The sequence below is a fragment of the Vulpes vulpes genome, chromosome 3 (assembly GCF_048418805.1).
Source record: "Vulpes vulpes isolate BD-2025 chromosome 3, VulVul3, whole genome shotgun sequence".
In the NCBI taxonomy this organism is placed as follows: Eukaryota; Metazoa; Chordata; class Mammalia; order Carnivora; family Canidae; genus Vulpes; species Vulpes vulpes.
Genome location: NC_132782.1, coordinates 115,629,413 through 115,761,514, shown reverse-complemented (window position 1 = coordinate 115,761,514; position 132,102 = coordinate 115,629,413). Strand labels below are relative to the sequence as shown.

Genomic DNA, 132,102 nt, shown 5'->3' with positions numbered 1-132,102 from the left:
ATAGTCTCCTCCCCAGTGATAGGGGACTGCCCCGCAGCCTCCCTTCCTTCGAAAGCCTCAAGGCTATGGTACCTTAATGGTCTCATGAATGGGAGAATAGGGGAGTGGGCTTCCAGAAGAAACCATGAAGCTTTATCAGCCTCAGTAGGTTGGGAGTCTATAGAGAGTATTAAAAAGACTCACGGAGTAAAACAAGAAAAATTTCCTACTATCAGTGAAGCACTAGTTTACAAAGGCTGCTCTTCCTCTAGTTCTATTATTCTCCATGTCGCTTTAAGATCTGCTTCTTGTGGGGAGGTCTGGGTGGCTTAGCGGTTGGGCCTCTGCTTCGGCTCAGGGCGTGGTCCTGGAGTCCCGGGATCCAGTCCCACGTTGGGCTCCCGGCATGGGGCCTGCTTCTCCCTCTGCCTGTGTCTCTGCCTCTCTGTGTGTGTGTCTCTCATGAATAAATAAAATATTTTTTTTTAAATCTGCTTATTGTGTTTGCAGTTGGCGTAGGTATGCATTCTTGCGATGGATCACCATATTATTTGTCTTTGTCTTCATAATTTGGAAATTCAGAATGGCCCTTTGTCCTTCTACTTCAAACAAAGGTCATTAATTAATCTTTTTAGAGATTTTGAAATTCCTTAACCAAATTTACAAGATTGGGATCATGGACTTAAAAATCCCAAAGCTGAAACCAACTGGTCTTAAAAATGAATGTTAACAATGAAAAATAATATGGAGAAGCCATACACATGCTGCCTTCAGCGCTGTTAAAGCATTTTCAAACCTTCATCTTACTGGGTCTTTAAAACAACTCTTCCCTGTGAGGTGGACAGGAAAGGCATTAACACCCCAGCTCACAGACCAGTTAACTAAGAGGTGAGCCGTAGGACTCATCCTAGGAGATACGGAGTTTGTGGAGGAATCCGCAGCAGAAGCCAGGACTCTTGACTGCTAGTAGATGGCATATTTCCCCAGGTAAGATTCTCCTTAGGGAGCTAGCTTTTTATTTATTTATTTATTTATTTATTTATTTATTTATTTATTTATGATAGTCACACACGGGGAGAGAGAGAGAGACAGAGAGAGAGAATGACAGGCAGAGACATAGGCAGAGGGAGAAGCAGGCTCCACGCACCGGGAGCCCGACATGGGATTTGATCCTGGGTCTCCAGGATCGCCCCCTGGGCCAAAGGCAGGCGCCAAACCGCTGCGCCACCCAGGGATCCCCGGAAGCTAGCTTTAAGTGCTGGATAGACTTCCACCATTATCCTTTCTGCGTTTAATTTCCAAAAGGATAAAATGGAAGTAATAATAGGACTTACCTCATAGGGTTTTGGTGAGGATTAATAAATGAATTTAGTAAATTACTCAGAGCAGTGCTTGGTATATAAAAGTGCTGAGTAAGCATTAGTAATTGCTATTGTTAACATGTAGAAGAGGCTAGAATAATACATCTAAATCACAGTTTACTAACTATAAGTTTTCATTTCAGGCTTACGACATTGATTTCTAAGGTTCTTTAATTTTCCCTTGGAGGGACAGAGCCACCTCTAAGAGATATCTTCCTGAATTGCCTGCTAATTATGGGTTTGCCACAGTACACAAGGTTCTCATGCAGATCTTCCCCCTCCCTTTGAGACTTAAACAGGAAAGTTATCCGGAAATCTGTGTTTTCTGAAGCTACTTATGGTCCTCTGGGCAGCTTTCCTGCAATAGTTTCTCACTCTTCCAGTAAAAGGTTCTGCCTACCAGTTGACACTACTTCACCACTTGGGCCTAGTACTAGTTAGGCCTGGGGCACTTCAACCCTGAGGTTATCAACCCCTGCCTCTGTAGTCACCTGATGTGGGATACAAGATGAGATCACTGTCTGTGAATGCAGTATGTTACTCCGGGAAGCTTTCAATGACCTGAAAATGAGTAAATAGTGAAAGGATCAAAATCCTTTAACCTTCAAGAACAGTTTGAGCAAAACCTTCCAGAGTAGGCTCTAGGCTGCAATTCCAAATAGGCCAACAAAGCAGAGCACAGTTCAGTTCCAAGCTTTCTTATTATTTCCAGCAGAGTGGTGACTCTGAAATTAAGAGGAATGGATGACTTTCAAGAGGTGGTTGTCAATTAGTTCAGTTGCCAAGGAAATTTAGCAAAGTCCAAGGACTTGTAGACTCAGATGAAAACAATCTTCCACTTGGAAACCACATAAAGCTGGCATTGATGATGCACTTGGTGTCCTTAGGGACTTCACTCCAAGGGGAGTAATTGCAACTGTAGAGAGATTGAAACATACCAATCCCAGGCCACCTACTCCAACCACTCTCACAATAACGATGAGAATGAAGAAAACCAGTATGAGAGACTGCATCAGACTTTTCCTGCCTTCTCAATCCCTATAACTAATGTTGAAATGAATGATCTTTTGTTCTGACCAACAAATCTTTGCTTTTTTTCCCTCAGAAACAGCCAACTGAAAAACTCCTGGCTTTTGGTGTCTAGAAGTTTAGAACTGTTTTTTGATATGACTTCCTACAGATTTTACTACAAGGTACTGGGACCACCAAGGCATGTCTTCTTTGCGTTTCCCTCAACTTCTCTGCCATGGTTTCCACTTCTGAGAACTGCAGAACTTCATTGCCTCAGTCATCAAATTCCTGCATTGGGAGGAATGGGAGTACTCTGGCTCTCATGGAACCTCTCCTCAGGACAAGCATTTCTTCACTCTCCTGGTACAGGGGATCCATATTCCGTATCATTTTGACTGGAAAGCCCACAGCTAGTCTCCTATGAAAAATCACTGAAAACCTAGCTTGTTATGATCTCAGTTGGAGATGGAGGATCCTATTCCAGTAAGGATACTGAAGAATGAAAAATTGGAAAGGTTAATTTAATTCAAAGAGTAGTCGTGGAAGTCAACTCAGAGTTGATACTCATAGACTTTCTCCTATTTGTATATAAGAAACATGTGAAGCTTATGAATAGGAAGCCAAGCAGATCAACAAGCCCAAGTTGATGGTTACTGCCATGGTAATCACTGGCATCTCCAACATCTAGTCTGGCTATGAGATCCCACAGCTGTCCTGGTGAGTGACAGCTTGTCCCCATCTCCTCTGTGTGTCACTTGTTCAAGACATACTCATCTTTAGTCTGCCTGCTGATCAGAGAACTTGTTTAGAATGCGTTCATGAACTGAACCTAAACAAATAAAGCTTTATTATCCAAAATAAAGTTAAAATATGAACTTAAGTAACTTTTAAAAACTAGAGGTTGTATTAATCAGGGTTCTTAATTTTGTTTTTTTTTTTTTTAGAGCACATAACATAAAATTTTCTACCTTAACCATATTTTTAAAAGATTTTATTTATTCATTTGACACACACAGAGAGGAAACATAAGCAGTGAGTAGCTGCAGAGGGAGAGGGAGAAGTAGGGAGCTCCACCTGGGGCTTGATCCCAGGACCCAGGGACAATGACCTGAGCCAAAGGAAGACTCTTAACTGACTGAGATACCCAGGTGTCCCACATCTTAATCAATTTTAAGTGTACGGTTCATTAGGGATAACTATAATCACATTATTTTTTTAAATTTATTTATGATAGTCACAGAGAGACACAGAGAGAGATAGAGAGAGAGAGAGGTAGAGACATAGGCAGAGGGAGAAGCAGACTCCATGCACCGGGAGCCCGACGTGGGATTCGATCCCGGGTCTCCAGGATCGCGCCCTGGGCCGAAGGCAGGCGCCAAACCGCTGCGCCACCCAGGGATCCCCTATAATCACATTATTATGCCACAGATCTCTAGAACTTTCATCTTGAAAAACTGAAAGTCTATACACATTGAACAGCGGCTGCCCCTTTTCCCTCACCCCCAGCCCCTGGTATCCACCATTCTAATTTCTCTTTCGAAGAGTTTGGCTACTTTAGGTACCTTGTGTAAGTGAAATCATGAAGTATTTGTCTTTTTGTGACTTCTTTCACTTAGTATAATGTCCTCAAGATCCATCCATGTCACAAATGGCAGGATTCCTTCTTTTTCATGGCTAAACAATTTTCCATTGCGTGTGTGCCTGTATTTGTGTATATTGTGTACCATATATAGATGATAGATAGATAGATAGATAGATAGATAGATAGATAGATAGATGTAGACATATAGATGTCACATCTTCATCCATTCATCTGTTGACAGACACTTTTGTTTCCATTATCTTGGATACTGTGAATAATGCTGCAATAACATGGAGTGCAGATGTCTTTTCAATATCCTATGTTCATTTCCTTTGGATACAGACCCAAAAATGAAATTGCCAGTGGTTCTATTTTTAATTTTTTTATGAACTTCCTTACTGTTTTCCACTGTGGCTGAGCCAATGTACATTCCTACCAACAGTGCACAAGCATTTTTCTTTTCTCCACATTCTTGTAAACACTTGTTCTTGTGTCTTACTGATAGCCACTCTAACAGGTGTGAGGTGGTATCTCAATATGGTTTTGATTTGCAGTTCCCTGATGATTGGTGATGTGGAGCATCTTTTCATCTACCTTTTGGTCATGTACCTTTAGATGATTTCTTGAACATTTTTGCCTATTTTTAAGTTGGATTTTTTGGAGGGTTGTTATTGAGTTATAGGGGTTCTTTATATATTTTGGATATCAACCCTCAATTTATGGTTTGCAAGTATTTTTTTTTCTCCCATTATGTAGGTTGCCTTTTCATTGTGCTGATTGTTTTTTTGCTGTGTAGATGTTTACTTCTTTGTCTTGCCTAATGTCTCTGGCTAGGACTTCCAGTATTATGTCAAGTAGAAGCGGCAAAAGGAGGAATCCTTGCCTTATTCCTGATCATACAAGGAAAGCTTTCAGCTTTTTACCATTGAGTATAATGTTAGCTGTAGGCCTTTTTTTTTTAATATTTATTTATTCATGAGAGACAGAGAGACAGAGGCAGAGACAGAGGAAGAAGGAGAAGCAGGCTTCCTGCGGGGAGCCTGATATAGGACTCGATCCTAGGATCCTGGGACCATGACCTGAGCCAAAGGCAGGTGCTCAACTGCTGAGCCACCCAGGTGCCCCTGTAGGCTTTTTATACATGGTCAGAGTTCTTAGTTTTTAGTAATAAATTATACTCAGGCTAATGGAGCTTATTAAAGATATGTTTTGACCCACAGAATCTCTGGAAGACTGAGAGAGTGAGAAACAGTGCCTTTCTACTGTGGGAGCAGCTCTAGTTGAGATAGCACAGTGTCTAACTGTCTACAACCAATGACACTCAGGACTGGACGTCAGCAGCTTACCAGTGCTGCCCTGGAAGAATAAGTCACATCCACCATTGCACTTCTTGGAAGGTGGATTCTCTCACATAAGGCCACTTTTCATGTTGCTTACTTTGTAATGCAAGACTCCCACTGATTGGCAGATTGTGGGTCACAGGCCTGCTCACTAGCTGTGTGGGAGACAGGAAATATAAGTTTCTTACTTCTACTTGGAAAAGTGGGATTCACAAGGAAGAAATTATCAAACCATAGGTATAGTCTACAAAGATGTTGGATGACCACAAACGACAAATACCAACTACAGTAATAAAAGGATTAGAGTTAGTAGGTGTATTGCAGATAAACATCACACTTTCTTATTTTAGCAGAAGTCAAGAAAATTCTACCTAGATAGTATAAATCAACAGTGAGAGCAACTGGGAACATGCAGACCTGGCTAGACGAAGATCCCTCAGTGCTTACAAAGTTTTGCACAAATAAGGATACCAGACTGAAATAAAATCAATAGGACAGAGTCCTGGATGAAGGCTACTTATCCCATTTTGCCTGTTTTTACTCCCTAAATCATATCTCTAATAATGAAGAATGCTTTGCTCTGAAGAGCTTTATGCTATGGTTTTTGAAGATAAGAAAAGGATTCATTGAAGTATATGTCAATTTAATCATTGTTATTTCTTTCCCCTTTCTTACCAAGATTTACTATTTCTCTTCAATGAAGTTCTGCAGCTTCACTATTTTAGTTTATATTTCCTTTCCGTTTAGGTATGGTTTTATTTTTTTCCCTTTGACGATGTCATTTTCAATCTGAGGACTCACACTACTTTTTTCAATTCTCACCCTTTATCTTTTTAAAGATCAACCTTAGTTTTGGCGGAAATAATACATGTACATAAATTAGGAGTTGAAAATACTACAAAGTTACAAAATAAAAACAGCAGTTCCCTAGAAGGTTGTCTCCATCAGCTATATTTCTTAGTACTTATTAGTGTCATGTATTCATTAGCCATTATTTGTACAAATGAAAGAAGAGACAGAATAATTTTGTAAATCACAAGTAGAAATGCTCTTTATAATAACAAAGTATTTTATTTTACTTGAGTTTAAAATAATAATATGAAAATTGCTGAATTTCATACACTTTTTCAATAAAATTTATACGCTTACTTACTGAGCACCTACTATATTTCAGGCACAATTCAATGTATTAGAATACAAAAATGAGAGAAAGATCCCTGTCCATCATGGAGCTTACATTTTAGCCAGGAAGGCAGATATTAAATAATAAATATAATAAATACATGAACTATACAGTATGCTGGATGCTGAAAAGTGTTATAAAAAAATGGAAGGAACAGGGGCTGGAGGCTTCCAGGGGAGAAGTCACTGTTTGAAATGGGGTGGTCAGCCAGTTTCTTAGGCGCATTACCTACATGCTTGCTTTAATGCTCTGCTGTTAACGTGTCGGATTCTTAATAATTTTTGAACATGGGGTCCCACGTTTTCATTTTATATGGAGCTCACAAATTAACTGAATAAAGGGATGAATATGTTAGCCTTGTGGCTATCTGGGGGACAGTGTTGTGGTGGGAAAGATTCATACAAAGCTCCTAAGGAAAAATTACTGACATATGAAATGAAGGAGACCAGTCTGGAGAAAAGGGAGCAAAAGCAGAGGGGGTTGAGGAGCAAGTTATAAGAGATATCGTCAGGAGTGAGCAGATTGTTTAAAGCAGCAGTTGGCAAACTTGTTCTGTAAAGGGCCAGTTAGTAAATATTTTAGGCTTTGTGGGCCATATGGTCTCACTGCTACTACTCAGCCCTGCTGTTGTAGTGGTGAAAGCAGCCAGAGACAATGCATAAACGAATATGCATGGCTGTGTTCCAATAAAAGGTTATTTATGGATGCTGAAATTTGAATTTTGCATAATTTTCATGTGTCACTACATGTCCTTCTTTGTTTTTTTTTCCCCACCCACTTGAAAATGTAAAAATCATTCTTAGCTCCCAGGCTACTGTACAAAAAATAAGCAAAGGTCACATTTGGCCCTCAGACAGTAGCTTGCAGATCCATGGCTTAAGGCTTTACAGAGCATTATAAAGACTTCTGCCTTTATTTTGAAGCAATGAGGAGACATTGAAAGCTTTTAAGCAGACAAATGATTTGACTTCTATTTTAAAATAATTTGGCTGCTTTGCTGAGAATGTAGCTTGGAGGCTATTGCAGTGATTTAGGTGAGAGATGATGGCTCAGAATAGGGTAGCAGCAGGAGAGGGTGGTCAGAAGTTATTGAATTTAGGCTCTGTTTTAAAGCTTTTTTTTTTTTTAAACTAAACAGATTTCTTCATGGACTGTATGTAGAGTATGGCTGGGAGAGGGAAGGATTCAAGAATAATCCTAGCATTTTGACCTGAGAAATTACAAATATAGAGTTGCCATCGACTGAAATGAGAAAGGCTGAAGGGTTCTGGAGGAGGATTATGATCTCAGTTTTAGACATGTTAAATTAAGATTCCTATTGGATTTCTAGTAGGAAATGTTGAGAAGGCAGGTGGACATGAACGTTTTGGAAGTTGAAATGTAGTTAATATTTAAAGTCAATAAACTGGATGAGATCTTTATGAGATAAGTGTGGAAAGGGAAAAGAAATAGTCCATGGGCTGAGCCCTAGGCATTCCAGAGGCTGCAGAGAAAAGTAGCAATGAGTAATGAAGACCAAAGAGGGAGAGATGCATGAGGGAGAACACAAGAGAGTTCAAGAGTCTGGAAAGAGGAAAAAGTGATCAACTGTGTCTAATACAGCCAGTTTGGTTAAGTAGAGTGTGCTCTGTGAGTGACCATTAGATTCAACATGTTAGTCATACCCAGAGCAGAGGCAGTACCTTGCTTGGTGGCAAAAGCTTGAGTGGAGTAGGTTTAATAAAGAATGGAAGGAAAATAATTGAAAATAGAATATACAAATCCATCTGATGTGCCTCAAAGGAAAGCAAAGAATTGGGTTAAGAATGAAAGATGATGGAAAATAGGAGCTGGACTTATGTGTTTAAGCTCATGCTTCAATATTACAGGTATGGGGGATCCCTGGGTGGCGCAGCGGTTTGGCGCCTGCCTTCGGCCCAGGGCGCGATCCTGGAGACCGGGATCGAATCCCACATCGGGCTCCCGGTGCATGGAGCCTGCTTCTCCCTCTGCCTGTGTCTCTGCCCCTCTCTCTCTCTCTCTCTCTCTCATAAATAAATAAAAAAATTTTTTAAAAATATTCAATATTAGAGGTATGAAAACTAAACATTTAACACTCTTCCAATACTTCCACCTCTAGACTTTGTTATTTTCATTTGCTCAAAAATTTTAATATCACTTCATTTTATAGTAGAACTAAACTTTTATGTTTAAATTAACACAATGCTCATGATGAGTACTTTTACTACAGCTTCTCTAACACTGAATTCTCCAGTTCGTCTCCTCCTTTGTTTTGGTTTTGCTTACCAAAAAGGGCTTGAAGTTGTGGTCTTCTGTTTTCCCACAGGTATGAAAATGCCTGACTATTGCTTTTATACTTGATCTATAGCTTGTTAGACATAGAGTTCTTGGCTCACTCATTTTCTTAAAATTTTATATCAGTTCTTTTTAGAAAAAAAATATGCCATTGCATATTGAGATATTTCTGCTCCTATGGCTTTTCATTTACTTTTTGTTACTGTTGTTGTTGGCTGATTTTGCAGCTGAAAAGTTTTGTTTAAGTTGTGTTGTGGCTGCTACAGACAGAGTCCCCTCACATGTGAGAATGTCTGCCTGTTCCTTTTTTACTTGCAGAATTTCTCATCAGAGTATGATATGACAGGTTAATACTTTTTTTTTCATCAGAACTCTGTAGGTGTAGACAAAACCTCTTAGCACTATTTCAAATTTTCACTGCCTTACTTTTTAACTTCAGCCACAACTGCAACAAGCAGTCTGCATAAGTTTCAATCACCTTCATGGAGTTGTAGTACCTTGCTTCAGGCATGTGTGATGCATTTCTGGCTCCTTATATGGGGCTTCATAGATATAGGCTTCCACTAAAGTATGGACAACCTACACATGCAGAGGAGTTAATGTCATCTCTGGGATGTCAAAGGACCATGGTCTTTGCACCTTCCTTCTCTGAGTGGTCTAGAAACACATTTCATAAGACTTCTAAGACACTCCCAAGGGACTGAGCATCCAATTGCCTTTGCAATAACCAACTTAATAATATATTTTTGTAGTGTTCCTCCCTTTTCTCCCTGCTTGATTCTTTCATCTTTTATTCCTCCTTCCTGGATTCCACTCCCAAATAAATTGCTCTCATATCAACTACTTCCAGAAAAACTTAGCCTTAGATAGTAGGCATTGCTCTATTGTGCTCTGACATCAAATATTATTGTGGGAATATTTGAGGCCAATAAGTACTCACTACCCCTTCATCAACCCACACATTTTAAGTTAGTTGATAAATTTTTCTTTCTGGTGCCTAAAGAACTAAATAACTTTTTTTTTTTTAGAACTCAATAACTTAACCAAGATGTGTCTTGGTTATGATGGTTCTTTTTTTTAATAATAAATTTATTTTTTATTGGTGTTCAATTTGCCAACATACAGAATAACACCCAGTGCTCATCCCGTCAAGTGCCCCCCTCAGTGCCCGTCACCCATTCACCCCCACCCCCCGCCCTCCTCCCCTTCCACCACCCCTAGTTCATTTCCCAGAGTTAGGAGTCTTTATGTTCTGTCTCCCTTTCTGATATTTCCTACCCATTTCTTCTCCCTTCCCTTCTATTCCCTTTCACTATTATTTATATTCCCCAAATGAATGAGAACATATAATGTTTGTCCTTCTCCGATTGACTCATTTCACTCAGCATAATACCCTCCAGCTCCATCCATGTTGAAAGCAAATGGTGGGTATTAGTCATTTCTAATGGCTGAGTAATATTCCATTGTATACATAAACCACATCTTCTTTATCCATTCATCTTTCGATGGACACCGAGGCTCCTTCCACAGTTTGGCTATTGTGGACATTGCTGCTAGAAACATCGGGGTGCAGGTGTCCCAGCGTTTCATTGCATCTGAGTCTTTGGGGTAAATCCTGAACAGTGCAATTGCTGGGTCGTAGGGCAGGTCTATTTTTAACTCTTTGAGGAACCTCCACACAGTTTTCCAGAGTGGCTGCACCAGTTCACATTCCCACCAACAGTGTAAGAGGGTTCCCTTTTCTCCACATCCTCTCCAACATTTTTGGTTTCCTGCCTTGTTAATTTTCCCCATTCTCGCTGGTGTGAGGTGGTATCTCATTGTGGTTTGGATGTGTATTTCCCTGATGGCAAATGATGCAGAACATTTTCTCATGTGCGTGTTGGCCATGTCTATGTCTTCCTCTGTGAGATTTCTGTTCATGTCTTTTGTCCATTTCATGATTGGATTGTTTGTTTCTATGGTGTTGAGTTGAATAAGTTCTTTATAGATCTTGGAAACTAGCCATTTATATGATGGTTCTTTATCAGTTTTTCTTGGAAGATAGCTGACTTAACTGCTGATAGCAACCCTTTAACTGATGGGTAGGCTGGCCTCCTGGAGAGGAAGTTGGTTTGCTGCCTCTAGCACCAATAATAATAGCCTATGACCTAGGGTGTGTTGTAATGCATTCTGGCAGAGAGCTGACATGTGGATCAGGACATCAGCCAAGTTTCCACCTACTAGCAATGCTGTAATCACAAGGGTTAAGATCACACCTGTGGAAAGCCAAATGTTCTCCCAATTGATGAATGCTGAGATAGTGGGTAGAGCTGAAAGCCAAGGTTCTGCTGTTAGAGTCTATATCTTAATATCACTAGGAAGAGGGTTGGTTCTTTAGAAATTAAGAAGGTTAAAAAACCCCAACATCTAAGGCCCAGGATCTCTCCCTCAGACCTAGATTTATAGTCTGCTGTACTGTTGTGGGCTTCCTGGGAAAAGGTGGTCATGAGAGGGTCATTCACATGTATTGGGGATAGAATTCCTTTAAAGGAGGTACTTAAGGTTAAATGAGGTTACAAGCATGGAGCCCCTGATCCAATGGAACTGTGCCATTATAAAAAGAGACACTAAATCTATCTCTGTCTCTATATCCCATGTGAGAATACAGCCAGAAGACCACTGTCTGCAAGCCAGGAAGAGAGCTCTCACCAGAAGCTGAATCCTACCAGAACCTTGATCTTGGACTTTCCAACCTCCAGAACTATGAGAAAATAAATTTCTGTTATGTAAATCACCTGATCAGTGGCATTTTGTTATAGCATCCAGAGCAAACTAAGACAATCTCCAAACCTAACTTGATAGCTATTTCGTGTTTCTTATTACCCACAGAGGATGAGAGCAGGAGAATGCAGAGAAGTGAACACAAAGACAAATTGCTTAAGCCTAGTGTTCACTCCAACTGGTGTGCTAACTGGATTGCTTTCCAATACTATAAATATCCTAAATAGAGCCATTCCCAGCAACAATCCATCTGTTCTCAGCCATCTGTTAGGAACCTAGGAGACTGAGGACAGGAAGTTTTCTGGTGCTGAACAACTGTGATTTGGGGACCCAATCCAGATATCCCTTCCCACGCCTTTTTCTTTTTATTCCCCCAACCCTGTCTTAGCAACTGTGGAATCAGGACTGCTGCCCTAAAGGACGGGTGGAGAATAAGCTGGGTTGCTATCTCACCTGTTGTTGATGGCTTACCTGATTGCATCTTTGCCCATTACCTTTCCCCTGCTGTGGTCCCAATACTCTCCCATGTGGGCATTGAGAAGCCATTTTTACCATGATGTTGGTCCAAAGGAAGTGGTCCAACTATTACATGACCATGGGAATGGAAAAACTTTGGTGCAGGATTCTTAACAAGGTAATGGTCCCAGGTATAAGCAAAATGCCATGGATATTTATGGAAGTAGAAAAAGTCCCTTGCTGTATAGGAAGGAAACTTCTGAAATCATGAGATGTGGAGTGGTGATGCATTCTCACTGTCTTGCATTAGATCCTCCCAGGATAATTCTCAATCAGATTGTCCCAAGTTCTTTGATGCAACTCTCACAGGTAGTAGACTCTTCTGTTAATCTTCATGCTACTAAATCTATTTTCCCCCAAGCTTTTATTTAAATTCCAGTTAGTTAACATACAGTGTAATATTAATTTCAGGTTAGAATTTAGTGATTCATTACTTACATACAACACCTGGTGCTTATTGCAAGTGCATTCTTTAATCCCCATTACCTATTTCCCCCATCCCCCCACTCAACTCCCCTCTGGTAACCATCAGTTTGTTCTGTACAGCTAAGAGTCTGTTTTTTGGTTTGCCTCTTTTCTCCCCTATGTTCATTTATTTTGTTTTTTAAATTCCACATATGAATGAAATCATATGGTATTTGCTTTTCTCTGTCTGAATCTATATTCCAGAAGTAGATGCAGCCAGGGAGACCCAGGTGCCTTTTTGGTGATTCCTAATGTCACTATCCTTTTAGAATATTCTATTGAGTTATACCCCTGGGATCTGCCAGTGTAAATCACTGTCAGTGAAAGATCATAGGTCGTAGGCCTAGTAGGCCATGCAGGAGAGATTTATTTCCCTGTGGGATGTTATTTGCTCCATGGTCATTGGAGTTGATATGGGACCAATGTAGTAGCTATTACTTAGTTATATCTTGACCTTTGCACTGCACCTCCCAATAATGGCCTTGTTCAACTCCACAGAATGCTTATGTTCATCAGTAAGGAGAACAATCAATGACTGGATGACACTGGCTGTATGTGGTACTTTCTGGCCTTCATACCATGTCCATGAGGGGGTCTTCCTCCTTATGAATGCACATACTCCCTGGTCAGTCTCAAGCAAATGAGACCTGTACCCTGCAGAAAGTTCACACAACCACTCTTAGTTTTCCAGTACTTCCTTCCAGAACTCTATGCCCATTATTTGTTCTGGATAAAAAGAAGTCACCTTTCTGTGGGGTGGGAGTCATAGCATTCCTCAGCTTCACCTATAGTCTCATCTTTGAAATGCCAAGAACTATCAAATTCACTAGAGATATGAAGATGCATAAAAAATAGTACTTGCCTCCAAGGAGCTTACCTATTAGTAGGAGATGTAAACTGTAAACAAGTGACACAAAACACAATGATGTATATAATGAAAATATGCCTAGGGTTGTAAAAAATCAATTTCTCAATCACACAATGAGTGAGATTTGAGTCCATTTCGTGAAAGAAATTCCGTATGAAGCAACAATATGATAAAGTTGTTGCAAAAGATAATACAGTCATAGGCTGCATTAGTAGAAACATAGAATTCAGCAAAAAGAAAGTAAACAAACATAGGACCAGGAGTCAGCAAGTCTGAACTTCAGTTCAGGCTACACATCTGACTGTAAAATTTCATCAAGTTCTTGTTATCCATTTCCTCATCTGTATATATGAGCAATAGAGTCTAGTTTGCCTCCCTCTTGGGAGAATGGTAAGAATCAAAGGGGTCAGAAGAGTCTTTAATGGTCAGCAAATCCATTGTCTGTTGACCATCAAAAGTCCTTTACAAGGTGACCTCAGATATCTTCCAGTCTATACTTGAACACCTCCAGAGCAGGAAATTTACCACTTTTGAAAAGTCTGTTTCCTCTCTGCCAGATTCTAATAGTAGGCTTTTTGAAGTAGGGAGAACCATTTCTAAAATTAAAAAAAAAATTAATTTATAGACTCCTCTCTGCAAACACATAGAGGGAGAGTGGTAGTTGTTTTCCTCCTCTACCAGCTGAGGAAATACAGGAAAAAGCAACTAGAATTTTCAAATGAGTTGGTACTTTATTTAAAATCTGTATTAAAAACTAATAAATTCATGTTTGAAACATGTCATTTAACTCATACACAAAGATTAGTGTGCAAACACTCCCAGCACCCATCATTGCTCCTCAGCTATCCAAGGAATTCAGATCCTCAGCCTGGGAATAATAACAATGGCTAAAATTTATTAAATGCCTAATATGTGTTAGGCACAGTACAAGGTGTGTTACATAGGTGATCTCATTCAATCCTCACAACGGTCCTATAAGAACAATTATTATCCAGAGGTGATGGTGAGGAAATTGAGGCTAATGGCTAGAATGACTTGTTTAATGTACATATATACTAAGAAGGAGAACCAGGATTGGGATCCAAATCTGTGATGCTAGAGTCTACCTTGTTACTCTGTTCTGTTCCAAGGCAACCACAATGTCAGGTCAGTGTGGAAGAATGCTTTATGACAGTGGCTATTGTGCTAGTCATGCTCCTCTTTCTGTGTGAATAAACTGGCATCCAAGCATCACCTTAATTCCAAAACCAGACAAAGACCCCACCAAAAAGGAGAATTAAAGACCAATATCCCTGATGAACATGGATGCAAAAATTCTCAACAAGATACTAGCTAATAGGATACAACAATACATTAGGAAGATTATTCACCATAACCAAGTAGGATTTATCCCCGGCATGCAAGGCTGGTTCAACACTTGTAAAACAATCAATGTGATTCATCATATCAGCAAGAGAAAAAACAAGAAACCATATGATCCTCTCAATAGACGCAGAGAAAGCATTTGACAAATACAGCATCCATTCCTGATCAAAACTCTTCAGAGTGTAGGGATAGAGGGAACATTCCTCGACATCTTAAAAGCCATCTACAAAAAGCCCACAGGAAATATCATTCTCAATGGGGAAACACTGGGAGCCTTTCCCCTAAGATCAGGAACAAGACAGGGATGTCCACTCTCACCACTGCTATTCAACATAGTACTAGAAGTCCTAGCCTCAGCAATCAGACAACAAAAAGACATAAAAGGCATTCAAATTGGCAAAGAAGAAGTCAAACTCTCCTTCTTCGCTGATGACATGACACTCTACATAGAAAACCCAAAAGCCTCCACCCCAATATTGCTAGAACTCATACAGCAATTTGGCAGTGTGGCAGGATACAAAATCAATGCCCAGAAGTCAGTGGAATTTCTATACACTAACAATGAGACTGAAGAAAGAGAAATTAGGAGTCAATCCCATTTACAATTGCACCCAAAAGCATAAGATACCTAGGAATAAACCAAACCAAAGAGGTAAAGGATCTAAAAACTACAGAACACTTCTGAAAGAAATTGAGGAAGACACAAAGAGATGGAAAAATATATCATGCTCATGGATTGGCAGAATTAATATTGTGAAAATGTCAATGTTACCCAGGGCCATTTACACGTTTAATGCAATCCCTATCAAAATACCATGGATTTTCTTCAGAGAGTTGGAACAAATTATTTTAAGATTTGTGTGGAATCAGAAAAGACCCTGAGTAGCCAGGGGAATTTTTAAAAAAAGAAAACCATAGCCAGGGGCATCACAATGCCAGATTTCAGGTTGTACTACAAAGCTGTGGTCATCAAGACAGTGTGGTCCTGGCACAAAAACAGACACATAGAGCAATGGAACAGAATAGAGAATCCAAAAGTGGACCCTCAACTTTATGGTGAGCTTCAGCAAAGCAGGAAAGACTATCCTGGAAAAAAGACAGTCTCTTCAATAAATGCTGCTGGGAAAATTGGACATCCACAGGCAGAAGAATGAAACTAGACCACTCTCTTGCAACATACACAAAGATAAACTCAAAATGGATGAAAGATCTAAATGTGAGACAAGATTCCATCAAAACCCTAGAGGAGAACACAGGTAACACCCTTTTTGAACTCAGCCACAGTAACTTCTTGCAAGATACATCCATGAAGGCAAGAGAAACAAAAGCAAAAATGAACTATTGGGACTTCATCAAGATAAGAAGCTTTTTTGCACAGCAAAGGATACAGTCAACAGATGTAAAAGACAACCTACAGAATGGGAGAAGATATTTGCAAATGACATATCAGACAAAGGGCTAGTATCCAAGATCTATAAAGAACTTATTAAACTCAACATCAAAGAAACAAACAATCCAATCATGAAATGGGCAAAAGACATGAAGAGAAATCTCACAGAGGAAGACATAGACATGGCCAACAAGTACATGAGGAAATTATCCGCATCACTTGCCATCAGGGAAATACAAATCAAAACCACAATGAGATACCACCTCACACCAGTGAGAATGGGGAAAATTAACAAGGCAGGAAACCACAAATGTTGGAGAGGATGTGGAGAAAGGGAACCCTCCTGCACTGTTGGTGGGAATGTGAACTGGTGCGGCCACTCTGGAAAACTGTGTGGAGGTTCCTCAAAGAGTTAAAAATAGACCTGCCCTCCAACCCAGCAATTGCACTGCTGGGGATTTACCCCAAAGATACAGATGCAATGAAACGCTGGGACACCTGCACCCCGATGTTTCTAGCAGCAATGTCCACAATAGCTAACGTATGGAAGGAGCTTCAGTGTCCATCATAAGATGATGGATAAAGAAGCTGTGGTCTATGTATATAATGGAATATTCCTCAGCCATTAGAAACGACAAATACCCACCATTTGCTTCGACATGGATGGAACTGGAGGGTATTATGCTGAGTGAAATAAGTCAATCGGAGAAGGACAAAGATTATATGGTCTCATTCATTTGGGGAGTATAAAAAATAGTGAAAGGGAATAAAGGGGAAAGGAGAAAAAAATGAATGGGAAATATCAGAAAAGAAGACAAACATGAGAGACTCCTAACTCTGGGAATTGAACTAGGGGTGGTGGAAGGGGAGGTGGGCCGGGGGTGGGGTGACTGGGTGACAGGCTCTGAGGGGGGCACTTGATGGGATGAGCACTGGGTGCTATTCTATATGTTGGCAAATTGAACACCAATAAAAAATAAATTTACAAAAAATTAACTGTAATAATGGTTTTTATGGGCTAAATGAAATAATGAAGTAGACCCTCTGATGAATATTCATTGTTTTTCAGTGACTCAATATTAGCCTTCCACTATTTTAGGATTTCATTTAGTGATCAATCCTGATGGAAATTTGAATCCAAGTGCCCTGTTTTTTTCCCTAATCAAGTGTCTGATGGAAGCTGAAAGATACACACAGACTATTTCTCCTGGGACTTTGATTCTTATGTGGAATGAAGCATGGCTAAAAACTAAAATTAGAGTTTATCCTAAGACCCCTTCCACTCCATTCCCCCAAGAAATACTTGATTTCTGTCTTATCAGAGGCTGTCCTATATTCTTATATTTGATTCTGTGAGTTTCCTCATATTTTTTCAATATACCAATCTGTGCTTGTTATAGTTGGTTTTAGCCATTTGCAAAAATAAGTTCTTAATGATATAAAACACCAAGAACAATCTCTAGCACATATTTTTGTTGTAGAGTTTGTTGATATTACTATTTTCACAACTGAAATCCTCCCTGGCAGCACTTCTACCAAACCTTCTCTGGTCCTATGCGTGGGAACTAAGCACTCAGGACCTAATTATCATTGAGTGAATGGATACAATTTAGTTTCTAAATGTGATAGAGTAGTCAGTTTGCATTCATAGTAAGTCAGTGAAGGCACCCATGTGCCCACCAACTACCTTTCCGATATTATACAAGGCAGGAGCATATAAGAGTGCAGATAATAGGTACTAGAGTGCACAAGGTATTTCAGAGGAAGAAGAGATAGATCATTGAGCTTTGAAGAGAGGGTCTGAGCTAGGCTTTACAGAACTGTAACACTGGGACAGGCAAAGAAGAGAAGGAGCAGATGTTACAGGCAAAGGGTGGAGAGACAGTATAAGCAAAGGCATGCAAGACATGTTTGGGGATAACAAATAGACCATTTGGTTTGAAGACCAATCTCTGGCTGAGGCAGAAATTTATTATAGGGTAATGGTAGTGGATAACGTTTAGAAAGGCAGATTGCAATTAATTTTAAACATAAAATTCTAGACATAGTCAAGTTGCAAACACTTCTATTAAAAGAGACTCCTTTCAACATCATCAGCATTATCTCTACCCATTGCCAATCTGAAAATATTTTTTTAACATCTTCTGGATGTAATTTGGAACTATAGAATACTAGAGAGTTCTTGTTGCCCTTCAGAGAGGACATTTTGGAAACCATACATTCCTAGATAAAATTATCATATAATGACGACTTAGGGTCATTTCAAAGAACAGGTGCGGGTAAAATGTTCAGAAAATAGCACCTAAAGATGGAAAGTTTGTACTGATTGTACAAATTATACATGAATAATTCCATGAAGAAAAAAGGTTTAAAAACAGCTAGTAACTTCTAAGTGTTTTTATTATTTGCTTTCCAATAAAGATATGCTTTCATGCCAGGCACGAAATGTCCACAATATAAAAACCTAACCAGAATGTTTAAACAGATGCTTATCAGCGCTGGGAACTGCCATAAAAGCTATTATGCTGGTGGTTTCCATTGTGATGGTCTCTACCACCTTATTAGGGGTCATAGCATTACTTTGTCCTTATAGAGCATAGAAAGTGGTGGTGGTAGGAGACTATAGGTTGCAAGTCTAAGGGTGGTGTTTGTAGAAGAGATTTGTTGATTTACTGATTAGCTACATACACATCTGAGTTCATTGTTCTCCACTTGGAAGCCCTTATGATAACCTGGGACTCGGATGGTATAAAAAGTAAATCCAGGCTTTCCTAGACCAGTACCAATAATAGCCATGGCAAAGCTTATTCTCCTGACAGGTGAGTCTGCAGTCAGAGACAGAGCCTTACTTTTACCTGATTTCCTTTTCTTTCTGCATCTGACAAGCCATGAAGGAGTCTTCACATTATACTTCTAGGGTGTTCCATTCTTCTTTCATCATTTCAAATTTCCAAGAGAATCCTGACATGGACAAATCAGTCTATCTTTTATTCCTTTAATCTCAGTTATCTCTAGTAACATTTCTACCTTCATTGATCCCATAGGCATTGTCCTAAAAGAAAGGCTTGTTTTCGTTCAATGCTTATCTTATTGTCATCCCTTATCGATTGTTTCTTGTTCTGTATTCATCTTCCTGCGGCCACCTCATTTTAATTGGTATTATTTTTATCTACATGCTTGTATCCTTGGTCTAGCTTTTCCAGGGATTAAAATCAGTAGAAATTATGTGTACTGTTTTTAGAGTTACTTGTCTTTTATCCCCTACTGTCCTACTAACTTGCTGATGTACCATAAAAATGTCAGCTAGAAACTCAGTCATTTAAAGGAATTAAGCAAGTAGCTTGTTTAGGACAATTGATATATTTTTATTTTTTTAAGACTTTATTTATTTATTTATTTATTCATGAGAGACACACAGAGAGAGGCAGAGACACAGACAGAGGGAGAAGCAAGCTCCTCGCAGGGAACCCGATGGAACTCGATCCCGGGACCAGGATCATGCCCTGAGCCAAAGGCAGATGCTCAACCATTGAGTCACCCAGGGGTCCCTAGGACAATTGATTTAGAACAGTTGTTTAGAACAATGTGATTTACAACCCTTTTATAGTTTCAGAACCTTTTCTCAATGAAACCTCTAATTCAATTTACAGAACAATCATGTCAGAAGTGCTCTGGTAAGACCAGGGAGAGGCATCTGGTCTTGCCTCACAGTTACTGGTACTTCTTTTCTACTGCAAGAGCTCCTAAAAGGTGGCTCCCCAAAAATTCCAAGGCTCCGGGAGACACTGATGCACTGCTTCAGAGGATGCCTTGTCTGTGGAATGTTGTACTCATCCTGGTTCAGGGAGATGAAGCATGGATGGTTGTGTACTTATTGAGTAGAGTACATTCTGGGTAATTTCAGTAGAAATTCAGTAGATCTTCCATAGATAGTAGACTGTGAACTCTGCATTCAGGAATATATATTACTGACATGAAAAGTGAGAGAAGAGAAACCATGGCCATTTTTTACTAAGAGGAGGGAAGTGTAGATCTGTTGGTGCCTTCCTGGAAAGCCTATTCTTCAGCAGAATCCCTATATGCCACCGGGTTGTAACAACCTATGGCAAATAAGATGGCACCCAAGGCCTCAGAATTAGATTCCATATGGTATAGACAATTGATTCAGAGTGCATGTGTTTTCCTTCCCTCTAGGTCTGGCTCTTCTGCTGAATACTCAGCTAGGTAAGTCATGAGCTCTGTCTTATATTTTCCTACCATAAACCACAAATCTCTATAAATTACTCATAATGCAATTGTCTGAATAATGTATTTTTTAAAGTATATCAAGAGATAAGCCATATGAGGGAAAGAAAGCTACTGTCTACTTCATAGATGAGTTTGACATCGGGAGAACCTATTATTTTGGATTGACTGTCAGTGCTATCCTCCTTAGCATGACCACTGGGAGCTTAAGTTGGTATTCACTGGGTTTCACAGAAGTAATGGAGATCTTTTCTTACGTGGTTCATAGGCTTAAGATCCCCAAATGACTCTGTTAAAGTAAAAAATAACTAATCCCAAGTCAGTGACTAGTTCCCAAGTTAGGCTATTTTAACTCACTTGCAAGAGTATTTATATTAAATACCACCACATAGAGTTCTGGCATTGAAGCAAAAGGAGGGAAATAAAAGTAGGGCCCAAACTCACAGCACATTTCAGTGGCACCTAAATCAGGGCATTATTCTCACTTCTTACTGCTCTCAGGTTCTGCTTACCAGTTGACATGCTACTTCACTAACTGGGCGCAGTACCGGCCAGGCCTGGGGAGCTTCAAGCCTGATGACATTGACCCTTGCCTATGTACTCACTTGATCTATGCCTTTGCTGGGATGAAGAACAATGAGATCACCACCATCGAATGGGATGATGTGACTTTCTACCAAGCCTTCAATGGCCTGAAAAACAAGTAAGAGATGGTGGAGATATCTAATTTGGTGTCTCCTAGGTCAGTGCTTCCCAAACATTAATATGCAAACAAATTACCTGATATCGTCTTAAAATGAGTTCAGATTCAGTGAGTGTGAAGTGAGGACCAAGATTCTACATTTCAAACAAGCTCCCCGATGATGCTGATGCTTCTGGTCCAGGAAACTACACTTTAAGTAGCAATGATATAGATAACATAGCACATCACCTGCTTTCTAACATATTCAAAATATATCCGTTCTGTCTCTTTTCCCTGCCAATATCTTTCATTATGACCCAAGAAACTGCAAGCCATGGTAGCTACTTACATCAGAGAATAGGAGGTGGAAGATAATGAAGATTAGACATCACTGAGCCCCCAAATCAGAAATGTCTGCTGTATCTTAAGAGTTCTATTTGTGTAAAAAGGAAACATAACAAAGAAACAATAACCCTGGTATCTTTTAATTTCTGGCTTTCTCAGTTTAGCTATTTCTAGGAAAAATAAGGCTACATACCATCACTACCACCAGTAGTGGTACTATCTTGAATGTAGCTGCTAGAATTAAAGCTGTGATAGAGAGGAAATAAACTCCTTTGGAATGGTATTTTTTGAAGTGTGATCCATTAACTCTGCATCAAAATCAGATGGGGTACCTGATAAAAATGTCAATTCCTCCCATAGTTCAACTAAATAAGAATCTCTGAGAAAGGGGCTATAACACCAAAATTTTAATGATTTCCCACTCTGACCCTTGTATTCCATTCTTATATAAACTGAGAGCCACTATTCAAAAAATGTGCATAATTTTAATCAATTGATTTATATTCATTATCTTGGAGGCTGAGAGGGTAATTACACTCAAGCAACATTTATCATTTCATCTGAAGGAACAGAATATGATTTAATTATGCTTTTAAGTTTTATATATATTATGTTGGCAAATTGAACCCCAATAAAAAAGTTTTATAGATATTATGGCTAATGGATTCATATTTTTACAAAATCTGCTCTCATAGTTTGGATTTCCTCAAAGAATTTTGACTGCATTTATTATAACAACACAATTTTTGTTGTTATTGAAGTATAATTAACACACAGTGTTATATTAGTTTCAGGTTTGCAATATAATGATTCAACAATTTTATACATTACTTAGTGCTCGTTATGATAAGCATACTCTTAATCTCCTTCCTATTTCACTCATCCCCCTATCCACCTCCCCTCTGATAACTACCAGTTTGTTTTCTATATTTAAAAGTCTGTTTTTTGTTTGTCTCTTTTTTGTTTGTTTTATTAAATTCCACATATGATTGAAATAATATGGCATTTGTCTTTCTCTGATTGACTTATTTCACTTAGTATTATACTTAGTATTGGATAACAGCATAATTTTTATAAAGAAAGTCTTCAGTACTGATGGAATATTATCCTACAGGATATCTTTTTTTTTAAATTTATTTTATTTATTTGACAGAAAGAGAGAGTACAAGCAGGTGGAGCAGCAGGCAGGGGGAGAGGGAGAAGCAGGCTCCCTGTGGAGCAGGGAACCCAACGTGGAGCTTGATCCCAGGACCCTGGGATCATGACATGAGCCGAAGGCAGATGCCCAACCAACTGAGCCACCCAGGGGCCCCTATCCTGCAGAATATGTTATCAAGACAACATCAAAGTATATGACTAGGCCCAATGCCAAAGCAATGTTATTTTAAATAGAAGGACTTGTGAATTTTGAAGCTTCTCTTTTCTATTCTTCACTATATAGGAACAGCCAGCTGAAAACTCTCCTGGCCATTGGAGGCTGGAACTTTGGAACTGCTCCGTAAGTCTTCTGTGAGAGAGCCTGGTGTTCATTTGTTATTGAAAACATGTTATGTTCCTTAAACTTCACAATCTAAGACAGGTTATGAAGGATGTGTATTAAACAAATAGGCTACTGGGCTACTAGAGTAAATTACCAGAACCTCAAAATTATTTATTCTATACAAAATAAAATTATTTATTTTACATTTAGATGGATATTCTGGGATTCTATTCACAGCCATTTAGTTACTGAGATTTCAAAACAACCTGTTCCTAAAGTATTTCAAAAGCACAATCCCTGCGTAGAGTGTGATAGCACTCCTATTTATCTTCTAGGAGAAGAGAAGTCATGCAAATAAACCAGAAGACTTCTTTGAGGGCATATGAACGTGGTGTGGGGGGGGGGGGCGGCCAAGGTTTGGAGAGAGAACAGTGAGCTGGGAAGCCAGGTGTTTAAAGCAACAAGTGCAACTTAGGAAAAAAATCAGAGCTGGGTGGATAACAAAATAAAGAGAACACTGAGGTCCCATGGCTGACTGAGCACTGATTACAAAGTAAGTACAAGAGAAAATCAGAAGCATATTTATATTCAGGTTGTGGGTCCTGGTGAAGAGCTCTGAGGTGGAAATATAAAAGTTTAATTTTACCACAAGGTGTTAGGATCACCAAGGCACTCCCTCACCTTTCTTTCTTTGGGTCTCCCTCAGCTTCACTGCCATGGTTTCCTCTCCTGAGAACCGCCAGACTTTCATTGCTTCAGTCATCAAATTTCTGCGCCAGTACGAGTTTGATGGGCTGGACTTTGACTGGGAGTACCCTGGCTCTCGTGGGAGCCCTCCTCAGGACAAGCATCTCTTCACCGTCCTGGTGCAGGTGAGGATGGAAATGGCAGTCTTTAGCCCAAGAAAATTCAAAGCTTTTTCTTTCCACAGAGAATCTAGTGGTTCCCAACTACAACTAAACTGGAATTTAGAATTATGGAATCTTCACATCGCAGATTCTTAGAGATCATGCCTTCATTCAAGAGCATTTCACAATGATAACAAGAACACATGTGTGCTATGTGCCAGGCACTATTCTGGTTTATTCTACTATTCTATTTTAAAAATTATAACTCATTTCACTTGTACATCTAGTCTATCATCTAGGTACTATAAGTATCACAATCTTTATTTACAGAGGAAACTAAGGTTTAAGTAAGTTGCTTAATACCTAGACCCTGATCAAAGATTTTCAAGCCCAATTCTCAGAAAAAGGTTCCCATACACAAATGTACACACACCCAGGGTGGCAGCAGCTCCCCCTCCCAACAATACACACTAGTGTCCCCTAGGCAGCTAGGCCAGGCACACCATGATGGCTTTGACATGTCAAAGCCTCCAGCTATTCAAACACCAACTTGGATGTTGATGTGAAGCCATTTTGCAGATGTACTCAAAGCCCCTAATCAACTGACATTAAGCAAGACTATACTGGGTAATTTGCGAGGCTTGATTCAATCAGCTTAAAGGTTTTTAACGAAGGGCAGAGGCTCTCCCTACGAAATCCCACCTGAGAACAGCAGCTTCAACCTGTGCCATGTGGGTTCCAGCCTGCACATGATATTCTCTGACAGCCAGGCCTGATTTTGTATTTGCTTATTATATTAGCTAGGCCCCCCCCCCCAATCACATAGGCCAATTCTTTGTAATGAATCAAATGCACGTATACATACATAGAAAGTCTTGTAGTGGTTCTGCTTCACAGCTTTAGCCCTGGTAAACACCAATATTAAGGACAAGACCCCGCACCTAAGCTGAGGGGCTAGACACCTATGGCAGTCTCCCAGGAGCACTCAATCCACCCCCTCTCCAAGATATGGTTAAAGAAAAAAAAACCCTAGTAGGGGTCAAAACTACCCTTGTAGTCTGGCAACCAAGCCCCCTGCCTCTAACCATTGCACTAGACTGCCTATTATTACTGAACACCTACTCTGTCCCAGATACTGGCTTAGGTGTCAGGTTGAAGATAAGAATAAAATAATCCTTGGCTTTAGGGAATATAATATGAGGTGGCAGGTTGAAAAATAACCAACAATTATAGTATGCTTTGAGTACACTACAGCAGGTATAGAAGGTACCTAATTGTACTCTGGGAAAGGATCGAGAAGAGCTTCCTAGAGAAAGTGACACTTGGGCTCAATCTTGAAAGCAACTGGTATTAGCAATGAATAGGGGAACCTCACAAATGAAGACATGTGGATGATTGAGTCATATGAGTCTGCAAATGTGGCAAGAAACAGATCATGTGGGACTTGTACATGATGTTAAGGAATTTGGGTTATATCTCAAGGTTGTAAGGCAGCTTTGAAAGTAATGGAGAGATATGATGAAATTTGTGCTTTAGAAAGGTAACACTGGCTTAACCATGGAGGACGAATCAGAAGCAGGTAGGAAGGCAAGGATATAGTGCTGATGGCCCAAACAAAGGTTCTGAAAGTGAGGACAGAAAGGGCAAGTATACAAGGGACATTAGGAGGGTACAATCCATAGGATTTGGACACCAATTGGATGTGGAAAAGAAAAATAAAATAAGATAATAAAAATAAAGGAAGTGGAAAAGAGAGGACTTTCAGTATACTGACTTTGAGAAGGGTTTGATTGTGTTTCTATTAACTAAAATGTAAAAACAAGAAGAAGAGTAGATTTGAAACAAGAAAGACTCATTAATTTGTCTTTGAACACCAGGAGTGAGAGGAATCTGTAGGACCTCCTATAGGAATGGCCAATAGTCATTGAATGAATACCACTCTGGAGTTCAGGACAAAGAAACTAACTTTATATACTATATTAAAGTTATCAGCAAAGGCAAATAATTAAGAGATCACCAAGGAAAAGTGAATGGAGTAAGAAACCCAAGGATGGTTTTTAGATCTACTCTCTTCCAAGATAGATTGTTTCTACACCATCTCACATACTAGATCATCAGCCAGCCTCCAAAAGGTTTCAATGTTAAGTACTCACTAGTTGAAAAGTCAATCTACTTATCTGTTGAACAGCTCTAGGGATTAAAAAGAACATCTCTATTCTTAGCCAAAACATGCCTCCAGTCATAATTTATGACTTCTAGTCATTGGGAGTCTAGCTCTGCCCATCAAAATAACAAAGGATAAAACACCTTTTATAATTTGTCATTCAATATTTGCAAACTGCTATAACATCCTGCTTATAATTTCTCTTCCTCAAGTTTAAATATCCTAATTCCTTTAACCAGTATCCCATGACAATTCTCAGACCCACCCTTCACTCTGACACACCCTAATAATACAATTATAAAAACTGAACCCAGTCTTCCAAATGAGATTAGAGTCACCCAAAGTAAATATGCTAGTGCTGGATGGGAACCTATCACCTGGTAACCACTTCCTTTATTGGCCAAATCAGCTTTCATCTGATGGGATGTCAGTCCTATGAAGTAATTTGTTTACTGGATGAAGGGAAGCAACATATATACTGCCAAAAGCTGGATATAGATTACTGCAGCAAATTCAGAATATAGTGATATAAATGGAGCTCTGACAGGTCATCTGGGACCTACATCTGATCATGACCTGGCTACTAACTTGCTCTGGGACTTTGGTGGAATTGTCTAGCATCTAGTCATATTAGATAGCTATAAAACTGATTAATGTCATCTAAAGTAAGACAAAATGGATAAAGAAGATGTAGTTTATGTATACACTGGAATATTACTCAGCCATTAGAAACGACAAATACCCACCATTTGCTTCGACGTGGATGGAACTGGAGGGTATTATGCTGAGTGAAATAAGCCAATCAGAGAAGGACAAATGTTTTATGGTCTCATTCATTTGGGGAATATAAAAAATAGTGAAAGGGAATAATGGGGAAAGGAGAAAAATGAGTGGGAAATATTAGAAAGGGAGACAGAACATGAGAGACTCCTCTAACTCTGGGAAACGAACTAGGGGTGGTGGAAGGGGAGGTGGGCAGGGGGTGGGGGTGACTGGGTGACAGGCGCTGAGGTGGACACTTGACGGGATGAGCACTGGGTGTTATCCTATATGTTGGCAAATTGAACATCAATAAAAAATAAATTTATAAATAAAAAATAAATAAAGACAAAATATATGAAAATATTTTGAAAAAGAAAAGGGTGATACAAACTTATTATTTAAGGGGCTGAAATCATATGCATAGATGACCTACTGTACTTGATTATTTTATAGGAAATGCGTGAAGCTTTTGAGCAGGAGGCCCAGCAGATCAACAAGCCCAGGCTGATGATCACTGCAGCAGTCGCTGCTGGTATCTCCAACATCCAGTCTGGATATGACATCCCCCAGCTGTCCCAGTGAGTGATTCACTTTATCCTCAAACTCACTTTTGCAAAGTAGACTTGTCCTCAGTCTCTCTTGCTATTTAGGGATCTTGTTCAGGAGGCTTTGGAAATGGTATCTTTTGCCTACATAGGAAATGACTATCACAAACGTTTTTAAATCCTTTAGGTACCTGGACTACATCCATGTCATGACCTATGACTTCCATGCCTCCTGGGAGGGCTACACTGGAGAGAACAGCCCCTTATACAAATACCCTTCTGACACTGGCAGCAATGCCTACCTCAATGTGGTGAGTCCCTGCACACATGCAGATGCAGACCAGGTATGGTTGTATATCACATGGAGATTCAGGGACAAAACAAATGAAAATTCTACAAATATCTCACTTGGATAACTATCCGTTCTAGGGGCTAAGCATATCTCAATAACTATAATTTCACCAAAATGCTTTGAAAAAATACTATCTGTCATTAACATCATATAATTTTGCCTATCAGAACAGCAGACTATCATAACTAAGCACTGGGTTATCCACGGGGTGGTATCTTTAGCTAACACCCTGCCATTGCAGGATTATGTCATGAACTACTGGATGGACAATGGGGCCCCAGCTGAGAAGCTCATCGTTGGATTCCCTGCCTATGGCCACACCTTCATCCTGAGTGACCCATCCAACACTGGCATTGACGCTCCCACCTCTGGCGCTGGTCCTGCTGGGCCCTACACCAGGCAGGCTGGGTTCTGGGCCTACTATGAGGTATGTAGATTTAGGCTGTGCAATTCTGTGGATTCCATGCCCTGTGCTAAACAGAATGAGTGCTTATTCTGTCCACTGTGTATCTACTTAAAGCACAGCTATCATTCCAAATGCTTCAAGTATTTAAATAAGCTATTCATTTACCTAATCCAGTATGAAGAGCACTTATAATGAACAATATCCCTTCAAGAAACAGACTACATATTTAAGGTCATTTATATTAGCATATAATGGAATAAAAGAACTATATGTCTCATATTAATGTGGGTTCCTAAAATCAAGCATTAAGGATAGGGATAACAGGAATATTTCAAAAGCAACTTGATCCCATTAATTTCAAATAACAACCCATAATTAGAAAACAGGAAAATCCCAATTGAAGACAAGAAAGAAAAATAATCAAAGAGACAAGTGTTTATTTTTTTCCCATGGGAATCATATTTAAAAGATTTGATCTCTTGACTTTTTAAAGATCTGTACCTTCCTGAAAAATGGAGCCACTCAGGCATGGGATGCTCCTCAGGATGTGCCCTACGCCTATCAGGGCAATGAGTGGGTTGGCTATGATGATGTCAAGAGCTTCGGAATTAAGGTAAGGTCAGCCCCTCTGACTTACTGTGGGCCCAAGAATGAGTCCAGGGAAGTAAAATGACCTTTGGTGTCCTTGATCCTTAAATAGGCTCAGTGGCTTAAGGAGAACAATTTTGGAGGTGCCATGGTCTGGGCCATTGACCTGGATGACTTCACAGGCACTTTCTGCAACCAGGGCAAGTTCCCCCTGGTCAACACCCTGAAGAAAGCCCTTGGGCTACAGAGTGCAAGTAAGTGAAAACAGGAGAATGCCGGGGATAGACAATGACTCCTCTCTAATTCAAAAGGCAGCTCTAACATCTGTCACCCCACAGGCCAGAGAGTCACTTCTCATTTCACCTCACTGCTCTTGCCCACTGAGACACACAGGTGCTGCATTATTTCCCTACCCTTGAACTCCCAGGTCAGGAATATTATGCTGTTGTGGAAAACTAGGCCTACCTGGCGGGCAGGGGCGGGGGTTCCATGTTGGCTAAATCTTAAAGGTATGGGAAAGCCCCCAAGAAACTAGGCTGACCTCCAAAATATAAGCATTTTACTTTTTCCTCATTAAAAGTCTCTCTCAGTCCACCTGGAGACTGAACAAGAAACTCTAAGTACTGCTCACATGTTTTTAATCTATAATTCAGGGGAGATACCACATCGCTAAACTTTTTCCAGATTTTTCTCTTAGAGCTTATTGGCTTGCCACTTAAATACCAAGATCCTAGAAAAGTATTTTGGACATACTGGCACTCAGTAATTTTTTTAAAAAGTTGGGACACCTGGGTGGTTCAGTGGTTAAGCACCTGCCTTGGCCCGGGGTGTGATCCTGGAGTCCCAGGATCAAGTCCCACATCGGGTTCCCTGCATGGAGCCTGCTTCTCCCTCTGCCTGTGTCTCTGCCTCTCTCTCTTTGTGTGTGTCTCATGAATAAATAAATAAGATATTTTTTAAAAGTTATTTTGACATTATAAAGGAAGAGAGAACTTTTTGGTTTTTTTATTAAAAAAAATTTTTTTATTGGAGTTCAATTTGCCAACACATAGCATAACACCCAGTGCTCATCCCACCAAGTGCCCCCCTCATTGCCCATCACCCAGTAACCCCAATCCCCCGCCCATTTCCCCTTCCAATACCCCTTGTTCATTTCCCAGAGTTAGGTGTCTCATGTTTTGTCACCCTCACTGATATTTTCACTCATTTTCTCTCCTTTCCCTTTATTCTCGTTCACTAATTTTTATATTCCCCAAATGAATGAGACTATATAATGTTTGTCCTTTTCTGATTGACTTATTTCACTCAGCATAATTTAAAACCAGAGTAGCTTAAAAAAAAAAAAAAAAACCAGAGTAGCTTGAAATTGTAGCTTTCCCTGAGTATGGAGTTCTCTTGTGATCTCCTCACTAGTAAGGATCTAGAGCTAAGGGCACCCCACCTCCAGACCTTCAGGGCCACTAGTCTCCTCACCTCTAGGAGTCGCTGGGAGCCTCTCCCAGGTCCATGAATCTGTTTTGTGCTGTTTCAGGTTGCACCGCCCCTGCTCAGCCTGTGGAACCCATACCTTCTCCTCCCAGTAGTGGAAGTGGGAGCGGGAGCAGCAGCAGCTCTGGAAGCAGCTCTGGAAGCAGCTCTGGAAGCAGCTCTGGAAGCAGCTCTGGAAGCAGCTCTGGAGGCAGTGGATTCTGTGCTGGAAAAGCCAATGGTCTCTACCCTGTGGCAAATAACAGAAATGCCTTCTGGCATTGCCTGAATGGAGTCACATACCAGCAAAACTGCCAGGCTGGGCTTGTCTTTGACACCAGTTGTGATTGCTGCAATTGGGCATAAACCTGACCTGTCTCCATTCCCGAGTCTCCTTTGCTTAGTACATCTTGCTCCTACCTAGAGTTCTGCAATAAAAGCCATTAGTCAAAACATGAGCATTTTGGTTTTAATTGCTTTGGGTGGAAACCTATCCAGATGTGAAAAGACAGGCTGCTCAGGGGGAGGAGGTGGTGAGGAAATGGGAGTGCCAGCAACCCCACAGTCTTCTCTTTGCCTAGGTTGATCTGCATGAAAGTTGGAGGCTGTCGGGAGGAAATGCTTGAATATTTAGTGTTGGTATCGGATGAAGAAGGTAGGTCTGTAGCCTGGTGACTGTGCTCTGGAAAGAGCCAGAATGATTCTGTGAGTCTTGGGGGCACAGGCATGTGTGGCTTACTCAAAAAGCAGATGCCCAGGGCATTCTGTCCATATCTACTGAGGTCCCCAATCTGGTCCAGTGCCTCCTAGACCAGGCACTGGGAAGATCTGTGTAGTGGACTCCTTTGGAGATGTCTGCCCAGCCTGTGGACCAGGAGTGTCCCTTTATTAGGAGATTGTCCCCTTCTGCTGCCGTGCTTATACTACATCTTCTCCTACCCTGGCTTGGCTGATTGGCTAGGACGGACATCAGACTTAAGAGGTCTAATCAGATTATCAAGCCTTAAAATCTGCAACTGACAACAAGGAATGGCTGTCATACCCTGAGTGGCTTGCCCTGGGATATTTAAACTCAAGAGGTATAGTGAGGGACTGCAGAGAAGGGCAGTTACAGAGCAAGAAGACCAAAGGGGAACTATAGAGAAAAGCCACTATGAGAGATGGAGGACACTCATTGACAGCTTTCCACCTTCTGATTACAGTTCCTTACTGAGACCCAGATGCATTTCTGCATTTGGGCTCTGTGAAGCACCTTATATCTATACGATAAGTTCCTCTTTGCTGCTTAAGCTGGCTTAAGTTTGTTTTTATTTCAACTAAAAGAATCCTAATCCTAATGGCTCCTATTCTTTTTCTGGTAGACTTAATGTATGTCAAACTCTGTTCTAGGTATTTTACATGTATCTTATTATTTAATTCTCCCAGCCACCATGAGAGGAAGATTAACATTAATTCCAGGAAACTGAAGCACAGAGGAATCAAGTCACCTGCCCGAGATCACATAATAGGTGCAGAGCCAGATCTCAAGCCAGGCAGGCTGGCACCAGGGCTCACAGTCCTAACTTGTATATTTTACCACCTCCCTTCATACAGATGTCAGCGTTCACACAGTAGATGGCCACGTTGGCGATAGTGATGAGGCACAAGCAGCTTTATGAGTAATGATGACACACTCGTGAGCTCACAGCCCTTAGTCATTATTATGTGCCAGGTAATATTCTAGGTACTAAAGTCATAGTAGTAAATAAGATAAAGACTCTACCTCTATGGTGATTATATTTTGATGCTGAGAGTGTTAGGCAAACAAAGAAATGAGAAGAGTGTAATAATGATAGAAAATGACAAGGGAACAAACGTACTTTTGTTTGGACAGTCCAGGTAGGCCTCTGTGAGGGGCTCCTGGGTGATACAGTTGAATAAGTGTCCGACTCTTGGTTTCAGCTCAGGTCATGGGATCAAGCCCTGGGTCAGGCATGGAGTCTACTTGAGATTCTCTCTCCCTCACCCTCTGCCCCTCTTCACACCCCACTCAAATAAATAAATAATCTTTTAAAAAGGGGGAAAGGCTTCTGTGGGGAGTTCCCAAATGGGATGAGCCTTGATATTCAAGAAGAACCAGTCATTTTGAGATCTGGGAAGAGGGCATTTCAGGCAGAAGTGTAGCAGCTACAAAGTCCTTGAGCTAGAAATGAATGTGGCATGTTAGAAAAAAGACCAGGGTTGCACAGAGGTAGTGAGCACAGAAAAGAAATAAGGAGGAGTCAGATTACATAAGGTCTTGAAACACGGTTAGAAGTTTGGATTTTGGGGCACCTGTGTGGCTCAGTGGCTGAGCATCTTGCTTCGGCCAGGTCATGATTCCAGGGTCCTGGGATCAAGTCCCACATCGGGCTCCCCACAGAGAGCTTGCTTCTCCCTCTGCCTATGTCTCTGCCTCTCTCTTCTCTCTCTCTCTTTGTGTGTGTGTGTGTGTGTCTCATGAATAAATAAATAAAATCTTTATAAAAAATAAGTTTGTATTTTATTTTGAATGAACTGTGGAGCCATTGGAAGTTTATGGCAGGGATGGGGAGGTGGCGTGTGATCTAAATTCACCATTGAGAAGACAGGGCTGGGACAGCATTACAGAATGTGGGAAAATCAGAGGACAAACATTATATGGTCTCATTCATTTGGGGAATATAAAAAATAGTGAAAGGGAATAAAGGGGAAAGGAGAAAAAATGAGTGGGAAATATCAGAAAGGGAGACAGAACATGAGAGACTCCTAACTCTGGGAAACGAACAAGGGGTAGTAGAAAGGGAGGTGGGCAGGGGGTGGGGGTGACTGGGTGATGGGCACTGAGGTGGGCACTTGATGGGATGAGCACTGGGTGTTATTCTATATGTTGGCAAATTGAAACCAAAAAAAAATAAATTTAAAAAAAGAATGTGGTAAAATCACACTCATGGTGATTGTAGCTGATGTATTGACTTCTGAGCACTTACATGACATGACTTGGAGATCAAAAGCATAGATACAGGAGTGTCCTCAATAATCAGGGGAAGGCAAAAGCCAGTAAAATTGGGTATTATTATTAATATAAACACATTTCTTTTTTAAGATTTTATTTATTTGAGAGAGTATGCGAGCACAAGCAGAGGCAGAGGCAGAAGGAGAAGTAGACTCCCCAGTGAGCAGGGAGCCTGACACAGGCCTCAATCCCGGGACCCTGGGACCTGGGTCCCAGGATTATCCAACTGAACCACGTAGGTGCCCCAAAGTAATTACACTTCTCGGCAAAGAATAAGAAAGCCTAGAATAAAACAGAGCATAGGAATTTGGTAAGTCTTTTTGGAAGGAGTTTCCATTTAAGTCACTACTATGGCAAATGACACTGAGGAAAGGATATGCAGGGAACTAGACTTGGTGAAGGACATGAAAGAGGCCATAGATCTGAGGAAAAGTGTCTCTGAACAACACAATGACCAGCTGCTAGATCAAAGTGGTTTCCCAGACATACCTTCTTCCAATGCCACTATTTTCCCATAATGATTGATTCTGTCATCATTTCTAGAATGCAAAAACTACTGCAGCCCCCAAAAATGGTGTCTCCCATTTCTCCTGCTACATTTACATATTAACTAGTCTATCAAATGAAAGTTTACCGCACTTGCTACAAACAAGAAGAGGACAGGCACAATCTGGCTCTAGATCTATGAAGGCTCTAACCTCACCTCCTTTGACTCTTCTCATTCCCTCTATTTTACCTAGTTCAACTTCTTTTTCTGTTTCTTCAAGTAGCCCAGGCATGTTACTGCCTCAGGGCCTTGGCACAAGCTACGACACTCACCTCAGATTTCCATTCGACTTTTGACCTCACTTTCTTCAGGCCTTTCTTCAAAGCCAACTTCTCAGGGAGGCCATTCCTGGCTGCACAGCTTAAAATTGAAACCTCCTTATTCCTTCTCCCCTTCCTGTGCTTCTTTTTTCTTGGTACCTGCCATATCATACATATTATATATTTATCATTTTTATTGTCTGCCTCCTTCAGGAGAATTAACCTCTGTGAGGATAAGGATTTGGGTTTACTGCTATGTTCCCATTGCCTAGAGCAGTGCCTGGCATATTGTGAGAGTTTAATAAGTGCTTGTTTAATAAATAAATTAATGAGGACAGGAAGGGAGACAGGAACTAATATGGTGAGTATTCCAAGCAGGACATGAGGTACTTTATATAGGCTATCTCCTGCGTGGTGAATATTGTCCCCATATCATAGGTAAGGAAATTAAGATCTTGTGAGAAAACCTTGCCCCAAATTGTGCAATTAATAATTAGAAGAAATGATTCTCAAAGTGGGGCCTTTCTGGCTTCCTTTTCACCATGATGCGACCCTTCAGAAAGTAATGTCACAATGACTTGGAGGATTTCAAGGGTGGGGCTGCTGCTTAGCAGCCAGTCTTAGTTATACCCTTCATTTTCTTGGTTAAAGTATTTTTATGAGAGTGGTGACTCATGGAGCTATTCTTAAATGAGAGAAAAGAGTCAATTCAAAGGCCTCCTGATGGGGACATCTGGTACACAACTTCTTGGAGATCTTTAAACTCTATACCATCTCATCCATTTGAGAATTTGAGAGACAACAAAGCCATTCCATGGATCACCCATCCATTTCTTTGGAACTTCGCTAATGGTAATCATGTTCTTAAACTCTAGTACATCTATAAAAACTCATTTCTTCGGTATGGGAGTCTAACCAGAAAGAGATGGTATATGCACAGGATTCCATAAAAGCCCTGATCCAGGCAGGGCTGGGGCAGTGCTCTTCTCACCAAGTCCTGAGCCTTGATAAGAGGTGGCACCCATTCAGATGAAAGGGCAGCTTATATATATATTTATTTATTTATTCCCATAAAGGAACTCTGGGAGTTAGCTGAGGCTCTGGACACAGACGTGGTAGATCAAAAGTGCTTTATCAAAAGTTAAATGCCAATTTTAGGCTAGTCATTTGCTGTGTAAGATTTGTCTTGCATTTCTTAAATTCCCATGGTAGCCCTAAGGAGGCAAGAAATAATTAGTGCCATTTTAGAGATATGTCAAGCCTAAGTAGCTTCCACAAAGTCATGTTGCTAGTAAAGGACATACCAGCACCTTTTGGAAACCAGTTGAGAATCTTCAAAGCCTGTGTTCATTCCTCTACCACCAGATGAGAGAAGCTGGCACTTAATAAAGTCTGGAAAGTGGGATTAAGAAAGTCTATGTTCCTCTCCTTCGACCTTCTGAAGACACATCCATTCTCCTGCAGAACCTCTATTCTCTAGATAGGAGTTCTCAATCCTCTTCAGACCCAAGTAACTTTGAGTAACAAATTATTTTTAATACTCCTTTTATTATCCTAAAATTAAATTCATTGAAACATAACCTACCATGAATAATATGTCACAATTGTAAAGAAGAAAAATAATGTTTTTCAATATATAAATGCTCAGATGTGACTACTTTATGAAGTAGTCAGACTCTTGCACCATATAATAAATAATGAATAAGTCTGTAATTAAGAAGGAAGATTAAATGTCATCTCATACAAGCAGTTTAGAAAAACAAAAAAGTAGATTTATAAGTGGACACCAGAAAAAAGCTAGTATTAAGAAAATTACTACCACTCCAGACTTACTGCTTCCTTATAACAGAAAGAGGTGAACAGCTTTATTTAAAGTAGGGATAGGGGCAGTCTGGGTGGCTCAGCAGCGTGGCGCCTGCGTTTGGCCCACAGCATGATCCTTGAGACCCGGGATCGAGTTCCATGTCAGGCTTCCTGCATGGAGCCTGCTTCTCTCTCTGCCTGTGCCTCTGTCTCTCTGTCTCTCGTGAATAAATAAATAAATAAAATCTTAAAAAAATAAAGGAGGGATAATACTCAACAAATTACAAACCAATGAAAAATGAAAAGAAGTATGACTATATTATTTTTGAAAAGAAGTAAATAATGTTAATGTGCTTCCTCTAGGATTTCCAGATTGTTAAAAATAAACTATTTTATGGGTCTATCATATATACCAAAAAAGGTCCAAATCATAACTGAACAGATTAATAAAATATGCAAAGCGAACTCCGCATAAGCAGTACCCAGTCCAAGAAAGGGATCACCATTATCTCTCCAAAAGCCCTCTCATGTCCCCTCTCTTTTATTGCTTTCACCCTCCTTAAAAGGTACAGACATCCTATCTTCTAACACAAATTAGTTTTGCCTATTTTTGGATTTATGTAAATATACTCATACAGTATGTAAATGTTTGTGTCTAAATTATTTCATTCAAAACTGTGAGATTGGGATGCCTGGGTGGCTCAGCAGTTGAGCGTCTGCCTTCGGCTCAGGGTGCGATCCCAGGGTTCTGGGATTGAGCCCACATCAGGCTCCCTGCATGGAGCCTGCTTCTCCCCCTGCCCGTGTCTCTGTGTGTGTGTGTGTGTGTGTGTGTGTGTCTGTGAGTGTCTATTATGAATAAATGAATAAAATCTTTTAAAAAACAATTTAAAAAACTGTGAGATTAAGCTATATTGTTACATGCACAGGGTTTTGTTCCTATTCATTGTTTTGTTTTTTGTTTTTTGTTTTTTTGTTCCTATTCATTGTTATGTAGTATTCCTTCATCTGAGTATTGCAAACTTATTTTTGCAATAAGGAAAATTTTATTTTTGCAATAAGGAAAATTTATTTTTCCATTCTACCATTAATGGGCATTTGTTCCAGTTTGGGACTGTTATGGATCAGGTTGTTTTTAATGTTCTTATACATGCCTTTTGGTGCACAGTTGTATGCATTCCTAGCTAAGTAAGAACCAAGGAGCAGGAAGTATTAGGTCATAGGGATGTCCTTTCATCTTTGATAGATACAGCCAAACAATTTTCCAAGGTTAATATCAATCCGCATTCACACTAAAAGTATATTCAGCTGTTTTGCTTCTTAGCAGCACCAAGTGTTATCTGTTTTTTACAAATTTAGCCATTTTGTGGGTAGCTCATTATGGTTTAAATTTCTAACTCCTTTATGACTATTGAAGTTTGAACTGACTACTGAAGTACTGAACACTTTTTATATGTTCACTGGTTATTTGGATATTCTTTTGTCTGAGTTCCCATTCAAGTATTTTATCTATTTTTTTTATTAGGTTGTTTTTTTCTTACTGCTCTGTAATAGTTGTTTTACATATCCTAGATCAGCACTATTCAATGGCAATATAATGTAAGCAATGTGTTAAGTTTAAATTCCTAGTACCCACATTAAAAAAGTAAAAGAGGGGATCCCTGGGTGGCGCAGCGGTTTGGTGCCTGCCTTTGGCCCAGGGCGTGATCCTGGAGACCCGGGATCGAATCCCACGTCGGGCTCCCGGTGCATGGAGCCTGCTTCTCCCTCTGCCTGTGTCTCTGCCTCTCTCTCTCTCTCTGTGACTATCATACATAAAAAAAATATATATATAAAAAAGTAAAAGAAAGAAATAATTAAAAAGAATAAAAAGAAACATGTGAAGTTAATTTTACTACTATGTGGAATCAGAAAAGACCCCGAATAGCCAGAGGAATCTTAAAAAAGGAAACCATAGCTGGGGGCATCACAATGCCAGATTTCAGGTTGTACTACAAAGCTGTGGTCATCAAGACAGTGTGGTACTGGCACAAAAACAGACACATAGAGCAATGGAACAGAATAGAGAACCCAGAAGTGGACCCTGAACTTTATGGTCAACTAATATTCAATAAAGCAGGAAAGACTATCCACTGGGAAAAAGACAGTCTCTTCAATATATGGTGCTGGGAAAATTGGACATCCACATGCAGAAGAATGAAACTAGACCACTCTCTTGCAACATACACAAAGATAAACTCAAAATGGATGAAAGATCTAAATGTGAGACAAGATTCCATCAAAATCCTAGAGGAGAACACAGGCAACACCCTTTTTGAACTCAGCCACAGTAACTTCTTGCAATATACATCCATGAAGGCAAGATAAACAAAAGCAAAAATGAACTATTGGGACTTCATCAAGATAAAAAGCTTTTGCACAGCAAAAGAAACGGTCAACAAAACTAAAAGACAACCTACAGAATGGGAGAAAATATTTGCAAATGACGTATCAAATAAAGGGCTAGTTTCCAAGATCTATAAAGAACTTCTTAAACTCAACACCAAAGAAACAAACAATCCAATCATGAAATGGGCAAAAGAAATGAACAGGAATTTCTAGAGGAAGACATAGACATGGCCAACAAGCACATGAGAAATGCTCTGCATCACTTGCCATCAGGGAAATACAAATCAAAACCACAATGAGATAGCACCTCACACCAGTGAGAAAGGGGAACATTAACAAGACAGGAAACCACAAATGTTGGAGAGGATGTGGAGAAAAGGGAACCCCCTTGCACTGTTGGTGGGAATGTGAACTGGTGCAGCCACTCTGGAAAACTGTGTGGAGGTTCCTCAAAGAGTTAAAAATAGACCTGCCCTATGACCCAGCAATTGCACTACTGGGGATTTACCCCAAAGATACAGGTTCAGGGAAACGCCGGGACACTTACACCCTGATGTTTATAGCAGCAATGTCCACAACAGCCAAACTGTGGAAGGAGCCTCGGTGTCCATCAAAAGATGAATGGATAAAGATGTGGTTTATGTATACAATGGAATATTACTCAGCCATTAGAAACGACAAATACCCACCATTTGCTTCAACGTGGATGCAACTGGAGGGTATTATGTTGAGTGAAATAAGTCAATCGGAGAAGGACAATCATTATATGGTCTCATTCATTTAGGGAATATAAAAAATAGTGAAAGGGAATAAAGGGGAAAGGAGGAAAAATGTGTGGGAAATATCAGAGAGGGAGACAAAACATGAGAGACTCCTAACTCTGGGAAACGAAAAAGGGGTGGTGGAAAGGGAGGTGGGCGGGGGGTGGGGGTGACTGGGTGACGGGCACTGGTGGGGGACACTTGATGGGATGAGCACTGGGTGTTGCTATATGCTATATTCAACATATGCTATATGGTAGCAAATTGAACTCCAATTAAAAAATTTACTACTATGTTTTATTTAACCTGATAAATCCAAAATATTATTTCAGCATGTAACCAATATAAAATTTATTAATTTGGTATTTTGTACTTTTTTCATTCTAAGTCTTTAAATTTTGATGTGTATTTTACACTTCACAAATTTCAATTTTAAATATGGGTAGTGGCTTGTACATTTGATGGACACTCTAGGTCTTGATGCTTTTGTGCTTATGTCTTCCTCGGTATCTTGGCTTACTTTCTCACTTTTGTAATGGTATCTAGTTTTTAACTATTATTTTCAAGCATTTTCAAACCTAAAGAAAAGTTGCAAAGATAGTACAAGGAATTATCTTACCTATTTGCCCCAAATTCTTCAATTATTAGATGTTAGTAACCCTTTCCTCCCTCTTTTTTCTTTCCTCCCTCCCTCCCTCTCTCTCTCTCTCTCCATATATATACATCCAGTTGACCTTCAAACACATGAGATGAAGAGTGCTCACCCCGATGTAATCAAAAATTCATCTATAACTTTTATTCCCTCAAAACTTAACTAATAGCCTACTGTTGATCAGAAGCCCTACAAAAAACAGAGAGCTGATTAACATGTAGTTTGTATGTTATATGCATTATACAATGTATTCTTACCATAAGATAGCTAGAAAAAATTAAATCTTATTAGGAAAACACATTTACTGTTCTGTACTTTAAAAAGATCAGCAGAAGATAAAAATAAAAAAATAATAAAAATAAAAAAGATCAGCAGAAGATGGTGTAAGAGTAGGGTCCCCAAATCACCTGTCCCCACCAAATTACCTAGATAACCTTCAAATCATCCTGAAAATCTACGAATTCGGCCTGAGATTTAAACAGAGAACAGCTGAAACGCTACAGTGAGAAGAGTCTGTGCTTCTATCAAGGTAGGAAGACCGGGAAAAAGAAATAAAGAAACAAAAGGCATCCAAGGGGGAGGGGCCCCGCGAGGAGCCGGGCTAAGGCCAGGGCGAGTGTCCCCGGAACAGGAGAGCTCCGTCCCAGAGAAGCAGGGCGGAAAGGCACCCGCAGGGAGTTAGAGCAGGACCCAGGAGGGCGGGGATGCCCTCAGGCTCCTTGGGACACTAACAGACACCTGCTGTGAGCACAGGAGAGTGCCCCGAGCTCCCTGAAGGGCTGAAGTGCCCACGGCAGACCCAGAGCAGCTTGGAGGGGCTCGGGAGGCGGCTCTGAGGAGGGGGCTGCGCGGCTCCAGGAGCAGCTCGGAGGGGCTCGGGCGGGGGCTCCGCGAAGGGGGCTGCGCGGCCTGGAGCGCGAATCCAACAGTGCAGGCCCTGGAGCACAGGGCGCAGGGACACAGCCCAAGATCCGGCCTCCCCTGGGACAGGCAGAGGCCGGGAGGCACAGGACAGCAAGGACACTACTGCCGGGAGCGGAGCAGATCAGCGGCCACGCCCCGGAGCCTCCAGGCCCTGCAGACCAGGAGCTCCAGAGTTCCTGCTGGAGCTGAATCCAGGTTTCCAGAGCTGCCACCGCCACTGGGGTTGTTCCTCCTGGGGCCTAACGGGGTAAACAACCCCCACTGAGCCCTGCACCAGGCAGGGGGCAGAGCAGCTCCCCCAAGTGCTAACACCTGAAAATCAGCACAACAGGCCCCTCTCCCAGAAGACGAGCTAGACGGACCACTTCCAGGGGAAGTCAAGGGACTTAAAGTATACAGAAACAGAAGATGCTCCTCCGTGGTTTTTTTTTTTTTTTCTTTTTCATTTCTGATTGCTTCCCCCACCCTTTTTCCCCCCTTTCTTTCTTTTTCTTCTTTTTTTTCTTCCTTTTTTCTTTTTTCTTTTTCTCTTTCTTTCCTTCTTTCTCTCCTCTCTTTTTCTCCTTTTCCCAATACAACTTGTTTTTGGCCACTCTGCACTGAGCAAAATGACTAGAAGGAAAACCTCACTTCAAAAGAAAGAATCAGAAACAGTCCTCTCTCCCACAGAGTTACAAAATCTGGATTACAATTCTATGTCAGAAAGCCAATTCAGAAGCACTATTATACACCTACTGGTGGCCCTAGAAAAAAAGCATAAAGGACTCAAGAGACTTCATGACTGCAGAATTTAGATCGAATCAGGCAGAAATGAAAAATCAATGAATGAGATGCAATCCAAACTAGAAGTCCTAACGACGAGGGTTAACAAGGTGAAAGAATGAGTGAGTGACATAGAAGACAAGTCTATGGCAAAGAGGGAAACTGAGGGAAAAAGAGACAAACAATTAAAAGACCATGAAGACAGATTAAGGGAAATAAACGACAGCCTGAGGAAGAAAAACCTACTTTTAATTGGGGTTCCTGAGGGCGCCGAAAGGGACAGAGGGCCAGAATATGTATTTGAACAAATCCTAGCTGAACTTTCCTAATCTGGGAAGGGAAACAGGCATTCAGACCCAGGAAATAGAGAGATCCCCCCCTAAAATCAATAAAAACCGTTCAACACCTCGACATTTAATAGTGAAGCTTGCAAATTCCAAAGATAAAGAGAAGATCCTTAAAACAGCAAGAGACAAGAAATCCCTGACTTTTATGGAGAGGAATATTAGGGTAACAGCAGACCTCTCCACAGACCTGGCAGGCCAGAAAGGGCTGGCAGGATATATTCAGGGTCCTAAATGAGAAGAACATGCAACCAAGAATACTTTATCCAGCAAGGCTCTCATTCAGAATGGAAGGAGAGATAAAGAGCTTCCAAGACAGGCAGGAACTCAAAGAATATGTGACCTCCAAACCAGCTCTGCAAGAAATTTTAAGGGGGACTCTTAAAATTCCCCTTTAAGAAGAAGTTCAGTGGAACAATCCACAAAAACAAGGACTGAATAGATATCATGGTGACACTAAACTCATATCTTTCATTAGTAACTCTGAACGTGAACGGGCTTAGTGACCCCATCAGAAGGCGCAGGGTTTCAGACTGGATAAAAAAGCAGGACCCATCTATTTGCTGTCTACAAGAGACTCATTATAGACAAAAGGACACCTACAGCCTGAAAATAAAAGGTTGGAGAACCATTTACCATTCAAATGGTCCTCAAAAGAAAGCAGGGGTAGCCATCCTCATGTCAGATAAATTAAAATTTACCCCGAAGACTATAGTGAGAGATGAAGAGGGACACTATCTCATACTCAAAGGATCTATCCAACAAGAGGATTTAACAATCCTCAATATATATGCCCCGAATGTGGGAGCTGCAAAATATTTAAACCAATTAATAACCAAACTGAAGAAATACTTTGATAATAATACACTTATACTTGGTGACTGCAATCTAGCTCTTTCTACCCTCAATAGGTCTTCTAAGCAAAACATCTCCAAAGAAACAAGAGCTTTATTTTTTTTTTTTTATTTTATTTTATTTTTTTTTAATTAAATTTTATTGGTGTTCAATTTACCAACATACAGAAAAACACCCAGTGCTCATCCCGTCAAGTGTCCACCTCAGTGCCCGTCACCCATTCTCCTCCAACACCCGCCCTCCTCCCCTTCCACCACCCCTAGTTCGTTTCCCCGAGTTAGGAGTCTTTATGTTCTGTCTCCCTTCCTGATATTTCCCAACATTTCTTCTCCCTTCCTTTATATTCCCTTTCACTATTATTTATATTCCCCAAATGAATGAGAACATACACTGCTTGTCCTTCTCCGATTGACTTATTTCACTCAGCATAATACCCTCCAGTTCCATCCACGTTGAAGCAAATGGTGGGTATTTGTCGTTTCTAATCGCTGAGTAATATTCCATTGTATACATAAACCACATCTTCTTTATCCATTCATCTTTCGATGGACACCGAGGCTCCTTCCACAGTTTGGCTATTGTGGCCATTGCTGATAGAAACATCGGGGTGCAGGTGTCCCGACGTTTCGTTGCATCTGAATCTTTGGGGTAAATCCCCAACAGTGCAATTGCTGGGTCGTAGGGCAGGTCTATTTTTAACTCTTTGAGGAACCTCCACACAGTTTTCCAGAGTGGCTGCACCAGTTCACATTCCCACCAACAGTGTAAGAGGGTTCCCTTTTCTCCGCATCCTCTCCAACATTAGAAACAAGAGCTTTAAATGATACACTGGACCAGATGGATTTCACAGATATCTACAGAACTTTACATCCAAACTCAACTGAATACACATTCTTCTCAAGTGCACATGGAACTTTCTCCAGAATAGACCACATACTGGGTCACAAATCAGGTCTGAACCGATACCAAAAGATCGGGATAGTCCCGTGTGTATTCTCAGACCATAATGCCTTGAAATTAGAACTTAATCACAACAAGAAGTTTGGAAGGACCACAAACACGTGGAGGTTAAGGACCATCCTGCTAAGAGATGAAAAGGTCAACCAGGAAATTAAGGAAGAATTAAAAAGATTCATGGAAACTAATGAGAATGAAGATACAACCATTCAAAATCTTTGGGATGCAGCAAAAGCAGTCCTGAGGGGGAAATGCATCGCAATACAAGCATCCATTCAAAAACTGGAAAGAACTCAAATACAAAAGCTCCCCTTACACATAAAGGAGCTAGAGAAAAAGCAGCAAATGGACCCCACCCCCAGCAGAAGAAGAGAGTTAATTAAAATTCGAGCAGAACTAAATGAAATCGAGACCAAAAGAACTGTGGAACAGATCAACAGAACCAGGAGTTGGTTCATTGAAAGAACTAATAAGATAGATAAACGATTAGCCAACCTTATTAAAAAGAAGAGAGAGAAGACTCAAATTAATAAAATCATGAATGAGAAAGGAGAGATCACTACCAACACCAAGGAAATACAAACGATCTTAAAAACATATTATGAACAGCTATACGCCAATAAATTAGTCAATCTAGAAGAAATGGACGCATTCCTGGAAAGCCACAAACTACCAAAACTGGAGCAGGAAGCAATAGAAAACCTTAACAGGCCAATAACCAGGGAGGAAATCGAAGCAGTCATCAAAAACCTCCCAAGACACAAGAGTCCAGGGCCAGATGGCTTCCCAGGGGAATTCTATCAAACGTTTTAAGAAGAAACCATACCTATTCTACTAAAGCTGTTTGGAAAGATATACAGAGATGGAGTACTTCCAAATTCGTTCTATGAGGCCAGCATCACCTTAATTCCAGAACCAGACAAAGACCCCACTAAAAAGGAGAATTGCAGACCAATATCCCTGATGAACATGGATGCAAAAATTCTCAACAAGATACTAGCCACTAGGATCCAATAATACATTAAGAAAATTATTCACCATGACCAAGTAGGATTTATCCCCGAGACACAAGGCTGGTTCAACACTTGTAAAACAATCAATGTGATTCATCATATCAGCAAGAGAAAAACCAAGAACCATATGTTCCTCTCATTACATGCAGAGAAAGCATTTGACAAAATACAGCATCCATTCCTGATCAAAACTTTGCAGAGTGTAGGGATAGAGGGAACTTTCCTCAACATCTTAAAAGCCATGTACGAAAAGCCCACAGGAAATATCATTCTCAATGGGGAAGCACTGGGAGCTTTTCCCCTAAGATCAGGAACAAGACAGGGATGTCCACTCTCACCACTGCTATTCAACATAGTACTGGAAGTCCTCGCCTCAGCAATCAGACAACAAAAAGACATTAGAGGCATTCGAATTGGCAAAGAAGAAGTCAAACTCTCCCTCTTCGCCGATGACATGATACTCTACATAGAAAACCCAAAAGCCTCCACCCCAAGATTGCTAGAACTCATACAGCAATTTGGTAGCGTGGCAGGATACAAAATCAATGCCCAGAAATCAATGGCATTTCTATACACTAACAATGAGACTGAAGAAAGAGAAATTAAGGAATCAAATCCATTTACAATTGCACCCAAAAGCATGAGATACTTAGGAATAAACCTAACCAAAGAGGTAAAGGATCTATACCCTAAAAACTATAGAACACATCTGAAAGAAATTGAGGAAGACACAAAGAGATGGAAAAATATTCCATGCTCATGGATTGGCAGAATTAATATTGTGAAAATGTCAATATTACCCAGGGCAATTTACAGGTTTAATGCAATCCCTATCAAAATACCATGGACTTTTTTCAGAAAGTTAGAACAAATTATTTTAAGATTTGTGTGGAGTCAGAAAAGACCCTGAATAGCCAGGGGAATTTTAAAAAAGAAAACCATAGCTGGGGGCATCACAATGACAGATTTCAGGTTGTACTACAAAGATATGGTCATCAAGACAGTGTGGTACTGGCACAAAAACAGACACATAGAGCATGGAACAGAATAGAGAACCCAGAAGTGGACCCTGAACTTTATGGTCAACTAATATTCGATAAAACAGGAAAGACTATCCACTGGGAAAAAGACAGTCTCCTCAATAAATGGTGCTGGGAAAATTGGACATCCACGTGCAGAAGAATGAAACTAGACCACTCTCTTTCACCATACACAAAGATAATAAACTCAAAATGGATGAAAGATCTAAATGTGAGACAAGATTCCATCAAAATCCTAGAGGAGAACACAGGCAACACCCTTTTTGAACTCAGCCACAGTAACTTCTTGCAAGATACATCCACCAAGGCAAAAGAAACAAAAGCAAAAATGAACTATTGGGACTTCATCAAGATAAGAAGCTTTTGCACAGCAAAGGATACAGTCAACAGATGTAAAAGACAACCTACAGAATGGGAGAAGATATTTGCAAATGACCTATCAGACAAAGGGCTAGTTTCCAAAATCTTTAAAGAACTTCTTAAACTCAATACTAAAGAAACAAACAATCCAATCATGAAATGGGAAAAAGACATGAAGAGAAATCTCACAGAGGAAGACATGGACATGGCCAACATTCACATGAGAGAATGCTCTGCATCACTTGCCATCAGGGAAATACAAATCAAAACCACAATGAGATACCACCTCACACCAGTGAGAATGGGGAAAATTAACAAGGCAGGAAACCACAAATGTTGGAGAGGATGCGGAGAAAAGGGAACCCTCCTGCACTGTTGGTGGGAATGTGAACTGGTGCAGCCACCCTGGAAAACTGTGTGGAGGTTCCTCAAAGAGTTAAAAATAGACCTGCCCTACGACCCAGCAATTGCACTGTTCGGGATTTACGCCAAAGATTCAGATGCAATGAAACGCTGGGACACCTGCACCCCGATGTTTCTAGCAGCAATGTCCACAATAGCCAACCTGTGGAAGGAGCATCGGTGTCCATCGCAAGATGAATGGATAAAGAAGATGTGGTTTATGTATACAATGGAATATTACTCAGCCATTAGAAACGACAAATACCCACCATTTGCTTCAACGTGGATGCAACTGGAGGGTATTTTGCTGAGTGAAGTAAGTCAATGAGAAGGACAGTGTATGTTCTCATTCATTTGGGGAATATAAATAATAATGAAAGGGAATATAAGGGAAGGGAGAAGAAATGTGTGGGAAATATCAGAAAGGGAGACAGAACATAAAGACTCCTAACTCTGGGAAAGGAACTAGGGGCGGTGGAAGGGGAGGAGGGCGGGGGTTGGGGGAGAATGGGTAACGGTCACTGAGGGGGACACTTGACGGGATGAGCACTGGGTGTTATTCTGTATGTTGGTAAATTGAACACCAATAAAAAATTAATTTATTAAAAAATAAATAAATAAATCAGCTTTAAAAAAATAAATAAAAAGTTCTGCATCTAAGTGCAACTTTTCGTTGCTTCTCAACTGTCATTTTTCCCTGCTTTTCCTGTCCTTTTGCATCTCCAAGTTTCAAGTCTAAATATTTTCTTCTGATTCAATTCTCAATTCTTTCATTTTTTTTCGGCTTTTATAATATGCTGTTATACTCATGTCTTGAGTTCTTTCAGAGATGGTGCTTTCTTTCTTTTTCTTTTTTCCCTCCTGCAAGCCTCACTGGGATTGTTTTATTTTAAGAAAATGTTCAAAAATCTAGTCTCACAATAAATATGAATTAGAGAACATGAATTGGCCTTACAAAATGGGCTCTATTTGAAAACTTTATTTTTTTTAATTTTTATTTATTTATGATAGTCACACGCAGAGAGAGAGAGAGAGAGAGAGAGAGAGAGGCAGAGACACAGGCAGAGGGAGAAGCAGGCTCCGTGCACCGGGAGCCTGATGTGGGATTCGATCCCAGTTCTCCAGGATCGCGCCCTGGGCCAAAGGCAGGCGCCAAACTGCTGTGCCACCCAGGGATCCCTATTTGAAAACTTTAAAAATAGGATTTGACATAGAATATTTTGCATATAAATCTTTGGGAATTGCATGAACTAATCTTTGTGTTTATGTAACATTCTTAAAGGAGCATTTGTTGAATAGTACAAAGGAATATAGGGAATATTATATATCCCTTACAACTGCCCCCCTCTTTTTTATTTTAGTTTTTTGTATTTTTTATTGGAGTTTGATTTGCCAACATATAGTATAAGACGATGCTTTCTATTTGTGCAATTTTTATTTGACTCCTTTTTATTGCTTCTAAAATTCTCCAACTTATCATTTCTTGAATTACCAGCTTTATCCCCTCTGCTAAATTGATTTCTTATTTAATTCAATAAATTTTTAAATGAGACAAAAATGTATTTAAAACACTATACCTAATAAATATATTAATTAATTAATTAATTAATTAATTAATTTTTAAAAACACTATACCAGAGGTAGCCTGGGTGGCTGAGTGGTTTAGCACCACTTTCAGCCCAGGGTCTGATTCTGTGGTCCCGGGATCGAGTCCCAAGTCGGGCTCCCTGCTTGAAGCCTGCTTCTCCCTCTGCCTGTGTCTCTGCCTCTCTCTCTCTCTCTCTCTCTCTCTCTCTCTCTTTCTCCTCTCTCTCTCTCTCTGTGTCTCTCATGAATAAATAAAAATATTTTAAAAATTAAAAAAAAGAAAACATTATACCAAAAATCAAATCTATTTAGCCAGTTCAACTAGATCACTGCAGAAGAGCAGGTGGTTTACCAGAATAAGAATTCTTTTTATTTTTTAAAAGATTTTATTCATTTATTTGAGAGAGAGAGAGAGCATGAGAGAGAGAGAGCACAAGTGGAGGGTAGGGAGGGGAGGTAAAGGAGGAGGAAAAAACTCCCTACCCAACAGACAGCCTGATGTGGGGCTCCATTCCAGCACCCTGGGATCATGACCTGAGCCAAAGGCAGATGCTTAACCGAATGAGCCACCCAGGAGCGCCCAGAATAATAATCCGTACAATGGCCTCATACACAGACAGATGAGGAAAGCTGATAAACTGTCTGATAAAGCTAAAACAGTCTCCATAAACATCAGGCATCCTTGATGTTATAACTATGGTTAGAAATCTACATGATGGGAACTGCAAAATTCTTTACTTAAAGTCTTCATCAGAAGTGGCCCCATGATAAAGCTTTGTCTAAACATTCTTTGGTCCTAGACAATCACCTGCATAGGTTCCTTTGTGTGTGATTATCATTCAAACATTGAATCCTTGATAATCCTTAGAGCTGCCTGAACTTCTACCTTAACTTCTCAGGTTTACCATTACATAATTGGTTATACAGGAGATACATATAGCATATAAACAGTTCATCTTTGACTATATCATGTTTGGATTGGCTTTAATGAAAAGTTGATAAATTTGCATCAATCAGGATATAGGTGGACACAGTTGTGTGTTACATTAGTAACATGAACAGGAAGACTGATGGGGAAAAATTATCTTTCTTGAGTACAGTAGGATATTTACTGACCCTGTCTTTAGGGTCTAATCACTTTTTTCTTTTAGCCTCTTACCTCAGAAGCCAAAAATTTGCTTGATGGTCCTTACTTTCTCTTGCTTTGCGTGTTTACCCTGCAGTCTGAAGGCTTCCTCCAAAATCTCAGCCAAGTACAGTTACTTTAAAGTCCATGTTTGAAAATTTCAATCTCTGGATTTCCTTTAGGTTTATTTCTACCCTTTTTTTTAAAAAAAAAATATGAGTTGCTGTTTTATATTGAATGCCAAATATTTTGCATGAAAAGTTGTAAAATTAGTTAATGCTTTGAATGATATTATCCTCAGAGATAATTTACTTTTTTCCCTCTGGTATGCAGTAAAGGTAGAAGCAGATTACTTTAATGCTGTTGGAGACTATGTAAATACAAACGTGGATTTCAGGGTTTTTGGAGAGCTGGTCTATTTTTTATTTACTCTTATTCCTAGAGTTTATCCCTTTAGGGTCCCAGCTAAAAGCCCAGGTGCTTTCCAGTCTCCCATCCTCCATGGCCAGCCTAATTTTTGATCCTCAGCTTTCAGAAACATACATGTCCAAAGTTCCACTTAAATCCTCTGCTTCTCGGCCACTTATTGATTAACAAATGTCCAAAGAGAACAGCAGCACCAACTGTGGCTCACCATTTTAGGCTTTCCCCTCTGTCTGCAATCTTGGCCCTGTATATTCTTTCATAGTATATCTCTGATGTCTCCAAACATACATAATTTATTTTGCCCAGCTTTTCTACCTCTTCTCAGCTGGAAGATTAGTCGGAAGCAATCCAGTCTACCAATGAGCAATTGGATGCTGTAATATCAAAGTACTTTGCAAAACATTTTTCATGTCACTAGTAAACAGTAATTTCAAAACACACCTGTGGGTACCTAAAAATATTAATATTACCTGAAATATTAATGAAAGTTAAAATTATCAAATCAATACCAATATTTTTATATTTTATTTATCATCAGTTTTACTGCAATTATGTTTTGAGGAGAGAGAAGGCTTAAAGCAAATTATTCAATAATTTTGAGAGTGTGTCTTTATTTCATTTATAAGCTTTGTTTCTCACACAACCTTGTCCTATATTACTGGGTTTCATGCATTACTTCTTGTAAAAATTTTTATCAATGTTATATGTAAGTCAGGTACAACCAATTATTTCTATAAAGTCCAGCAGGACATCTGAATGTTATGCAAGACATGTGACAATGCACCATGTGTTGGGGCAACACACTGCAGGGTGTCCAGCCTTCTTGGCCCCATGACCAGGAGCATCCCCTCAGGAATTTTTCACAAGCAAAATGCTTCCTCGAGTTTGCAAAATATCTTGTTGTAGCCGGTATCACCTTTCTTGGAAGCCCTACATTAAATGTATGAAATCATCCTACAGATAGTTCTATGCCAGGGTGTGTGTGGATCTCAGGGTCATCCTCAGAGGCCAAAGAGTAGCATGGACCAGTCACACTGTATGTCTACTGCTTCCCACATCTGATAACTCCGAAAGCTATCCAAAAATTCAGGACAGAACAGGTTGGTGTTAATATGCAGGACATTTGATGGGATGAGCACGGGGTGTTATACTGTATGTTGGCAAATTGAGTTTAAGTTTTTAAAAAGGTAAGAAAATATGCAGGGTAAAGGCAAAGAAGCCAATACACACCGCGACGTTTCTTTTTGGGTTAGGAGTGCTTATAATGGGGCTGGATACCATCTTCATAATAACCTCTTTCCATTGTCACCTGCCAAGTACCAGGGCTTGATTGCTTTCATCCTGTTCTCTTAATCCTGCCATTACCCAATAAAGAGGAATTATTATTCCCAATTTGGAGATGAAACTGAGACTTAAACATTTAAGAGATGGCCAAGGTTTTACAACTATTAAGCACTTCTGTGATTCCTCTGCAGTCCCACTGCTGCACCCAAGGCTCCCAACCCTTTTAAAGCCTCGTGCATGCTACGGTTAGAGGTAGAAGGGGGCAGAAAAATGGGTCTAAGAGGGGCCTAGTAGGGAACTGTCTAGGCTATGCTCCATTTAGTCCACATTCCCCGGCTGTAGGCGTGGTCCTGGAAGCCCATCCCATTCGCCATCATTTTCCAGGTCCCTGACCCTGGCAGTCCGGATTTCGGGGTATTCTAAATCCAGCGTCCCTCCCTCTTCAGCCCCGCATCCCGGTGGCCCGACTTCCAAAGCCCTTGTGCTCAGTCCCTCACCCGTGCAGGCGCTGTGGCCGCGAGGCCAGCAAACCCTCCGTCTGCGCGCTCCCCCCCCCGCCCCCGCCCCCGCCCCCGCCCCCGCAGAGTTCGCCGGGCTCTCGGCCGGGACCCAGGGGGGCGGGGCCCGCTCCGCAGGGCGCAGGCGCGTGGAGCCGCTCGGGGGGCGTGTCGGCGCCCTGCGTTCCCTTAGCATCGTGGTACCCAAGCGCTGCCCTGCAAGGCGCGATGGGTGCGCGGGGCTGTGATAAGGCATCGAGGGTGGCAGGAGGAGGAGTGGGGAGGCTACGGGGGTGGGATGCAAGCCGTCCCCTCCACCGGGTTCCGTTAGGTGTTTGTTCTCGATCGGGGCCCCAGCGATCTGGGCCTCCCCGCAGCCCAGGAGCCCCAGAGCGCTCACTCAGACAGGGGCCTTCCTCAAGTGGAGTTTCTGCTCTTTCTTGATCTTCAGAGTCACTGGTTAACTACCCCTTTGGAACAAGTCAACCGAGGAAGCTCTTTCCTCATCACCACCCCCCAAGCTTCTTGGGGAACAAGTTTCTCCCTCTTCGAGGAGCGCCCCACAGAGGCCCTGGATGTTACATAGCAGAAGATGTGAGTATTCACCTTCTCTTGGGTGGGTTTCGGTCCCCTGACTATGCGAGGATACCCAGGTTCCATGGAAGAAAAACTCACAGGATTTGTAATCTTTGGGGTGGCAACATGAGAAGGTGCCCTGGTCCTCTGCAGCCAGCTGTCAGGTCCAATGTCAGAAATTAAGGGGCCCTTTTGCTCCACTTTCAACATCCACCAAACGCAACCCTTTCTTTATACAGTCCCCACTGCATTCCCACCTTCAAAAGTCTCTGAATCAATGCCTCCCATTAGTCCAAATTTGGAATGTGGCTGTGATGCTAGGTCAGTTTATGAAATAATGTAATCAGACTGAGGGTGGGATTAGGGCAAATTCAGCTCAGGGGCTTACAGGACTGAATACACTGGAATACACAGGAAGGTCATTTACTCTACCTGGCCAGCCACATTTCTTTGCAGACTGGTATGCCTGCCTTGCTTATATCATTGTTTCTATGGTCGTCACTCAGAGGAGTTAAGATAGAAAAAGCAACTTTTGCAAAGGACATTCAGATAAGAACATTTTGAGTCCACTCTGTTTTGATGACTGTAATATTCTCTACATGTTTTCTTTCTTTTTCTTTATATACTACCTGAAGGTGTATGGATTGGCATATAACCTCTCTAAGATCCCGACCAGTAAAAAAGGATATACTTTTGGTGCCAGAACAGCTGAGAGGTTTAAGACAATCAACAAGGTTAGAAATGGCTGAATGTGCTTAGATTTTACTGGGATCCATGTTGCTGCATGTATTTGCATCAGGGAATGAAGTTGGGAGAGCAGGAGGTTACCATAAAATGTGCCCTGAAACTCAAGGAAAATATTTAGACAAAAGCTACAAAGAAGTCTATCTGAGAAGCTTAGGTGTTAGCATTTCAAATGTGTGTGAGAATCCCTGGAGAGTGGAAAACAATTCTGGAAATAAATGGTACCAAGACCCTGCTTCAGGGCTGACACAGCTGACATTCAGTATCAAAGTTTATTTACATGCATCCTATTATCTTGCCACTTAAAAAGCAAATTCCTACTTTTGAACTCCTTTTGTGTGATTGGATTTCAATTCTAAAAGTCTTCTGTATTGGATCCTAATCCATTGTTGGGCATTTTTCTGACTCTTGCACGCCAAGAGAGGGATACAGGCTCTAAAAAAAAATTCTGAGTGGAATGGTAGGGGCAGCAGATCCAAAGTCACCTTGTGCCTTTACCTCCCATAGATCTCTTTCTGCAACCTCAGCATGTGTATCTTTGGCTAGCCAAACCCATACTTATCTTGATTTTCTCCCTGTATCTATAGTCTGGGTAGTGAAACTATAGCTGATACATGAACTGAAAGAGGATGAATTGGCCTATATTATATTATTATATTATATTATATTATATTATATTATATTATATTATTATATTATATTATATTATATTATATTATATTATATATAATAAAGAACTTCGGGCTATGATAGAAGAATTTGTTAAAGATTGTGATTGAAAATAAATCAAGAGGAGTTCATTGCAGGGGTGGGGCAAGATGTTGGAGTAGTAGGGTCCCCAAGTCACCTGTCCCCAACAACTTACCTAGATAACTTTCAAATCATCCCAAAAACCTATGAATTCGGCCTAAGATTTAAAGAGAGAACAGCTGAAATGCTACAGTGAGAAGAGTTCACACTTCTAACAAAGGAAGAAGAAAAAAATTAAAAAGCATCCAGTGGGGGAGGGGCCCTGCGAGGAGCCAGGCTAAGGCCAGGGAGAGACCCCCCAGGACAGGAAAACCCAGGCCCAGAGATGCAGGAACTTTAATAATCTTCCTGGTTGGAAAGGCGCTCTCAGGGAGCTCAGGCAGGATCCCAGGGGGAGGAGTGGAGCCCCCAGGTTCCTGGGTTAAATAACAGAAGAACTGCACCCCGGGGAGAGTGCACCACACACTGCGGCCCCAGCACCTAAAAGAGCTGGATCAAAACTCTTCAGAGTGTAGGGATAGAGGGAACATTCCTCAGCATCTTAAAAGCCATCTATAAAAAGCCCACAGCAAATATCATTCTCAATGGGGAAACACTGGGAGCCCTTCCCCTAAGATGAGGAACACGACAAGGATGTCGACTCTCACCACTGCTATTCAACATAGTACTAGAAGTCCTAGCCTCAGCAATCAGAGAACAAAAGAATAAAAGGCATTCACATTGGCAAAGAAGAAGTCAAACTCTCCCCCTTCACTGATGACATGATACTGTACATAGAAAACCCAAAAGCCTTCACCCCAAGATTGCTAGAACTCATACAACAATTTGGTAGCGTGGCAGGATACAAAATCAATGCCCAGAAATCAGTGGCATTTCTGTACACTAACAATGAGACTGAAGAAAGAGAAATTAAGGAGTCAATCCCATTTACAATTGCACCCAAAAGCATGAGATACCTAGGAATAAATCTAACCAAAGAGGTAAAGGATCTATACCCTAAAAACTATAGAACACTTCTTTTTTTTTTTAATTTTCTTTTTTTTTTAATTTTTATTTATTTATGATAGTCAGAGAGAGAGAGACAGAGAGGCAGAGACACAGGCAGAGGGAGAAGCAGGCTCCATGCACCGGGAGCCCGATGTGGGATTCGATCCCGGGTCTCCAGGATCGCGCCCTGGGCCAAAGGCAGGCGCCAAACCGCTGCGCCACCCAGGGATCCCCTAAAAACTATAGAACACTTCTGAAAGAAATTGAGGAAGACACAAAGAGATGGAAAAATATTCCATGCTCATGGATTGGCAGAATTAATATTGTGAAAATGTCAATGTTACCCAGGGCAATTTACAGGTTTAATGCAATCCCTATCAAAATACCATGGACTTTCTTCAGAGAGTTAGAACAAATTATTTTAAGATTTGTGTGGAGTCAGAAAAGACCCTGAATAGCCAGGGGAATTTTAAAAAAGAAAACCATAGCTGGGGGCATCACAATGCCAGATTTCAGGTTGTACTACAAAGCTGTGGTCATCAAGACAGTGTGGTACTGGCACAAAAACAGACACATAGAGCAATGGAACAGAATAGAGAACCCAGAAGTGGACCCTGAACTTTATGGTCAACTAATATTCGATAAAGGAGGAAAGACTATCCACTGGAAGAAAGACAGTCCCTTCAATAAATGATGCTGGGAAAATTGGACATCCACATGCAGAAGAATGAAACTAGACCACTCTCTTTCACCATACACAAAGATAAACTCAAAATGGATGAAAGATCTAAATGTGAGACAAGATTCCATCAAAACCCTAGAGGAGAACACAGGCAACACCCTTTTTGAACTCAGCCACAGTAACTTCTTGCAATATACATCCACCAAGGCAAAAGAAACAAAAGCAAAAATGAACTATTGGGACTTCATCAAGATAAGAAGCTTTTGCACAGCAAAGGATACAGTCAACAAATGTAAAAGACAACCTACAGAATGGGAGAAGATATTTTCAAATGACCTATCAGATAAAGGGCTAGTTTCCAAGATCTATAAAGAACTTCTTAAACTCAACACCAAAGAAACAAACAATCCAATCATGAAATGGGCAAAAGACATGAAGAGAAATCTCACAGAGGAAGACATGGACATGGCCAACATGCACATGAGAAAATGCTCTGCATCACTTGCCATCAGGGAAATACAAATCAAAACCACAATGAGATACCACCTCACACCAGTGAGAATGGGGAAAATTAACAAGGCAGGAAACCACAAATGTTGGAGAGGATGCGGAGAAAAAGGAACCCTCCTGCACTGTTGGTGGGAATGTGAACTGGTGCAGCCACTCTGGAAAACTGTGTGGAGGTTCCTCAAAGAGTTAAAAATAGACCTACCCTATGACCCAGCAATTGCACTGTTGGGGATTTACCCCAAAGATTCAGATGCAATGAAACGCCGGGACACCTGCACACTGATGTTTCTAGCAGCAATGTCCACAATAGCCAACCTGTGGAAGGAGCTTCGGTGTTCATCGAAAGATGAATGGATAAAGAAGATTTGGTTTATGTATACAATGGAATATTACTCAGCCATTAGAAACGACAAATACCCACCATTTGCTTCAACATGGATGCAACTGGAGGGTATTATGCTGAGTGAAGTAAGACAATCAGAGAAGGACAAACAGTGTATGTTCTCATTCATTTGTGGAATATAAATAATAGTGAAAGGGAATATAAGGGAAGGGAGAAGAAATGTGTGGGAAATATCAGGGAGACAGAACATAAAGACTCCTAACTCTGGGAAACGAACTAGGGGTGGTGGAAGGGGAGGAGGGCAGGGGGTGGGGGTAAGTGGGTGACGGGCACTGAAGGGGGCACTTGATGGGATGAGCACCAGTGGTATGATATATGTTGACAAATTGAACTCCAATAAGAAAAGAAGCATTAACTACTAAAATTATGGAGAAAAACATAATGCATTCTACAGTTTATAAATAAATAAATAAATAAATAAATAAATAAATAAATAAATCCCCCCAAATAAAAAATATAAAGTAATAAAAATTGAAAAAAAAATAAAATAAATAAAATACAGAAATAAATGAAGAGGAGTTCATTGCTATTGTGACTGGTGACATTTAAAGAATTACAAGGTAAACACTAAGAATGTTGCAGTTATCTCATATTCTATTTTTGTGCCTGGAGCCATGTTAAAAAAAGAATAAAACAACTTAGTTCTTTTTTTCCAAAAAGACCAAAAATAGTGTCTTATATATTAATATTTTAGTACTGTTAAGTTTCTTTGTATGAACAGTACTGTTAGCACTCTAATAGATTAGCTTTGTATTTATTATACTGATTTTATATATATAAAAGTTTATATATATATGAAGCTTAAAAAATTGAATCATGTGGTATACATTCTCTTAAAGTTTTTTATTTGGCATCAGTAGTGACTTTGTTTTGATGCACGTTATAGACTTTCATTAAAAATGCTTATTTTAGTAGTATTTAATATATATATATTTTTTCACCCTCTAACATGTTATTTTTTTCTGAGAAACAGGGCATGATGCTTTACCCAGGCATGTACCAGGTTGCAAATCCTCAGGAGCAAATACACAAACAAAACTTTGCACCATTTAATGCTTTGTTGCCTCGATTTAGGACATCAAAGGACTCTTCTTATCCTGGGTATGTCTCCTCTCTTCTGGAGCACTTCACCAAACAGCAATAGGAAAGAATGTACAAAGGAGGGGTTCCATCGAAACCATGGCAGCTGAATAGGAAACCACCCACCCATCTTTAAAGCACCAACCTCTGACCTTCCAGACCTCTGGCATTATAGAACTCTAAATCATAGTGGTTCATTCAATCAACAGTTATAAGTGTCAGGCACTTTCAAGGGATCCAGAGATTTTGCATAAACCCATCACACAAGGCTCCTCATTCCTTGGAACTTACACTCTTGAGTCCAGACAGATGAGAAGCAAATACACTAAAACAAACAAACAACAACAACAACAACAAAAAACCCAATGGTGATAAGGATGGTTACCATATAATTAAGCAGTCAGGCAATGACACATCTGAGAGTAAGCTTACTAATTATACCAAGACAGTAGCCATGAGCTAGGACTGTCACAGGCACACCAGGCAGGGTGGTGACCCGGTGATGTGCTATCTGTGAAGATGGTAAACAGGGTGGTGGTGATGGGATGGGTGGTGCTACTTTGGCAAGGATGTCCAGAAAGTTCCTTAGGGGAAATGACACTGGATCTGAAGTCTGAATGACAAGACTGAGCCAGCCCTATGAAGATCTGGGCCAGGGCTTCCCAGGCAGGAGGAGCTGCAAGTGCAAAAGCTGTAAGCTGGGGAGGAACTGGTGGGAAGAATAAGGAGGAGGCTGGTGTGGCTAGAGTGTGGTGAGCAAGGAGGAACTGAAAAGAGAAGAGAGAGGCTGAGCACATGGTCCCTATAGACCAAGTATTTCAGGAAGCCATTCAGCATGTGTGGAGCTGAGAGGCAAAGGGTCAAGGTCTTTGGTTTGCTCATGAGAAATCCAACGATCAGTGGCTGAGCGTAACTTTCTCAAGGTCGAAGTAAGGAAGTGGAAGTGTTGAACATTGGCCCCTATGTTCATTCTAAGTATGATTTCTTTTTTTTTTCCCCCAAGTACGATTTTCAACACAGCAAAGAGTCTACCCCAAAGACCAAGTGTTATGAACAAAGGCAATTATAAATGCCATGTCAATCAAAATGTAACTGGTTTTGCCTTCTTGTCCTGCAATTGCTGATATTGCTGATTGAATTATCATTACACTTTTATCCCCAGTTTCAAAGCACAGCAGTACTTGTTCATGACTTTGGTAGGCTATTTCCTTACCCACCACTCCTGGGATCCTCAGCCAAGGCTACTGAGCTGCCAAAATGTTTTTCAAACTAGAGTCGATTTTAATCCTAACTGGGATGTCAAGATTAGATATATTTAACACTCACACCTAATCAGAAATACATTAACAGGCAAGGGACCTCCACACTTGCCCCACATTAAAAAGATGATTAAGATGTTGCCTGTTTCTCAAGGAATTAGACCAAGTGCAGATATAGATGGAATTCATATATGGCTACTAAGTCATTGCACGGGATGCTTTGTATTTTCATTTCTAGCCCTGGCACATATAACCCAGAGATGAAACCACCCCCCAAAATCACCTGGCCAATGAAATTTGGATCTCCAGACTGGGCTCAAGTTCCATGCTTACAGAAAAGAACCCTAAAAGCTGAGGTATAAGACTGGAATTGTGTAGAACTCTCTATCTGGTACTTTCATATGTGTCAGGGGTTTTTATCCAGGAGTGTCTGAATGAGCTTCAGAAAGTCCTTGTTCCCCTGACAGGATATGCAGTTTTGTGCGAATATGCATATGGGTATCTCTCTCTGACAGTTTTGTTAAATTTTTAAAAGGTGGATACAACAGAAAAAGTCACATTTTATTACCTAATCCTCAAGTGTAGGAGCAGGAGAATTATACCTTGATGATAGAAGAAGAAAATCAGGCTCTGATGGATTAAGTGGCAAGTGCACATTGATAACTGGAATCTAGATCTTGTGATTCCTAAGCCAGTGCTCTTTCCATACACTACTAGAGTATTAGATCATCATGGGGCTGTAGAACATTCTCAGAAGAACATGGATTCAGGGGACAGATTGCCTGGGTTCAAATACTAGCTCCCATATTACTGGCTGTGTGATCTCAGGCAACTTTTCTAAGACCCAGTTTTCCTTACTTTAAAATGAGTATTATAATAATAGAGTCAATCTGATAACATTGTAAAGATCGAGCTAATGTAGAAAAGCACTTAACATAGTACCTATAACATAATGAATGCTCAATCCATGTGAGCTATCATAATTCCAGAGGTGCCATATTTTAAGAGGAAGCTTGGATTCATTCTACAACTATTTGTGAAATGCCTAGAGTAGCAATGTTATCATGTTAGACATATGCGTAACATTCAGGAATCAAACATATATACTCTTCGTTTTTGAGTAGTTTGCCAACTAACTTGGAGATTTACCAAGTAGAAAACAATTCCTAGCGGGACAGCAGAGTAAGATGACAGAGTAGCTATTGACAGAATCCTAAGACTAGGCTCCAATGGGGTGGGCTTCAGCTGGGCCACAACAGTGGTGATGTGCAGTTCATTTTGCACAGCCAGGAAGACAGAGGCAGAGGCTTCTCACTGGAATATTGACCTAGACAAAGTTCCTTCCATGCAGCTGTCCACTGACAAGGACTTCAGAAAGCACCGGAACCGTGTGGCCTACCTAAGCCTGTTTTACAGTTGAGGAGCTGTGACTACCTTCACCCACTCCTCCTGACCACAGCTCCGGGACTGAGGACAGAGCTGCCTGTACTGCTGTACTCTCTTGTCTGCCAGCATGGGTCCCAGGGAGGGGAAGGGGCTCAAAACTACTTTCTGTGTGAGAACAGAAAGACTACTTCCGAGCATTCTGTGTCCATGTGCTGGTTTGTCATTTACGTACATACGTGGGCCTGGAGGGTTCCTGCCCAGCGTTCAGTGGGGTGGCTCCATTTTACTTAGATGCTCATGGGTCTTTGTCCTCATGCTAAGTTCCCAGGTTCCAGTTTTATGTCATCTACCACTAGCCCTGGGACAGGGGCTATTGGCCTCTAAGTAGCAAGTATTGGATGGCCTCTGGCTTATACTTGGGCTTCCTACACACAGATGATACGTACAGGCAGAGTAAAACATTTATATTTTAGAAACTCTTCCAGATTTCTGAGTTCTTGGCATGGAGTGGGCAGATACGGATTTTTTTGCCTTTCCCAGACTGATATTAACCTCACTGAATCAAAATTCCCCAATTCCAGGGAACCTGAATGGCTCTGTTAGTTAAGCATCTGTTTTTGGCTCAAGTTGTGATAGCAGAGTCCTGGGATTGAGCCCCATCAGGTTCCCTGCTCAGCAGGGAGCCTGCTTCTCTCTCTCCTTCTACCACTCCCTTTGCTCATGCTCTCTCTCAAATAAAAAAATTTTTTTATTTTTTTTCTAGGAAATAAAAAATTTAATGGGAAAAGACAGCCATGCAAACAAATAATTACAGCTTTGAGTTAAGTGTCAGTAGAGACATGAACTAAGTATGAAAATACAGGAGAAGCATTTCCTTCAGCTGGGGAATATCTAGAAAGGCAGCCTGGAGGAAGTGGCATTTGAGGGAAACCATGACATATGAGTTGAATTTTTTTTTTAATTTTTTTTTTACAATCCTAAGGTCTTTTATTTTCTTTACAGTTATCGTGCCATGAATTCATAGGGAATGGGTTCCAGCAGTTCAGGCTCCTTTCCATTGGTTCTCACAAAGTGTGTTTCTCTGGGTGGGGCAGGCTGCCACTTCAGTTGGACCCAAGTACCTTTCTCTTTGGCTTCCTTCTTTTTCTGATCATTTTCCTTCACACGCTTCAGGAAGCTACCTCGGCTCTTTGAGTGTTTAATATGCTCAATGCGGACATTAATTCTCTTGGCAAGAATCTTGCCCTTAAGTTGTTTGTTTACAACAATACCAACAGCATGCTGAGTAACATTGTAGACTCTTCCAGTTTTACCATGGTAATATTTGTGGGGCATTCCTTTTTGAACAGTGCCCATTCCCTTGATGTCCACAATATCACCTTTCTTATAGATTCTCATGTATGTGGCCAAAGGAACAACTCCATGTTTTCTAAAAGGCCTAGAGAACATATAGCGGGTACCTCTCCTCTTTCCCTTTGTGTTGGTCATTTTGGCAAATTACTGGAAGATGGCGGTTCCCGAGTTGAAATTTTCTAGGCAGAAAAGACATGGTAAGAAAGAGCCTGGCCACATTTAAAAGTAGGTGGCTAGAGGGGCTTAAAGACAGTAGTTTACTGACCTCAACCCTTAAGAATAAAAGGTGAAAACTAGCATCCAATAGGCTTTCCACAAATCAAAATTTAGCAGATCTGCCAATTTCATTGCTAAGCTGGTGTTAGCAAAATTTCTTAAGGAAAGGAATACAATAAGGATGGAGTTAGAGATGGGTTATAACCTAAAGTAACTTTTAGGGAACTCAAGATATCTGTAGTGTTATAATTTTTATATTAACTATGGGGTCAGCTATTCAGCACTCTGCCACCTATTTTCATAAATAAAGTCTTATCAGAACACACACACACACACAAAAAAAGAACACAGGCACACTATTACATATGCTTTTGTATTACAACTGCAGGATAAAAAGTTGCAAAGCATCATCTATCCACAAAAATTAACATATTCCCTATCTGAACCTATAATAGAGTTTGCACCAGAGCTATAGATTAATAAATCTCAGAAAAATAAAATTGAGTTAAAACATGTTTCACAAAAAAACAAAAAAACAAAAAAACAAAACAAAAAAAAAAACATGTTTCAATATTATAAAGAATCATGTTATATAAACCTTTTTTTAAATAAATATATTTTTTATTGGTGTTCAATTTACCAACATACAGAATAACACCCAGTGCTCATCCGTCAAGTGCCCCCCTCAGTGCCCATCACCCATTCACCCCCAGCCCCGCCCTCCTCCCCTTCCACCACCCCTAGTTCATTTCCCAGAGTTAGGAGTCTTTATGTTCTGTCTCCCTTTCTGATATTTCCCACACATTTCTTCTCCCTTCCCTTATATTCCCTTTCACTATTATTTATATTCCCCAAATGAATGAGAACATATAATGTTTGTCCTTCGCCAATTGACTTACTTCACTCAGCATAATACCCTCCAGTTCCATCCACATTGAAGCAAATGGTGGGTATTTGTCGTTTCTAATGGCTGAGTAATATTCCATTGTATACATAAACCACATCTTCTTTATCCATTTATCTTTCGATGGACACCGAGGCTCCTTCCACAGTTTGGCTATTGTGGACATTGCTGCTAGAAACATTGGGGCGCAGGTGTCCCAGCGTTTCATTGCATCTGAGTCTTTGGGGTAAATCCCCAACAGTGCAATTGCTGGGTCATAGGGCAGGTCTATTTTTAACTCTTTGAGGAACCTCCACACGGTTTTCCAGAGTGGCTGCACCAGTTCACATTCCCACCAACAGTGTAAGAGGGTTCCCTTTTCTCCACATCCTCTCCAACATTTGTGGTTTCCTGCCTTGTTAATTTTCCCCATTCTCACTGATGTGAGGTGGTATCTCATTGTGGTTTTGATTTGTATTTCCCTGATGGCAAGTGATGCAGAGCATTTTCTCATGTGCATGTTGGCCATGTCTATGTCTTCCTCTGTGAGATTTCTCTTGATGTCTTTTGCCCATTTCATGATTGGATTGTTTGTTTCTTTGGTGTTGAGTTTAAGAAGTTCTTTATAGATCTTGGAAACTAGCCCTTTATCTGATAGGTCATTTGAAAATATCTTCTCCCATTCTGTAGGTTGTCTTTTACATTTGTTGACTGTATCCTTTGCTGTGCAAAAGCTTCTTATCTTGATGAAGTCCCAATAGTTCATTTTTGCTTTTGTTTCTTTTGCCTTGGTGGATGTATATTGCAAGAAGTTACTGTGGCTGAGTTCAAAAAAGGTGTTGCCTATGTTCTCCTCTAGGGGTTTGATGGAATCTTGTCTCACATTTAGATCTTTCATCCATTTTGAGTTTATCTTTGTGTATGTTGCAAGAGAGTGGTCTAGTTTCATTCTTCTGCATGTGGATGTCCAATTTTCCCAGCATCATTTATTGAAGAGACTGTCTTTCTTCCAATGGATAGCCTTTCCTCCTTTATCAAATATTAGTTGACCACAAAGTTCAGGGTCCACTTCTGGATTCTCTATTCTGTTCCATTGCTCTATGTGTCTGTTTTTGTGCCAGTACCACACTGTCTTGATGACCACAGCTTTGTAGTACAACCTGAAATCTGGCATTGTGATGCCCCCAGCTATGGTTTTCTTTTTTAAAATTCCCCTGGCTATTCAGGGTCTTTTCTGACTCCACACAAATCTTAAAATAATTTGTTCTAACTCTCTGAAGAAAGTCCATGGTATTTTGATAGGGATTGCATTAAACGTGTAAATTGTCCTGGGTAACATTGACATTTTCACAATGTTAATTCTGCCAATCCATGAGCATGGAATATTTTTCCATCTCTTTGTGTCTTCCTCAATTTCTTTCAGAAGTGTTCTATAGTTTTTAGGGTATAGATCCTTTACCTCTTTGTTTAGGTTTATTCCTAGGTATCTCATGCTTTTGGGTGCAATTGTAAATGGGATTGACTCCTTAATTTCTCTTTCTTCAGTCTCATTGTTAGTGTACAGAAATGCCACTGATTTCTGGGCATTGATTTTGTATCCTGCCACGCTGCCAAATTGTTGTATGAGTTCTAGCAATCTTGGGGTGAAGGCTTTTGGGTTTTCTATGTACAGTATCATGTCATCAGTGAAGGGGGAGAGTTTGACTTCTTCTTTGCCAATTCGAATGCCTTTAATGTCTTTTTGTTGTCTGATTGCTGAGGCGAGGACTTCCAGTACTATGTTGAATAGCAGTGGTGAGAGTGGACATCCCTGTCTTGCTCCTGATCTTAGGTGAAAGGCTCCCAGTGCTTCCCCATTGAGAATGATATTTGCTGTGGGATTTTCGTAGATGGCTTTTAAGATGTTGAGGAAAGTTCCCTCTATCCCTACACTCTGCAGAGTTTTGATCAGGAATGGATGCTGTATTTTGTCAAATGCTTTCTCTGCATCTAATGAGAGGAACATATGGTTCTTGGTTTTTCTCTTGCTGATATGATGAATCACATTGATTGTTTTACAAATGTTGAAACAGCCTTGTGTCCCGGGGATAAATCCTACTTGGTCATGGTGAATAATTTTCTTAATGTACTATTGGATCCTAGTGGCTAGTATCTTGTTGAGAATTTTTGCATCCATGTTCATCAGGGATATTGGTCTATAATTCTGCTTTTTGGTGGGATCTTTGTCTGGTTTTGGAATTAAGGTGATTGATGCTGGCCTCAAAGAATGAATTTGGAAGTACTCCATCTCTGTATATCTTTCCAAACAGCTTTAGTAGAATAGGTATGGTTTCTTCTTAAAACGTTTGATAGAATTCCCCTGGGAAGCCATCTGGCCCTGGACTCTTGTGTCTTGGGAGGTTTTTGATGACTGCTTCAATTTCCTCCCTGCTCTTTGGCCTGTTCAGGTTTTCTGTTTCTTCCTGTTCCAGTTTTGGTAGTTTGTGGCTTTCCAGGAATGCATCCATGTCTTCTATATTGCCTAATTTATTGGCGTATAGCTGTTCATAATATGTTTTTAAAATCATTTGTATTTCCTTGGTGTTGGTGTTGATCTCTCCTTTCTCATTCATGATTTTATTAATTTGAGTCTTCTCTCTCTTCTTTTTAATAAGGCTGGCTAATGGTTTATCTATCTTAGTAATTCTTTCAATGAACCAACTCCTGGTTTTGTTGATCTGTTCCACAGTTCTTCTGGTCTCGATTTCGTTGAGTTCTGCTAGAGTCTTTATTAACTCTCTTCTGCTGTGTGTAGGATTTGCAAACTTAATTTGCAAACTTAACTATTAAATGTCAAGGTGTTGAACAGTTTTTATTGATTTTAGGGGGGGATCTCTCTATTTCCTGGGTCTGAATGCCTGTTTCCCTTCCCAGATTAGGAAAGTTTTCAGCTAGGATTTGTTCAAATACATATTCTGGCCCTCTGTCCCTTTTGGGCGCCCTCAGGAACCCCAATTAAACGTAGGTTTTTCTTCCTCAGGCTGTCGTTTTATTTCCCTTAATCTGTCTTCATGGTCTTTTAATTGTTTGTCTCTTTTTCTTTTTTCCTCAGTTTCCCTTTTTGCCATCAACTTGTCTTCTATGTCACTCACTCGTTCTTCCATCTCGTTAACCCTCGTCGTTAGGACTTCTAGTTTGGATTGCATTTCATTCAATTGATTTTTGTTTTCTGCCTGATTGGATCTAAATTCTGCAGTCATGAAGTCTCTTGAGTCCTTTATGCTTTTTTCTAGAGCCACCTGTAGGTGTATAATAGTGCTTCTGAATTGGCTTTCTGACATTGAATTGTAATCCAGATTTTGTAACTCTGTGGGAGAGAGGACTGTTTCTGATTCTTTCTTTTGAGGTGAGGTTTTCCTTCTAGTCATTTTTCTCATTGGAGAGTGGCCAAAAACAAGTTGTATTGGGAAAAGGAGAAAAAAAGAGGAGAGAAAGAAGGAAAGGAAAGAGAAAAAGAAAAAGGGAAGAAAAAAGGGAAAAAAAGAAGAAAAAGAGAAAGAAAAAGAAAGGAAAAAAAATGGGTGGAAGAAGCGAACAACAACAACAAAAAAAAAAAACCACGGGGGAGTATCTTCTGATTCTGTATACTTTAAGTCCCTTGACTTCCCCTGGAACTTGTCCGTCTAGTTGGTCATCTGGGGGAAGGGCCTGTTGTGCTGATATTCAGGTGTTAGCACTTGGGGGAGCTGCTCTGCCTCCTGCCTGGTGCAGGGCTCAGTGGGGGTTGTTTACCCCCGTGAGGCCCCAGGAGGAACAACGACAGTGGCGGCGGCCAGCTCTACAGCCCTGGATTCATCTTCCGCAGTAACTACGGAGCTCTCCGTGGGCAGGGCCTGGAGGCTCCGGGGCGGGCCCTGATATGCTCAGATCAGGGCAGGAGCGTCCTTGCAGTCCTGTGCCCTCCTGGCCTCTGCCTGTCCTGGAGGGAGGCTGCATCTGGGCTGTGTCCCGGCGCCCATTGCTCCCGGGACTGTGCTGCTGGATTCGCGCTCCCGGCCGTGCAGCCCCCTCCGTGGAGCCGCCGCCCGAGCTCAACCAAGCTGCTCCCAGAGCCGCGCAGCCCCCTCCGCACGGAACCTCTTCCTCTGCCCGAGTCCCTCCGAGCTGCTCCCAGGCCGCGCAGCTCCCTCTCCGTGGAGCCGCTGCCCGAGCCCCTTCAAGCTGCTCCCGGGTCCAGCCATGCGCGCTGCAGCCCTTTAGGGAGCTTTGCGCACTCTCCCCGGGGCACAGTTCCTCTGTTACTGTCCCAGGGAGCCTGAGGGCATCCCCGCCCTGCTGGGGTCCTGCTCCAAATCCCTGCGAGGCCTTTCCGCCCGGGAAGATTGGTGCAGCTCCTGCTTCTCCGGGATGGAGCTCTCCTGTCCTGGGGGCACTCGCCCCGGCCTTAGCCCGGCTCCTCGCGGGGCCCCACCCCCTTGGATGCCTTTTGTTTCTTTATTTATTTTAACCCCCGTCTTCCTACCTTGATAGAAGCGCGAACTCTTCTCACTGTAGCATTCCAGCTGTTCTCTCTTTAAATCTCAGGCCGAATTCATAGATTTTTCAGGATAATTTGAAGGTTATCTAGGTAATTTGGTGGGGACAGGTGATTTGGAGACCCTACTCTTCCGCCATCTTGCCTCTCCTCTCGCAAATAAAACATTAAAAAAAGATCCATATCTCCCAATCCCTCATCTATGTCACTTGTCACTTATCATATAAATTGAGTTCCAACCATGTGTCAGGCACAATGGCAGGGCCTGGGGATACAGCAGGAATTGAAATAACCTCATGTACTGGTCCAGAAGCTACAGAAGCAGGGCCCAAGTCTAGATGTATTCGCGGGATGCCTGAATTGCTGGAACACACCTCTAGGTCTATGAAATGTTGTATTTTGTTCCTTTCACACTTTCTAGCAACCCACAGAGAACCTCACTCTTTGAATTCTGATATTATATCTGGGTCAGATACACAGGGGTCTTTCATTTCTATTTAGGTCTTTCAGCTATGATTATGAGCCTAGGAAAATGTCCAGAGTTCTAGAGCAGATGCTCCACAGGGAACAAAGGCTATGCATCTATCTGGAGTTGAGTTTCTGGGGGAGCCCAGCGGAGCGCTGGTCAACAGCAGAGGAGCCCTGCCAGCAGAGCCCTCTACCTCAAATATCGTAGGTCTCTCCTCTGCTAAAACCCGTTATGGGGCCCCTTGACTGGAGAATCAAGTCCAGACATTTATCAAGACCCTTCCCATCTGGCCACAACCCACCTTGGATGCCTCATTTCCTGCTATCGTCTCAGGTGCCTTGTGTCCAGCCAGTTGAGATATCCTGCCACTCGCTGTTTACACAAATTCTCCAGCCTCTTTGCTGTTCTTATGCTGATTTCTGCATGAGATCCCTTTTCTAACTTTTTCTACTCAGTGAGTCCCTCCTGCATATAGTTCAAGATGAAATCTAACATGCTTTCCTTTGTGATACCTTCCTCTTTCCTGCCACTCTCGGGCACCATTCACTGTAACAGCATTTGTGTCACTTGTATCATCATGAATTTGGTGGTAAATAATTGCTAAGCACTTGTTATCAGAAGACACGTCAGATCTGGGGACTTAGAATAATAAAGTCTCTTTCCGCTAGATCATAATTGAGTTGGGGAGACAGATGTGCAATGGGTAAAATACAGTGCATTGTGTAGTGCAATGTCAGAGGTACAAAGTGCTGTGGGAGGAGGAAAGGAGCAGTAGTTACCTCTCCTAGCTGTTGAGAGGGTAGGCAGAGGAGATGCAAAACGATGTCAAGGACACAGGGAAGATTTTACTTACACAAAGACATTTCAACAAATACTTTATGAGCAAATGAATGATATTTCATAAGTAGTGATGATATAAGAAATAAAAGCTCTAGAATACGTTTACAAGTATAACCCAAACATAGACTAGGGTCCATGTGGCCACTTTCTGCATGAATTACATTTAAAAACCACATTATATCTGCCAAAAATAATTTAAAAGGAATTCCAATATTTTTTGTCTCTTGCAGAACATTAAAAAGTCTCTAATCTGTGGGGTCTAGGGTGGCTCAGTCAGTTGAGTGTCCATCTGACTCTTAATTTTAGCTCAGGCCATGATCTCAGGGTCTTGGATAAGCCCCTCGTGGGCTCTGTGCTCAGGGGAAAATCTGCCTGAAGTTCTCTCCATCTCCCTTCATCCCTCCCTCTACTCGTGCCCTCTAAATCAATCTCTCGATTTTTTAAAAAAATCCTAATTTTTAAGTATATGCAACTTTTCTCAAAATCTTCCTCCTACATGCTCCCCCAGATATGTTGGTGTGGAACATCTCCCCCAAGAAATTCCAAATTCTAAGTTTCTATTTTCATCTCCCCCACCCATAATTTCTATTCCTTCTTTTTTCCCTATTGCCTTCCAGCTTTTTATAAATTTATTTTTTATTGGTGTTCAATTTGCCAACATATAGAATAACACCCAGTGCTCATCCCCATCAAGTGCCCTTCCAGCTTTTTAAAAATCTCATTTACTACTCCTTCTTTTTACCTTTTTTGACCTAGTGGCCTCTCTCTTTCTCTCTCTCTCTCTCTCTCTCTCTCTCTCCTTCTCCAGTCCCTCAGTCTGTATACATATAACATAAGAAACAGGAATCAGACAGACAAGATCTTTATTAGTGTGATGGGGACAGAGTGGGAAGGTGGGAAACAATCACGTATTAATAAATCTTGTCCCCATCCTACAATGATAGACAAGGTGGAATAGACCATAAGCTGTGGAGAGCTGCTCTTGGTTGCTAGTTTCTAGAATCCAGGAGCAGAGAATTTCTAGCTTTGGCTTTACCAATACCTTATGTTGCTCCAGTGGCTGAGGACAGTCCCTGCTGATGAATTTCAGCTTACTCATGAGAGTTTCTAGCAATCATATCTCCATCTCAAGATCTTTGCACTCTATAGTTGCGGCCAACCACCAGAGCATGAATAGAGGTGATACTGAGGCAGGAACAGTGGCTGACAGGGCAGGGATGAGAATGCAGGTGAATTGGGGCTGAACTGAGCTCCCTTCTCTCTGACCAAAAAAAGGCCATATCTCCCATAAAAGAAACACAACGGAAAGAAAAAGGAATGGTCAAAGTGCAGGCATTACCCAACTCCTTAAGATCAACTTCATTATGGGTTGGTGGAGGGGAATGATGCAACAGTGTAGAAAAATGGATACCTCCATCCACCACCACCACCCGCACACATCTGGGTTGAGAATTCTTTGCATCTTTCTTTCCAGGTATGTCCTTCTAATTACATTTCTTGAAACAATTTGAACCCCAGAGCGATACCAGTTTTTAACTCCATAAAGGCAGCATTACTGCATTAGAAGAAACCACTGCAGATGATTGTTCATAACCTATTATGGAATGCGAGTCAGCTACTGGGCTTACTTCAGACAGGAAACATGCTCAAAAGCAATATGTTGTACTTGCTAGAAAATTCCTAGTGTGCCAACGCCATGCCTCATTTGTAATTGTGTGCCCCCATGGCTAACATGTAGCAGAGTTTATTATATAACAACAGAATTAAAAAATGTTTAATGCACAGTTTTGGATCTGATTTTAACACTAACTGTATGATAACAGGTCTGTGCCTCTCCTTCTTATACTGTAAAATGAGACTGGGTTTCAAAACTCAAAAACTTTCAGGACCAGGCGGGTGAATTGTATATGCGAACAGCTTGAGACCATCTGTATTAAGCAGGGAGGAATGGGGTCTGTGAAAATACCAGAAACTATTCATTAAAAATGTGCTACTCCCTTCAAGAAAAACTACCATTTTCTGATCTGTTTCCTCAGAGAGCCAGTTTGAAACATTCTCTAAGGTTACTTTTTTCTTCTTTAATATTCTTGAGTTAGAGACTACTCTGTTTCACATTCTTTTCTAAGAACGGAGTGAAAAATGTGTTGGAAGTGCCAGTGCTGGGAGGACTGGTCACCTCTACGAGAGTACCTCATGTAGGTACTACTGTGTCCTTAATGTCTGTGCTGTGCGTCCTCACTCAGAAACCTTTGCTCCATGTCCTTTCCCATTGGTGAATTAACAGATTCCCCCAAAGAGCTATTGCTAACTTTCAATTTAGAAGAAACTACTATAAGCAGAACACAAGACATTTGGAAGGAACAGCAAGGATGTTTGGAGATTCTTAATTTATTAGTTGCAGGAAAAAAAGACTAGTGCACAGAAGGGTCAGATAGTCCAAAATGCTGCTGTCAGCCCAGAGAAACAGTAGGGCAACCCCAGAGTCCTGTTGGGAGGATGGAGATAGCTACCTTTTGCTAGTCTAGGAAGAGAGGGCAAAACCCACTCTGTTGGCAGTCATATCATAGACTGTGTAATATTCCCTGAGGAAGACATCTCCCAGAATCCACAGAGGCTGCCCATTGGGGGAGGGCAGGTAAGTGACTTCAATCCCGAGTGTGCAGTAGCCATTGTTCTGAAAATACAAAGAACATGAGGAAATAACCAGGTGAATGGAAAGGCCTTTCCCCACAGGAACTTCCCACCCTATATTCCATGACACCTATAGGGTCTCTGGCCTCTTGTTCACCCTCAGCCCTGCCACTGATGACTTCCCATAGGTGCCCAGATGTGAGCTGGGACACAGAATGGAATTTTGGGTCATCCAATCCCATATTCATGGAGCCTGGGGTGCATACATACATTAAGAACATAGGTAGATGGAGGCAGAGGTAAAGGTGATCCGCTGATGACAAAGGTGATGGTGGGCATGCTCTGTATGGAGTTGCAGTTGACCACAAACTGAGAGAGAAGATAAGCAGAACTGTAGAGTGGCTGGGGACTAAGGGCCCAGACAAAGGTCCTGAGTTCCCCTTTCCCAGTGAAGCCAGCTTCTTGACCTTCCAGCAGAGGTTGGTTGAGAGCATGGAAGGCAAAGCCCAATTCACAGGCACAACACTGACCAGGTGCTTCCGCTTTCCTGGGCCTCCTTGGACACATCTCAGCTCCAAGATTTTGGTTGTACTTTTATGGCCATAATGAGTTAGACTCTTTTCAGATCACAGGATTCTACTGCCAGAATGTACCACTTACAGAGAAGCATGGGCACACCCTGTGGAAGTGTGCTTTTGAAAATTCATACCCACACTTGTGTGCACCTGTCAATGTACTACACACACACACACACACACACACACACACACACACACCCTGAGGAACCAAGATTTAGTCTGACTATACCAGACTCTTGCATGCAGGAGGAGCAAACTACAGAAGTGTATATAAAGGGATCTGGGGTAGGCACAGGAGGCTGCTCAGAGTAAAAGCCAAAGGAGAACTCCTAGACAAGAAAAAAATCCCAAGTGGAATAGACAAATGGAATATGCCTGGCTCTGTTGCATATAATCAAATGACTGTGGCCACATCAAGGTGAGATGTGTTCGTAAGGCCTGCCCAGGAATAGTCACCCCTCTTGACAACCATTCAGCCCATATTTACGGTATGGAGTTGGTATTATTCCCTCCCCATACCCATTCTTGCATTGAGGGTTCATGATTGAAAGAACATAGTATTCCCCACCTGTTATATCTGACCAGGGGACAGTTCTCTACCACTTCTTCCTCCTGTCTCTCATGAACTCATTCCACTCAGGCTCCTATGCTGAGGCTGCCTGGATGTGCAAGGAAACTTTCTTCTGGGTACTCACATTGCCACTTTGATCTTGCTGGGCTCCTGTTGCCTTCACAAAGGAGTCCAAGTACTGCTGAGGAACAGTGAGTGGGAAGGTTCCTGTATCCACGATGCCTTGACAGCCCTGAGAGCACAAGCCAGTGGCCTGGTTACCGATGAGAAACCTGAGGGGAACACCAATACAAAAAGAGTCAGGTGTTTCTAGGGATAACTGGGTGACACAGTCAGTTAAGAGACTTACTGGTTTTAGTCTGGGTCATGACCTCAGGGTGAGGAAATTGAGCCCTGGCCGAAGAGGAAGAGGACTCTGATGAAGAGAGTGATCGTGAGATGAGTGAGCAGGAAGAGGAGCTCGAGGATGACCCCAGTGTGGTCAAAGACTATAAAGACCTGGAAAAAGTAGTGCATTCTTTCCGGTATGATGCTATCCTAAAGACAGGCCTAGATGTTGGAAGAAACAAAGTGGAAGATGCGTTCTACAAAGGTGAACTCAGGCTGAATGGGGAAAAATTATGGAAGAAAAGCAGAACGGTGAAAGTGGGAGATACATTGGATCTTCTAATTGGAGAGGATAAAGAAGCTGAAACAGAGACAGTCATGAGAGTTCTTCTGAAAAAAGTGTTGGAGGAGAAAACGGAAAGTGAAAAGTACAGAGTGGTCCTACACCGGTGGAAAAAGTTAAAAAGTTGCCTAAAAAGAGTATGTCTAAATAAATGGATTGCTTTTTACAGATAAGGCTGCTTTCTAGTGATGGGAGAAAGGGCCAGCTTCAAGAGGACATTTTAATCAAAATAAAGTTCTCTTACCTTCACTGGAATCTGCTGAGCTATTTTAGGGAAATTGGGATCCATAGCTCGGAGACACTGCCCATGGCCTGGATTCTTCTCCAGGGCTTGATTTGTGCTCATTTTGACCTCGTTTTGGCCTCGTGAGCATGAATGAGATGTGTGATGAATGAACTAACCCCAGAGAGGGTTTTAATGACTAGCCTGCTGTTTCCCACATTAACTACCTCGGGAGTCTGTGTAAAATAAACTGGCCTTGTTTGTGCTTTCAAAAAAAAAAGGAAATTGAGCCTTGCATCAGGCTCCATGCTCAGTGTGGAGTCTGCATGGGATTCTCTTCACCCTCTGCCCCTTAACCCTGCTCTCTCTCTCTCTCTTTGAAATTATTCAATCTTTATTTTTATTTTATTTTTTAATTTTTATTTATTTTTTTATAAATTTATTTTTTATTGCTGTTCAATTTTCCAACATATAGAATAACACCCAGTGCTCATCCCGTCAAGTGCCCACCTCAGTGCCCTTCACCCAGTCACCCCCACCCCCCGCTCACCTCTCCTTCCACCACCCCTAGTTTGTTTCCCAGAGTTAGGAGTCTTTCATGTTCTGTCTCCCTTTCTGATATTTCCCACTTATTTTTTCTCCTTTCCCCTTTATTCCCTTTCACTATTATTTATATTCCCCAAATGAATGAGAACATATAATATTTGTCCTTCTCCAATTGACTTACTTCACTCAGCATAATACCCTCCAGTTCCATCCACGTTGAAGCAAATGGTGGGTATTTGTCATTTCTAATGGCTGAGTAATATTCCATTGTATACATAAACCACATCTTCTTTATCCATTCATCTTTCAATCTTTTTTTTAAAGAGAGGGTCAGGCACTTTTGCCATAAATAAGTCTGACATTCACCCCAATGTCCCAACCCGACAGCTCTGAAAATATACCACTTCCAAAAAACCAGGCTATATCTTGACATTGTATTCCATGTAATAATTCTGTGTCTTTGTGACTATTGGAGTAATATTCTCAGTTTTTCTCTGGTAACCCCTCCAGCTCTGACTGAAAGCACTGGGGAGGTAGGGACTGTGTCTTATCCTCTTTACTCTGCCTATATGAGGCCCAGAACATAGTGCCAAATGTAACTAGCACTGGTAATCACTTAATAAATACACATTGGCCATCTACTATGTACAAGCCACTCTTACAAGAATTATGATGATATAAAGAGGAGTAAATTGTATTCACTGTGTTCAAAGACTGCATTCTAATGACATGAGACAACACCGTACATGAGGCACAACACGATAGGACAGCAGCTGATGATCTCCATAATCTAGTCCTATGTGATTCAGTTCCTGATTCCTCATTCAGCTTTTTCTGCAGCTCTACCCTTCCTCTTCACTCCATTTATATTTTGAGCACTGTTGGTGAATCAAGGCACTTGGATATAATGGTGAACAAGATAGACACCACAAACCTAACAGAAACACACAAATGGTACTTAATTGTAGTCCTGGTGAGTGCCATGAAAAAAATAAGGAGGCCACAGAAGAGGGGACTTGATCTACTATGGGTGTGAGAAGTAGTTGGTCAGACAAGGATTTTTCAGAGAAGAGATGCTTAAAGGGTGAGTGCCATTGGTCCAAGTGACAAGACCCCTCTATTAGAGGCACAGAAAACTGCTTGCCAGATATTCAACTGCTTATCTCCCTGTCTATTCATGCACATTGGGCTGGTGTCCCTGTGGCTACCCTGAAATGAGGAGATACAAGTTGGGATACATGCCAGTAATACTATGGGACTGAAAGATTGAGCCCCTAAGAGACCTTTTCGAGGGAGAGAGGACTTCATCTGGGCTCAGAAGGATGCACCCAGGACATGAGGGGGGCACTTCAGGTGATATAGTCAAAAGAGAAGCAGCAGGAAAGTCATGGCGAGGTGCAAGGACATGGTGAAGTCTGTGCTGCACATCAGGAAGTGGTGGGAAGGCTGTACCCGTAGGAAGTGCCCTGCTGTTATATATGGTTTTGAGTATAGGCCAAAGAAGTGTATCTTTAATTGGCAGTGATGGAGATTTCCTGAAGGCCTGGAGTGTAGAAGTAACTGAGTCATAGTCCTGAGCCATGGGATCAGATATCCCTGGGCTCAAATTTGGAAATTTGTGAAATGTATGACTTTGGATAAGTTACTTAATCTCTGAGCCCTGATTTCTTTATCTGTGCAATGAAATATACTACTGACCACCTTATAGTGCTGCAGTGAAATACACATACAATAATATATATAAAATATTTAGCATAGTATCTGGCACATAGAAAACATCAATGACAGCTGTTACTCTTACTTATGAAGGACTTGGTAAAGATTGTGTACTTGAGATAATGAAGCTTTAGAAACGACAAATACCCACCATTTGCTTCAACGTGGATGGAACTGGAGGGTATTATGCTGAGTGAAGTAAGTCAATCAGAGAAGGAAAAACAGTGTATGTTCTCATTCATTTGGGGAATATAAATAATAGTCAAAGGGAATATAAAGGAAGGGAAAAGAAATGTGTGGGAAATATCAGGGAGACAGAACATAAAGACTCCTAACTCTGGGAAACGAACTAGGGGTGGTGGAAGGGGAGGAGGGCGGGGGGTGGGGGTGACCGGGTGACAGGCACTGAGGCGGACACTTGATGGGATGAGCACTGGGTGTTTTTCTGTATATTGGTAAATTGAACACCAATAAAAATTAATTTATAAAAAAAATGAAGCTTCAGGGAACAAAGACATGGGTTCACAGAAGTCTAGGAATGACCAACCTGCTGGCATGACAAGGCTCAATGACAAGTCAAAAAGTTTAGTCTAGAGCTAGATGCCAGAGTCTACTGAGCTCCTGGAATAATGAGCATGAGGATTTGCTGACTCTTTACGAAGTTTGTGCCAATGCAAGAACAGGAAATATTGTCACACTGGAGGAACACCCTAGGGGTATCCACAATCCATAGGAATTTTCCTCTGTACTTACTCATCGATGGCAACCTGCCAGTACATTTCCCGAGTGACTGGAGCCCAGACGATCTCACCAGAATAAAACTGTGTGTCCACACCTCCCAGGATGAGCTCTCCACCATACTCATAGGTTGGTTGGCTGGGGAGAAAAGGAGAAGAGCACAAGTTCTTCCCATAACTCACATAGTTTCAGGCAGGTCCTCCCTCCGCTTTAACTATCCCTCTGTCTTTCAGACACAGAGGAACCACAGCACAAGGGGTATCATCCTCTGACCTGCTCTCAGACTCTACCAGGCTCAAGGCACAAGGGAGAAGAGGCTCCTCAGAGGAACACCCAGAGTATCAGAGAACTGGAAACACAAACTATTCCCATAAAAGAGGAGATGGAATTGGAAACTAGGCCTGTGAAAACAAACTATCAAAGCATTCCAGAGAAACTCTCCTGGGGTCAGAGTGAGAAAAGAAGAAATACCTCAGGGAGCACCTGGAATGGGGCCTGACAGAGAGAGAGAGAGAGAGAGAGAGAGAGAATGAGATCTAGTGTGCAGCCAAGAGGATACTCCTGTCATGCTCATGTTGGTAACTAGACACAGTGCCTGGCTGGCTCAGTTGGTTAAATGTCTGCCTTTGGGGTTCAGGTCACAAACCTGGTATCCTGGAATTGAACCCTGCATCAGGCTCCCTGCTCCATGAGGAGTCTGCTTCTCCCTCTCCCTCTGCCCCCCTGCTGCTCATGCTCTCTCTCTAATAAATAAACAAAATGTTTTTTTAAAGTTCATAAGTAGACAGTATTAAAAGGATTTGGGTCTCTTCTCTCCCCTACCCTGGGCCTGCCACTCACTGAAGAAAGACTTTTGGACCAAGCACCCTGAGCATTGTTGTTCAGGAAAAATATTCAGTGAGTAAAGTTGGCCATGAAAGCTCAAGGCTAGTAGAGTAGGAAGAGTACTGGATTTGTGACCAAGATATTTGCATTTGAGTCATGGCTTCATATCTACCACTGAGTTAGTGGGTGACCTTGACATAGATCACATGTTTGAGCCTGAATTTCTTTTCTGGCAAAAAGAATCCAACAGAATTTTTGAGATGTCATTTGACGTTATTACTATGAGAACACTTTGGAAAGTCAGACATATATTGCAATATCATTTCATTGTTGTTCTCTTTCCTAGCAAGTTATCACCAGGCTTGTTCTATAGCTCTACAATTGTACAAAGCTAATGAAATAACTTTAAATTTATTCATCAAAATCTGAGACACTATAGTTCATTTTAAAGAAAAGAATCATCTTATGGTTTATGGCCTGAATTGAAAATACTTCTAGTGTATTTAAAGTAAAATTCCCTCCAAAATGAAATAATAAAATTTCAGAGATGCATGAATTTCATAGAGCAACTTATACTCATTGTATCAGGAAACTTTGAGACCTCAGCCCTGAAGGCACACACAGCACCTCATTTGCTGAAAACTACCCAGGGCAAGGGTACTCACCGAGAGAAATAGAAACTGAAGATGGGCTGGGTGAGCTGGCCCTGCTGCATCATGTTCTGCAGGACTGTTGGGCCATTATCTACTGCCAGGTTGGAGTAGGCCATTCCCAGGATACCATCAAAATATGAATAGTAAAATGGGTAGTTGGGTTCATTCTCACTCATGCCAAATAGCTGGTTATGGATGACAATGTTCTGAACCTGGGACAATCAGAAAGAAAAGACTGACAATTCAGGGGGGCAAATCTTTCCCAGACGTAGGTGCCCAGAGAATGGAATTAAGACCCTCTATTGGGAGAGGACCCTTTTTTGGGAGAGGAGTTTGGCTTCTTTCACAATTAGCACAATCATGGGGTAGGGTATGTAAGATGAAATAACAAGAGCATCATTCAATGATGTGTGTCTTGGAAAGAAGAGTGCAAGTATTGAGGAAGTGTTGTGCAGTTAGTTTCCGCTTCCATGGACAGTGAAAGGACAGTGGCGGGTTTTATATTGAACAATCCACCTGCACAAATGACATAGAAACTGTGGGTGATTGATGTAAAGAAAAGAAAATACTGAAAGGAAAGTCTTCAAATACCTAGAGTAAAATCATGTGGAAGAGAAAGCAGATGTACTCCATGTGGCTGCAGAGGGCACGTTAAGACCACAGAACACAGTCACAGGGAAGCACAATGTAAAGAGTCTGCTGCGATCAGGACTGCTTGGGGGAGAGGTGGCAATTTTTGTTTTGGGAGAAAGGTTTAATTAGATGGCCTTTGGCATCCTTTCCCACAATTAGCTTCTGGGAATTTGTACCTATTTAGTAATCATGAGACTCTCTGATAGATGAAGGCTCTAGAAAAGGGGAACCAAAGAGCAGACCCACAGAAGTATGAGAACAGCACTTACAGTCACAGTGTCATATCCCAGGAGCACAGTCAGGCTGCCAAAACCATAGGCCAGTGTATAGGTTTGCTCGCTGCTTTGGAAGGTGGAGGATCTGCTGGGGTTGAACCTGTTGTGATTGGCTGTGTAAGATTAGAATGGAATGTTAATGTCAATATACTTTCCAAAAAAACTTGGAGGACATCTATCTTTGATGGCCTAAGACCATCAGACCAAGCCTGAGATTGGGCCTCAGCCTCAGATCATTTATGCTGGAGACAATCTGTGGCCCTGAAAAGACTGTCCCCTTGGGAAACAGATGCTGCCCTAATTCCTTCCATTTCCTAAGGGATTTCTCAACACAAAAGTGCCAGGAATTGGGGCCAATAGGAGAAAGCTGAGGAAAGGGAACAATGTAGAAAGGAATGGAAGCCTTGGTCTATTTCTGCTGTCTCTCTCCAGAACTGTAGTACTTGTGAAATCTAGACCAAGGCAAGATTTCCAGATGGTCTGAATTTAAGGAGGATGAGATCAAGGGTATGCACCAGGAACTTGGGACTTTGATGCTGAGTTTGTGATCAATTCTAACTTTGCCCCACCCTCTTCTCCTATCTATGGGTGGATGGTGATGGTGGTATACTCACAGCAGGCCTGGCTCTGGCAGTAGGTGGAGGGCACCCACAGGTTGGAGGAGCCCGTATCAAAGAGGATCAGGAAATTTTGTGGTGGTGTCCCAATGCTGATCTCTCCAAAGTAGTAGGACTGCAAAGACAAAAGATTGTCACTCTCATTCAGCTGTCAAGTCTTGTCTTGAATAGGGAGAGGTTGACTCATTAGAAGCAACATTGGCCCAAATCACTTCCTTGGGGGAGTTAATAACTTCTCCTTCCACAATGTCTCCTTCCTATCTGGAGCTAGATTCAATATTCTCAATTTTTGTCCCTAATTACAAGCCTGTGACTAGCTGAGTCTGACAAGATGATATCACTTCAAAAGATTTTGTACATTGTATCACATAATACCTCCATGGATTTATCATTCTGTGCCAGAACATGCAAAGTTGGAGAAGCAATCACTTTTTTCTTCACTCCCAGTGTCCATCCATTCTCCCCATCTCTCTCTCTCTCTCTCTCACACACACACACACACACACACACACACACACACCCCTCTTTCTCTTTCAGTGTTAGATATTTCCCCACCATTCTTCTCCTTCTGGTCACGTAGTAGCTAAGGCCCCAGGAAACCTAGAATGAGACGTAGCATGGAAAGCAAAAAGATAACTTCACTGAGACACAGTTTCAGTTCTAAGTGAATTCGGGCCAGCCACATCACTTACCTGCCTCTTCCTCCACATCTATAAGAAAGGGGAAGTCCAAGTAGGAAATCCCTAGGGTGGCTTCTAGATCTGACATGCATGTAACACCTCACTAAAGACAGCCTATAGGACACCAGTATGATGAGATGCCCTGAGCAGACACTGCAGCTAAAAAATGTTCAAATACTTGCCCTGAGTACCGGTGTATGTTTCCAAAAGGGAAGATATATAGCAGCTGGGACCACTGGAGATTTTGCCTGGCAGCTTTGCACGTGCTCTCCTTCTTTCCCCTGCAGCTCATCACTGGGACTTCCTTCCTGGCCCTCTCAACTGACTTGAATATGTCACTGTGAATCTCTTAACCGTATAAAGAGAGCTTTAGAGTGAGCCAGTAATGAGAGGAAAGAAGGAAGGAAAGGAAATACTATAGTGTCAGGTGGTACCAACTCATTACCCAGATACTTTCCATAGGAAGGTGAGACATAGGTTTAGTAAAAAGACCAAAATCAGAGCTAATGGGAGGTCTAAATAGGTATCAAGAGTGCTTATTAGCCAAAGGTTATGGACATTACCTCCCCCTTCACTTACATCCAGGTAGTTGGTGAAGGGCTCATAAGCAACAGCATCATTATTGAAAAGATACTTGGCAGCTGGGTCAACCTTTGGGTGGTTCCTCAGGAATGTCTCGAGGACACCCCGCTCTTCCATCACCTGGCGGATAGACTTGCCTTTCTTCAGGATAATTCTGTGGAGAATAGCCAAACAAAAGGAGTGAGCTTCACCTTCCCCATTATAGCAATCCCTTCAATGACCTGATCTGGAGTTTTCAAACCTCCTTAGTCCTCTTAGAAGAGCCTCTTATAAGAAATCCTCCTGGATTCTAGTGAGTTCTGACTACTGCAGTCACTCCAGCATTTCTAGCAGCATTCCTAGCCTGAAAACCCACTACAAGGTATATTTGGGGTTTCCTGCTTGCATATTGTTTCCAAGGAATAAATTTCTGTTTATCCAAAGTCCCTCCTATAAACTTGAGACATGAGCCCTGTATGCCTCTTTCTTAGCCAACAAAACATCAACGTACCTTTAAAAACATACACACACACCACACACACACACCTACATACACTCATCATCATCATCATCATCATCATCCATTTTAAGTCTTTGGTCCCTGTGGTTTTGGGGTTCATGTACCAAGACACAATCTGCCCGCTTTTCCATGAGATCTGCAGGGAAGGCCTTTGCTCTACCCCAGCTTCTGGTGCTGCCTTGGGGCTGAGTATCACTGTAAAGCTGAATCCCTATACACACCTTTCCACACCCTCTGAGAGGTGTAGGCAAACCAAAACCAAGACCAGGATCTTCATGGTGCTGATTTCAGTGGCCCACAGACACACAGGACACAGTGGCACACCCAAGAGTTGGAACAGACAGAGGGAGATTGAGTCTCTCTTTTATACCCTGATCTCCCTGCACTTTCCCCCTGTTGGCATGTGGGCTTCTTAGCCTTGTACCAGCTTGTGCTCCTACACATCCATGGGTTCTGTTTGTTTTTCCTTCTGGCAAACACCTTGGCCTTTAATATCCACTCTGCAGTCAATTTAAAAAGTGATTAGTGGCTTTGCTGATGGAATCCAAAGGATATGATAACAAATGTGAAATGCACTGGGGACGAAGGATCCTGGTGCCCGCATCTACTGGGAAATAGGTGCTGGCAACTTCTGCCAGAACAATCTGTTCTTTGGCTCCAAAGTCCATGTGCTTTCTGGAGATTTACAGTAGACTCTCCACTTCTGCTTCCCCTTTTCCTTCCTGTTCCTCTCATCAGACTCATCTATAGTCTTCTGCTGTGATTCTCATAGCCCATGGCACTCTGATCTGTATTTTCTGTTTCTTAGTTCTCAATTAGCCAACGCTGATGGAAGGTCTACTCCATCTTAGTGCTTAGTGCTCACTTCTGCACTAAGCTCTGGGGGTACAAGGAAATTTCGGAAATGGTCCTGCAAAGTTGGCATCCTGCTTAATGACTGACACATAATCTAATTACAAGATGATGTGATGGCTCTAGCATCCAAACATGTGTTGAATGATTGAGAGTGATAAGAACAGTATTCATGAAGCAAGCACAGACAAGAAGTGATAGCTCCTGGGGGGATGGAAAAGCTTCAGGGAAGAGGTCACATTTGAGTTAGGATCTTGCAGGATGGTAGATGAGAAAGTGAGGAAAGTGGAAAAGCCACTGGAGGCAGAAGCAAAGCCTAAGCAATGGCTCCCAGGAGTGCAGTTTGTGTCACGAATCAGAGAACACTGTGACCAGTGCAGCCAGAAGAGCAATTCACAACATGGCCTCTGCAAGCCAAGACCCACCCACAGGACCGGCACTGGGTTTTCTCAGTCCTCCTCATGACAATTAGCTCTGGAAATTATTTTCTTTTTTTATTTGGAAATTATTTATACTCAGGATTCCCTTGCAATGGAAAGCACCGTAAAAATAAAAGGAAAACTCTTGATTCTATAAAACTATATGAAAGCAGCATATATTCAACATCCACAGAGTTTAACCTCTCTTCCATCAAACTATTTATTATGCCTCATACTGGTGGAGCACCTGGATAAACCTTCTGGAGCATAGCACTAGGTGTTCACAGGGGCGTGACTGGATGGTGAGGTGGACCTCGTACGTCAGGCCAAGCAACATGGACTTTATTCCTTTTTTTTTTTTTAATTAATTTTTATTGGTGTTCAATTTACCAATATACAGAAAAACACCCAGTGCTCATCCCGTCAAGTGTATGGACTTTATTCCTTAAGTAGTAAGGAGCCATTGATTTTTTTTTTAATCCCAGAAATGACACACTCAATGCCTTCTAGATACCCTATGTACTAGTTTCTAGATTGGAGCCTTTTAGAAGATGTGGTAAAAGAGGCCAGTTTACAAAATGATTCCCTAAGTAAAGTTGTCACGGGCATGAGAGAAGTAACTGGAACTTTGTCATGAATCTACCTTGAAGCCTTTGAGCTATGCACAAATCCAGAGGGTTTCTAATTTCATATATATGATTTAATGCTTCTTTAAAGAAACAAATTATTAGAGAGAAACTGGAAGATCTACAGAAGATATGCTTATACAACCCCCACTTATCGCCCTTGGACCAGGCAAATATTTCATTTAACCATTGTAACCAGCTTAGAAGCTGATTTAACTTCCCAATGATCACATAATCAAAGGCAGAGCTGGGACTTCAAGCCTGGTTTGCCTGAACTGATCCTGTATCTAAGCCTGTGGTGTTCACGCTCTCTCTGCCTCAATTGCTCCAAAGTATCAGCTTTAATGATAACTTCTTTATCCATTCATCTTTCTATGGACACCAAGGCCCCTTCCATGTTTGGTTATTGTGGACATTTCTGCTATAAACATTGGGGAGCAGGTGTCCCGCCGTTTCACTGCATCTGTATCTTTGGGGTAAATCCCCAGCAGTGCAATTGCTGGGTCATAGGGCAGTTCTATTTGTAACTCTTTGAGGAACCTTCACACAGTTTTCTAGAGTGGCTAGACCAGTTCACATTCCCACCAACAGTGCAAGAGGGTTCTCCTTCCTTTACATCCTCTCCAACATTTGTTGTTTCCCATCTTGTTAATGTTCACCATTCTCACTGGTGTGAGGTGGTATCTCATTGTGGTTTTGAATTTTATTTCCCTGATGGCTAGTGATGCGGAGCATTTTTTCGTGTGCTTGTTGGCCATGTCTATGTCTTCCTCTGTGAAATTCCTGTTCATGTCTTTTGCCCATTTCATGATTGGATTGTTTGTTTCTTGGGTGGTGAGTTTAATAAGTTCTTTAGAGATCTTGGATACTAGCCCTTTATCTGATACGTCATTTGCAAATATCTTCTCCCATTCCATAGGTTGTCTTTTAGTTTTGTTGACTGTTTCTTTTGCTGTGCAGAAGCTTCTTGTGTTGATGAAGTCCCAATAATTCACTTTTGCTTTTGTTTCTCTTGCCTTCATGGATGTATCTTGCAAGAGGTTGCTGTGGCCAAGTTCAAAAAGGGTGTTGCCCATGTTATCCTCTAGGATTTTGATGGATTCTTGTCTCACATTTAGATCTTTCATCCATTTTGAGTTTATTCCTGAGATGGTATCAACAAGGTAGATTCTAACCTGGAGGTGGTTCAGGTGACCAGGGTGTAAGGCAGTGGATGGCATCGCTTTAAAAAAGTAAAAAGAATTCTCCCCCCTGATGTAGATGAATCAATTGTAGAGAAATATGAAGAAGAAACTGATCATCTAGGAATGCCTTGGTGGCTCTGTGGTTGACCGTGTGTCTTTAGCTCAGGGTGTGATCCCGAGTCCTAGGATCGAGACCTGCATCAGGCTCCCTGAAAGGAGCCTGCCTCTCCCTCTGTCTATGTCTTCTCTGCCTCTCTCTCTCTCTCTCTCTCTCATGAATAAAAAAATCTTAAGAAAAGAAAAGGAAAGAAAAAAGAAAAGAAAGAAAGAAAGAAAGAAAGAAAGAAAGAAAGAAAGAAAGAAAGAGAAGAAAGAAAATGTAATCCTATATGCTGCTGCCTCCTGGTGGCAACATTCCTAACTTAACAGAAACAAGGTTCAGAAGCTCTCATGTGACTCTTCAAAAAACAAATGAGCACTGGGTGCTATTCTATATGTTGGCAAATTGAACACCAATAAAAAATAAATTTATATAAAAAATCTATTCTAAAAAAACAAAAACAAAAAACAAATGAGAGCAATTGTAAATGGGATTGACTGCTTAATTTCTCTTTCTTCAGTCTCATTGTTAGTGTATAGAAATGCCATTGATTTCCGGGCATTGATATTATATCCTGCCACACTCCCGAGTTGCTGTATGAGTTCTGGCAATCCTGGGGTGGAGTCTTTTGGGTTTTCTATGTACAGTATCATGTCATCTGCAAAGAGGGATAGTTTGAGCTCTTCTTTGCCAATTTGAATGCCTTTTATTTCTTTTTGTTGCCTGATTGCTGAGGCTATGACTTCTAGTACTATGTTGAATAGCACTGGTTAGAGTGGACATCCCAGTCATGTTCCTGATCTTAGGGGAAAGGCTCCCAGTGTGTCCACATTGAGAATGACATTTGCTGTGGGCTTTATGTAGAGGCTTTTAAGATACTGAGGAATGTTCCCTCTATCTCTACACTCTGATCAGGAATGGATGCTGTATTTTGTTAAATGCTTTCTCTGCATCTATTGAGAGGATCAATTGCACCCAAAAGCATAAGATGCCCAGGAATAAACCTAACCAAAGAGGCAAAGATCTATACCCTAAAAACTACAGAACACTTCTGAAAGAAATTGAGGAAGACACAAAGAGTTGGAAAAATATTCCATGCTCATGGATTGGAAAAATTGATATTGTGAAAATATCAATGCGACCCAGGGTAATGTACACATTTAATGCAATCCCTATCAAAATACCATGGACTTTCTTCAGAGAGTTGGAAAATCATCTTAAGATTTGTGTGGAATCAGAAAAGACCCCAAATAGCAGGGGAATATTAAAAAAGAAAACCAGGGGAATCCCTGGGTGGCGCAGCAGTTTGGCGCCTGCCTTTGGCCCAGGGCGCGATCCTGGAGACCCGGGATCGAATCCCACATCAGGCTCCCGGTGCATGGAGCCTGCTTCTCCCTCTGCCTGTGTCTCTGCCTCTATCTCTCTCTCTCTCTGTGTGACTATCATAAATAAATAAATAAATAAATAAATAAATAAATAAATAAATAAAAGAAAACCAGAGCCTGGGGCATCACAAAGCCACATTTCAGGTTGTACTACAAAGCTGTGGTCATCAAGACAGTGTGGTACTGGCACAAAAACAGACACATAGATCAATGGAACAGAATAGAGAATCCAGAAATGGGCCCTCCACTCTATGGTCAACTAATATTCGACAAAGCAGAAAGACTATCCACTGGAAAAAAGACCATCTCTTCAATAAATGGTGCTGGGAAAATTGGACAGCCACATGCAGAAGAATGAAACTAGATCATTCTCTTAAACCACACACAAAGATAAACTCAAAATGGATGAAAGATCTAAATGTGAGACAAGAATCCATCAAAATCCTAGAGGATAACATGGGCAACACCCTTTTTGAACTCAGCCACAGTAACTTCTTGCAAGATACATCGACAAACCTAAAAGAAACAAAAGCAAAAATGAACTATTGGGACTTCATCAAGATAAGAAGCTTTTGCACAGCAAAGGATACAGTCAACAAATGTAAAAGACAACCTACAGAATGGGAGAAGATATTTTCAAATGACGTATCAGATAAAGGGCTAGTTTCCAAGATCTATAAAGAACTTCTTAAACTCAACACCAAAGAAACAAACAATCCAATCATGAAATGGGCAAAAGACATGAAGAGAAATCTCACAGAGGAAGACATAGACATGGCCAACATGCACATGAGAAAATGCTCTGCATCACTTGCCATCAGGGAAATACAAATCAAAACCCCAATGAGATACCACCTCACACCAGTGAGAATGGGGAAAATTAACAAGGCAGGAAACCACAAATGTTGGAGAGGATGCAGAGAAAAAGGAACCCTCCTGCACTGTTGGTGGGAATGTGAACTGGTGCAGCCACTCTGGAAAACTGTGTGGAGGTTCCTCAAAGAGTTAAAAATAGACCTGCCCTATGACCCAGCAATTGCACTGTTCAGGATTTACCCCAAAGATTCAGATGCAATGAAACGCCGGGACACCTGCACACCGATGTTTCTAGCAGCAATGTCCACAATAGCCAACCTGTGGAAGGAGCTTCGGTGTTCATCGAAAGATGAATGGATAAAGAAGATTTGGTTTATGTATACAATGGAATATTACTCAGCCATTAGAAACGACAAATACCCACCATTTGCTTCAACATGGATGCAACTGGAGGGTATTATGCTGAGTGAAGTAAGACAATCAGAGAAGGACAAACAGTGTATGTTCTCATTCATTTGTGGAATATAAATAATAGTGAAAGGGAATATAAGGGAAGGGAGAAGAAATGTGTGGGAAATATCAGGGAGACAGAACATAAAGACTCCTAACTCTGGGAAACGAACTAGGGGTGGTGGAAGGGGAGGAGGGCAGGGGGTGGGGGTAAGTGGGTGACGGGCACTGAAGGGGGCACTTGATGGGATGAGCACCAGTGGTATGATATATGTTGACAAATTGAACTCCAATAAGAAAAGAAACATTAACTACTAAAATTATGGAGAAAAACATAATGCATTCTACAGTTTATAAATAAATAAATAAATAAATAAATAAATAAATAAATAAATCCCCCCAAATAAAAAATATAAAGTAATAAAAATTGAAAAAAAATAAAATAAAATAAATAAAATACAGAAATAAATGAAGAGGAGTTCATTGCTATTGTGACTGGTGACATTTAAAGAATTACAAGGTAAACACTAAGAATGTTGCAGTTATCTCATATTCTATTTTTGTGCCTGGAGCCATGTTAAAAAAAGAATAAAACAACTTAGTTCTTTTTTTCCAAAAAGACCAAAAATAGTGTCTTATATATTAATATTTTAGTACTGTTAAGTTTCTTTGTATGAACAGTACTGTTAGCACTCTAATAGATTAGCTTTGTATTTATTATACTGATTTTATATATATAAAAGTTTATATATATATGAAGCTTAAAAAATTGAATCATGTGGTATACATTCTCTTAAAGTTTTTTATTTGGCATCAGTAGTGACTTTGTTTTGATGCACGTTATAGACTTTCACTAAAAATGCTTATTTTAGTAGTATTTAATATATATATATTTTTTCACCCTCTAACATGTTATTTTTTTCTGAGAAACAGGGCATGATGCTTTACCCAGGCATGTACCAGGTTGCAAATCCTCAGGAGCAAATACACAAACAAAACTTTGCACCATTTAATGCTTTGTTGCCTCGATTTAGGACATCAAAGGACTCTTCTTATCCTGGGTATGTCTCCTCTCTTCTGGAGCACTTCACCAAACAGCAATAGGAAAGAATGTACAAAGGAGGGGTTCCATCGAAACCATGGCAGCTGAATAGGAAACCACCCACCCATCTTTAAAGCACCAACCTCTGGCCTTCCAGACCTCTGGCATTATAGAACTCTAAATCATAGTGGTTCATTCAATCAACAGTTATAAGTGTCAGGCACTTTCAAGGGATCCAGAGATTTTGCATAAACCCATCACACAAGGCTCCTCATTCCTTGGAACTTACACTCTTGAGTCCAGACAGATGAGAAGCAAATACACTAAAACAAACAAACAACAACAACAACAACAAAAAACCCAATGGTGATAAGGATGGTTACCATATAATTAAGCAGTCAGGCAATGACACATCTGAGAGTAAGCTTACTAATTATACCAAGACAGTAGCCATGAGCTAGGACTGTCACAGGCACACCAGGCAGGGTGGTGACCCGGTGATGTGCTATCTGTGAAGATGGTAAACAGGGTGGTGGTGATGGGATGGGTGGTGCTACTTTGGCAAGGATGTCCAGAAAGTTCCTTAGGGGAAATGACACTGGATCTGAAGTCTGAATGACAAGACTGAGCCAGCCCTGTGAAGATCTGGGCCAGGGCTTCCCAGGCAGGAGGAGCTGCAAGTGCAAAAGCTGTAAGCTGGGGAGGAACTGGTGGGAAGAATAAGGAGGAGGCTGGTGTGGCTAGAGTGTGGTGAGCAAGGAGGAACTGAAAAGAGAAGAGAGAGGCTGAGCACATGGTCCCTATAGACCAAGTATTTCAGGAAGCCATTCAGCATGTGTGGAGCTGAGAGGCAAAGGGTCAAGGTCTTTGGTTTGCTCATGAGAAATCCAACGATCAGTGGCTGAGCGTAACTTTCTCAAGGTCGAAGTAAGGAAGTGGAAGTGTTGAACATTGGCCCCTATGTTCATTCTAAGTATGATTTCTTTTTTTTTTCCCCCCAAGTACGATTTTCAACACAGCAAAGAGTCTACCCCAAAGACCAAGTGTTATGAACAAAGGCAATTATAAATGCCATGTCAATCAAAATGTAACTGGTTTTGCCTTCTTGTCCTGCAATTGCTGATATTGCTGATTGAATTATCATTACACTTTTATCCCCAGTTTCAAAGCACAGCAGTACTTGTTCATGACTTTGGTAGGCTATTTCCTTACCCACCACTCCTGGGATCCTCAGCCAAGGCTACTGAGCTGCCAAAATGTTTTTCAAACTAGAGTCGATTTTAATCCTAACTGGGATGTCAAGATTAGATATATTTAACACTCACACCTAATCAGAAATACATTAACAGGCAAGGGACCTCCACACTTGCCCCACATTAAAAAGATGATTAAGATGTTGCCTGTTTCTCAAGGAATTAGACCAAGTGCAGATATAGATGGAATTCATATATGGCTACTAAGTCATTGCACGGGATGCTTTGTATTTTCATTTCTAGCCCTGGCACATATAACCCAGAGATGAAACCACCCCCCAAAATCACCTGGCCAATGAAATTTGGATCTCCAGACTGGGCTCAAGTTCCATGCTTACAGAAAAGAACCCTAAAAGCTGAGGTATAAGACTGGAATTGTGTAGAACTCTCTATCTGGTACTTTCATATGTGTCAGGGGTTTTTATCCAGGAGTGTCTGAATGAGCTTCAGAAAGTCCTTGTTCCCCTGACAGGATATGCAGTTTTGTGCGAATATGCATATGGGTATCTCTCTCTGACAGTTTTGTTAAATTTTTAAAAGGTGGATACAACAGGAAAAGTCACATTTTATTACCTAATCCTCAAGTGTAGGAGCAGGAGAATTATACCTTGATGATAGAGGAAGAAAATCAGGCTCTGATGGATTAAGTGGCAAGTGCACATTGATAACTGGAATCTAGATCTTGTGATTCCTAAGCCAGTGCTCTTTCCATACACTACTAGAGTATTAGATCATCATGGGGCTGTAGAACATTCTCAGAAGAACATGGATTCAGAGGACAGATTGCCTGGGTTCAAATACTAGCTCCCATATTACTGGCTGTGTGATCTCAGGCAACTTTTCTAAGACCCAGTTTTCCTTACTTTAAAATGAGTATTATAATAATAGAGTCAATCTGATAACATTGTAAAGATCGAGCTAATGTAGAAAAGCACTTAACATAGTACCTATAACATAATGAATGCTCAATCCATGTGAGCTATCATAATTCCAGAGGTGCCATATTTTAAGAGGAAGCTTGGATTCATTCTACAACTATTTGTGAAATGCCTAGAGTAGCAATGTTATCATGTTAGACATATGCGTAACATTCAGGAATCAAACATATATACTCTTTGTTTTTGAGTAGTTTGCCAACTAACTTGGAGATTTACCAAGTAGAAAACAATTCCTAGCGGGACAGCAGAGTAAGATGACAGAGTAGCTGTTGACAGAATCCTAAGACTAGGCTCCAATGGGGTGGGCTTCAGCTGGGCCACAACAGTGGTGATGTGCAGTTCATTTTGCACAGCCAGGAAGACAGAGGCAGAGGCTTCTCACTGGAATATTGACCTAGACAAAGTTCCTTCCATGCAGCTGTCCACTGACAAGGACTTCAGAAAGCACCGGAACCGTGTGACCTACCTAAGCCTGTTTTACAGTTGAGGAGCTGTGACTACCTTCACCCACTCCTCCTGACCACAGCTCCGGGACTGAGGACAGAGCTGGTCTTCTGCCTGCACTGCTGTACTCTCTTGTCTGCCAGCATGGGTCCCAGGGAGGGGAAGGGGCTCATAACTACTTTCTGTGTGAGAACAGAAAGACTACTTCCGAGCATTCTGTGTCCATGTGCTGGTTTGTCATTTACGTACATACGTGGGCCTGGAGGGTTCCTGCCCAGCGTTCAGTGGGGTGGCTCCATTTTACTTAGATGCTCATGGGTCTTTGTCCTCATGCTAAGTTCCCAGGTTCCAGTTTTATGTCATCTGCCACTAGCCCTGGGAACTGGTTCTGGCTTCTATGTATCAAGGATTTCAATGAAATTTGGGCTTGTATTTGGGCTTGCTACATATGGATATTATTTAAAGGCAGAGTAAAACATGTTTTAAGAGTTTGTACGGGGTACCTGGGTGGCTCAGTCAGTAAGAGTCTGCCTTGAGCTCAGGTTGTGGTCCTGGAGTTGTTGGATAAAGCCCCATGTTGGGCTTCCTGCTCTGCAGGGAGTCTGCTTCTCTCTCCCTCTTCCTCTGCCCTCCCTACCCCCAGTTCATGCTCTCTCTCTCTCTCACTCTCTCTCTTTTGTGTGCTCTCTCTCTCTCTCAAATAAATAAAATCTTTTTTTAAAAAAAAAAGAGTTCTTTCAAGTTTCTGAGGTCCTGGTTGGAGTGGGAAAGAAGGTCCTGATTTTTTTGCCTTTCCCAGATTAATATAAAATTCACAGAACCTAAAATTTCGAATGTATCATTAAATAATCTGTTTTATTTGTCAATCATCATATAAATTGAGTTCCTACCATGTGTCAGGGAGAGAGGCAAAGACTGGAGATAAAGCCAGAATCAAAATAAGTTCCTTTACTGGGTCCTTAGGCTAGCCTGAGGTATTTGAAGGCCTTCCCCAAAGGCTAGTGGATTGGGTCTGCTCTCCATCTGGGTGATCTCCAGAAGCTTTTCAAATTAGGTCAGAACTCACAGCAGCCACCTTCAAAGTACTTATCTAGGTACTCTGGCCTGAGATGTAGGCCCTTTCCTTCCAACATTCACTGAAATAATTCAAGTTAGTTCCTTCAGGAGGGGTCCTAAGTGTGGTCTACCTTATCTTTTAATTGGAAGGTCTTTAGTGCTCACTTGGTCATTAGCAGAAAAGTAGCTAGTCTGTACATGTCTGAATACCTAAGACTGAGAAGTGCCAGTGGCTACAGAAAAGGTTTAATATTAGTATTATAATACTCTGAATTGTCAGCACAGGATTTTAGTGAATACAATCAATTCAAGCTGGAAGGAAAAATCAAATCACTTGCCATCCCTGGGCTAGACGATTGAAATCTTTCTCCAGCTGCTTACACAGATATAATAGAATTCAGTATTTGCTTTGGGGCTGTGGGAAACATGATGCCATACACTTCAAAACCCAAAAAGGAAATTCAGATTGATTTTTTTTTTTTTGTGAAAAGTGTTACACAATCATTTGTCCCAGACTGCTTGTGTTCAGAGCCATGAGTAGTCAGGATATCAGATCTCAAGAGTAGAAGGGTAGCAAGATCACTTAGAGAATGACGGAATTTTCCTTAGTGTATTTTAAGGCTAGATTAGCCACTCGAGTTATGTCATAGTAAGCCTAGAAGCCAGCCTCCCATGTGTAAGGACCAGAGGCTGGGACACAGACTAAGAATTAGAAGTGCTAAGCCAGAAGGTCCTCCCATAGAGAACCCTATAATAAGCTTCTTTGCAAGGAACCCATTGTTTCTCCGGTACTTTAGACCTATTCCTGAAGAAGGCAACACAGGCATTATTTCCTTGCCAGTTGTTGTCCCATTTGATTAACAAAATCCCCCAAAGAGAAAGCATCTTTCCCAACAAAAAGAGCTCTCCCCAATTCCCTTCCTATATCCCCTCTACATATGATTTGAGATTTTTCTTCATTACACAGTAGAAATAATGCATGCTACCTTGATCCTTGGATCCTATATGCAGGGGACTGTTGTGAACTGAACATCTATCTGTCCCCAGCTATAGTGGAAGTCATAGATCATCACCCTGATTAAATTAAGGAGCCTGGAACAAGACATGTTGAGCCTCAGGATCTTGGGGGCATTTTCTTATAGATTACTTAGGAGCCAGAAATGGTAGCAGTGGGAAACTCATGATGTCAAGCAGGTATCCAGATGTCTCCACCAACGTGGCTTCCTGGGGACCTCCAGGGAAAAGATTATCTTCTGTGACCCCTATAGGGTTAAACAGGATGTCTCCTCTACATGCTTAAAAGAAAGAGGGCAAACTCAAAGCAGAAGATTAGGAAATGTGGGGTGTTAGAACATGTGTCTCAGAAACATGTCTCTAGGGCTATGGGAATCACAGGTAAGTAGCTCTCCTATTGCTTTGTCAATCATAGTTGATTTCACAGCTTTTTCCAAAAGAAGTTGCTAATTAGAATTGCTAGTATAAGGGTTGGCGAGCGTCTTGAGTCTTGTTCCACTTCTCACCAAAGTCTACCACATTGACAATTTAAAGGGACCACCGCCATATTTCAGAGTCACTAAGTTCCCAAACCTCTTTGACAACTGAGGTCCCAACTTTCTCAACATCATGTTGTTGACCAAGAAAGAATTCGCTAACAACTTAAGCAAACAGGCATTTATTTGGGCAATTAGAATTGTAATTCAAGAGACACAGATTCAAATAGAAACCTGACTCATGTTCTGAGGAAGACAGAAGGCATAGTGGTAAAGGTGAAAGGCCATGAAAGCAGTTCTCATTTAGGTCCTCCATGCAAAACAGGGATTGAAACTAGGTTAATAGGGATTGGTTGGGTTAGTTGTGCAAACGAGGGATTGAAACTTGTTAAACTGCATTAACTCCTATCCAAGTGAAGAAGTGAGGAAGAAGTTAAGTCCAGGCTGAGGGCTTGTAGCTGGCAAGAAGTTCATGGCTCCTCTGATGAGGATTTGCATAAATTCCTCCTCCCTTATGGCCTCCTGACCCTATTTTCAAAGAGACTCTTTTAGCTAGGCTTCTTTGCTTCCACAATGTTTACATGATGACTTGAGGTGTCCACCAAAAAGCTTAGGAAACTCTGCTCTAGGATTTGGGGCCCTGAGAGACCCAGTGCACTCACTTCCCAATCTCTACAATTTTGAATCCTCCATCAATGGTACTGTTGCCAGCAGATACAGCTGCTGTGATAGGAGTCTGGATATCCCATTTCTTTAGCCTCTTCTTCAAAAGCCTTTAGCATTTCCTAGAGAGAGAAGAGAAGGGAGTTTTGGTGGCTATCTTTATTGTCTATTTTCTATAGTAAGTGTCTCTTGGGCTACTTTCTGATTCACAGCAATTCCCTCTTTCTAGAAATAGCCCCTAAAATGCAGGGATAGGTTATGGCGAGGTATAACTTGAAACAAAGAGAAACAGACTCTAAGACCCTTGAACCTGAGTTACATTCTGGAGAGAAAGCCCAGGAGCTCCTGGGAGAAGGTTTAGGAACTGTGAAGGTTCCTAAAAGAAGCTCCTGGGAGAAGGTTTAGGCATCTACTGTGACTTCACCTTTCCTTTTAAAGCTCTTGCCTCCCTGTTTTGTATGACTGAAAATTCTTCTTCCTGTCCTTTGTATGCCTGACTCCATTTAATTCTTCACAGCTTAAAGGTAATGTCATTTCCTCTGAGAAGACTCTTCTGACCACTCTATTTCTTTTTCTTTTTAAAAAAAATTTTTTTTTTCAAGGACAAACAGTGTATGTTCTCATTCATTTGGGGAATATGAATAATAGTGAAAGGGAATATAAAGGAAGGGAGAAGAAATGTTGGGAAATATCAGGAAGGGAGACAGAACATAAAGACTCTTTTTAAAAAATTTTAAAATTTGTCCCTCTCCAACTGATTTACTTCACTCAGCATAATACCCTCCAGTTCCATTCACATTGAAGCAAATGGTGGATATTTGTCGTTTCTAATGGCTGAGGAATATTCTATTGTATATATAGAACACATCTTCTTTATCCATTCATCTTTCGATGGACACTGAAGCTCCTTCCACAGTTTGGCTATTGTGGACATTGCTGCTGTGAACATTGGGGTGCAGATGTCTCAGATTTTCGCTGCATCTGTATCTTTGGGACAAACATTATATGGTTTCACTCATACAGGAAATATAAAAAATAGTGAAGGGATTAAAGGGAAAAGGAGAGAAAATAAGCAGGAAATATCAGTGAGGGTGACAAACCATGAGAGACTCCTAAGTCTGGGAACGAACAAGGGGTAGTGGATGGGGAGGTAGGTGGGGGGATGGAGTGACTGGGTGACGGGTACTAAGGGGGGCCCTTGACGGGATGAGCACTGGGTGTTATACTTATGTTGGCAAATCGAACTCCAATAAAAAAATACAAAAAAAATTAAATTTATTAATCAATTTTTTTGTTTTCTATCCTCCACTACACTTGTAAGACCCACAAGAGCAGAAATAATGTTTGTCTTGTTCACTGCTCTATCTCCAAAGTGATGCATAGTACATGGATTACAGAAGGTATTCAATAAATACTTACTGATGAAAGATACAAGTTGTTCCACTCTCTCAATTCAATAAAACTTCTTTGAATTCTTACATACTTATACCCTTCCAATAAATTCCTTTTTGGCTTAAGCTAGCCAGAGAGTGTTTCTGTTGCTTGCAGTCCCAAGTACCTTAACTGGTGTACTGAAGGCAGCACCCTTGGCTATCCCCAGGAAATGCAACTGCTATAGAAAATCCATGAAGACATTAGCTTCTCTGCAAGAAGACACAGAAGGAGTGCTCCATTCTCACCTTAATCAAGACAGTAAATTGCATTGAATATTCAATCAATGCCATCAAATTCATGGTCACAAAGAAAGTCAGTAATAGAACAGAAGAACATTTTGTGGTTGACAGCTGTGGATGGTGGTTAATCTAGGCAAAGAGTTGATCTACAGTAACATCAGCAGACCCCAGGAATCTTCCCACACCATGTCTGAAATCAGTTTTTATTATGCACTTTGTAATAACTCCTGTTGGATTTTTAGAGTTAAGATGAACTAAGAAATATTAATTTACTCAACATATAAGTGTTTTTAACTTAAACTTTTTTTCTTCAGAATACCCATTGAATAGTATTTTTCTATTTGTAAGATCAAAGATATGTGTACATTTTCTTTATTGGGGCTGTGGTACAGATACTATCTGCCTTTGATCCTAAGATGTTCATTGTTTTATATTTATTGTTTCCAGGTGGCTCAGTGGTTTAGCATCTGCCTTCAGCCCAGGGCATGATCCTGGGGTTCCGGGATCGAGTCCCACTGCCTCCCTCTGCCTATGTCTCTGCCTATGTCTCTGCCTCTGTGCGTGTGTGTGTGTGTTTCTCATGAATAAATAAATAAAATCTTTAAAAATGCACTTGACGAGATGAGCACTGGGTGTTATTCTGTATGTTGGCAAATTGAACATCAATAAAAAATAAATTTATTATTAAAAAATAATAATAAAATAAATAAATAAATAAATAAATAAATATTTACTGTCTACAAAATTAAGATGTAATTTTCAATCTGTGAATACATTTAATGTAGCTCTTCTGACCCCCAAGGAATGTGCTATTAAATATATTATGAATCCTTTACTTGGAGGTGCTTTAATATCTTAGAATATTTAGTTCCTCTGCCACAGTCAGCATCTTTATAGCCTATTAACATATGCATAAACACTAGGTTTGTTCCTGATTATACTAAGCCTATGATGAACCCTTTGTAAACTAAATCACAAACTCCTTATCTATTTTTCCTAGTTCGGGTATTTTATAGTTAGGAAGTTGTTTTTGTTTTTGTTTTTAATGAAAGCAAAGTAGCACAAATTGGGTATCTTAAGGGCAGGGGGAGATGTTGGAGTTTGGGGGGATTAACCTATCCAGATTTTTTATTTAAGTGATTTGTGGGCAAGATAAGGAAAAGATATATTGGTGGAGTGGATACTTTAGGCAGAAAAATTTGGATGAAATACTATAGGTGAGAATTAGCTTGCTAGCTGATAGGTAACTTCCAGAAAGTTTACTTAGCTGTTAGAACAAGAAGAAAAGCAGTCACTGCAATTCATTCTAACACTGCACTTCCAGGATGGTTATCTCTGGAGAACCTGGGAAGAGAAGAAGAAACAGGGGTAAGTTATTTTGTATGTCAAATTACTTTGTGCTACCTAATTTTAAAAACAATCATGGGAATGTACCATTTTCATAATTAAATAGTGACTTACCACTGACTCAGGCAACTCTATATGCAAGTCAGGTCTAATCTTATAATCCCCTTTGTCCAACTCCAAGCCTAAACACCTGTGAGACCCCCAATCCTTTCTGATTGTTTCCCAGAAGACAAGCCTAGGGCTCTGCATTCTTATCTGCCTGGGTGCTTCTCCATCACCAAGCCCCTTCTCCCCTATTCCTTGTTTTCTATGATCCTTTGAGTGTTTTGACGGCCCACTCTCCATTTTCTGTTGCTATTTCTCTACATCTGCTGCCCCACCAGCCCTTCCCACCAGCAGATGTCAGTTTCTCCCAGACACCAGCTTCTTTCCCCTCTGCAATATCCATTTCCAGGTCTCCTCTGGCACCATTATTTTCCACCCAGCCTGAAGGACTCTTTCTCTTGCCTTCACCCTCATGCCCTAGCCATGGAAAGATTCTTATTTCCAAGGGCCAAAGTTCCAGCTACCAATGGCCAGCAAATCAACTAGATCTCCTTTGATGCAGAAAGAAACAAAGGGGAACATTCAAGTGAGATTTTTGTGAGCCTGCAGGATGCAGACATTGTGGAAAGTAACTATTCTCTCCTCATTCTTGACTCAAAATGGGCAGCGCCTAAGTATGACCTTTAAAGTTCCATATGGCGGGACGCCTGGGTTGAGCATCTGCCTTAGGCTCAGGGCGTGATCCCGGTAGGAGGATCGAGTCCCACATCGGACTCCGTGCATGGAACCTGCTTCTCCCCTTGCCTGTGTCTCTGTCTCTCTCTCTGTGTCTCTCATGAATAAATAAATAAAATCTTTTAAAAAATAAAAATAAAAATAAAATCCCACGTGGCAAGTACTCCTCCCCCATCTGCTAATGTAGTGTTTACACCATAGTTTACCATGTGTATCAGACACTATGTCTCCTTTTCAGGAAGAAACTATCTGCAAAGGGTTTTATCTGCCAGAATCTTACGATATTTGAGAATGAATTACAGACTGAACTTGGGCTCTCTATTATTCCTCCTCTCCCACTCACTGTGGATTCAATTCCGCAGGCTGTTCTTTCCAGGCTCAGAACTCAGGATACAGGACATTAACCTTATTCCATTCCTAGGGAACAGTCTTGTCATTTATGCCAGTGAGGGCACATACTAGGTATGTGCACAGATGTGAGCTTGCATCTGTGGGGAAGAACTTGGTTGGTTCTGTTGATACTAGGGCCCATTGTTAAAGTAAGACACTGGCCTATAGGCTGGGTCTGTAAGGAGAAAGCATCTGTCACTGTAGTGTAAAGCTCCACGGTTGGTCTCGCTTGCTGATGACCTCTGCAAGGGGGAAGGGCTACCTTCAAGTTAGCCTGGTCCCCAGTAGATACTGCTATGCTCCTTTCCTATGCCTGTGGGAAAACTTATTAAACATTCATGATACTTTTTTCAACAGAATCTGAGCACCTTTTATGACTCAGAAAGCTTTAAAAATCAATTAGTACCAACACATAAAATTAATTTGTCATCACAGAAGCAAGTAACCAGGATAATAGCACTCCTTGTATGAATACTTCACATGCTGTTCAAGTTCATTATCAGTAAAACAGCTACCTTTTGTAGAGGCATATGATGGGATTGGTGCTTTGTTTAGAGGATTTATACACATTGTTTTGCTTAAATGTTAATTCCTGCAATGGTCCTATGAGAGAAATATTGTCCTCATTTTTAGATGAGCCTCAGAAAAATTTCTCAAAACTGAAAGATTAAGATTAATACCAGTTCAATCATCCATTCTTTCCCCAAATCTTTATTGTGCATGTACTGTTTCCAGACAGTCTCACTCCAAAGCTCATGCTGTCCTTACTCTCCTCTTCTGAGTCCCCCAGTCTGGACCTTAGTCTTGTCTCACACCCATAGCCCAATGCCTAGGTACCACAAAGTGGGTGAAGTTTGAGAGGTGAAAAGACAACACAAAGACCAGTATAGGCTGCTAGTAATTGAGACTGCACTGGTGTTGGCATCAGAACATATGGATAAATCCTGATGCTGAGTAATGAAGGACAAGTCATTTCCCCTCTCTTTGCTTTAGTTTTCTCATCTATCAAGTGAGGCATTTTGGATTTGATGAGCTCTGTTGTCTCTCAGCTTTGACATTCTGGAATCCAGCAAAGTGGCTGGTGGCTTGCAGTTCTAGTCCTGACTTCATTATGGAAGAAGGGAGTGCAGAATTGGAAGAAAGGAGAGGAAAATGAGTGTGTTTCAGGAAGAGGGAGGTGGTGTTCTTCTTGACTTACATGTCCTTGCAGCAGAACAGCCAAACCTGCAAAAAGAAAAAAAGAAATACAAAAACAGGAAGTCATCAGACAGACTCCAATATTGGGACCTCCTGCCACCCAGGAGACTTCCAGAATTTTGAAGGCTCAAGGCCTTTGGATATATTGGTGGCCTTTCCTAGGGCTCCATTATATCAGTCTGAATGCTAGACTTTCAGTTCCTCTGCCCAGAGCCCAGGGCATGTGGTGGGAGAGACTCCATGTAGTAGCCTCATGGAAACAGATGCCTGCCACCCCATTTCCAGGGAGCTCCCCTCCCCACCTGTGGGAAGGAAGAAGGGTGAAAAGAGTAGGAGACCCAGAGCGGCATCTTCCCATTATGCCTCCACACCAACCTTGGTCACAGCCCTGTAGAAGGGAAGACCTCTTTATCACTGTGGGAGCAGCATAGCTGCCATCTTATGACCACAGGTCCTCAAGGCTTTCATGTTCATATCTCCACCCATCCCAGATTCATGAGAACAAGCACCAACCCCCACTGGAGAGAGAAAGCCAGCAGAACCCCTTCAGCAGAAAACCTGGCTAATCTGACACAACTGCTTATAATTGAAAGCATTAACTCAGCACTGAGGCCAAGTTCCCTTAGGGATGTGGAAGCCCACAGAGAGAATGAAGAGCACTGTGCTGGAAATCATGGTACCAAGCCCAGGGCCCAGCACCAGAAAAAGCATACGAGGAGCTGAGTTGAGATACCGGAGCATTTAATTGAAGAATGTAGTTTTCCTTCTGCAGGACTGGGCCCTACACTCAAGGCCAGTAGCGAAGGTCCTGGGAGGAATCCAGTTCATGAAAGAGCACAGTTAGCCCTGCTCAACTTCTTCCCGTGTCCCCTTCTGCTTTTATTGCCACAGCTCTGGAGGGGAAAGACAGAGCAGCCATAGGATGTTGCAGCTGCCAAATGCCTTCTCTTATTACATCCCAGAGCAAGGATAAGGAGAGGGCAATTACTACCAGAGAAATGTGGACCTTGTACCTATGCCCCCTTCTCCTCGTTCTGGAAGGGGTAGTGGCAATAGGTGTAAGGAACACTGTGACCTAATTTTGGTAGAGTCTGACTCTCTATGAAAAACAGATCAGGAGAGGGCGAAGTATGCTGGTGAAGAGGGTGGTCAGTGCTACCCAGGTGTCAAGGCTTATTTTTCCTCACCTTGATGCAGGTGTCAGTGCTTATTTTTTTTCACACCTTGATGACCCCGAGCCATATATTTGCCACTGCCAACAGCTGTGCTCCCTTAGAACTGGAATTAAGCCAGGCAGGCAGATAAGAGTGGACACAGGTGTAGGGACCGCTGCCAGTTTGGCCTGAAAGCAGATCCTTAGGCTGAGCCAAGAACTTGGCTCAGTGCATCTCACCTCCTTTCAGCCTTCTCTGGAAGAAGGTGACTCATATGCCCAGAGCCAAATTTATCTTTGGATCCCTAGAATTTGACACAGAGTAGGTGCTTGATAAAAGTTAGTTGGTTTTATCCTAAAACGTAGCTATTAAAACAATAAGAAATATTTATTATTTCATATGGTTTCTGTAATTCAGGAGCAGCTTGGCTGAGTGGTTCTGGATTGGATTCTGTCAGAAGAACTTCAGGTTGCAGTCAAGATATTGGCTGGAATAGTCATTGAAGGCTTGACTAAATCCAGAGGAGCCATTTTGAAGTTGATTCACTCACACGGCTGGCAAGCTGGTGCTGGCTGTTGGCAGGAGGTCTCAGTATCTCTCTGTGGACCTCTCTTTAGGGCTCCTAGAGTGGCAGCTGTTTCTCCCAGGGTAAGTGATCCAAGGAAGAGCATGATCCCAAGAGGAGCAATATATCCACAGTATTCTAGTACTTAGATAAACTAGTCTTAGTATGGGAAAGAACCAGCAGGCAAGAATCACTGAAGGCCATTTTGGAAGCTGGTGTCCACACTGACATGCAGTTTTTGAATGCCCACTCTGTGAGGGTATTATGTTAAATACTGGGATTCAAAAATTGAGACACCATCTCTACTCTTCAGGAACTCAGAGACTAGTGGGGGAAATCGAAATGTTGCCGAGTACCATAGAATTTCTCAGCAGGGGCAACAGCCCAAATTGGGTTGCTTGCCTACAGCCTCCCTAGCATCCGACCCACTCAACTAAACTTTTTTTAGTAGAGTTTCCACATTTTGTCAACATACCCAGTGCTTTCCAGGGACAAGTGCCTGGCACATGGAGAGTGCTCAATAAATCCAGTTTTACTGTTTTCCTTTTTCTGGACCTGATTCCTGCCTCAGACCCATCTTGTTGGTAGAGGTCCTGATTGGCTTCACTTCCTCAGTTTGCTGACTTGACTCCACCCAGATGCTTTACCATCCACTGTGTACATACTTACAACTCAGGTTAGGAATCACCTGCCTACACGTCATATCTATAGAGCCTCCATTATCTGAATTATTCCCCAACATTCATTCTCCTTTGATAGGTAAAGAGATGCATTGGCATACAGAAGGGCAAATAACCCAGCTCAATATCTCTCTGGAAAATTAAGAGAGTTTTACAACAATTATATAAAAATTAATCTCCAGGATCCCCCAAATTCTCATACCTTACTACTTGCCACTGTTTGATTCCCTCAAGAGAAAACTTTTATTTTTCTTTCCATTTTAGAGTATCCTGAAAATTGGTCTGAAAATCTTTCTGATCTCCTGAGAGTGAAACATTCAGCTTACCATCTACCTCCTACTTCCATCACTACCTGAAGACCCCAAAACTCTGACTGTACAGGTACTGAATCATGCATACCCACTGATATATGGGAAAAAGCAAAATAGTGCATCATTTAAGGGAAACCAGTAGCTTGAAAGGAAAAATATCAAATAAATTTCATAAATACAAAAGTATTTCTGAACTTCCTATTATTTCTCATTAATACAAAAATCCTTTATATAACATTTTTGATATCTCATGGAGATGTCTTTATTACTTTTCCTTTTTTAAGAAATATTTTCTTGATCGCTTTCATTGATGTATTTTTCTTGATGAAACTTATAATCAATTTATCAAATAAACACACATATGCCCTTTGAGATTTTAAATTAGAACATTAAGATATTGATCTGTGAAAATTGACAATGTTGAATTTTCCCATCCAGGAACATGATTTATTTCTGAGGGATTATGAGAGCCACAAAGAAGAAATTTAAGTATTTTATTTGCCCCTCCCTGATCCTCAGGACCCAGCAGATTGCCAGGGATATAATAGATAGTCAATAAATATTTGCTGACTCTTTATCAGGTTTGAGTGAAATGTAAATGAATTGGGAAGCTTTTCCTATGTTCCAGAATTTTTAATTGTTTCTTAAATGTTGATGGGGTGTCCGGTTCTGGTGGCTTTTGGCAAAACTTTTATTTATTTATTTATTTGCAAGAGAAACAACATTTAATACAATTTTTAAAAGTAAAAATTAATACAAAAAATACTATTAACAAATGTCACATCTTAAAATAAAGACAGATCAGAGCCACTGAGTGAACAGTCGATTGGGCGACTGACACTTTTTTTTTATTCGAGTTCAATTTGCCAATATATACCATAACACCTAATGCTCATCCCATCAAGTGCCCCCCTCAGCGCCTGTCACCCAGTCACCCCAAACACCCGCTGACCTCCCCTTCCACTACCCCTTGTTTGTTTCCCAGTGTTAGGAGTCTCTCATGTTCCGTCACCCTCACAGATATTTCCCACTCATTATCTCTCCGTTGTTCCCTTTCACTATTTTTTATATTCCCCAAATGAATGAGACCATATAATGTTTGTCCTTCTCTGATTGACTTATTTCACTAAGCATAATACCCTCCAGTTCCATCCAGGTTGAAGCAAATGGTGGGTATTCGTCATTTCTAATGGCTGAGTAATATTCCATTGTATACATAAACCACATCTTCTTTATCCACTCATCTTTCGATGGACACCGAGGCTCCTTCCACAGTTTGGCTATTGTGGACATTGCTGCTATAAACATTGGGGTGCAGGTGTCCCGGTGTTTCACTGCATCTGTATCTTTGGGGTAAATCCCCAGCAGTGCAATTGCTGGGTTCTAGGGTAGCTCTATTTTTAACTCTTTGAGGAACCTTCACACAGTTTTCCAGAGTGGCTGCACCAGTTCACATTCCCACCAACAGTGCAAGAGTGTTCCCTTTCTCCATATCCTCTCCAACATTTGTTGTTTCCTGTCTTGTTAATGTTCACCATTCTCACTGGTGTGAGGTGGTATCTCATTGTGGTTCTGATTTGTATTTCCCTGATGGCCAGTGATACGGAGCATTTTCTCATGTGCTTGTGAGCCATGTCTGTCTTCCTTTGTGAAATTTCTGTTCATGTCTTTTGCCCATTTCATGATTGGATTGTTTGTTTCTTGGGTGGTGAGTTTAATAAGTTCTTTATAGATCTTGGATACTAGCCCTTTATCTGAAATGTCATTTGCAAATATCTTCTCCCATTCCATAGGTTGTCTTTTAGTTTTGTTGACTGTTTCTTTTGCCGTGCAGAAACTTTTGATCTTGATGAAGTCCCAATAATTCATTTTTGCTTTTGTTTCCCTTGCCTTCATAGATGTATCTTGCAAAAAGTTGCTGTGGCCAAGTTCAAAAAGGGTGTTGCCCGTGTTATCCTCTAGGATTTTGATGGATTCTTGTCTCACATTTAGATCTTTCATCCATTTTGAGTTTATCTTTGTGTGTGGTTTAAGAGAATGATCTAGTTTCATTCTTCTGCATGTGGCTGTCCAATTTTCCCAGCACCATTTATTGAAGAGATGGTCCTTTGTCCAGTGGATAGTCTTTCTGCTTTGTCGAATATTAGTTGACCATAGAGTGGAGGGCCCATTTCTGGATTCTCTATTCTGTTCCATTGATCTATGTGTCTGTTTTTGTGCCAGTACCACACTGTTTTGATGACCACAGCTTTGTAGTACAACCTAAAATGTGGCTTTCTGATGCCCCAGGCTCTGGTTTTCTTTTTCAATATTCCCCTGCTATTTGGAGTCTTTTCTGATTCCACATAAATCTTAAGATGATTTGTTCCAACTCTCTGAAAAAGTCCATGGTATTTTGATAAGGATTGCATTAAATGTGAAAATTGCCCTGGGTAGCACTGACATTTACACAATATTAATTCTTCCAATCCATGAGCATGGAATATTTTCCATCTCTTTGTGTCTTCCTCAATTTCTTTCAGATGTATTCTGTAGTTTTAGGGTACAGATCCTTTACCTCTTTGGTTAGGTTTAATCCTAGGTATCTTATGCTTTTGGGTGCAATTCTAAATGGGGTTGACTCCTTAATTTCTCTTTCTTCAGTCTTTCTTTCTTTCTTTCTTTCTTTCTTTCTTTCTTTCTTTCTTTCTTTCTTTCTTCAGTTAGTGTATAGAAATGCCACTGATTTCTGGGCATTGATTTTGTATCTTGCCACACTGCCGAATTACTGGATGACTTCTAGCAGTCTTGGGGTGGAGTCTTTGGGGTTTCTATGTACAGTATCATGTCACCTACAAAGAGGGAGAGTTTGACTTCTTCTTTGCCAATTTGAATGCCTTTTATTCTTTTGTTGTCTGATTGCTGAGGCTAGGACTTCTAGTACTATGTTGAATAGCAGTGGTGAGAGTGGACATCCCTGTCATGTTCCTCATATTAGGGGAAGGGCTCCCAGTGCTTCCCCATTGAGAATGATATTTGCTGTGGGCTTTTCATAGATGGCTTTTAAGATGCTCTATACCTACACTTTGAGGAGTTTTGATCAGGAATGGATGCTGTATTTTGTCAAATGCTTTCTCTGCATCTAATGAGAGGATCATATGGTTCTTGTTTTTGTGATAGGTATGATCTATCACAAGATTGCTTTACAAGTGTTGAACCAGCCTTGCATCCCGGGGATAAATCCCACTTGGTCATGGTGAATAATCTTCTTAATGTATTGTTGGATCCTATTGGCTAGTATCTTGTTGAGAATTTTTGCATCTGTGTTCATCAGGGATATCGGTCTATAATTCTCCTTTTTGGTGGGGTCTTTGTCTGGTTTTGGAATTAAGGTGATGCTGGCCACATAGAACGAGTTTGGAAGTATTCCACCTCTTTCTATCTTTCCAAACAGCTTTAGTAGAATAGGTATGGTTTCTTCTATAAACGTTTGATAGAATTCCCCAGGGAAGCCATCTGGCCCTGGACTTTTGTGTCTTGGGAGGTTTTTGATGACTGCTTCAATATTCTCCCTGATTATCCACCTGTTTAGGTTTTCTATTTCTTCCTGTTCCAGTTTTGGTAGTTTGTGGTTTTACAAAAATGTGTCCATTTCTTCTAGATTACCTAATTTATTGGTATATAGCTGTTCATAATAAGTTTTAAAAATCGTTTGTATTTCCTTTGTATTGGTGGTGATCTCTCCTTTTTCATCCTTTTTTTTATTGATTTGAGTCTTTTCTCTTATGTTTTTAATAAGGCTGGCTAATGGTTTATCTATCTTATTAATTCTTTCAAAGAACCAACTCCTGGTTTTGTTGATCTGTTCCACAGTTGTTCTGGTTTCTATTTCATTGAGTTCTGCTCGAATCTTTATTAACTCTCTTCTGGTGCTGGGTGAAGGTTTTATTTGCTGTTCCTTCTCTAGCTCCTTTAGGTGCAAGATTAGCTTTTGTATTTGAGTTCTTTCCAGTTTTTGGATGGATGCTTGTATTGCAATGTATTTCCCCCTCAGGACTGCTTTTGCTGTATCCCAAAGATTTGAACAGTTGTATCTTCATTCTCATTAGTTTCCTTGAATCTTTTTAATTCTTCCTTAATTTCCTGGTTGACCTTTTCATCTTTTAACAGGATGCTCTTTAACCTCCACGTGTCTGAATTTCTTCCAAATTTCTTCTTTGTGATTGAGTTCTAGTTTCAAAGCATTATAGTCTGAAAATATGCATGGGACGATCCCAATCTTTTGGTATAGGCTAAGACCTGATTTGTGACCCAGTATGTGGTCTATTCTGGAGAAAGTTCCATGTGCACTTGAGAAGATGTGTATTCAATTGCGTTTGGATGTAAAGTTCTGTAGATATCTGTGAAATCCATCTGGTCCAGTGTATCATTTAAAGCCCTTGTTTCTTTGGAGAGTTTGTGCTTAAAATATCTTTCAGTTGTAGAAAGCACCGTGTTCAAGTCTCCAAGTATAAGAGTATTATTATCTAAGTATGTCTTAACTTTGTTTTTTTTTAAATTTTTATTTATTTATGATAGTCACAGAGAGAGAGAGAGGCAGAGACATAGGCAGAGGGAGAAGCAGGCTCCATGCACCGGGAGCCCGACGTGGGATTCGATCCTGGGTCTCCAGGATCGCGCCCTGGGCCAAAGGCAGGCGCTAAACTGCTGCACCACCCAGGGATCCCTTAACTTTGGTTATTAATTGATTGATATACTTGGCAGCTCCCGAATTTGGGGCATAAATATTCATGATTGTTAGGTCCTCTTGTTGGATAGATCCTTTAAGTACGATATAGTGTCCCTCTTCATCTCTTCCTACAGTCTTTGGGATAAACTTTAATTTATCTAATATGAAGATGGCTATCCCTGCTTTCTTTTGAGGACCATTTGAATGGTAAATGGTTCTCCAACCTTTTATTTTCAGGCTGCAGGTGTCCTTACATCTAAAATGAGTCTCTTGTAGATAGCAAATAGATGGGTCTTGCTTTTTTATCCAGTCTGAAACCCTGCGCCTTTTGATGGGATCTTTAAGCCTATTCATGCTCAGAGTTACTATTGAAAGATATGAATTTAGTGTCATCATAATACCTATTCAGTCCCTGTTTTGTGGATTGTTTCCTTGGATTTCCTCTTTCTTTTACAGAGTCCCCCTTAATATTTCTTGCAGAGCTGGTTTGGTGGTCACATATTCTTTCAGTTCCTGCCTATATTTATCTCTCCTTCTATTGTGAATGAGAGTCTTGCTGGATAAAATATTCTTGGCTGCATGTTCTTCTCATTTAGGACCCTGAATATATCCTGCCAACCCTTTCTGGCCTGTCAGTCTCTGTGGAGAGGTCTGCTGTTAACCCAATACTTCTCCCCATAAAGTTTAGGGATTTTTGTCTCTTGCTGCTTTAAGGATCTTCTCTTTATCTTTGGAATTTGCAAGTTTCACTATTAAATGTCAGGGTGTTGAAGGGTTTTTATTGATTTTAGGTGGGATCTCTCTATATCCTGATGTCAATGCCTGTTTCCCTTCTCAAGTTAGGGAAGTTCTCAGCAATGATTTGTTCAGATACACTTTCTGGTCCTCTGTCCCTTTTGGCGCCCTCGGGAACCCCAATTAAATGTAGATTTTTCTTTGTGAGGCTGTCATTTATTTCCCTTAATCTTTCCTCATGATCTTTTGTTTTTCTCTTTTTCCTCATCATCCTTCCTTGCCATCAACTTGTCTTCTATGTCACTCACTCATTCTTTTACCTCGATAACCCTCGTTGTTAGGACCTCCAGTTTGGATTGCATCTCATTTAATTGATTTTTTTTTAATTTTTTTATTTATTTATGATAGTCACACACACAGAGAGAGAGAGAGAGGCAGAGACATAGCCAGAGGGAGAAGCAGGCTCCATGCACCGGGAGCCCGACGTGGGATTCGATCCTGGGTCTCCAGGATCGCGCCCTGGGCGTGAAAAGGCAGGCGCTAAACCGCTGCGCCACCCAGGGATCCCTCATTTAATTGATTTTTAATTTTTGCCTGATTAGATCTAAATTCTGCAGTCATGAAGTCTGTTGAATCCTTTATGCTTTTTTCTAGAGCCACCAGTAGCTTTATAATAGTGCTTCTGAATTGGCTTTCTGACATTGAATTTTAATCCAAATTCTTAACACTATGGGAGAGTATACTGTTTCTGATTCTTTCTTTTGTGGTGAGTTCTTCCTTCTAGTCATTTTGCTTGGTGCAGAGTGGCTAAAAACAAGTTGTACTTGATAGAAGTGCGAACTCTTCTCACTGTAGCATTCCAGCTGTTCTCTCTTTAAATCTCAGGCTGAATTCCTAGATTTTCAGGATGATTTGAAAGGTATCTAGGTAAGTTGGTGGGGACAGGTGACTTGGGGATCCTACTCCTCCACCATCTTGCCGGCCTCCTAGTGTTTGCTTATGATTTGAATCACCTGTGTACAGTGGTAATCTGTGGAAAGAAAACAACACAACCATTCCATATTTAGGTAAAGCTGGAATAAGTTCTTTATGAGAATAGTAGAGAAGCAATACCCTGGAAATCAGGAATCATGGGTACTGCCCAATCCTAAATAGAAAAGGTGAATCCTTGTGGCAGAGATGAAATCAAAGAGTTGTTTGAACACCTTCTCTGTCATGTACTAGAGACTTGATCTTGGCCAAGTGGCTTAATCTCTCCAACCTTCAGTTTCATTTATAAAATGTAGATAGTAATACCTTTTGTATAAGGTTATTGTGGAAATTAACTGTGTTAACATGTAAAGTTGTGTACAGTTAGTTACATACAGAAAAAAAAGAGTGGGGATCCCTGGGTGGCGCAGCAGTTTGGCGCCTGCCTTTGGCCCAGGGCGTGATTCTGGAGACCCGGGATCGAATCCCACATTGGGCTCCCGGTGCAGGGAGCCTGCTTCTCCCTCTGCCTGTGTCTCTGCCTCTCTCTCTGTGTGGCTATCATAAATGAATAAAAATTAAAAAAAAAAAGAGTGCCCAATAGCTAGTATGACTATTAAGATGCATGGCTAGAGGATCTCTGGATTTAGTGAGATAATGGGAAGAGTTAATTTTTAAAGTTATTCTTGGAGACTCAGAATAAAGATCTTTCATCTTACAAAGACTCCAGAAACTAGTTTTCAAGACTGGCAAATTAATGTGAATTCATGATGTAGCAAGAGAAATGGGTTTCCAACAATCCTGGAGATGAAGGCAGTGGAGCTCACTATACTGGCTCTTTATATGAGGATAAAGTAACTTAAAGAATGTTCATTGCATCCTCTGTACATGTACAGATTTTTCTATTGTTACCTGGTTCTCTAGTGAGAAGTTGGAGAGTGTGCAAAAGCCATAGGAAAGCATTTATGAAATAATATTGAGGAAATTAAAGTGTTAATGACTAGAGCCAATATTAAAATGGTTGAGAGTAAGTCAGTTACCTAATCTCTGTAAATGGTCAAGTTGGGTCTAGGAAGGCCTCCTGCAAAGGTAGAGAATATAATCAATCAGCTAGCAGTCATGAGTGACTGGGAGAAGAAGAGTTCATTGAGAAGTTTTGAAGGAGAACTGATTCAGCAGCAAATGAGTTCAGTTTGAGAAATAGAGTAAAATAAAAATAAAGTTATTTTTGGCTTGAGTTCATTGTAAATGGGTTGTCAATTTATTTGTTTAAAATGTATTTTCTAGGGCACCTGAGTGGCTCAGTCAGTTGAGTGTCTGCCTTCAGCTCATGTCATGATCGCAAGGTCCTGAGATCAAGTCCCACATAAGGCTTCCTGTTTAGCAAGTGGGAGTATGCTTCTCCTTCTACCCCTCCTCCCTGCTCATGCTCTCTCTCTCTCAAATAAATAAATACAATCTTAACAAAAATAAAATAAAATGTTTTTTCTAGCTATGAGCACATTCTCTTTAAGGGTGCAAATCTATAAAACAAATGGGATCATGTCTGTTTAATTCTCTTCATCCATGAAAGTATCCAACATGAAATTATGAAAAGTATCCAACATGAAAATGAAATTATGAAAGTATCCAACATGAAAATGACTTTCTAAATGGTAATGATAAAAGAAAGAGAATAATAGAAATGACTAGCAAAACAACATCATGTTACACGTATTTATTGAATTGAAATAAACTCTAGAAAGGCTTCATCCCCTCTTTTTTTTAAGTTTTTATTTATTTAAGCAATCACTACATCAAATATGGGGTTCAAACTCACTACCCCAAGATCAAGAGTCGCATACTCTTCCAACTGAGCCAGCCAGGCACCCCTCAGCCTCATTCTTCTGTTCAAGGCCTGTTACAGCATGAGTGGCTTTGGTCAAATACAAGGCCATCTGGACATCTTCTGGCCATAGTGTTGCCATTAGTACACTCAGAAAACCTGGGTATATCCCTACAGTCCCCACCAATCCCATCAGCTTTGCCTTCACAGAATGTGCTGAAAAGTATGGACTTAGGAGGCTCTGGAGCATCACAGCCTACACACTTAACAATAGAACTCCACTAGTGGCAGCCCATGAAAACTTTGAAGACACATCTACACATGAGATTAGAAAATTCCTTTCTTCTTCATCAGTTCAAACCTAGCCAGATGGGGCAGGGGGGGCATATTCACCAAGATTAGGGCAGAGTTGAAGATTATTGTGGGATGCTTTGTTCGAAGTGAAGAGAATACTAGTTTAACTTCTTTCACCCAATAGACCAGGAAAAATATCCAGTCTCATAAACATTAGTTTTTCATTTCTTTGCAGAATTAGACAATAGCTATTTCTTGATTGGCAAAACGAGTTAGTCTCAAGTTCACCACAGCAAGCCAGTAATCTTGTATAACATATTGTCAGATGGAAAACTGTATTTATTAGGTTTCTAGAAAATGCAGTTTCCCAAGATTTTGTTCAATAATTTGCCTTAACAGCCCATCTCAAGTTTCAAATGAGAAATTATTGAATATCAGAAGCCATCAATTTTCTTCATGTTCAGGTTGTTGACTCTCATGTTACATCATTTAAATCGTTACGTCCCATGCTTGGTGCAATGCTTTGTGAGTCCTGGCATAGGATGATGGTCCATTCCAATTTACTGTGAACTGTACAAGGTTACGATATCCACTCAGAAGTACTCCAGGTTGAGAAAGGGGAGCCCTCTTGTACTGTTGGTGGGGATGCAAACTGGTACAGCCACTCTGGAAAACAGTGTGGAGGTTCCTCAAAGAGTTGAAAATAGAGCTACCCTACAGCCCAGCAATTGCACAAATACCCCAAAGATACTGATGTACTGAAATGCTAGGACACCTGCACACCAATATTCATAGCAGTAATGTTCACAATAGCCAAACTTGGAAGGAGCCACAACGTCCTTTGACAGATGAATGGATAAAGAAAATGTGGTATATTACTCATCCATTAGAAAGGATGAATACCCACCATTTGCTTTGACATGGATGGAACTGGAGGCTATTATGCTGAATGAAGTAAGTCAATCAGAGAAGGATAATCATCATATGGTTTCACTCATACATGGAATATAAGAAATAGTGAAACGGATTATAAGGGAGGGAAGGAAACTCAGTGGGAAAAATTAGAGAGTAAGACAAACCATGAGAAACTCCTAACTGGGAAACAAGCATAGGGTTGTGGAAGGAGAGGTTGGTGGGGGGAATGGGGTAACTGGATGATGGGCACTGAGGAGGGCACTTGATGGGACGAGCACTGGGTGTTATAATATGTTGGCAAATAAAATTTAAATTTAAAAAAATAAGTACTCCAGTTTGAGAAATAAATTATATGTCACCTTTTAGAAAATTTAAATTTTTCTTTGCTAAAAATGAATTAAAATCCTCAGACCAGATATTGTCTTGTGCTTCTGCTTCCTTGGGCATCCATGACACAACACTATAGTTTCTTGAACTATGTAAAGTATAGTTTGAGGGATCCTTGGGTGGCTTAGCAGTTTAGCGTCTGCCTTTGGCCCAGGGCGCAATCCTGGAGTCCCAGGACCAAGTCCCAAGTCGGGCTCCTGGCACGGGGCCTGCTTCTCCCTCTGCCTGTCTCTCTCTCTCTCTCTCTCTCTCTCTCTCTCTGCCTATCATGAATAAACTAATAAGTAAATCTTTTTAAAAAATAAAGTATAGTTTGAAGTATACATATGTTTCTCCAATTACCTGGTGTCTGCAGGACCAGCAGAAATTTGAATTTAAAGGTCAGAGGTTATGACCCCTTACTGCAGAAGTTTCCCAGGAAGCCATCCAAGTCATGAGCCCAACACTAGCACCACCAAACCCATTGGCTTTCAGAGTTATCACCTGTGGTGTAAGAGTTTATCAATGCAGCAGTGAGTCTTTTAAAACACTATAAAATTATCGGAAGCATGATGCAATATTATCAGAAAATTTCAAAATAATCACAAACATAAAGCAACTCATCATTTTGGCATGTTAATTCCAGTCTTTGCACACCCATCATCATTTACAAGGCTACTATCCCAGTACAAAAACCATCTATACCCTAGATTTTTTTTCATTTTCACTTTAAATAGGAAATAAAGATTTCTCATATTAATGCTTAATTTTTGTACTTATTTTTAATGATTGAAAATATCTTTTTGTGCTTATATGTTATAATTTAATACACTATTTCCTCATTGTTTCAATATTTGGCAGTTATAAGCAAGACTTTAAGAAACACCTTTACAGGGGGATCCCTGGGTGGCGCAGTGGTTTGGCGCCTGCCTTTGGCTCAGGGCACGATCCTGGAGACCCAGGATCGAATCCCACGTCAGGCTCCCAGTGCATGGAGCCTGCTTCTCCCTCTGCCTATGTCTCTGCCTCTCTCTCTCTCTGTGTGACTATCATAAATAAATAAAAATTAAAAAAAAAAGAAACACCTTTACATATAAATACTTCGATTATATTGTCATTCCAATAAACACCCAGGAATTTGAATTGGAGGCTAAAGGGTACACATACATATTTATATAATTCCACTATATACAGCCACATTGTTTTCTAAAAGAGGAAACCATGCCCACCCTGTATAAGGGACTCTGGGAATGACAAATATTCTTAGAAACTGAGTGTCTATAAGGTATGGTTGAAAGAGCATAAGCTTTAGAATTATTAAAACCTGTAAGCCAAATCCTACTACACCACTTACTAATTATGTGTCCTCAGAAAGTAAAGCAACCTCTCTTAGCATCACTTTCCTCATTAGAAAATGGAAATTATAGTACATATTTCATAATAACAGCACCTGCCATTTGTTGAACATATATTCCACACGCATTCTTCATTTAATTCAGTCTCTAGGCTTATTATAAGAATCAAATGGAGTATCTTATAAAACAGCTAGCACATTGTAGGTAATCAATAACATGCAGGGACCCTTTCTTTCTATGGAATAGAAATGAACATTTATCATAGTTTCAAAAATGAACTCTTTCCTGTTGGGGGGTCAGCTGCCTCCCATAAGCATGAAGACTTGGCCTGAGGCTGGGATTTCAGAGGCAAGTGTGCCTATAGGTACCATCAGATCCCCTTTTGGTTACCAGTGAAGAATTGCCAAGGTGAGTGAGGCTTTAAGTGAGTGAAGCTACCCACTCCTTACACACCTAAGTTAGTGGACTATTACCACTGACTATGGTTAGCTCTACCTTCTCCTCCTTAAAAGTCTATGCCAGCAACATTATTGGGCCCTCGATGACCCTCCAATGGCAAAAGGTTGAGATCTCTGTTACCCTTATCAGCAGTACAAGGAGTAATGTTCCTCTTCTTGGGCAGCTGTGGTTTCATCTCCTCCCTTATGAATAAAATGGGTATAAACACTCAGAATCTCCCTCCTTCTGCCTCAGGTCAATCTTGCCTTTCTTTGTGTTACCTTTGCTTCCTCTGGTCTAAATGTATCAAAGGAGGAAGGCATGATCCTTGATGGCACTCAGATGCCATCACCTTTCCCCTTCCTTCTTTCTCCAAGCTCCAAGAAATATCAGAGGAACTATGAGCAGCGCATAAAGCACTGTCCTTAACTCTACCTTCATCTCTAGCCTCTACTCCCCATAGTTTGATATCATATCTACAGGAGTAGAGCCTAGAGAGCAATAAAACTAGACTGGTGTTTAGTGCTTGCAAATGAACCACCCTGTTATTTTAGGGTCTTCTTGCAACATTCATCAGTCACATTCCAGGTGACTCTCCTCTCCTCAACTCCCAAATCCCCTCAGGAAAAGCATCATAAATCAGCAGCAAGGAAAAATGAATGACAATTTCTCCATTCGCAGAATGTCCGTTAATTCTTCCCTCCCTCTTTCTCTCTTCCTATTTTTAGGATCTAGTTTTCCTGCTGCTTGATTCCTCAGAGTTCGACCAAACACTCTATACTGTCACATTCTATACCTTTGTTCATGCAAGTCCCTTCGCTTACAATGTCCTTCCAGAAAATGGCAGAATTTACCATTATTTTCTCACAATTTCTTATCACATTATGCATGCTCTATCATGGCATTTACCCATTACAGTATTCAGTTGGGTGTGTATATGTTTGTCTCTCCACTAGACAGGAAGCTTCCTGGGACTCTCTTATTCATCTTTTCTTTTTCTTACAGTGTCTCAAAATGTGTCTTATGCAGTTCAATAAATATTTAATATCCTTGAGGTATCTCAATGATATCTAGTATCCTTCATGAGTTTCCTGAACTGGCAATGTCCCCCTATCCATATTCTTTGCTTTAATTGAAATGGGAGGAGACACTATATTCTTAAGAGTTTCTCTTCTGTAGTTCCTTAATCCTTGTATATCTCAGATTTATATTTTCAGTGCCTGCCATAGTACTTAACACATAATACATGCTCAAGAAATAGTTACTAAAATAAACTGAAGCATTGCAAATAAATATCAAGTATATACTATGCATAGGTCATGTGTAGGTCACAGATTCTTTCCATAGAGCAACCCTTCATATTGGTTCTCTACCTCTAGTTCTCAGCCTTTCCTCAACCTATGATCCTAGGAATAAAAACTCTGGACTCCACTTAGCCCCTATTTTAAGATAAATTTCCCATTTCCCAATTCTAGTTCTTTCCCTGTCCTAGAAAATCTCCTGCAGATATACCTCTCAGATCTTTCGTGCCCCCTTCAATCACCTTTTTCTTCACCTTCAAACTGGCTTCAGCTCATCTTCCCAAGATCAGGAATTCTTCTCTTGGAAGAATTCTTCTCTTGGGATCCTCCTCCTGCCTCTCTAAGGATCAACTTCATGCCAACCATTCATATTAGAGCACCTATACAAGTTTTCAGGTCAAAGATCTACCCTTTTTCTTTCTGGATAAGAAGGACAGAGGCCAGACTGAGTGGAAGCCTTCCTCTTACACAATATGCAAGTAGGGTCTTGTAGAGAACTTTGCTTTATGACTGGAGACATTATCATGGAAGGAATGGTGAACATTTCCCCAAAGACACCCATGAGACTCTGTAGGTTGAAACCTCCCCCACTGGCTCCTCAAATTGTTCATTGCACTACCTATTTGAAAACAGAAAATAGGATCTTCCAAATAGGGTTGACTTCTTCCATTCTGATCTCAGGAGGAAGGTAATTCTTCTAGAAAGTTCCCTGAGGTGAATTTCAGTTTCCAAAGCTACTTTCCTTTTAAATCCCTCTGGCAATTCTTGACTTTCTCTTGCTCACTTCCCTTGGCTAAGAAGTTTCAGAAGGACAGAGACCAGATTATGACAGGGGCTTCCAGTTTAGAAGTAAAAGTAGGGAACAAGAAATAGAGGATTAGACCAATGAAGCCAATTTTTCTAGAAGATAAAATTACTGCAGAGAAGGAACTCATTTTGATTTTACAGTTGACATTTTCTTTCTTCTTCTCCAGAGTTACCCTTTCCATATTGGGTGGGGAGATGGTCCCCAAAACTACCTTTGAATTGGATTTCAAGTTCACCCAGAGTGTCTGGCCTATGACTCTCTCAGATATGCGAGAACAAAGTACTGACCACTGCTTGAAGGCCTGGAACTGGGCTACAGAACATCACCATTCCACTCACAGGGCATGATCTTGTGCTTGATCAAGCAGTGAGGGCATAGATAAGATCCGTACACAGGCAGAGTTCCACATTCTCTGACATGTATTTGGCAGGACCTGAGTGGTACTGGGGCCAACTGGTAAAGTAACACACAAGCTTCATGGCTACACCTGGATGGGAAGACCAGGGATGAGGAATCGGGAGTCTTTGAAACCTGGCATCTCCATGCCCTGGATCTCTTTCATGGTCTTCTTGGGGAAGATCCCCCAGAAATACTGTGGGGATGCCAGTTCTTGCTCTGGATTTAAGGCTAGAGATGTGAGGAAGGCATAAGATGGGCCAGCTTGATGAGGTAAGACTATAAGCCAAACCCTCTTCTCAAGGACCTGGGAATGGAGTGAGAACAAATAAATAGAGGATAAAAGTGGCCCCTGGAGTCCCTGAAGATTTCTAACTTCTGAAGAGTTAATGATGAATCCTGTCTAAACTAGCCCATTCTATTGCTACCTTAATCCTACACCCTGGCAAGGATCATTTTGATCCTCAGCAGACCTCACTCCCATCTCCTATTCAAAGGAATGAGGATGTGAGGGCCATGGCAGAGTGAAGTAGAGGAAGCTCTCCGTTTCTCTCTCTCTCTCTCTCTCTCTCTCCACATCCCCTTCTCATTTTTCTTTCTTTCCTTCTTTCTTTCTTTTCTCTTTTTCTTTTTCTCTTCTTCTTCTTTTTTTTTTTTTTTGTAATAACTTTGAATGTCCTTTGGGAGATGGAAGATGGCAACGCAAACTCCTCAGATTTTCAAATATTGAGGTCAACTGATGGTGGAAACACCCTTATCAGAAAAAAAGACACTCATGACACATTTCAGCCACAGCTGCAGCAACACAGCCAGACCTGTAAAAATACTAACAATGATTCCATGACTTAGCTGGGGGCTTCCCAGGGAAGCTGTAAGCCCATGGCTCTGCTGGATAATTATCATTATCATTAGCCCATTCAGCTCCCAGGAATTCCCGCAAATGATTTTCCTCTGCACAGCCTGCGCCTAAACCACCCCTGGTGAGGAGGGGATCTTGGTGCTGGATTCTCCCTCACCTAGTAAGTGGTGAACTAGAAAGAGTATGGGCCTGGGGAAGATATTATTACACCTGAAGTGTGGTTCTTCCACTTCCAGGGGCAGGATGCTGGATACTTTATCACATGTCTTCAACTTCCATTTGCTTACTGATGAAAATGGAAGGAGTAAAACCTACTTCAAAATTTTGTTGCAAGGATGTAGTGAGGTAACTGAAGGGACATACACTCAGAACTAAATAAATGTCTCTTAATTAAACCATTGGCCCATACACCTGGTGTAGTGACTACAGCTCCAAATGACTGCATACTTACCTCTCACCAATTACCTTAAGTCAAGCTCCAGTCCATCTATTTTTGTCTATGATCTACTACATGTCCAGTGAGAGCAACAACCATTACTTGCAGAGGCTTCAGAATGCTGCCTGTAAGGCAGCTGCTCAGCAACTCACACTGCTTGTGAATCACAGCTATTCAGGCCTATTCCGGATGGTGTGGTGTCAGGTAGTGGATCTGAACAGAGAGTAGCATTAGTTCTTCCTCAAGAGCAGCTGACATTGGGCAAGATACGGGTGATGAGAAAGAGAAGAGATAAAGGGAACACGGGGTTGTGAAAACATTTTTATTAGTTAAAATACTGCAGAGAGAAGCAATGGAACTCAGAGTGGAACCTACAGAAGCAGTGCACTGGAGTAGATATATTCAGGGAATGCCTGAATTCCTGGAACACACCTCTGGGCCTTTAAAACCTGTATTTTGTTCCTTTAGCACTTTCTAGCAACCCACAGAGAACCTCACTCTTTGAATTCCAGTATCATAGCATGTGAAAAGGCAGAGCACAACAGTCTGAAAAAGTAGCAGCCTAATGGGGGTACATGCCAGGACAAGAGAGAAATGGCATGGAAACTCCAAACCAATCCTTAGCCTCTTTTTTTTTTTTTTTTTTTTTTGCATCTCTTTAATTTAAATTCAATTTGCCAACATATAGTATAACACCCAGTGCTCATCCCATCAAGTGCCCTTAGCCTCTTGAAGCTGGGGCTGGATCCCTGCTCCCTGCTCCTTGCTGGAGAGGACCCCCATGGGTATAGAAAAGAGGGAAAAGGGCTAGGGACTGTGTGATTTAGCAGCTAAAAGCAGCATGCCCGATCATGGCTGCAGCTCAGCACAAATGCCTGGGCCCAGGGCTCTCTACATAAGGGCTGGGCCTAGATGGGCCTCATTATCTCTGTGAAAAGGGAACAGCTGCAGAAGGCAGAGTACCAGAAAACCAGCCTAGGACCTGCTTCCAGGTCTACTTTTGTCCATTCCTGAGCCCTGCCCCACACAGCCTATTTTGTTGTCAGAGCCCTCACCTGCTATAGCCAAGTTCAGAGAACTCATTACAGAGCAAATCTTCTCAACAAGATAATATTCTTCTGAACATGTCTTTGAATGGCACACAGAAGCAGGCCTTGATCAAAACTTCTACCAGGATGGTGTGAAGAGCAGATTTTGAGATTTCTGGTGACATTTGCATACTAAGCGCAGAATCAGAGTGAAGCTAAGAAAGGGGGAAGCCAAGAGCTCACCTACTGTTGGTTGGCTCTAAATTCTGGATTTAGGGGTCAGATACACAGGGGTCTTTCATTTCTATTTAGGTCTTTCAGCTATGATTATGAGCCTAGGAAAATGTCCAGAGTTCTAGAGCAGATGCTCCACAGGGAACAAAGGCTATGCATCTATCTGGAGTTGAGTTTCTGGGGGAGCCCAGCGGAACGCTGGTCAACAGCAGAGGAGCCCTGCCAGCAGAGCCCTCTACCTCAAATATCGTAGGTCTCTCCTCTGCTAAAACCCGTTATGGGGCCCCTTGACTGGAGAATCAAGTCCAGACATTTATCAAGACCCTTCCCATTTGGCCACAACCCACCTTGGATGCCTCATTTCCTGCTATCGTCTCAGGTGCCTTGTGTCCAGCCAGTTGAGATATCCTGCCACTCGCTGTTTACACAAATTCTCCAGCCTCTTTGCTGTTCTTATGCTGATTTCTGCATGAGATCCCTTTTCTAACTTTTTCTACTCAGTGAGTCCCTCCTGCATATAGTTCAAGATGAAATCTAACATGCTTTCCTTTGTGATACCTTCCTCTTTCCTGCCACTCTCAGGCACCATTCACTGTAACAGCATTTGTGTCACTTGTATCATCATGAATTTGGTGGTAAATAATTGCTAAGCACTTGTTATCAGAAGACACGTCAGATCTGGGGACTTAGAATAATAAAGTCTCTTTCCGCTAGATCATAATTGAGTTGGGGAGACAGATGTGCAATGGGTAAAATACAGTGCATTGTGTAGTGCAATGTCAGAGGTACAAAGTGCTGTGGGAGGAGGAAAGGAGCAGTAGTTACCTCTCCTAGCTGTTGAGAGGGTAGGCAGAGGAGATGCAAAACGATGTCAAGGACACAGGGAAGATTTTACTTACACAAAGACATTTCAACAAATACTTTATGAGCAAATGAATGATATTTCATAAGTAGTGATGACATAAGAAATAAAAGCTCTAGAATACTTTTACAAGTATAACCCAAACATAGACTAGGGTCCATGTGGCCACTTTCTGCATGAATTACATTTAAAAACCACATTATATCTGCCAAAAATAATTTAAAAGGAATTCCAATATTTTTTGTCTCTTGCAGAACATTAAAAAGTCTCTAATCTGTGGGGTCTAGGGTGGCTCAGTCAGTTGAGTGTCCATCTGACTCTTAATTTTAGCTCAGGCCATGATCTCAGGGTCTTGGATAAGCCCCTCGTGGGCTCTGTGCTCAGGGGAAAATCTGCCTGAAGTTCTCTCCATCTCCCTTCATCCCTCCCTCTACTCGTGCCCTCTAAATCAATCTCTCGATTTTTTAAAAAAATCCTAATTTTTAAGTATAGGCAACTTTTCTCAAAATCTTCCTCCTACATGCTCCCCCAGATATGTTGGTGTGGAACATCTCCCCCAAGAAATTCCAAATTCTAAGTTTCTATTTTCATCTCCCCCACCCATAATTTCTATTCCTTCTTTTTTCCCTGTTGCCTTCCAGCTTTTTATAAATTTATTTTTTATTGGTGTTCAATTTGCCAACATATAGAATAACACCCAGTGCTCATCCCCATCAAGTGCCCTTCCAGCTTTTTAAAAATCTCATTTACTACTCCTTCTTTTTACCTTTTTTGACCTAGTGGCCTCTCTCTTTCTCTCTCTCTCTCTCTCTCTCTCTCTCTCTCTCTCTCTCTCTCTCTCCTTCTCCAGTCCCTCAGTCTGTATACATATAACATAAGAAACAGGAATCAGACAGACAAGATCTTTATTAGTGTGATGGGGACAGAGTGGGAAGGTGGGAAACAATCACGTATTAATAAATCTTGTCCCCATCCTACAATGATAGACAAGGTGGAATAGACCATAAGCTGTGGAGAGCTGCTCTTGGTTGCTAGTTTCTAGAATCCAGGAGCAGAGAATTTCTAGCTTTGGCTTTACCAATACCTTATGTTGCTCCAGTGGCTGAGGACAGTCCCTGCTGATGAATTTCAGCTTACTCATGAGAGTTTCTAGCAATCATATCTCCATCTCAAGATCTTTGCACTCTATAGTTGCGGCCAACCACCAGAGCATGAATAGAGGTGATACTGAGGCAGGAACAGTGGCTGACAGGGCAGGGATGAGAATGCAGGTGAATTGGGGCTGAACTGAGCTCCCTTCTCTCTGACCAAAAAAAGGCCATATCTCCCATAAAAGAAACACAACGGAAAGAAAAAGGAATGGTCAAAGTGCAGGCATTACCCAACTCCTTAAGATCAACTTCATTATGGGTTGGTGGAGGGGAATGATGCAACAGTGTAGAAAAATGGATACCTCCATCCACCACCACCACCCGCACACATCTGGGTTGAGAATTCTTTGCATCTTTCTTTCCAGGTATGTCCTTCTAATTACATTTCTTGAAACAAGTTTGAACCCCAGAGCGATACCAGTTTTTAACTCCATAAAGGCAGCATTACTGCATTAGAAGAAACCACTGCAGATGATTGTTCATAACCTATTATGGAATGCGAGTCAGCTACTGGGCTTACTTCAGACAGGAAACATGCTCAAAAGCAATATGTTGTACTTGCTAGAAAATTCCTAGTGTGCCAACGCCATGCCTCATTTGTAATTGTGTGCCCCCATGGCTAACATGTAGCAGAGTTTATTATATAACAACAGAATTAAAAAATGTTTAATGCACAGTTTTGGATCTGATTTTAACACTAACTGTATGATAACAGGTCTGTGCCTCTCCTTCTTATACTGTAAAATGAGACTGGGTTTCAAAACTCAAAAACTTTCAGGACCAGGCGGGTGAATTGTATATGCGAACAGCTTGAGACCATCTGTATTAAGCAGGGAGGAATGGGGTCTGTGAAAATACCAGAAACTATTCATTAAAAATGTGCTACTCCCTTCAAGAAAAACTACCATTTTCTGATCTGTTTCCTCAGAGAGCCAGTTTGAAACATTCTCTAAGGTTACTTTTTTCTTCTTTAATATTCTTGAGTTAGAGACTACTCTGTTTCACATTCTTTTCTAAGAACGGAGTGAAAAATGTGTTGGAAGTGCCAGTGCTGGGAGGACTGGTCACCTCTACGAGAGTACCTCATGTAGGTACTACTGTGTCCTTAATGTCTGTGCTGTGCGTCCTCACTCAGAAACCTTTGCTCCATGTCCTTTCCCATTGGTGAATTAACAGATTCCCCCAAAGAGCTATTGCTAACTTTCAATTTAGAAGAAACTACTATAAGCATAACACAAAGAAGAAATTTGGAAGGAACAGTAAGGATTTTTGGAGATTCTTGATTTATTAGTTGCAGGAAGTAAGACTAATGTATAGAAGGGTCAGACTAGTCCAAAATGCTGCTGTCAGCCCAGAGAAACAGTAGGGCAACCCCAGAGTCCTGCTGGGAGGGTAGAGACAGCTGCCTCTTGCTAGTCTAGGCAGAGGGGGCAAAGCCCATCTTGTTGTTGGCAAGGTCGTAGATAGTATAATATTCCTTGAGGAAGACATCTCCCAGAGTCCACAGGGGTTGCCCAGTGGGGGAGGGCAGGTAAGTGGCCTCAATCCCAAGTGTGCAGTAGCCATTGTTCTGAAAATACAAAGAACATGAGGATATAACCAGGTGAATGGAAAGGCCTTTTCCCACAGGAACTTCCCACCCTATATTCCATGACACCTATAGGGTCTCTGGCCTCTTGTTCACCCTCAGCCCTGCCACTGATGACTTCCCATAGGTGCCCAGATGTGAGCTGGGACACAGAATGGAATTTTGGGTCATCCAATCCCATATTCATGGAGCCTAGAATGCATACGTACGTTGAAGACATAAGCAGAGGGAGGCAGAGGTAAAGGTGACCCGCTGATGACAAAGGTGATGGTGGGCATGCTCTGTATGGAGTTGCAGTTGACCACAAACTGAGAGAGAAGAGAAACGGAACTGTAGAGTGCCATTGGACTGTGGGCCCAGACAAAGGTCCTGATTTCCCCTTTCCCAGTGAGACTATCTTCCTGACCTTCCAGCAGAGGTTGGTTGAGAGCATGGAAGGCAAAACCCAATTCACAGGCACAACACTGACCAGATGCTTCCACTTTCCTGGGCCTCCTTGGACACATCTCAGCTCCAAGATTTTGCTTGTATTTATATGGCCATAGTGAGTTAGGCTCATTTCAGATTGCAGGATTCTACTGCCAGAATGTACCACTTACAGAGAAGCATGGGCACACCCTGTGGAAGTGTGCTTTTGAAAATTCATACCCACACTTGTGTGCACCTGTCAATGTACTACACACACACACACACACACCCTGAAGAACCAAGATTTAGTCTGACTATACTAGACTCTTGCATGCAGGGGGAGCAAACTACAGAAGTGTATATAAGGGGATCTGGGGTAGACACAGGAGGCTGCTCAGAGCAAAAGCAAAGAACTCCTAAACAAGAAAAAAAAAAACCCAAGTGGAATGGACAAATGGAATATGCCTGGCTCTGTTGCATATAGTCAAATGACAGTGGCCACATCAAGGTGAGATATACTCCTAGGACCTGGAAAGGAACAGCCACCTCTCCTGACAGCCATTCAGCCCATACTCAGAATTAGAGTTGGTATTTCTACCTTTCCTTACCCCTCCTTGCCTGAAAGGCATGTTGTATCCCTACCTGATCTGTCCTACCAGAGGCTCAGGTCCCCGCCCAAATCCCTCCTCCTGTGCTAAGGCTGTGTGGATGTACAGAGAAACCCTTGGCTTCTGGTTACTCACATCACCATTCTGAGCCTCCTGGGCTCCAGTTTCTTGCAGGAAGGAGCCCATGAACTGCTGGGGAACAGCTAGCACATAAGTCCCTGTATCCACAATGGCCTGGCAGCCCTGGGAGCACAAACCAGTGGCCTGATTATTGACGAGGAACCTGAGGGGAACACCAATAGAAGAGAATTAGGTGCCTGTGACACAAACATGTCCATATCCCCTCTAATTGCCCTAACCTTGCAGCTTCAACATTCTGCCTTTTCCAGGAAACCAGGCCACCCCACGACACAGCTGTCCATGTAATGTTTTGTGTTTTCTTGTTCTGGTAACCCCTTCAGCTCTGACTGAAAGCTCTGAAGAGGCAAGACTGTGTCTTATCTTCTTTAATCTACCTACATGAGGCCTGGCACACAGTGTCAAAAGCTGCCAGATGGTAATCACTTCATAAACACACTTTGTGCACCTACTATATGCAAGACACTCTTACAACTATTATGGTGATACAAGGAGGACTAATTACATTATCTGTTTTTAAAGAGTACATTCTAATAGGCATGAGACTATACGACTAATATATTAAGTCATGACTTATCGCTGTAGCTGGTGATTGCCATAATACGGTTCTTTGTGATTCACTCCCTGATTCCTCATTCAGCTTTTTCTGCAGCTCTACCCTTCCTCTTCAGTCCATGTATGTTTTGAGTACTGTTGGTGGATCAAGGCACTTGGATATAATGGTGAACAAAAAACAGACATGGCAGTGTGGTGGAACTGTCAGACACTTAATAGAAACACCCAATCAAACACAGGGTTTGATTGTAACCATGGTGAGTTCCATGAAAAAACTAAAGAGGCCAGAGAAGGGGGAACTTGATCTACTGTGGGGGTGAGAAGTAGTCAGTCAGACAAGGATTTTTCAGAGAAGAGATGCTTAAAGGGTGAGTGCCATTGGTCCAAGTGACAAGACCCCTCTATTAGAGGCACAGAAAACGACTTGCCAGATATTCAACTGCTTATCTCCCTGTCTATTCATGCACATTGGGCTGGTGTCCCTGTGGCTACCCTGAAATGAGGAGATACAAGTTGGGATACATGCCAGTAATACTATGGGACTGAAAGATTGAGCCCCTAAGAGACCTTTTCGAGGGAGAGAGGACTTCATCTGGGCTCAGAAGGATGCACCCAGGACATGAGGGGGGCACTTCAGGTGAAATAGTCAAAAGAGAAGCAGCAAGAAAGTCATGGCGAGGTGCAAGGACATGGTGAAGTCTGTGCTGCACATCAGGAAGTGGTGGGAAGGCTGTACCCGTAGGAAGTGCCCTGCTGTTATATATGGTCTTGAGTAAAGGCCAAAGAAGTGTATCTTTAATTGGCAGTGATGGAGATTTCCTGAAGGCCTGTAGTGTAGAAGTAACTGAGTCATAGTCCTGAGCCATGGGATCAGATATCCCTGGGCTCAAATTTGGAAATTTGTGAAATGTATGACTTTGGATAAGTTACTTAATCTCTGAGTCCTGATTTCTTTATCTGTGCAATGAAATATACTACTGACCACCTTATAGTGCTGCAGTGAAATACACATACAATAATATATATAAAATATTTAGCACAGTATCTGGCACATAGAAAACATCAATGACAGCTGTTACTCTTACTTATGAAGGACTTGGTAAAGATGGTGCTACTTGAGATAATGAAGCTTCAGGGAACAAAGACATGGGTTCACAGAAGTCTAGGAATGACCAACCTGCTGGCATGACAAGGCTCAATGACAAGTCAAAAAGTTTAGTCTAGAGCTAGATGCCAGAGTCTACTGAGCTCCTGGAATAATGAGCATGAGGATTTGCTGATTCTTTATGAAGTTTGTGCCAATGCAAGAACAGGAAATATTGTCACACTGGAGGAACACCCTAGGGGTATCCACAATCCATAGGAATTTTCCTCTGTACTTACTCATCGATGGCAACCTGCCAGTACATTTCCCGAGTGACTGGAGCCCAGACGATCTCACCAGAATAAAACTGTGTGTCCACACCTCCCAGGATGAGCTCTCCACCATACTCATAGGTTGGTTGGCTGGGGAGAAAAGGAGAAGAGCACAAGTTCTTCCCATAACTCACATAGTTTCAGGCAGGTCCTCCCTCCGCTTTAACTATCCCTCTGTCTTTCAGACACAGAGGAACCACAGCACAAGGGGTATCATCCTCTGACCTGCTCTCAGACTCTACCAGGCTCAAGGCACAAGGGAGAAGAGGCTCCTCAGAGGAACACCCAGAGTATCAGAGAACTGGAAACACAGACTATTCCCATAAAAGAGGAGATGGAATTGGAAACTAGGCCTGTGAAAACAAACTATCAAAGCATTCCAGAGAAACTCTCCTGGGGTCAGAGTGAGAAAAGAAGAAATACCTCCGGGACCACCTGGGATGGGGCCTGATAGAGAGAGAGAGATATCTACTGTGCAGTCAAGAGGATGTTCCTGCCATGCTCAGGTTGGTAATTAGACAGTGTTAAAGGGATTCAGACCACTTCTGTTCCTTATCCTAGGCCTGCTGGTCATTGAAGAACTCAGGTACCCTGAGTATCATGTGATTAGGAAGAAGAATCAGTACAGTTTGCCATAAAAGCTCAAAGCCAGGGGCACCTGGGTGGCTCAGTGGCTAAGCATCTACCTTTGGCTCAGGTCGTGACCCCAGGGTCCTGGGATTGAGTTCTGCATCAGGCTCCCTGGGAGGAGCCTCCTTCTCCCTCTGCCTGTGTCTCTGCCTCTCTCTGTGTGTTTCTCATGAATAAATAAATAAAATATTTTTTAAAAAGCTCAAAGCCAGTAGAGTAGGAAAAGTGTTAGATTTGTGCTCAAGATGTTTGCATTTGAGTCATGGCTTCATACCTACCAGACCTTGCTCAATTTTGAACACCTGTTTGAGCCTGCATTTCATCTGTGGAAAAATGAAGCTAATAACAAGATTTTTGAGATGTCATGTGAAGTAATAACTACAAGACCTCTTTATAGAGCCAGACACATTATAAATATCATTTATTATAGTCCTTTTTATTGTATATTTGTAATTATTTATATTAATAAGTAATCATATACCTTGTTCTAAAGCTTTACGGCTCTGTGAATCAAATACAACAATCTCCACATTTACTAATTAAAACTTGAGGGACTGTAGTTTGTTTTTAAGGAAAGAGTCATCTTATGTCTTTGGCCTGAATTGAAAATTCTTCTAGTGCAGGGACACCTGGGTGGCTCAGTCAGTTGGGTGTCTGCCTTTGGCTCAGGTCGTGATCTCAGGATCCAGGGATCAAGCCCCCTGTTGGGCTTCTCTGCTCAGTGGGGAGTCTGTTTCTCCCTCTCCCTCTGTCCCTTCTCCTGCTCATACTCTCTTTCTGTCTCTCTCTCTCTCTGTCAAATGCATAAATAAAATCTTTTTATAAAACTCCTCTAGTGAAAAAAATATAATCCCTTCAAAAATGTAATTATGAATTTTCAGAAATACATGTAATGCATGTAGCAGGTTATACTCATTGTGTCAGGATATGTTAAAACCTCAGCCTTGTCTGATGTTGACTTGCTGAAAGCCCCCACAACACCTAATTTGCTAAGACCTACCCAGGACCCATATGCTCACCGAGAGAAGTAGAAGCTGAAGATGGGCTGGGTGAGCTGGCCCTGCTGCACCATGCTCTGCATGACTGTGGGGCTATCCCCAACGGCCAGGTTGGGGTAGGCCATTCCCAGGATACCATCAAAGTTTGCATAGTAGAAGGGGTTGCTAGGTTCAATCTCACTCAGACCAAATTCCTGGTTATTGATGACGATATTCTGAACCTGGGACAAGCAGAAAGAAAATTCAGGTGGACAGATCCTTCCCAGACTTAAGTGCCCAGGGATAGACTCTATACTTTTCTAGGGGAGGAAGTTGGCTTTTTTCATGCTTAGCTCAATCATTAGATGGGGTATGGAAGATGAAGGGACAACAGTATCAACCAACCATGTGGGTGTTGGGGAAGCAGAGGCCATTGTGTTCTGGACTTAGAATTTCCACTTCCATAGATAGTGAAAGAACAGTGGCAGGTTTTATATTGAACAATCCATGTGCACAAATGACATAGGAACTGTGGGTGATTGATGTAAAGAAAAGAAAATAGTGAAAGGAAGGTCTTCAAATACCTAGAGTGAAATCATGTGGAAGAGAAAGCAGATGTGCTTCATGTGGCTGCAGAGGGCACATTACAACCAAGGAGCAAAGTCACAGGGAAGCACAATGTAAAGAGTCTGCTGCGATCAGGACTGCTTCGGGGAGAGGTGGCAAATTTGTTTTGGGAGAAAGGTTTAATTAGATGGCCTTTGGCATCCTTTCCCACAATTAGCTTCTGGGAATTTGTACCTATTTAGTAATCATGAGACTCTCTGATAGATGAAGGCTCTAGAAAAGGGGAACCAAAGAGCAGACCCACAGAAGTATGAGAACAGCACTTACAGTCACAGTGTCATATCCCAGGAGCACAGTCAGGCTGCCACTTCCATAATATAGTGTATAGGTTTGTCCATTGTTTCTGTAGGTAGAGGAACTGCTGGGGTTGAATGTGTTGTGATTGGCTGTGTAAGATTAGAATGGAATGTTAATGTTAGTACACTTTCCAAAAAACTTGGAGGACATCTATCCTTGATGGCCTAAGACCATCAGACCAAGCCTGAGATTGGGCCTCAGCCTCAAGATCCTTTATGCTGAAAACAATCTGTGGCCCCACAAAAGTCTGTCCCCTTGGCAAACAGATGCTGCCCCAATCCCTTCCATTTCCTAAGGGATTGCTCAACACAAAAGTGCCAGGAATTGGGGCCAATAGGAGAAAGCTGAGGAAAAGGAACAATGTAGAAAGGAATGGAAGCCTTGGTCTATTTCTGCTGTCTCTCTCCAGAACTGTAGTACTTGTGAAATCTAGACCAAGGCAAGATTTCCAGATGGTCTGAATTTAAGGAGGATGAGATCAAGGGTATGCACCGGGAACTTGGGACTTTGATGCTGAGTTTGTGATCAATTCTGACTCTGCCCCACCCTCTTCTCCTATCTATGGTGGTATACTCACAGCAGGCCTGGCTCTGGCAGTAGGTGGAGGGCACCCACAGGTTGGAGGAGCCCGTATCAAAGAGGACCAGGAAATTTTGTGGTGGTGTCCCAATGCTGATCTCTCCAAAGTAATAGGACTGCAAAGACAAAAGATTGTCACTCGGGATCCCTGGGTGGCGCAGCAGCTTAGCACCTGCCTTTGGCCCAGAGCGCGATCCTGGAGACCCAGGATCGAATCCCATGTCGGGCTCCCGGTGCATGGAGCCTGCTTCTCCCTCTGCCTATGTCTCTGCCTCTCTCTTTCTCTCTTTCTGTGTGATTATCATAAATAAATAAAAATTTAAAAAAAAAGATTGTCACTCTCATTCAACTGCCAAGGCTCCTCCTAAAGACGGGGGGAACAAGTTGACTCACTAGAAACCACATTTTTTCCAAATAATATTCTCCTCTTTCTAGAAGTGCTCCTTCATATCTGGAACCAGATCCCCTCAATATTCCCATTTTTGTCCCTAATTGCAAGATTTTGACTAGGTGAGAATTAGTCTGGCAAGACAATATCTTCTTCCAAAGCTTTTTGTACATTATATCATGTAATACCTCCATGGATTTATCATTCTGTGCCAGAACATGCAAAGTTGGAGAAGCAATCACTTTTTTCTTCACTCCCAGTGTCCATCCATCCTCCCCTTCTCTCTCTCTCTCTCTGTCTCTCTCTCTCTCTCTCTCTCTCTCACACACACACACACACACACACACACACGCACACACACACACACCCTTCTTTCTCTTCCAGTGTTAGATATTTCCCCACCATTCTTCTCCTTCTGGTCACGTAGTAGCTAAGGCCCCAGGAAACCTAGAATGAGACGTAGCATGGAAAGCAAAAAGATAACTTCACTGAGACGCAGTTTCAGTTCCAAGTGAATTCGGGCCAGCCACGTCACTTACCTGCCTCTTCTTCTACATCTATAGAAAGGGGAAGTCCAAGTAGGAAATCCCTAGGGTCGCTTCTAGATCTGACACGCATGTAACACCTCACTAAAGACAGCCTATAGGACACCAGTATGATGAGATGCCCTGAGCAGACACTGTAGCCTAAAGAATGTTCAAATACTTGCTCTGAGTACCGGTGTATGTTTCCAAAAGGGAAGATATATAGCAGCTGGGACCACTGGAGATTTTGCCTGGCAGCTCTGCACGTGCTCTCCTTCTTTCCCCTGCAGCTCATCACTGGGACTTCCTTCCTGGCCCTCTCAACTGACTTGAATATGTCACTGTGAATCTCTTAACCATATAAAGAGAGCTTTAGAGAGTGAGCCAGTAATGAGAGGAAAGAAGGAAGGAAAGGAAATACTATAGTGTCAGGTGGTACCAACTCATTACCCAGATACTTTCCATAGGAAGGTGAGACATAGGTTTAGTAAAAAGACCAAAATCAGAGCTAATGGGAGGTCTAAATAGGTATCAAGAGTGCTTATTAGCCAAAGGTTATGGACATTACCTCCCCCTTCACTTACATTCAGGTAGTTGGTGAAGGGCTCATAAGCAACAGCATCATTATTGAAAAGATACTTGGCAGCTGGGTCAACCTTTGGGTGGTTCCTCAGGAATGTCTCGAGGACACCCCGCTCTTCCATCACCTGGCGGATAGACTTGCCTTTCTTCAGGATAATTCTGTGGAGAATAGCCAAACAAAAGGAGTGAGCTTCACCTTCCCCATTATAGCAATCCCTTCAACGACCTGATCTGGAGTTTTCAAACCTCCTTAGTCCTCTTAGAAGAGCCTCTTATAAGAAATCCTCCTGGATTCTAGTGAGTTCTGACCACTGCAGTCACTCCAGCATTTCCAGCAGCATTCCTAGCCTGAAAATCCACTACAAGGTATATTTGGGGTTTCCTGCTTGCATATTGTTTCCAAGGAATAAATTTCTGTTTATCCAAAGTCCCTCCTATAAACTTGAGACATGAGCCCTGTATGCCTCTTTCTTAGCCAACAAAACATCAACGTACCTTTAAAAACATACACACACACCACACACACACACCTACATACACTCATCATCATCATCATCATCATCATCATCATCATCCATTTTAAGTCTTTGGTCCCTGTGGTTTTGGGGTTCATGTACCAAGACACAATCTGCCCGCTTTTCCATGAGATCTGCAGGGAAGGCCTTTGCTCTACCCCAGCTTCTGGTGCTGCCTTGGGGCTGAGTATCACTGTAAAGCTGAATCCCTATACACACCTTTCCACACCCTCTGAGAGGTGTAGGCAAACCAAAACCAAGACCAGGATCTTCATGGTGCTGATTTCAGTGGCCCACAGACACACAGGACACAGTGGCACACCCAAGAGTTGGAACAGACAGAGGGAGATTGAGTCTCTCTTTTATACCCTGATCTCCCTGCACTTTCCCCCTATTGGCATGTGGGCTTCTTAGCCTTGTACCAGCTTGTGCTCCTACACATCCATGGGTTCTGTTTGTTTTTCCTTCTGGCAAACACCTTGGCCTTTAATATCCACTCTGCAGTCAATTTAAAAAGTGATTAGTGGCTTTGCTGATGGAATCCAAAGGATATGATAACAAATGTGAAATGCACTGGGGACGAAGGATCCTGGTGCCCGCATCTACTGGGAAATAGGTGCTGGCAACTTCTGCCAGAACAATCTGTTCTTTGGCTCCAAAGTCCATGTGCTTTCTGGAGATTTACAGTAGACTCTCCATTTCTGCTTCCCCTTTTCCTTCCTGTTCCTCTCATCAGACTCATCTATAGTCTTCTGCTGTGATTCTCATAGCCCATGGCACTCTGATCTGTATTTTCTGTTTCTTAGTTCTCAATTAGCCAACGCTGATGGAAGGTCTACTCCATCTTAGTGCTTAGTGCTCACTTCTGCACTAAGCTCTGGGGGTACAAAGAAATTTCAGAAATGGTCCTGCACACTCGTTTATTCCATCTTAGTGCTTAGTGCTCACTTCTGCATGAAGCTCTGTGAGTACAAAGAAATTTCAGAAATGGTCCTGCAAACTCGTTTACAGCATAGATGGAAGGAGAAGGCAGAGAGTTACCCCTTTTGAACTCAGCCAGGAGTGTGCCCATCAGGTGACTGATGTCTGCGAATGACCAAGAAGGTGCCACAAGCATTGATTTGGAGGCTGCAAATAAGGGTAAGTAGGTGAATTCACAAACTGAGGAACATGAATAATGAGGATTGACTGCACTCGTATTAACTGTTGGAAGATGTACACACAGAATCCCACACCTGCCCACACACAGCTCTGCAGCACTAGTGAGCGTGGGTCATCCGTAAAGACAAGCACGGAGAAGGCAGAAAAGGCTGGGGCCGGGGCCCTTTCGCAGAATTCAGCTCAGCCCACAGGATCAAGGTCTGGAAAACAAAAGTTTTCTAAAGGTCAGCTCAGGTGAGCCTCGCTCTCTGGCATCTTGATAAAGCCTGAGCTATGGCCACAAGAACTGGTTCCAGCAGCAGGTAGGAGCAAGCTTGCTCTGCAAGATTCTTGACCCACCAAGCCTCCATTTCCTTGTCTTCTAAATGGGTATAAATGATCCTACATAAAGTGTTGTTCAGATCAGCACAGTGCTTGGTAAACAGTAGTCGCTGCTCTGATCATTATTACCACTATCACCCAAGCTACTCTTATTAGTACTGTCAGTGTTCATTATTATAACGATTACTACCATCATTGGCATTTACTACCCGCCAGGCATCTGGTTTCTGGTCCATGACAGTCTTTGGTGGCGGGAGCAGATCCAGGTTTTGAGGAGTGAGAGGCTTATATGACTTCAGAGGATGTCTTTAAAAAAAAAACACACACACACAAAAATTGCAAATTAAAAATTAGATCCAGGGTCCTGGAGGGGGCCTTTTGGGTGAGAACCCCAAAGTTTAAGCTCTGTTAGCTCCAAAGTGAGCCCACCTTTTGGCTCTCATACCAGTATGTAAATTAAGTCCTCCGTCATATATTCCTTTTTTTAATTAATCAATTAAAATAGTTAAACATAAAAAAAAACCGAAATGGTCCTGCAAAGTCGGCATCCTGCCTAATGACTGACACACAATCTAATTACAAGATGATGTGAAAGCTCTAGCATTCAAACATGTGTTGAATGATTGAGAGTGATAAGAACAGTATTCATGAAGCAAGCACAGACAAGAAGTGATAGCTCCTGGGGGGATGGAAAAGCTTCAGGGAAGAGGTCACATTTGAGTTAGGATCTTGCAGGATGGTAGATGAGAAAGTGAGGAAAATGGAAAAGCCGCTGGAGGCAGAAGCAAAGCCTGAGCAATGGCACCCAGGAGTGCAGTGTGTGTCACAAAGTCAGAGAACACTATGACTAGTGTGGCCAGAAGAGCAATTCCCAACATGGCCTCTGCAAGCCAAGACCCACCCACAGGACCGGCACTGGGTTTGCTCAGTCCTCCTCATGCCAATTAGCTCTGGAAATTATTTTCTTTTTTTCCTTTGGAAATTATTTTCTACTCAGGATTCCCTTGCAATGGAAAGGACTGTAAAAATAAAAGGACAAATACCCACCATTTGCTTCGACATGGATGGAACTGGAGGGTATTATGCTGAGTGAAATAAGTCAATCGGAGAAGGACAAACATTATATGGTCTCATTCATTTGGGGAATATAAAAAATAGTGAAAGGGAATAAAGGGGAAAGGAGAAAAAATAAGTGGGAAATG

The 132,102-nt window shown here is 41.4% G+C and overlaps 6 protein-coding genes across 6 annotated transcripts; 3 read left to right on the top strand and 3 right to left on the bottom strand.

Moving 5' to 3' along the window:
• Positions 1-18,814: 18,814 nt before the first annotated feature.
• CHIA (chitinase acidic) lies at positions 18,815-30,460 on the top strand. The gene is made up of 11 exons (XM_025983223.2): positions 18,815-18,937; positions 20,313-20,342; positions 20,865-21,066; positions 22,832-22,888; positions 23,577-23,742; positions 27,098-27,222; positions 27,377-27,500; positions 27,783-27,968; positions 28,441-28,560; positions 28,648-28,789; positions 30,067-30,460. Exons 1-11 carry the CDS (start codon positions 18,913-18,915, stop codon positions 30,366-30,368), a joined length of 1,479 nt encoding a protein of 492 aa, XP_025839008.2. The 5' UTR covers positions 18,815-18,912; the 3' UTR covers positions 30,369-30,460.
• A 29,904-nt stretch (positions 30,461-60,364) lies between these two features.
• Positions 60,365-60,902, bottom strand: LOC112907323 (large ribosomal subunit protein eL21-like). Its single transcript, XM_072754344.1, has one exon. It carries the CDS (start codon positions 60,866-60,868, stop codon positions 60,383-60,385), a length of 486 nt encoding a protein of 161 aa, XP_072610445.1. The 5' UTR covers positions 60,869-60,902; the 3' UTR covers positions 60,365-60,382.
• A 9,120-nt stretch (positions 60,903-70,022) lies between these two features.
• PGB1 (pepsinogen B1) lies at positions 70,023-80,472 on the bottom strand. The gene is made up of 9 exons (XM_072754343.1): positions 80,313-80,472; positions 79,590-79,746; positions 78,328-78,445; positions 77,708-77,826; positions 76,818-77,017; positions 75,343-75,465; positions 71,559-71,706; positions 70,556-70,654; positions 70,023-70,328 (listed from the first exon to the last, which is right to left on the bottom strand). The coding sequence occupies exons 1-9, from the start codon at positions 80,366-80,368 to the stop codon at positions 70,176-70,178; spliced, it is 1,173 nt and encodes a 390-aa protein (XP_072610444.1). The 5' UTR covers positions 80,369-80,472; the 3' UTR covers positions 70,023-70,175.
• On the top strand, positions 71,825-72,353 carry LOC112907214 (mitochondrial transcription rescue factor 1; the record flags this gene model as incomplete). Its single annotated transcript, XM_025982370.2, is given in 2 exon segments — positions 71,825-72,223; positions 72,226-72,353. Coding segments are annotated over 2 exon segments (429 nt in total), but the record flags the coding sequence as incomplete, so codon positions are not given.
• A 6,348-nt stretch (positions 80,473-86,820) lies between the features above and the next one.
• LOC112908288 (ciliary microtubule-associated protein 3-like) lies at positions 86,821-90,319 on the top strand. Its single transcript, XM_072754332.1, has 3 exons — positions 86,821-86,984; positions 88,462-88,579; positions 89,575-90,319. The coding sequence occupies exons 1-3, from the start codon at positions 86,833-86,835 to the stop codon at positions 89,641-89,643; spliced, it is 339 nt and encodes a 112-aa protein (XP_072610433.1). The 5' UTR covers positions 86,821-86,832; the 3' UTR covers positions 89,644-90,319.
• A 30,531-nt stretch (positions 90,320-120,850) lies between these two features.
• LOC112907886 (pepsin B-like) lies at positions 120,851-129,797 on the bottom strand. Its single transcript, XM_025983213.2, has 9 exons — positions 129,638-129,797; positions 128,906-129,062; positions 127,408-127,525; positions 126,801-126,919; positions 125,949-126,148; positions 124,267-124,389; positions 122,326-122,473; positions 121,384-121,482; positions 120,851-121,156 (listed from the first exon to the last, which is right to left on the bottom strand). The coding sequence occupies exons 1-9, from the start codon at positions 129,691-129,693 to the stop codon at positions 121,004-121,006; spliced, it is 1,173 nt and encodes a 390-aa protein (XP_025838998.1). The 5' UTR covers positions 129,694-129,797; the 3' UTR covers positions 120,851-121,003.
• Positions 129,798-132,102: the final 2,305 nt, after the last annotated feature.

Coding starts and splice junctions, on each gene's coding strand:
- LOC112907886 (XM_025983213.2), bottom strand. CDS start 129,693: ATGAAGATCCTGGTCTTGGTTTTGGTTTGCCTACACCTCTCAGAGGGT. Junction 126,920..127,407: donor CTGCCAGAGCCAGGCCTGCT/GTGAGTATACCA, acceptor AATCTTACACAG/CCAATCACAACACATTCAAC. Junction 121,157..121,383: donor CCTCTGCTTATGTCTTCAAC/GTACGTATGCAT, acceptor TTGTATTTTCAG/AACAATGGCTACTGCACACT.
- CHIA (XM_025983223.2), top strand. CDS start 18,913: ATGGCAAAGCTTATTCTCCTGACAG. Junction 27,223..27,376: donor GACATCCCCCAGCTGTCCCA/GTGAGTGATTCA, acceptor TAAATCCTTTAG/GTACCTGGACTACATCCATG. Junction 27,501..27,782: donor GCAATGCCTACCTCAATGTG/GTGAGTCCCTGC, acceptor CTGCCATTGCAG/GATTATGTCATGAACTACTG.
- LOC112907323 (XM_072754344.1), bottom strand. CDS start 60,868: ATGACCAACACAAAGGGAAAGAGGAGAGGTACCCGCTATATGTTCTCT.
- LOC112908288 (XM_072754332.1), top strand. CDS start 86,833: ATGTTATTTTTTTCTGAGAAACAGGGCATGATGCTTTACCCAGGCATG. Junction 86,985..88,461: donor AAGGACTCTTCTTATCCTGG/GTATGTCTCCTC, acceptor TTTCATTTCTAG/CCCTGGCACATATAACCCAG. Junction 88,580..89,574: donor AAAGAACCCTAAAAGCTGAG/GTATAAGACTGG, acceptor CCTTCCATGCAG/CTGTCCACTGACAAGGACTT.
- PGB1 (XM_072754343.1), bottom strand. CDS start 80,368: ATGAAGATCCTGGTCTTGGTTTTGGTTTGCCTACACCTCTCAGAGGGT. Junction 71,707..75,342: donor TGGCAGGTTGCCATCGATGA/GTAAGTACAGAG, acceptor TGTTCCCCTCAG/GTTTCTCATCGGTAACCAGG. Junction 70,655..71,558: donor AGCAAGATCAAAGTGGCAAT/GTGAGTACCCAG, acceptor CTTCTCTCTCAG/TTTGTGGTCAACTGCAACTC.